The sequence below is a fragment of the Lygodium microphyllum genome, chromosome 30 (assembly GCF_053477565.2).
Source record: "Lygodium microphyllum isolate KBCC chromosome 30, Lygodium_microphyllum_v1.1.10, whole genome shotgun sequence".
Classification (NCBI taxonomy): domain Eukaryota; kingdom Viridiplantae; phylum Streptophyta; class Polypodiopsida; order Schizaeales; family Lygodiaceae; genus Lygodium; species Lygodium microphyllum.
In genome coordinates this window covers 63,242,613-63,386,791 of record NC_141164.1, presented here as the reverse complement: position 1 = coordinate 63,386,791, position 144,179 = coordinate 63,242,613, and the positions used below count along the sequence as shown (strand labels likewise).

The 144,179-nt window shown below is 41.5% G+C and overlaps 1 protein-coding gene across 1 annotated transcript; it reads right to left on the bottom strand.

Annotated features, from left to right (window-relative positions):
- Nucleotides 1-33,392: 33,392 nt before the first annotated feature.
- On the bottom strand, nucleotides 33,393-105,685 carry LOC148009929 (WW domain-containing protein). The gene is made up of 13 exons (XM_087673338.1): nucleotides 105,478-105,685; nucleotides 69,237-70,579; nucleotides 68,398-68,432; nucleotides 67,955-68,027; nucleotides 67,694-67,769; nucleotides 49,664-49,971; nucleotides 38,316-38,378; nucleotides 37,357-37,525; nucleotides 34,646-34,859; nucleotides 34,409-34,555; nucleotides 34,118-34,243; nucleotides 33,977-34,028; nucleotides 33,393-33,885 (listed from the first exon to the last, which is right to left on the bottom strand). The coding sequence occupies exons 2-13, from the start codon at nucleotides 70,566-70,568 to the stop codon at nucleotides 33,730-33,732; spliced, it is 2,751 nt and encodes a 916-aa protein (XP_087529464.1). The 5' UTR covers nucleotides 70,569-70,579; nucleotides 105,478-105,685; the 3' UTR covers nucleotides 33,393-33,729.
- Between the last annotated feature and the right edge of the window lie 38,494 nt (nucleotides 105,686-144,179).

Below are 144,179 nucleotides of genomic sequence, written 5' to 3'. Positions count from 1 at the left end.
CTCTTCAGTGACCTTATCCTCCGAGTACCTCGTAGGCTCTCTTCTCCATAGAGTGTGGGATTTCTAACCCTTTTGTCTAGCCACCACTTTCCTAGCCTCTTTGTGATTTGGATGGCTTCTTCAACCACTTGAGGGGGTAGCACTTGATTTAGGGCACACTCACAAATAGGTGGGCAACTAAACATAGATAAATGTCACATTGAGGCAAGAGTGGATGAAGGACCATGTGGTATTAGAAAATGGAATTGAAACTGACCCAGAGAAGGTTCATGCTCTCTTGATACTATCGGATCCTACCTCAATTTAGGAGCTTACTTCTTTCATCCAGAAGTTAAGTTACTTAAGTCGATTTATTCATCTATTAGCACAATTGGTCTTGCCCTTACACGGACTCACTAATGCAGAAATACTTTCTTGGAATGAAGAGAGTGAACAATAGTTTTGAAAAATAAAAGAGATCCTAGCATCTCTTCCCATTATCCTCTCAAGGCTATATTGCCACCAAAACATGTAATTACACAATGGAGGTGACTACCTCCCCTCTGACTATTTTGGGTCACCAAGGATGTGCACAAATTTTGGATATTTTGACCATGAAGCCTCATGCTATAGAGCCCCACGTAGGCTCCCTAGCCCTACTTTTGCCTATCCACAATATAATTGAGGCATTAATTATCCAAGACAACCACCAGTTTTCTCACAATTGGCATGCCCATCCCCTCCAAAGCATGGAGTGACTACACAAAGAGCAGAAATTAATCACTTGGGAATAACTAAACATCCCATACCAATTGTCACACACTCACCTAGCAATACTCATAACCACTTCATTGAAGAACCTGTTGAGGATGAAGAGTACACCAACCCTTCTATTTGTTATGATGATGACAGATATATGATCCTTATGGATTATAAACATGTACTAATCATGATATTGGGATGAGGCTGTGGGCGTGGCTCACCTTCAACTAGTGACCCCATTACTTGTATGAATTGTGGACAACTAGGATATATTTCCTCAAGGTGTCCATAGAAACAAGAACAAGCTAAGAGAAATGAAGTTGATCAGTGCTGTCCAAATGCAAAATCATACAAATGTAATGAGTCTATCCACAATGCAAGGCAAGTAATAGCAAATCTATTATGCCTTTAGTGCCCTTAAGCTTGTTTGCAATGGAAATGATAAACGATGAGGATAATATTCCCATTTCTCTACATTCTATTACTCACACACAAATCAAGGTTGGAGGAGTAATCATAGAAGGTTCAATGACAATGAATCGCTTAGTAATTGGCAAAAAGAATGCAAGAAAAGGAGAAAAAGAGCTGAACTCAAACGTAAGAGTGAAGGACTATCAATACTACTACAAACTACTCCTATCTCTAGTGCAATGAGTACTATAATGGCACCTTAGAGATAGAAAAGGAAACCCTCGCCAAGAAAACTCATATCCCGACCTAGTACAACCACTAGTTGCTATTGACAAGGTCAAGGAATGGTTAAAGTCAATGCAAGAGGAGTTGTAGATATAGCATGCCAATTGTTGAGATGGCAAGCTCAACGTGTGTAGACATTGATGATGGACCATCTGGTTAGATGGGTCCACACATGTACACTTAGCACATCTGTGGTCATTATGATCCTCACATGGCCATTGACTTACCACTTATTATATTTGGTTAGTTCCACCTACTTACAGTTGGTAGAGTTATAGTGCTAGTTGATTAGCATAGTGGGTTATGCACTGTTTGACTTAGTGAGTCACTTTCAATTTACATTGCATCTTATCTCTATACATTGTGTACTTTCTATTGTAAGAGGAAGAAGAAAAAAAAACTAGTAAGAAATTGTTTTAGTCTCCATCTGTCTTCTTGTATCCTTGAGTGAGCTTATCTTCAATGTATTGTGTGTGTTTGATGTAGTACCTCAAGCAAATCCCCCCATCATGCACTTCATGACATAGTATCAGAGTGGTGCCACTGAAAGAGGCTGGTTTTGAAGGTTGAAGTGAAGAAGAAGGAGCAAGAATTCAAGCAAGCAAACAACTAGTAATAAGAACCTCTCCCATTCTCACTCTCTTGTGCAGGCACCAAAATTTGGGCAAAGCAAAATTCTCCGATTGCTGTGAGGTTTGGTATGCAACCATAATGATATATATTCTACAGATTATCTTATCCTCTTTGAACCAAGTGTAAGACAAATCTATTGGGGGTTAACGGTTATATGCCTAGCTGCCTATATTAATTGCATATTGTATTTGCACACCTATACATTGTAAGTGGCCGGCACCCATCACTTTCACTTTATTTTTTATTCTTTTAGAGGCAATAGAATAAGGAAAGGCAAGTTACATATTGTGACTATGGGAGTTTCCACAGACTGGTCTCTTTGTTCTTGCTTGAAATTCTATAGCTCTTGATCCCTTCTTGCTTCTCCTCATGCTTCCAATTCCACTCCACCTTTCACCTAGTATCAGAAGGGCATTTGAGAAGCTTCATCATCACTTACTTGAGCTTGGGAATAAGAGATTCACTTCAAGCTCTCATGGTTGCCCACCCTTCAATCATCCAATGTATGTATTGAGTCTCAACTTGCTCCAAGGTTGTCAAGGCCTACTCCAAGACTTTAGGGAGATTTCTTGGGAATTGATTAAAGCCCCATTGTAGTTAGTAGCTACTGCCTTAGGCCCCAGGCTTCTCAACATGATTTTCATCCATTAGATAGTCCTTAGTCCTTCACACTCCCCAGATACTCCAAATTGCTCCCTATTACTCCCGTTGACACTTGGAAACGCCCTTGGTAATCTCCCTAGCATTAAAGGGCTTCATCTTGAGCTCTATTTGAAGACTTCCTAATCAATCATATACTCACATTTTGGAAGAACCTATTGTATACATTGTGGATAGCATACAATGTGCTTCGTAATGCTTATGTAATGCTTTAGGGATGCTATTTTGATGCCCATATGTTATGGGAATACTTCTAGATGATGTTTGGATTGGATAGAGCTCATTTAAATCAATTTTAGTAGGATCTATTGTTGTAATAATAGTTTGGACAACAACCATATGTCATTGAAGCTTTATGCTTTGAATATCTATAAGCATTTCAGGTATTTTGCATGATTATATGAATGCTTGGCATTAATGTATGTTCTTGGATATGGTTATGATACACTTTGAGCTTCATATTTGAGCTTTGCTAGATATATTTGGGATTTGGATATTTACTTTAGTGATTCTTCACCTATGGATTGAAGACATATTGGATGTATATTGTCATGAATATACTTATCATGTGTCTTGATTACCTATATGTTATGAACATTATGTATTGAGATTTGCTTGGCTCTTGGACATCTTGAATTCACTTCTAATGCAAGACACTTGTACTTACTTGCAGAGATTGGTTCTTTGGAGAGAGTGGGAGACTCTTGTCTATGTACATGCTCAATTGATCTATGCATATACTACTCTTGCAAATATTGACTCTCGTGGGTTGATTCACTTTTTGAGCATTTGGATACCTTATACCTATCATTGTCAGTTGGTTTTCAATGGTGGATACTTGACACGCATTGCTTGTATGCATGTGTGTATCTCACACTCCTGTGCTTCAATAGTTTTTGGTACTTGGTTGCTACATTGTTACTATTGCATTCTATATATCCCAAATTGCTACTCAGATATTCCTACTAGTGGGAGTTAACTTTTTTGGTCAATTTTTTTATTGATGTATGGTCATTTCCTATAATTTTTTGGATTCTAATATTGAATATTTCTTTTGAGCAATTTCTTTGAGTGTACATACCTTGTTTGAGCATTATATTGCATACTGTTTGTGGACAATTATACACTAGTTTGTTTCCCACCTCTTGCCCTCCCTTTTACCTTAGTTTTGGGGCTATTTTCTTATATTTATAGTAGCCCATATTCTTGTACTTTATAGTCATTTGTAGACATAATGGTAGGTACTTTTAATGCATGAGCTGTGAGGTGCCTCCTCCAACAAACTTAGAGGAGTCCTCTTAGTAGTCGACTGAGATTCATATCCATACACATCACCATCCTTTCTCTCCATGGGAAACCTCGGACTTGAACATCAGAATCTCAGTTCTACTTTACAGGGGAAGTGTGGACAAGTCACCCCTAACAACAATCTAATGCCCACCTAAGAAAGATCACTTTTTAATCAATCAAAGGTAGGAGTGAGGTTAACACCACACTTGGTTCAAAGAGAGTGAGAGACGGGGGAGGTGTAACACAATCCCCCTACCCATAAGGTAAAATCTCAGCTCCCATCCCCCTAAAATGGTGTTAAACTTGGTAACTAATCCTACCGATATTAGGAGAGTCACAGTTTAATAAGCTTTATCTAGCGTTGGAAAGCTACATGACTTATTAGGCCCAGCCATAGGCGTTTGATCATCAGGATCAAAGCCTCCCACTTTCCTTGATTGGGTTTGCTTAGTTTTCTAATTAGCAAATCATACTACCATGCAATTTGGACATATAAAATCAACTTTTTTTAATAACTAAGTTAAATTGGGTTCGTTAAACTCAATTTGGCACATAACAAACAATTCGGAAATCAGATACTTTATTTCACCATCACTCCGCAGAGTAGTACAAAATCGCACCATCACTCCGCAGAGTAGTACAAAACCATCTTTTTTGTAGAAAGACACCGTCCAGCCTAGGATAGGACCTTCCAATCCCTCGGGATTGGGATGTAGTACAAAACCGTCTTTTTGCAGAAAGACACTGTCCAACCTAGGATAGGGCTTTCCAATCCCTTGGGATTGGGCTGTATGTGATCGCACTCCATCCGCGATCAACAAGGAATTTACTGGCTTAGAGCCCCTCTAAGCTTCCTTGAGCCTTCAGATCCATCCTACATAACAGGGACACTTATCATCGGCCCTTTGTCCTCTCAGGTGCTTGAGTGATCAAATATCAAAAACACCTATCTCCCTCAGGAGCATAGGACCCCCACCCGTAGGTGAGTTTTTCCAAAAACACCTACCTTCCTCATAAGCATAGGACCCCCACCCGTAGGTGAGTTTTTTCACACTCTGCAGAGTGTTTAGGGGGCATTGGATTGGGGATCCCAATGTCCCAAACCACCACAATCCACAACTCATCCAGCTGTGCAAGTCTGGAATTATAAGAGATATAATTCATCATTCACAAATCCAAAAGCAATCATAACCATAAAACATTTTTAACACACTTGTCAATGTATGCGATGCATAGAATCTGTTCCTCTCATCCACTCCTGTGTACTTTCCTAAAAAGTAATTGATAATACTAACATGCTTTTGCAAGTTTAAGGAGTTTCTAACTAGTCGTCATAATTCTAGGTAACAGATCTATCCCATGGGCTTTTCTAACATTATTAACTTATCCCTCATTTTATTGTAAGATGCAAAAAGCAATAACATAAAATAGTAATCCTTTCCTCATTATCTCCATTCGGCCATCCATCGTGATTTTTACGGGGCATGATCGCAACCTTGGCTTGTTGTAGTCCTTCAAGTTGAATGGATTCAAGGGTAACTTCTGCCTATGCTTTGTCATCGTGTTGAGTTCCCTTAGTAGCGACTACTTCTTCTCATTGGGGAGCTCTCTGAGCATGACCTCGCTCAACATCTCGATGTCTCTTAGGAGCCATGGGAGAATTTTGATGGATTTGAGCAATGCTTCTGCATAAATCGAGAGAGAGAGAAAGAAAGAAAGAAAGAAAGAAAGAAAGAAAGAAAGTTATATTAACGTCTTCTAAAGACCAAAACTGGCCTATGAGACAAACTGTGATACAACTGATGAGGTCCAGCTATCCAAAATAATGTGTGTGTGTGTGTGTGTGTGTGTGTGTGTGTGTGTGTGTGTGTGTGTGTGTGTGTGTGTGTGTGTGTGTGTGTGTGTGTGTGCGCTTACAACCATAGAGCTATGTCACATCAACAACAGAGAGATTTCTGTAGGGGTTGTGTGTTCTCAACATGATGCTCGACCCCTATTTATATAGTAATGGGGGGGAGGGGGGGTAAAGAGAGGATGCTTGCTCCTTAGCTTTTTTTTATGACAAAGAGAGAATGCTTTCATTTATTGTTTTTGATGATATCAGGGAGGGGGCTCTTACACGAGTTGTGTGTTTTCAACGTGACGCTCCACCCCTGTTTATATAGTAAGGGGGGATAAAGAGAGGACGCTTGCTTTTTAGCATTTTTCGATGAAGAGAGAACGCTTTCATTTAGTGTTTTTTATGACATCAAAGAGGGGGCTCCACTTTTGTAGTGAGAAGATAAAAATTTACGAATATATGGGCGAGCACCACACGTCACGTCGTCGGGCGGGTGTCACTCCAAGGCTCACAACCAAAGTGGTGACCAAGGCATAGACCTTGGCATCTTGGCCTTGGCACACTTGGCAACAGGATATGAAGGCTTTGTTGGCGCCGTTGGTTATGCGTGAGAATCTCCCACTAGCTTGTAGAAAAATCTTCTCGGGAGGTCACCCATCCCGACAGTGTGACCAAGGCATAGACCTTGGCATCTTAGCCTTGCACACTTGGAAATAGGCTACGAAGGCTTTATTGGCATCATTGGTTGAGCGTGAGAAGCTCCCACTAGCTTGTGTGTTGTCACCCAAGTGCACTTAACTACCAAGTGACTATCCACTAGGTTAGTTTTTTTTGTTGTTCTATACTACAAACATAGTTTTAATATGCTTTTCTTGGGGGAGTTTCCCAAGTCTTTCTTCCATGAACTGGAATATAATACCTCATTAAAAATAACAATTATCTTCATATTTAGAGCTAAGTTTTTAAAAATATGCAATTTTTTTTTCAACATAAATCAATTTTTTGAAATGTATACACACATTGTTTATTAAAATAACTAAGTAATGGAGACATTACATTCTTCCCTCCTTAGAGAAATCGATATGTCCTCATCTCGAGAGAAATTGGGGGTATTCTTTCATAAGGGTTGCCTCATCGATCCAAGTGGCATACTCTTCAGGATAATCCTTCCATTGCACTATGTGTTCTCCTAGGATTCAACTTCTTAGAGGTTTCTCCCTTGTATCTAGAATCTTCTTGGGTTGCATTTCCAGAATTCATTGGGTAGGTATGACTATTTGTTTGTCATTAAGCACATGATCGGGGTTTGGTACATAAGGTCTCAGTAGGCTTACATGAAATAGAGTGTGAATCTTGAGATAGGTGGCAATTTCCCATTACTTTGATTACTTCATATGGTCCACAGTACCTTGGACTAATCTTTTTTGTATTTCCCCAAGGATAATGAGCTATTTTTGAGCCTTACCCTTAGAAACACCATGTCACCTTCCTTGAATGTTCTTATGGATCTTTCAAGATCTGCATAGGACTTTTGCCAATCTTGAGTAGCTTGAATGCCATGTCGGCAAATCAATTGGATTTGTTGGTCCATCTCTTCAAGCATAGCCTAAGAAGCCTCTACCTTGATAGTGGGATCTAAGAAGTTTAGAGGTGTATAACATTCTTGCCCATACAAGGCTTGAAATAGCGACATCTTGATTGTTTGTTGAAAGGAAATGTTATAAGCAAACTCCACCAAAGATAAATGTTCAATCTACCGTTTTGGTTCTTTTCTACAATAAGACCTTAGAATATCCTCAATGGCTAGTTTACCCTCTTAGTTTGGCCATCAATTTGAGGATAATAAGCAATACTGAAGCATAGTTGCATTCCAATTGCTTGGAATAGGCAAGTCCAAAGCTTAGAGGTGAACCTGGAGTCTCGGTCACTGATTATGCTCTTTGTCAATCCATGTAACCTAAATACTTCTTTGATAAAGACTCAAGCAATGTCAAATGGCTTATAGGTTGTTTTGATTGGGATCAAGTGTGCAACTTTTGTCAATCTATCAACCACTACCATGATGGAATCATATCCACAAGCAATAATGGGTAATCCAACAACAAAGTCCATACTTATTGATTCCCATTTCATTTTGTGTAATGTCCAAGGGTTGTAACTCTCTAGACATCTTGATCCTTTCTGCCTTGACTCTTTGACAAGTCAAGCATTGAGTTACATACCTGCCACATACCTTAATATATCCCTTTTCAATCTTGGCCAGTGATAGCTCTTACAAATTGCGTTGAGTGTCTTGGCATACCCAGGATGTCCTGCAATGGGGCTATCATGTGCTTCCCATAAGATCTTGGCCTTCACTTGTGGTCCTTTTGGGACACAAAGGCAATTATGGTAATATAGACAACCATTGTTAGCATGATAATCCTTAATATTAGACCTCTCTTTATTAGAGCTTTCTCCTTAAAGTATCTTGGCCATGAGTCCTCCATTTTCCTTATCGTGAGAAATAGCTTGGTGTACAAGCTCAAGTACAGGGATATTAGGTATGGATACGGTTCTTAAGCTTCAAACTTCTACAATGCCATTAAGAAAGGCCTTTCAGCTTAAGGCATCTACAACAACATTGTCCTTCCCTGGATGATATTTGATTTTAAAATCAAACTCTTGCAGTATCTCTATCCATCTTCTTTGCCTCATATTTAGGTCAGCTTGGGTGAAGATCCACTTAAGAATTTTACGATCTATCACTACAGTAAATTCCCTTCCCAATATATAGTGTCTCCATAGTTTCAAGGCATGGATTACTACAAGTAACACAAGGTCATGAGTGGCATAGTTGGACTCATAGGGTTTCAATTTTTTGGAAGTATAGGCCACTAGTCTTCCTTCTTGTACTAGCACCCCACTAATTGCAAGTCCACTTGCATTAGTGATCACCTCAAATGGTTGATTGAAGTCAAGGAGTTTTAATATAGGTCTAGTGGTTAAAAATTCTTTAAGCTTATCAAAGCTTTCTTGATGCTCAATGGTCCAAATGATTGTTGTATTTTTCTTCAAAAGATTTGTCAAGGGTGCAGCAATGAGGGAAAAATCCTTGATGAAGATTCGGTACCATCCTATCAGTCCCAAAAATCCTCGGATTTCTTTCACTGTATTAGGAATTGGCAATTCTAGGATATCATTTACATTGGTAGGATCTATTGAGATTCCATTAGCAGTGTAACCAAGATATTCAATCCTATAAGTGAGAAAGAAACATTTACTCATCTTGGCATAGAGCTGATTTTCACAAAGCGTTACTAGGGCGATCTTTAAGTGACCTTCATGTTCCTTTATTGATTTGGAGTATGCTGGTATATCTTCAAACAATACTAGCACAAAATCATCTAGATATGGTTGAAAGATATCTTGCATTAGATGGTTGAATGTGGCTAGGGCATTAGTCAATCCGAATGGTATGATAACAAATTCATAATGACCATACCTAGTGTTGAAGGCAGTGTTTGGGATATCTTGTTCCTTGATTCAGATTTGATAGTATCTAGACCTTAGATCACTCTTGAAAATAACCTTGACTCCATGTAGGTGATCTAAAAGCTCATCTATCGTGTGTATGGGGTACTTGTTTTTTATCGTAACTTGGTTTAGTCCTCTAAAGTCAATGTAGAGTCCAAGTGTTCCATCCTTCTTTTTCTGGAAGAGGACATGCACTCCCCAAGGTGAATTACTTGGGCAAATAAATCCTTGCTCTATTAGTTGCCTTAGTTGCTCCCTAAGCATAATAGCTTCAAGAATAGACATTTTGTATGGTCGTTTTGATAGGAATCAATTTTATTTCATGATTAACCTCACTGTTGGGAGGCAATTGAGTCATTTCTTTTGAAAAGACATCCTCGAAGCCATTGATCCAGGAAGGTAGAGTGCCTTCATTAGTCTTTTCGACCTTATTCAACTGGATCATGTAGATTGGTTAACCTTTCTTCAATCGCTTCCCGAGTCTGCTTGCCTTGGTTGGTTGGGAACTCTAGTTCTTCCAGCTTTCTCATATGCCTTTATGGGTTTTCCTTCCAAGTCTTGAAAAGATTATTTCCTCTTCAGCACATAGAATCTAGGCTTTGTCCTTCTTTAGCCAATCCATTCACACAATGCAATCATAGCATCCTAGTGGTAAGATTTGGAATTCTACTTTAGTTATATGGCTATTTAACTCAAATTGAAGTTTCCCTACAGTTTTGATTGAGGCGATTTCCTTCCCACTAGCCACATCTACTATCATTTTCCTTGCCCCCCTGGATTCTAGATGCAATCTTTTAACTGTTTTGGGTGCAAGAAAGGAATGCATGCTACCACAATCAATTAAGATTATAAACGACCTACCCTTGTAATAAGTAGCTGGAGATTGAATTACTAAACATTGATGGTCCACTCCTTTCCTTTCCATGAGAGCATGAATGGATCCTCTTTCAATTTCTTCACCTAATTTGCATTCCTTGAGCTGTTCAATGATGGTATTTACCCGAGCACCAACTACTCTTCCACATCCATGGCCTAGGTTGTTGTTGCCATTCCCTCGGCCTCCTCCACCAAACTAGTCTAGGCTAGGATTTTAAGGATGGTTAGGACAATTTTCCCTTAGGTGTCTAGTCCTTTTGCACTGGTAGCATTACCTGATTCCTATCCCATTTGGTCCTTGGGTGATTGCATTAGCTCTACAATTCCTTTTGGCATTGGCCATGTCGACACCACGGTTTGGATAGGCCCTTCCATAGTTGTTTATTGGATGGTTCCTTTGGCCATTTTGAGCGATTTCCTTGGCCATATGCTTTGTTCGCATAAGAGTATCTTTGAGAGTTGTTGGTCTAGGCAAGCGTCCAAGGGTGGATTTAGTCCTTGGCAGAACCTTGCAATCCGTTTAGACATTGTCATTGGGGGTGCATATTTGCGTAGACTCGCAAACTTAGAATAGTATCCTTCCATGGTTAGGCATAATTTTCATAAGTTGTAGAATTCATTCATCTTGATTGATTCAAAAGATGGGGGAAGATAATTTCCTTGCATAATTTCTTTGATCTGCTCCTAAGTTTGGGAAACTTCTATTACCCCTTTATCTCGGTAAAACTATTTCCACCAAAGCTTATCTTCACTAGTAAGACAAAGACAAGCAGTCATGGACTGATTTGTAGTGGTAGAGTTTTAGCTGCTAGGAAATAGTCGTCCGAAGCCTCAATCCAAGCTTCTACATCTTGCTCCACCTTGGGTCATTCACCGCTAAACCTAGGTGGTGGTGTCTGCTTGAGAAGAGGTCATTATCTCCCCATTAATTGTCACAATATCATTAACCCTTTGCCCTTCAAATAAGAAGCATCAAACTAGTTTTAGTTTTTCAAGCCATTGAATTCTCTTGAGATCGGTCTTGAGGTTCCATGTATGATCAGGGTTGATTGTGAAGAAGTTCTGAGCTATTCTCCAAGGCATTCTTCTAAGCCAATGCCATTGGATTGGGGTGTAATGAGGGTTTGTCATATTCTCAAGAATTGTCATCATGGATTCTCAAAACTCAATGTTTGAGGATTGGCAAGCAGTGGAATACATGATCTCAAAAATCAATCGCATAAAGTGTACTTTATCATTAATTTATCAAAGCAACTCAATTATTGGTACGCAAATCGGATGTTGTATGAGTGCGTAGTGAATGCCAAAAGGTCCCCAAGAACAGAGAGCTCTACAAACCTTTATAATTTCAAGCACAAAGCAAAAGGAAATTTGCACGACATGAGACAAAAAGACCAATTGGGTGCAATCTCCCCCATCCCTTGTGTGAGCGCTTCACAAGGCATGTATTTATAGATTTATTTATCTTCAAGTCCAAAAATAGCTCACTTTACAAATAGCATGCTTTTGCTTTTGTATATGCATTTGCCCAATTATAGAATAAGGCGTTTGGGTATCCAAAAGTCGGGGCTGTGCCCAAATACAAATATCAAATAATGAAATATTTAACCGAGCACCTTTGCACATATAAGATAATAAATATTTTGTTAAGCGCTTTAATAAATAAGCGTGCTTAAATAAATATTGGCACCACGTGTTTAGTGATAAGGCATGCGCCCATAAAAAATAGTAATTCTTCTAGGCATTTGGATTCATGTCATTTTCCGGTGTTACCCAACTCCATCGCCACCTGCTCTACACATCAACTGAAGCATTCACAATTGTTAGAAAATAATAAAATCCAACAAAAGTGAATACCTAGCAGTCTTCAGCTACAAAATAATTAAATAGGTTGGAACTCTGTCCTGACCTTAATTTAATTTGAGTGTGCACTCTAAACTTGTAAACATCCATTAAGTTAATATGTATTTTACGAAATCACCCACGTGCACATTAAATTAATCTGATGCCTGAAAAGGACAGGTGTCCCTGCCGTCAACTTCTTGCACGAGGAATCCTCCTTGTGTATGAGCCTCCGCAAATAAATAGTTCCTCATGGAATCCATCGTGGAATATGCCTCTTGGTATCATACCCCAAGGTGGGATAGCAATTTTCCTCAATTACTATTAGCTCAATGTAGATACCCCAATGCCTTCTCCACTAAGGTCTTGCTGAGCACGACTTGCACCTACTTGATTCCTTCCTTTCTTGCCAAGGACACTATCCCACTCTCCTTATCAGGGTCATACGTCCTCAGGAATTCCACACACCTAGTGTGGTGCAAACTTTTTGATATGCATGGCGAGGTTGCAGTGATCCATGATCCTCTTGATGGCCTCCTCGTTGGTCACTACCCCTTCAATGTTGTGGATGCTCCTAAATTTGAACTAGTTGTACGCCTAGTTTTCAAGGGGTAGTCTATACTTTTCTCTTTCCTCTTCCATGAAGGGTAGGCGATGGGCTCAGTCTTGTGTGGACATCTTCAACTCTTGTCATAAGCCATGGTTTGCCATTAGTGCTTTTTCAATTAGTTACTCACTAAAAGAAAAGACTTCATGCTTGGGCAGATTAACGTAGTTTTAGTACAGAATTAGACTTTTTCCTCCAAGCAGTCTAAGTCTATTGCTTTCAAATTTTATTGCCAACTTGCTTCGTCCTACCATTGAGGTCCCTCATGTGTGATTTTTCTTTATAGTTTTTCTTATGTATTTCATTTATTTCACCTTACCTCCCTCGAGAAGAATCCTTCCTAAGATTAAAGGGTTAGAGGATGATGGACATTTAGCACATAATCCTAGTTCTTTACCTTTGCATGAGCCAAGCATAGAAATTCGAATTATACTCAAGATTAGCATAGCTATCCATGTTGAAAGGGCGGATGCCTACATGCATAATGTAAGTGAGGGAATCAAGCAAGAAGTCACCAAAGTCCATTCGACTAGCAACATGCAACTCCTCCTCAGTGAGGATGCAATCTAAATATGGATGTCCCTCAATGTGTTCTTCCAGGGGGTCGATTACGAATGGAAGTCAATGCCCTATAGGAAGTTGGAGCGACGTAGGTTGGGTCGTATTCAGATGCCTTGATTGCGCGTTGCTATTTAGTGTTGGTCATTATTTGGCATCCCTCTTGCTCCCATTGCAGGCATAAAGCATACTATTTCCGCAAGAAGGAGGAGTTGTGGCTGGTAAGCAGTTTCAACTGAAGTTCTCGATTTCTTGGTTTGTGGCAATGATTGTATTCTTGCTAAATGATGAAATGAGACGCCGTTGGCTTGCCTACTCCTCGGATATCTCATTTGAAATTAGCTCCTCCTGAGCTAATTTGAAAGCCTTAACGAATACAAATTTTGACTCCTCCCAAGAGCAAGGGAGTGTTCATACTTTCATTGCTATAGGTTCTTCCAAGTGGCCTAAGTCTAGTCGATTGTAGCTTTTGGCCAAGGTCATGAAAGTAGTGTCCAAGCGTTGGAGGCAAGCAATCAAGTTGTCCCTCGTATTCCTAGCTAAGTTTGCGGGGCCAAGGTTAGAATTGATCATCGCTCATAAGAGGGTTGAAGGCCAGTGGGTGGTTGAGGCTTAACAAGACTAGAGAGTTCAGCAGCTAATAGTCACAGTTTGGGTTGCTCTTTAGGTTGGAGCTTGGCCTCATATATTCAATGGATTTGGTGGTAGTTATGGTTGTCATGCTACTAGATGCATTTGAGATCTACGGGGTATCATCAGCGCTATAGGAATGGGCATTTTGCTAGTAGCAGGCTACAATTTTGGATGATAAATCAGTTCAGGCCCTATTGAGTTAGGCTTTGGAGGTTCTATGGACTTAGCAACCTAATTCTCTTGTGATTTGAGTGTCTCTAGCGTGATGTTACATGTGTTCATGCTTGAGGGTGGCGCTTGAGTAGGGCCTTTGGTCGCTTTGGCTTCAGGCAACCAAATCCAAGTGTTACCCGCATAGTAGCCTTGCATAGTAACCAAATCCAAGTGTTACCAACATAGTAGCCTTGCACTCGCAATAAGGCCTTGGGGATCCATCGTGCCTTGCAATCGCAATAAGTGTTACCAGCATAGTAGCCTTGCACTCGCAATAAGGCCTTGGGGATCCATCGTGGCTTGATCGTACGTTGATGTTTATACTTTCGACTTGGCCTCCTATGTTTTGGGTGCAAATTATTAGCCTAGTGAGGCCGTAGGTTTCTATTCCTAGTTTGCGCTCTCTATTTAGGTAACCATTTGAGTTGGGGTTCATAGGCATTAGCATTGGTTCCGGTGGTGGGTTGCTGGCATCAAGGCTTGGTAGATTGTGACAAGTTCTGACCTCCTTCCTTAGTCTTGATGGTGGGTTCCTCTATCGGTGGCTTTGCGGTCTTGGAAAGAGTTGCATCGCCCTTGCTGAAAGTTGTAACAATGTGAACATTGCCCATGGCTTACTGGGTACACTGCGACTAATAGTCGACATTAAAATGAGTTTGCTTCTTGAAAGTTCATCCTAACAGCAATTTTTTGCCTGCATTCTTAGTGTTGGGCAGCATATAGAAGATTATCGGCACACTTTTAAACACTCGATAGAAACTGCAACCTTGCACTTTCCTAATAGCGTGTAGGGTTGGCCTCCATAAGGGGTGAGATTAGCATTAGTGGGCTATAACTGCAGTTTTCCGATTTGGGTCCAATGGTCATGAGTCAAGGTATTAAAATCAGCTCCTCATCGATCAATGCATTGATGGTGCATGTGTATTTAGCAGTGATTTTCATGCATAGGTAAGCTGGGGGTACTGCTTCCTCATCCTCACCATCCACCTCAGTGATAGTGGCTACTCGTACATGGATAGGGGATGTTAGCATTGGGGGCTTGTGCAATGGGTGTGTGGGAGGAAAATACTTATTTATGCGGCTTCCATTTCTCGAAAGGTTGTCGTGTGATAATTGGGGTTAGCTCCATGCAATCTTTACGGATAAGGACTTTAGTTTGTTGGCACTCATCACAATGCTTCACGAATCATGTCACATCTCGAAAAAGGGTAGGCCACCATAGCTGGGGCTATAGCACTTTGCGAGCTATCGCGTCTCCACTGAGATGTTCTCCTTCTGTTGTGTGCCTTTGTTAGTACATCATGCGTCTCATATTCACACATGCATCTACACAGTAATACGTCTTGTTCCATCTTGTAAAGTTGGCCAGTTATCAACTGATAGGGTTGGATTTTCAAGATAAGCCGCCTAAGTCGGGCCCTTTCTATCGGTTGTTCTGGTAGTCCATGTTCAAACACTTGAACTATGTAATCTTCCCGATATGGCATCATGTCAGCTTTAAAAATGCCTTTTTTGCTAGATAAGCAAAATAGATGCGTGTCTGCTGGCAGTTCGTCTACAATGCCATGTCCATTCGCTTCTCTAGTGGGGACGCGAGATAGATGGTAAGCCATGTAATGTTGTTTTCCTTTACGCATTGTCACGGAGAAATCAAACTCCAAAAGCAGAAGAAGCCATCTAGCAATGTATCCTGTAGCACATGATTTGTTAACCAGATACAACAAGGATTGATGGTCAACAAAGAAAGTGAAAGGTGTAGCCAAAAGATAATGTCGAAATTTCTTTACAGCAAACACCATGTCCAAGCCCTCTCTCTCCATTGTTGAGTAACTCATTTTGGTCTCAGTGAGTTGTTTGCTAGAAAAGCTCACTAGGTAGTCTAGATTGTGTTCACCAGGTTGGCACAACACAGCTCCTACGGCACATTTCAACATGTCGATGTGCACGTGAAACGTGAGTGTCCAATTTAGCACTCATAGTATTGGTGCCGTGGTTAGAGCCTTTTTTAGTTCCTCATATAGGAGTTGGCATTCCGCGGTCCATTCGAATACAATCAACAGCTTGTATAGAGGTCTAGCAATCAATGCATAGTTTAACACAAACTGTCGATAATACCCTGTATGTCCTAAAAAGCACTGAATTCCCTTGTAATCTATTGGGGGTGGAAGATTGACAATGACCTTGACCTTCAAGGAATCTATGGCAATGCCATTCTTTGACACCATGTGTCCTAGGATATATCCATGCTTCACCCAGAACTGGCACTTCAAGGGGTTCAATGAGAGGTTGTATAGTCAACATCGTTCAAAGACTACTCAGAGCTTGTCTAAGGGTTCTCATCAAGTAGAGTGAACACACAAGTCATCCACAAAGACCTCTAACTCCTTCCTTGACATGTCCTTGAATATTGTACACATCATTCGTTGGAAAGTGGCTGTCGTGTTAGTCAATCCAAAAGGCATGACTATGTAGGCAAAGACTCCCCATTCAGTGGCGAATGTAGTCTTATGCCTATCCTTAGGATGCACTTGCACCTAATTATATCTAGAGAAACCGTCCAAAAAATTGTAAGTCTCTTTGCCAACTACTCTCTTTAGCATGTGCTTGGTGTACAGAAGTGGGTAGTTATCTCTCTTCGTAGCTGTGTTTATCTTCTTGTAATTGACACACTTGGAGTAACTGAGCCCCTCACAATTGAAATCAAGAAATCAAACATGACTATTCAAAAGATAGATCCTTAGCCTAGTGTGCTTAACAAGTAGATATCAGATGTAACTGTGGAGTGTGCACAAATACCACTAGTGGACAAGGAGCCTTTGACTTCCCAAGAGGATAATGAGCACCACATGCACAACACTGCTCGTGATAAGGTTGATTACTCAATAAAGAAAATGGTAGAATCGTCTAACAGCCACGAGTAAATCTTCCAGCTAGTGCCAAGTACACTTAGGAGTCCCAAATCTCCTACACCTCTTTCCCTAAACAGACACAAGAAGCACAACAGTAGTCGTCAAGTGCAACTGCTTAATCCTAATCTCTATCTCCATCTGAGCTTCCAAATGTCCAAGGTGCGGGACATGACACCACCCCTAATTCTCAGCCTAAGGATATGCCCGTGCAATCCACCATGACCAGCTCGATCTGCACAAGTGAATGTCCAAAGGGCAAAAAAAGACACGACCACTTTTGATCTACTTAAGGACTTGACACCGTAGTTTACCAACAATAGCCAGTCCACTAAACTAGCTGCTACTACTTCCAATCAAGAATCACAGTAGTCACAGTCTTTGGCCATGACAATGCCCCTTGCGGAATGTGTTCTTAGCAATTCACTTGCGGAAGAGATGTCATAGTCAACATCCTTGACACCTCTAGCACTCCCAAAGCACCTAAAGCCTAGACTCGAGGAGAAATTTCTCGAAGATTTGGTCAAAGAGATAGCGCATCTGACTAATGAACCAGAGATGAAGTGCATGATGAAGCTTGATCACAAGCTAACATCCATCACATGTGTGTACATCCATGTGGACATTGGAAGGCCAACATCAGAGCACACAAATATCATAACCAAACCCCTGATTGGGGACGAGCTAGAGAATTCCGCTTGATATCCTCACTCTATACTGCTCAATGTGAGATAAACAAGGAAAATCTTGAAGCAATCAAACGAATAGGAAAAGGACAAGGTAACTTTGTGCAGAAATGGTACTCCCACCAAATTTTGGCAGCCAAAATTGGCCATCAACTAATGACATTTGCTGAGTAAAGGAAAGCCCTTTGGACATCAATACATGATCCCACATACATTGCCCCGACCTCATTAAGAGTGCTGGCAATGGTCCATGAGGTCCAACTTTCTACTCACTGTCCAAAAGCATCCCTTGTATGTATAAACTACTTCTAGAATAAGATCTACACGTGGCTAGCAGGCTAGAAGTAGGGAGCATGGTACTTGATGTTAGCGCATATGTCTTCTGCCTCACTCAAGACCTTGCAACCCTAGATCTATATGCTTCCCATCAATACAACCCTGACTTCTTCAGCTAGTTTCATCCAAGCCTACAAGATAGGAATCCTAACCTATCTCTTGATTCTACACTAGAGTCACCTGAACCTCCAGAGCAAGAGAAAAATGACACTAAACACAACACCCGCTCTGATAAGAAGCAATGAAGGCGTGTTTCAATGGGTAAGGACAAGAGTCTAGAGAAAACGCCAAACCAAGAGCAGCTATTAATGCGATTGGATGGGGGCTAAATGGAGGGCGATTAGCTGAAGAGCTAGAATCTCTAAAAATATAGGCACTTGTACCCTCACAACCTAGCCATGCTATTCAGCAAGCTGCGGCTATGTCCCAAGAGGACACATAGGAAAAAGAGAATGCTAATGCCCAACCAAGTACATCAACAACTGACCTAGTTCAGGGTCTTGAGTCTTTAAAGGATACACCTCGATTGCCCAAGAAAAAGAGAAGAAAACAACAAAAAAATGGCAGTTACAAGTGTTGTAGATGCCAAGAAGATTGAGACCAAGAGTGTTGAAGAGCTGAGGAATAAAGCATCGAGTCCACCCACAAATGAACCCATTTCCATCTCTCCTAATAGTTGTGAAATTAGACACATCCGTGTATTGTGATAAATTAAAGAAACCATTACCATCAACGGTTTCTTGCAACTCTCAATTAATCGATAGCAGAACTTACATTAACCAATCAAGAGTGGATACAACACTATCACAACAAGTTGATGAAACTATACTAGTCACATCCGAGGAGAACCACAACATAATAAAAACAAAGCCTTAGGAGAAACATGAAAATCCAAATAACATGAGCAATCCTAGCATTGACCAATCTTGCTCATCTAGGCCTGAACCCCTAGCTATGCTAAAGCCTAGGGAAACTCTTAAAACATTGCATGAGATAGCAACTAAGAAAGCCCTCATCGAACAAAGAAGTGTCACAGAGTGCTTGACCAAGTTGGATGCTAAACTCAAATTATTCGCACGTGCCTACGTCCTTGCAAACATGGACACATTCCATAGGGAGCAACTTGAGGAATATTTTCATATCCGCTATCCTGGAAAGAGAAAGAATATCTTAATATGACAAGCTCCTATATGAACACATGCAACTCATCTCTGACAAGGAAGCCGACGAACCACGCTTAACTGTGACATTTCAACGAAGCGCTTTGCCAACCGAATCTCTTAGAGATAGAGCAACTAAAGCAACAATCAGAGGGTCCAAGTCAATTTGAAAAACTTTGGTTTGAAAACCGTATTATAATGGCCGAATTTGGAGCCCAAATTATGACAGACTTAGAGGAGTGATTAGCCCAATGGTGGCAGTCTCAAAGAGACCCAATCTATGTGGCACTAACTTCCTTTCGAGTACTAACTACCGTTTGGGGCATGGACTTAGCTGGAACTAGCCAAGAGAACTCTTAGATTGATAAAATTCTCATTAAGGAGGAGCTACATGTTGCCAGTAGACTTGGACAAGGCACCACGCTACTTGATGTTGCAAAATATTTGTCGTTACTAAGTTGGCTGCCACTATTACTCGATACGTATGCCACACTTCAGTTCTACAATTGTTTTTATTCTCACAAAGTGAAATGGATTCATAAACATGTATATAGATAAACAATGTGTTTTGTGATTGTGTATGAGTAATACCAAAAGAAGCAAAGTCAACATATACACAAGCAATGATAATCAATTGCAAGTGATATGCATTGAAGTGATGTCTCTTTGAGCTGCGCTTGTTCATTATGGTTGAAGCATATGACTTGCATGTACTCTCACGAGTTGCTAAGTGAATGTAGGATGACAAAGGTCTCTATACGAAAGTGTTCAATGTCCAAGTCATCACAAGACCACCAACTCCACAAAGAGCCATTATGGAGAAAGCGACAAAAATTCCAAGAATAAAGAGCCATGATGGAAGCCCCACTACTGAAAGAGAAAATCACCCCTGCAAAAAAAGCACACATTGCATTTGAGCATGGCCCAAAGCATAGTCATTGTCTACTCTCTCTTTCTTGGCAAAACTCTACATCGGGGTAGGAGCCACACTCCCAACAATGACAAACATTCCTTCATTAACTAGGATTCAATTCACCAGATGCTATATCCCTTGTCCATGCAAACTCACTTTAGTTTGCTACCTCAATTGTTCTTATGTCTCACATGTTACAAAGAAGTTTGCAAAATCTCAAGTGTATCTCTTCATCTCAACAACTATTCCTCTAGCATCGAGGCTAGTAACACAATCATCTTGTAAAATCCATTTTTCATAGCCTTTGGATCTCGACATTTCTTAATCGAAATGAAAGGCTTATAGTCTCAATGTATTACATTGATTGTATTCATTTTATCCAAAAAAAGAGAAAAATATAAAAGAAAAAAAGGCACCCATAATTATAGCACAGCACCTAGGGGCCCTTAAATTAGGTACATCTAGTGACCTTGGTTGGCTAGCTCCATCCCTAGTCTCTTAGCCCTTTATACATCCCCCACAAGTGACAGGGCACATCAAGGGCACGATATACCTAGGGAGCTTGTCTCGAGACCTATCACACTGAATCATTTTTACAATTCTTTTTCGTGTTGCATCTCAGTGCCATCGCGATCAACATTGGTAAGCAAGGCACGAAAGACCGTGGATAGTACACCATACTCTTCAAACACTACAAGTAGCCACCAATTACCAAAAGCTAAGGCGTTGATGAGCTCAATTATGCTACATCGTGTTGTCAAAATCACAAATGATGTCTCAAGAAGCCTTCAAGTGTACTTCTCCTCAACATTGATAATTTCTTCCATCCCATTGAACCCTCGCTTCATCCACACATTGCTATGAGGAACCAAACCAACAGTCTTCTAACTACATAATATCTAAGTATACACGTGCACTCACATAATATCAGCACTACCACAATCTATACACAGTTTGGATCCTCAAGTGTAGGGCAATACTCTCGGCATGCTTAGAGTCGACCTGTCTCCCAAACTAATCAAACTACATCTTGTGCGCAATAAGGAGACTAGCACTAACCCCTAGGGAGAGACCATATGAGAGGTTTTCAATTGCAGGTATTGAAGACTCCAATGAAAGTACAGTCAACTCTTCATCAACACTCAACTCTGAACTCTTGTCCTTTATCATCATGCAAGCCCACCAAAGAATTATCACATGCAGAATCCCCAAAACACCAACATCTATGCTAGTCATGAGTGCAATTCTGAACAGAGAACAACCCTATCACCAACTACAACAACCCTATCACTAGCCAATCAGGCCAACAAAGTGCCACCAATGACCTTCATCCACACCACCACCTAAACTCCTCCAAGAAGGCAAACCACAACAGTCCCTTCCACCCACATCTTTGGTGCATGCCAAAGCCTACTACCTACAACGGAGAGTACCATGGGACTAGCACTCATCTAGGTGGGGAGTAATGTTAACTCTCAGACAAACAAGGTGGAAAATCTGAAAAATCTACAGTAGAAGACAAGGCCAAGGAAAAAGTGAAATGGAAGATGAAGGCGTGCCAAGAAAAATTTAGAAACACAAGAAGTGTAAAAAAGGCATAAATCAAGGAGAGAGGCACAAGAAAAAGCACAAGTCAATACTTTTGTAAAAGAGCGCAATGCGCACCATGAATTATTTTTGTAAAATAGTGTTGCGCTCTCACCTGTGCAAATTGTAAATAGTTAGAGACACGGGTTGAGGCCATGCCAACAGAGAAGAGGAGGAGAAGGGTTGGAGGAATGGGCAGACCAAAAAGGGGATGACCTTCCAAATGGAATAAGGGTTGGGGTTTTGTATAAAAGGCAAAAGGTGAATGAAGAAGCTCATTCTTGTGTGTGGCCAAAAGTAGCTCTCTTCTTCTTCTTCTTCTTCTTGCTTGCTTGAGCTTGTGCTTGAGAGAGGGAGTGTGAGAGTGTGAGGGAGTAAGTGTGTGAGGATGAGGGATAGTGGTGGAGAAGCTCTCCATCTTCTCCTCTCTTCTTCTCTTCTCTTGTCTTGCTCGCGGCAATGGAACTTGAGGATCAAGCTCGCTTGAAGCTTGCACTTGGATTGTGAAACTATCGGAGTGCTCGGGAGAGGAGGCGACTCGATTGGGCATGGAGATAAGCTCACTACACTCGTAAAGAGAGATAGCACGTCAGCTATGTGAGAGGTAGCCATTAGCGCTCGGCTTGAAACACTTAAAAGAATAAGCAATTCGTGGGTATTGGTGGTTGAGCTTGAGCTTGCCTCTACACCTCCTCTCCTTCTCATTATAATAATTAGCAATTAAAATGAATCAATTTCTACTACTTCTTTGCTAGTACTGAGGCTTACCATCATATTAGTATTGAGAAAAGTCTAGAGTAAAAAATTTTAAAGATTTAAATATTTTTATTTTTTTATAAATAAAATATTCTAATAAAGTGTATAATCCACTTTGGACTTTCCTAATCCTTCCATTCTAGTGTGAACACAAAAATAACATGGTAACCACATTTTCTTGCTTTGGTAATTTAGGTGCATAATTCCTTCCTTTCTAGTGTGAACACAAAAATAACATGGTAACCACATTTTCTTGCTTTGGTAATTTAGGTGCATAATTTCACTTAATTTTTTTATTTTAATTCTTCATTAGTGTATGAAAATATGATATAATCATTTAAAATTAAAATCATGTTTCTTTCCATGCCACAAATTTTCACCTTGTTATAAGCCATTTTCATTATCTTTATATAATAAAAAGTATATTTTTAACTTAAAAACTTAGATTTTTAATTTTCTAAAATATTAAATATATTTTAAAAAATTTCAAAAAAAAAATTCAATATTTTAAACACTAGAAAAATATTATTTTAAATTATTATGCATTTTATAAATTCTTATAAATTTTCAAAGGTCTATTTATGCCTAGTTCAATGTGTTTTTCTTGCTTTTTTATTTTAACTTTTTTTTAATAGGGTCTTAAATTCATATAAAATACAGAGAATGCACAACCACATTTCAATACATAGATAAAAAATATTAAACATAGTAAATTGACAATTTTCCACATACTTAATTGATAAATAAATATTGTGCTTACTTGGAAATTTAAGGGGTTTGTAGTTGCATCTTTGGGGGCCGTGTCTTTGTAGTCTAGCACAAAAATTGGTCTTCTCCGTGCCCCGATTGGTAATTACTCCCCCTTTCTACCTACCACGAGGGGTCCCACACTCACTACGAAATATTCTTAAAGCTTTCCCCATGAGAACAAAGCTTTATGGGTCTTTTAAATCCACTTTAAACATTAACGTTAAAATAAAGATTCTATTATATTTCTTCTCTATCTTCTAATAGATGGGCCACCATGCTTTGAAATGGGAGAAGATGACAAGGAATGATGATGATCATGAAGGTGAACCTCACGGCGATGAGATGATTATTCTGCTAATGGCGTTCATCTCAAGATTCTAGGCGCAACAATCAGCCATCTTGATCTTCCTCTCTACATGCTAAATTCTCATGGCCCCAACTTGAATGTCGTGCTTACATGAGCATTGATGGAAGAGAAGAGTACAATGATCAAAATGGTGATCCCATTAATGGGAATTTATCCTCTCTTATTCATAATGATGATCGGAATATCATTTTTCCTTGGGAGGTAGCATAATTTATGAAATTTTCCACCCCTTAGATTAACACTAAGGTATCCTAGCACCTTCTTGTCTCAACTCGTGCCAAATCTCATACCCCCCAGCCCCTCGAAAACCTTTGATTTTAACAAGGTCTTCTCTTCTCTAGGTGATAGTGATCCCTAAAAAAAATCTTTTAATGGCCATGGGTAAATTTTACTAAGAAAAATCCATCAAATTTTGTTTATAACTCCACCCTCCTCTCGTATAAGAACTTCCTTGAACCAATATCTCCTTGCCATCCTCGAAAGGCATCAACTACAACCACATCTGCATGAAATTGATTTAAAAATATAATAATAGTGTATCATATGTATACAATTTTGTTGAAAAGTTTTACAACATTTGGCATATTTTGTTTTACAACAATTGTATCATACGTATACAATTTTGTTGAAAAATTTTACAACATTTGGCATATTTTTATGGGTTGTCACTTTAGATAGTGAAAATGCATTCATTCCATTGGAATGGATATAGTTTATACTATTGTCTTTTTTAAATAAGAGTCCTCCATATGCATAGAATACGTGACTTTGTCTGTTTGAAAATTATTGTGCCAACTTAAAAGTATGAACAATACTTTTGCTTTTAGACTTCACTCTCAACTTTAGTATGGTATCATTTTTTGTGTTTCTTGCTACTTGATTATAGTGTTTGTTATGTTGTCAATTTCAAGATGAAAGACATGTGGAAAGCTGCCATATCTTGTTACATGGTTTACTATTGATACTTTTGTACAATCTACATGGTTTGAAATTTCTAAGGATCAGTAATTGCAATACTCATTCCTATATGAATCAACCCATCTATAATTTTAAATAGGATAATTTGATAAATTCCCAACTATATTGGCATGTGATAAAACTTGATGATGCACCCATTAGGTAGAGAAGAGCACATTTAAAAATTTGTGTTAGCATTGGCCCAAAGTCTGTGTCTAGGACCACTTGCACAAATAAATGTTGGTGTGGGGTCTTGACCACCTAACATGTGTATATGTTAAGTTTCATCACATTACAATAAAAGTTTATGGATTTACGACCATATGATGAACTATGCATCTGAAGATACATTTACTAGTTTGAGGGTTTTGATGAGTTAAAACTTCAACCTTCATCTCATTTTCACATCTTATTTTATTTATTTTCTCCATTCTTATATCCTTAACTTCCATCTCTCCTCCACCCACTCTCCTTGAGCTTACATGGCATGCACCTAAGCAAGTTGCTCGTTACTTCCTAATCCTGCCTAGAGCACAAGGTGGAGCCTCCTTTAGGAGAGCAAGTGCTCCCTCTAAAGCACAAATATTGCCACCAAAAAAAAAAAGAGAAGATGGAGATTGGGCATGTTGTCCTAAGCGAGATTAGGCAAATTTAGCATAGCTATGAACTCCTCATACTAAAAGTATCCTTCCAAAAGGTGGTTCAAGAAATTTGGTAGGATATGCAACTCACTGGCCTTGGAAGGTATTGGGCATGAATTGTTGATATCCCATTGGAATCATGCAAGTGGACTGCTACAACCATGGGGGCCCTTCAAAGAGCTGCAAAGGGGGTTCCTCATTGACCTATTCAATGACACATAGTTGGTTGTTGCCATCCACACAAAGTGAGTCATTGTTATTATTAACAAATATATAAACTTCATTATTTGGCTTTGTGAAGGTAAGAGACCTCCCTCATAGGATTACCATATATATGATGCAAGGTCTTGCCATATATGCCATATGTTGTAACAAATTAGAAAGCCAAATATTTGTATATTCTTTGACAATGAAATATTTATGTATACATTTCTCTCATGTAGTGTGTGTTTAATTACAATCATTTCAAGTAAATTTATTTGTTGTGTTTCTCGAAATGGACAATCATTAACCTATGTTTTAGAAATTTGGACTACTTTAATGTATGCATGCATCACAAGTAGTAGTAGGCATATGTGCCATGCATGATGCACCACACATATATTGAATGGATATGGGCTACGCTATTACATATACATGATTGCATGTACATAACATGTGTTTACATAATCAAATTGGATTACAACATCACACGTAAATGCAGTGTGTGTTGCCTCATGTACATACACTACATGTTATCAAAATCTTCACATACCACAAATTATCATCACATTTACATGAAGAAAAATTTACTTTAGAGAATTAGATTTATTGGGACAAAGAAAAATTCATTGTATTTATCAAGAAAAATACGTGTAAGAGTTTATCACAATGACTAATAAAAAGGGTAGATACAATAGCATGCAAGTAAGGATTTTTACTCTTTCCTTGGCTTTTTTAACAATGATCTCTACAAAAAGACAAAAATAAGAGTTTAGAATCAACATGAAGCTCTAAATCATAAGCAATAGAATATATATATATATATATATATATATATATATGAGCACCTATGCCTCTTGTCCAAAATGACGTTTGCAAGAAGACATCAGAAGGAGTTACAACTAACATTAAAACCTATTAAAAGAACAATATAAAAAGAAAAAAATGTAGAGAGAGATGGGCATACATGTTTTACCCGAATTCTATAGCTACATAGAGAAGAGAATGATTATTCTCACTACATAGCTACAATGGCTACAAAAATCTAGCAAAATGGAGAAGAGAGAGAAAGGAGTCTAATGCTCAATTTTTGGGTCAAACTCATTTTGTGGAAGGGGAAAAAAGTAAAATTGAAAACCGACCAAAAAAGGAAGGGAGAAAGTATGAGGATAGAGATACTCGAAATTTGTGCACTATTCATTTCCCTTTTCAAAAATCCTACTTTTATTTTTTTAAAATTAAAACCCCAAATTTGGAGAGAGAAGTTTCACCCTCCATGGATGTCAATATCTTGCATTCTTATTGGACAATCGAAAAGGCCCGCCTTATTTTTAAGGACCTATTTTTGAGTCCATTGAATTTCTAATGTCAATTGCTCCCGTAATTATACATCAAGCTAGGCACTTTCTTGATTGGCTTGGTTTCCTCAAGGGCCAAATACATAGTTGCCAATTTGAAAGACATCAATTAAGTAGAGGGATACTATGTCAACATTTTAACTACCTCAAATTAAGTTCATTTTGACATTATCCACTCTCTACAATCTTGGATTAATATGGAGAAGGTGGAAAATGTATCTTTTGAAGGGCGAACCAAACTTTCTGATAGCCCTACCTTAGGGTCAAATCGTCCTGATCCCAATTGTGACCAATTTGAGCTTGCTAAAGCCATGGGTATCCCAAAAGGAAGTGATAGTCTTCTCCTACTTACTCCATATCCAAAACCACCAAGGACACCCAAAATAAAATACTGGAAACTTTAATCAACATCGATTGGTGCACTCCTAGGTGTCCAAACCCGTTGTTAGCTTGCCATATGAACTAGATGTGGTGTTGGTTCCCATTCCATTAGCCCAAAATCCTAAATTGCCACCTTGAAAATGTTTACTCCAAAGCCACTATCCAACATCACATCATCAATAAATTTGCCTTGGCATCACACAAAAATTGAATAAAGGCCTAGGTAGCACTAACTCACCTTGAGGTTTCTTCACTTCCTCTAAGAGAACGATCATTGTCATAGCTATCACCTCTAACATTGAAAGAAAAGGTTGATTTGGTTGAAGAAATTTAAGAAGGTGATCTCGAAAGGATGGATCCAACTCCATGAGTTGGCAAGGGATTACTAATAGAATAAGGCGAAAGGATAAGTTCCAATAGTGGGGCTTAAGCCTCCACTGCATGGTACAAACCTTTCGAATGGCATAGTTGATCTTTCGTTGGGACACAAATAGCATGCACATTGGCCATGGCTATTGGGGCTACTACAAACGAAGTCCACTGCCTAATCTGTCCCCATGAGACTCTTATTGGTTTATCCAATATTAGATTCACTCTTTTCCCAGAACAAGTAATCACATTCATAGTGAGGCCAGGTAGCTCTCACAGTACCACCATGCTCATGGAAGGTATTGGTCCCTTATCTTTCTCCTTCTGCTTTTCTTAGCACCATATACTTGAAAGCATTCCACCCACCAGTGGTCTTCTTGCATACAAAAGAAGCATTGTTTCCTTGATAAATGGCATGCTTCTCAACTACCTCAGCCCCACTCTATCCATGTGAAGGGCAAGGAAATCTTGTTGGTCATAAGTTGTTGCTGGTGCAGACACCTAGATGATCCTAGTGCATTCATCATAGTGCCTTGTTGGTCACCAGTATGGGCTATGAACTATGAGCATTATCCTAGTATATGTCAATCTTATGAGTAGAAGTTTTGCAAATACCACATTATGATTGATTTAGGCTCCAATCTACTACCAAGTAGCCCAAATTATTACACTTAGAACACCATAGGTTTTCATAGTGGATTTGCTTTAGGATTTCTTACCCTTATCCTTCCTCTCGGACTTTGAGCAATTTTTCCCATCATCCTCATCTGAATCCTCCTTATTAGTACTACTATTTGCCTCTGGATTCATATCTGAACTTAAGTCAATGCGCATCAAGATTTTGGGTCTTTTTCAAGTGGTTTGACCCTACTAAAACCAACTTAGAAAATCCTTCTTAGCATTTGCATAGGTGTTCCATCCTTATTCCTCTACCAACCAAGCAATAACATTCTTCCACAACGTGGTTTCAAACATAGTGGCTTGTTGAGTCTCATCCACCTAACCTTAATAATTGAGCCCATAAACCACTTAAAGCTGGCAAATGTGAGCATCTGGATCTTGTTCCCCATTGCAATACCATGCTATATGGTGGGATAGGCAAAAGCACTTTCAAAAAACAAAGGATGAAAATAACCAAGTAGGAATAATTAATGGTGTACAAGGGGTGATTGATTGTTCTAGACCAACCCCACAAGTGGAATGTTGCAATCACAACTGGTGAGGCCATGATCTCCTTGTAGAGTCATCAGAATCTAAAGTGCAATCAACAATACCAAGAGAAGCCACAAGTGTCACAAGCTCTTATGACATTGAATACTATAGCTCATGCATAAACATTAGCCACCACAAATTTCAATAAGCAGTAAGGATGATGCATCATGACATTATATAACATAGTTCTCTTTATCACTTGATGTATCATAACATGCTCTTTTAATGACAAGACATGATTCAATTATTCGTGCAATCAATTCATCGATAACATTTTCATTTTCATTTATTTGTAATGTATACCCCTCCACCATATTTGCTATTTAGTTGGTACGTATCTTTATTTGGTAAGTATCATGTGCTACCCCATGTGAATTTCCATTCCTTGTGTGAACTAAACTCCAATGCTTCCCTGATCTTGCAAGGTATGGTACATGCACCCTAAGAGTATGCTATAAAGGTAAAAGCACACATAAATAAATTGAAAATGATTATATAACTCTTACATTTACTAAAATTTTAATTAAGTTGTAATGTTTAATGTGTGATAGAATTTTTACCGCATGCTTGCATTAGTAAACTCTTCATTATCCTCATTATCAAACACCATTTTCAAAGTACTAGAACCAATTTATTAAGAATACTCTAGACCTTAGCTTTTGCCAACCCTGCGTTGGCGTTGCATCCATTACTTCAATGAAGAAGCACAACAACAATTTCTTCCATCCATCATAATCTTACAGCTTGGAAATTGTAAAATTTTCTTTTTTTATAGATGTTGAAATATATTTTAAAGCCTTGGTTCCTTTAAAGCAACATTTCTTTGGCAAGTTTCCACCTTTTCTTGACCTCTTCATATCCTTATAAATCAGTACTTGGTGTCTATGTAACCCAAATTTTGTTAGCCCTCTCCACATTCTTACAAATTGCAATGGCATCTTTTATCTAGTTGCATTTCTCTATAAAAAGAAGATATATACATACACTATTTTCTCCATAATCCAAAAAAAAGCATGCAAAGACTAAACATGAATGCACTCCAATGGAATGTGATAGGCTTCTATGTGGGATCTTCTTTATCGCATGCTGATGCAATAATTTCCACTATTTCTTCTTACCATCCTTTCCTTCCATCCTCTCTATCAAGTAGTATAGATATGAAAATCTTGCACTTAGATTGGTAGAAATTCCACATATGCATTTCAAAGTCTTGAATTCAAATCTCCTACAATATGCCATTTAACCATGAATTCACAATAGACCTAGATCCTCTCACCATGTTCTTGGCTATCAATGATGTCTATCATAGTTGTATGGATGAAGAAGGGTTTAACACCTTAAATGTATCCTTATTAACCCCTAATGCAACAAGCCACTATATGTGGTGCTCCAATTGAATAGTGGAATTTCCTAGGCTTTTCAAATTAAATTGTAATGTTCAAATTCATCAAAGGAATACTAACCCTTTCAAGATTTACCCCTTCAACAATCTCAATTTCATTAATTTTATGACAAATAAGAGTTAACCACCTTATTCTTTAGAGTCGTATTGTAGTACAACACTACAATTTGCACCTCGTATAGATATAGATTATAAATTTTAAGCTTTGTGAACTAAACATTGTGGAAATTCTTTGTCCTTGGCTTCAATGGTTCCACACCTACAATATACATAGAATCACCTATAAACTCCAAAAACTTAGTGTTTATCTTTCAAGACTCTAATCAATTCAAAAGGTCTAAAAAGAGGTATACTTCTCTTTTTCTTCAACACAACAATATCCACTTTTCACCCCTTTGAGAAATGTGTAGTGATTTTGCTAATGCCTACCCTATCACAATAGCTTGACAAATGATTGTTTGAATATGTTGATTCAATCATCTTCTCCTTTATAACCTTGAGCTTTGGGCTTCTCAAAGCATTTTCTTTTATGCTTGCCTTCATCAACCTCTAAATGGATTATCAAAGCTCTTCTCACCTAGGTTTTTTTCTTTCAAGTGACCTTGCAAGCATTAAATGCATTGCTTCCATTGGCCACTATTTCCAAGTAAGTGATTGATAGGCTATTCTCTTTCTTTTACAATCTCGTGTCATGTTATTATTGATCTACTTAAGGGCTTCTAGTTGTGACTCTGTCTCATCATACTTGATTCTAAGTTCATGTACAATATTCTCCATTGTGTTTCTTTGATGAAAATTTTGACTCAATATATTATCTTATTGAGATGCATAACTTGTCATGCTAGTTGTTGAATTTGGAATTGTTATGCACTAATGAAGTTTTGACGATTTTTTATTATGTTTTTAAAGCTTGTAAATACCTTTAGTACATTGTATAACCAAGCCATCCATTAGCACTATCATAAACAAATTTTAAAAAGCTTGATGTACCAATAAACTAACATGGATATTAGGGAGGGGATCAATTGGATTTTGTCGTGACCATTGTGCGACTTGTATCAATACAGATGAACCAAATTTGATGAAACGATGTGATTGAGGTGCACCTTCGTCGATAGGGCTTGTTCTCAGTGGGATTGAGTACACCTCATGACTCGCTCCTATTGATGCAAAATAGTGGAATGCATGAGCGTCTCCGTCATCTTTTGACTTAACACAAGCTTGAAATGTGACAAACAAGAGCAAGGAGCACGTGAGTGGTGGTGGCGATGGCCGATGCATGTGCTTGCGTGTGGCTTGGTCCACCTACAAGTCTGCATGCTTCAAAACCATGTCCATGTAGCTCTATAAGACGTAATGTTTAGCTTGGGCATACTCTATCCTCTTGATTAAGGAAGCATATTCAACATCTAGCTCAATGTAGCTCTTTCATGTACTCATTTTCTTGATTGACTCAAATCTTGCTATATAATTGAATTAAAAAAATTTGCAAAGATACCAATGGATTTAGAGAAACTAATTGAATGAATCAGATAAGTTCATGAAGATATACTGAAAAAGATATTTAAAAAAGGACACAATAGAGATCTAAAGGGATGTGGAGGAGATAAAGAGCTTAGAGATCACACATTTTCAAGTGTTGTGCGATTTTAGAAACTTTGGTTCTACCTTCAAATATGTTGCTTAAAAGAGTGAAAACTTTATCAAAGGTTATGTTCTTAAACAAGATGCTAATATCCAAAAAACCCTTCAAATCTCAAATAAGACACTTAAAAGAACTTTTATCATTTTTAAATAAAATTGCACATCCATACCAAGACATTTAAAAAGGAACATTACAATCAAAAGTATTTGTTAACTAATGTAAGTTGAAACTAGTAACGTAACATGCAAACATAGATTTGCAATTAAATAAGTATCCATTTTTTTTAATTCCATTGAATACTTACAAGTTCTAGCTTGGCCTTAATTTGAATAAGAGGATTCATTCATAATTGATTTTTTCACATCACATTACTCCAAGCTTTTGTTTTGAAGGCAACAAAAGACAACAATCAATAAATTGCCAACTTACCTTAGAGATTTATCTTGCATTAGAGCTTGGCCAATGTAGAACATCTCGTTATAATATTGTACTTGCTAGCATAGAGTGAACCTTAAATTTAAGAATGAATTTATGATTGGAAAAAGTCTTCATGATGGCCTTCATGGATAGAGTTCCTAGACATGTAAGAGATGCACCAACATAGGGAGTCCTATATAAATTGCCACAAGCCTCATTTCAAACAATTGTTAATAATCAAGTTACTAGGAATCATTCAGCTTAAGATGTTGTAGAAATAACTGATGTCATGATTAACATTCAGTTTTCAGTAAAAATCTAACTTTATCAAAGTCTCTACATGCTCTAAGGTGTAACATGTAGCAGTAGGGTCTCTTTCAAATTTTCTTTGAAAAAAGTAATACAGAAGATCATTAGTTATGAACTGGATTAGAAAAAGGGACAGGCGTCTCCCAGGCTGGCTGCTTTCTGAGAAAAGTCTAGTATAAGGGTTGTAATCAAAGCCCATCTAGCAGTCTATGATGAGAGGTTCCCTTATGAAATAGTTGTCAGGATCCCCTGTTTCAAGAAAGGCCTCTTTGTCCTCATGAACTAAGTCAAAATGTGGTCCTCCCATCTCTGCCCATACATGAGTGAGGTTCTCAAAAAGTTTGTGGTATGCTGCTGCTCCATGACTTGACTATTTCTTGATGTTCAGATGCATTCTTCAATAATACCAGAGATAAGCTCCCATCTGTGGCAGTGTCTCACAGTACACTTTGCGATGTATAATCCTTATGAGGTGTCCATCGATATGATTAGATATGCTCCCGTGAAAGAAGCTGGCCCTTTGTTGGTGACCCAGGTAACAGTCAGCGCTCTCCGAGTACTTTGACGGGTGATCTCATGTACACGCCTCTTGGACTCCAGGCTCCATAGTCTGAGCACTAAAGCTCATGAATATAGTTAGTGAAGATAATGAAGATGCGGTAGAGATGCTGATCAAAGTGAGAAGCTTGATGTCTAACCCTATACATATTAGGTTCTCAAAAAGTGGTCTAGCAAATGGTAGTAGGCTGTGATAATGGATAGCAAAGGGGATGTGAGGAGTTACATCTTCCAAATGGCACTCCAAATGCGAGCATAAATGTGATGAAGTATGCAGTTGAAATGGATTAAGGGGTAGGATGCGGTGATTGGGACTTGTTTTGGGGCCTATGTTTTGTGTTTTTCATGTTTATTGGATAGACAATGAGCTAAAAAATAATATAATCAAGCTTCCGTTAATACTATGACAATCCTGGAACCAAGTATACAATACGAGTTGATACAAGGCTTGCCAAGATATCTGTATCTTTCTTGCATACAGAAAATTTAGCATTAGCAAAATGCCCCCAACTGTCCATATCACTAGGCATAAAGGGTGTCTACAAGTGTCTTGTACACATATATACATCCAGTATAAAAGTATCTTCACATATCTGCATTGACTCTAGACACTGCTGAACAAATCACTCAACTCACTATGCATTGTAAGAATGAAGCAATGCGTTACAAACACTGCATATGCATTACAGAAGCAAATCATGTATGTATGACTTTTAGTCAGCATCTCCAAGTCCATCACTGCCATCACCCCTCTTATGAATAGGGGCATAATTAGGGCCCACTGGCTTTCCCTGCTGGGCAGCAATCTCTGCATTCTTCCTAAGTACGGCACCGGGTGATGGATATGGTCGTTGTTGAAACAAAGGTCCCTACAACAGCCACACAAAAACCCCACATTATACATGTTATAAAGGATTCAAATTACAATATTTAAACTCTGACGGCAGATGAATAGCTTACTGTTGCTGTGGTATCTGCCGCTCTAGGCTGCACGCCTTTCAGACCGACACCCCTGTAACAAGTTTCACACTGAGCCACATATATACCTTGCTGCAAATGATCCTCATATCAATGTACAACAGGAGTGTCAGGGAAACATACCAGCCTCCTCGAGGTGCATCAGAATAGGAACTAGGATCCATAGGGTCTAGCTCATCGGTATCAGATGTGACTCGCCGTCTCTGTTCCCTTCTATATGTTTTGCCCACAGGGGGTTTGGCATTGCTCCTATATAATCAGCAGAATAAATGAGTGCAATATAAATGGTTTTAACTGTCACGCCTTTCTTAATACCATACACAACCACCAGTAAAGTGTATTTTCTTAATCTCAAATTAATAAACACTTGCATTCCTCTACCATAATCTCTCAAACCTTGATTTCTTGTGCTACCTTGTTTTGCCACTGCCCTTGGTTTTAGCATCAATTGCAGCAGCAGTGCCCACCTGCAATTTGTAACTTAATTCCCATTGTCTTCCATTTATTTCGGCGGCATTTGACGCTGAAGAATGATTTTTTGGAACTGGTACATTCAGCACTCTACAAAATAAGAATTTCATAAGCAAGCTCTGTACTATCTTGGGATTTTGCATCTTTGCTACTTTCCACTCGATACATGCTCTATTTTACCTTGTGCAGTGATTGCAGTAACCCGAAGTCTGTACAAGTCCAAGGCCCCAACCACCACAACCAGCACACTTCTTTAAACTAGCACCAGAAATTCTGCCATCTTGTGACACTCCAATTTCAGATGCAATGTGATGTTTTGAGTTGTTTGAAGGTTTCATGGTTGGCCGCTCCCATGTGGACTCATTTGTTTTAACATTGTAGTAATAGCTTTGCCCTGGAATGGAGTACATCAAAAACTAAAATCCAAAAAGTGGGTACCAAAAGAACTGGCATGAATTGACCAGCAGCATAGAATTTTCACTATCAAAATAACTTAAATCTCATAGAGTGAATAGTCACCACCATAGTTTTTATCATATATGTATGATTGCTGATACAGACGTATGAAAAACATATGAAATCTGGAGTATCATATCCTAATTCAGACTTGACCTTTTTCTTTTCTTTTTTTTTGGGTGGGGCCGGGGGGGGGGGGGGGGGGGGGGGGGGGGGGGGGGGGGGGGGTGTTTTGGCAACTAAAAAAAGCACAAAACTAGATTATTTTATCAAAAAAGGTGTTGCTTGCCTCCACCTGCCTACCATCAGTGCTTTAATTGTGTCTTGACTCAAACAACTAGAAGTCAAGTCTGAATTATCTTTGGCAAATCAATGTTGTGTCTTGATCATTGGAAGACTTACTGATAATGACTTTTTTTGGATCTAAAGTTATTGAAATAATTTCATTCAGCTTATAATCAATGTTGTGTCTTGATCATTGGATTTTGTAGGATCTAAAGTTATTGAAATAATGAAATTCTAGCTTTTCATCTTGCATATCCAGTCTCAAATTTCGTCTGAGTGACTTCTGGACAGATCTGCTATCTGAACTATGTTATTTGAGGTGGAATATAAACTTACTTCTAGTGGTACTCTACAGCTCTACACTGGCACACTACCACTGTCTGAACATGAAGAACCACTTTAGAGTGCTGGTCCAGTTTACCCTACAGCCCAAGGACATGGATCCTCTTCCAAGGAAGGTTAACAAAAGCCAAGCCTTGGTGCTAGCTATCCACTGCTAGTGCCTATGAGCCTTCTAAGCTGTGAAGATGAAACTAGCCACCTGTATCAGGCCTGCTCAAGAACCGCCTCTCTGCCATCTGGTAAATGTCCTTCCAAACTTTAATCAAACAGGCAGGGCCAGGACCCCATCCTGCCCACTACATATGCTTCCGTTCACTAAGCTACAAGCCATCGCTACTATATATGCTTGCGCTGACCACAAGCCATCCCTATCCATGACCTGCCATTCTATAGGACTGGCTGTCTATCAATCTCTTTCTGACATCTTAGGGGTCTTTGCTCCGCTTTGCATGAGCTCAGAAGGTTGCACATAGAAGAGCAACAAGGTGAAAATCCATCACAGAGAAAGCCTAGAGATGACATTCCTAAAGACCCTCCTGCAGGAGAAGCCTCCAGTTTTGTCCACCTAACTTGAAACCTTGAACCACCATCTTGCCCAAAAGGGCCTAAGTCTAATACTTTGGGCCTAAAATCCTCTAAGCCTTCCTCTGTTCTATCCCAGATGATAGTCCATCAGGCCAGCTTAGCACAGGAGTCCCTCCAAATTGGACCACATGAAATTCCAAACCAAGTCCAGTAACTAGGATGTGCAAGTTGCGAGGAAGCACCGACAGGAGGCTATATACCAAGCCATTGCCAGCAAGAAAGAGCTCTCCCCAAGAGTGAGAGGTGGTCCATACTCCCCTACATCAACCTCCACCAAATATAACACAATAACCAGTACAAACTACTAGGTCACTGTGATATCCAGCCTGACCCGAAACCCAAGGTATCTATCTACTCTCTGCTCACCCATCCAATACCTGAGTGATCTCCCAAATCTGTACCAGCATCAATGTCAGTAAGAAACCAATTGATTTGCACCCCTTGATTTTCACGCTAGCATGACCTGCAACATCATGATGTCATTCTCAACATGAAGTGCTGTTCATCTGCACACAGCCTCAGTCCTCACTTGGTGGACATACCTAAAGAAAAATACCTCCAAGTATTGTTTGGACTCCGTTTACTCGATAGGGATTTTAATCTAGGTTCTTGTAAGCAGTCCAAAAAAAAGTGATAAGTCTCAACCTGGGTAATCTCCACATGATCTCCTGGAAAGCGTTCACCAGTCTGTTGTTGATAATCTCCTAGTAAGCCTGAAAAATGGCCAGGTGCTGTCTAGACCATCTTGACCATGGCATTTGCTGCCATAGAGTTGTGAGTGCCTTTATGATCTCCTCCTCAGAGAAAAAGCTAACCTCATGCTGTTTGTCAGCACCCTCCTAGTGCTCTGCCAGACAGTCTGTCCTCTATACATCCTGGGGGGTCTAGTCATTGAACTTAACAAGATGCTGTTGTAGTTGGTGGCCAACTGGCCTGTATCCTTTGCCATTTCAACATGAACTAATAAAGTGGGTACATGTCATCCAAGAAGCATAGATTACAGTCTAAGCTAGTAGTCACATTGTAGAACAACTTTCTGTAAAGCTTTATAGTTAACTAGATTCACTTGAATATCAATTATTCTTGTGCAAAAGGAAAATGGAAGAGACAAAGAGCTGCACGTAAACATTCCATAACTTTTCTTTTTCCATGAAAGAAAGTCTGTTTAAAACTCCGCAATGATAGTCACCCCTAAGGTGAAAATTGATATAAGCATTTCAGACCTGTTGTGCTGTCTATTGCTTCTTGCCAATCGGAAGGAAGAGGAGGCAGTGTCGGGGGAGGAGGTGGGGGAGGAACAGAAACCTTCAATGTTGGTCTTTCCCATTGACTTTGTCCTGTGCTTTCATTATAGAAATAAGAAGAACCTGTTTCTGAATCTCTTGCCTCCATCTGAAATGCAAAATTATAGCTCGATTTCAATTGTTTGTTCATTGCTATCTCAACAAATTTATCGATTTTGTTCTGCTTACAGGCACACTTAGATAATATTCATTATTAATGACACTTTCAAGATATTGATCCAAAAACGTGTGTCATCATTATTAAGAAACAGACCACACACAGATGTAAAGACTTGTGTTCAATCCTTTCTTCCCGTACCTACTTTGCAGTATTAGAATAAGGGTCACAAACGGCAAGGCATAGCATATGCAAAATGAACATGCCCCATACTCCCACCATAGTAACAAAATAATAGACAGAAATCTATACCACTGCAAAATGAAGGCTTTTTCCCTTAAAAGCAAAAATCTTGTGCCTGCCCACTCATCTTTAACTAAGGCCTAGCCATCTTGATCTTCCTCCCCGGACAGGTCAAATCATTGTAATTTCTTGTAGCAAGTTGCTCAGAAACCCCTGATCTTCTAGCAAGTGCAGCCAGCAAGTTGTCAAGTAAGCCTCCACTCTTGTGATTTCCATGGCTGCCAATGACAATCATCATAACTAGATACTCCTTTAGAGAAGAGTCCTATCCAAATCTATATACTGGGAAAGCCTGTCCTCCAATTGTCTAGAGCCCCCTGAAGAATGGACTTCATCATCAGCTAACCTTTTCTGAGTTCTCGTAATCTGTCATAAGTCTACTGTACAGTATCTGATTTTCGGAGTGCAGATGTCACAGAAAATCTGATGAACTACAATGCATCTAATGTGTTTAACTCCCTCATTATAGTCACCTTACCCAGCCAGTAGGTAGTTCTGAGGTACTAATCTCCTTAGAAGCGCCCATTTCTGCCAATTTCATCTGTGAAAACCGGATAACAAGTTAGCAACAGGCAAGACAACCAAAAACTGCAGAATGTATACTACCATTGTTTGTCCAGCACTTCAATTAGAAAGAATCATTACACTACACAAAGCCCTAGAATGCAACGATTCAGAATCAACAGTATTACAAACACTAGGGCAAGGAAAAGAGGGAGAGAATGACATAGGGCATAATGTGACAGTCACCAGCCTATATTTTAAATTTAAACATCATTGCTGATACACAGGGACAGTGTCACACAAAAATATTTTCATTTAGAGATCCTTTGCAATATATTTGCTGATCATCTCCTTGGGCAATGAGTCTTCTTAATTGTGCTTGTTTTGTAAACTTCGTTGGTGAGCTTTTAGAAGTGAGATTCCATGAGAATGTATAGCTAGGTGAACTTTGCCAAAAATCATATTGGAATAGTCTATGGAAGTTCATCCTTCTAGCAAAAATGAGTTGAAGTTACCACTAGCAAAATATTACTTTAAGCATTTTGATCCGACAAAAACACATATAATAAACTATTTTTGTCTCAGAAACTAAGCTCAAAAGGATTTATAACCTTCAGTACAATTGAAAACATCACCTAGTTTGGCTAACCATTAGGTCCTTGAAAACAAGTTAGATCTCGTGACAATTTCTTAGGTAGGTTACGCCAAAAGAATTTAGTCCAGTTAGATTGGGCACTCTACACAAAAACTTGACGATAGAAAATAAAGTGAAAACATCAGGTCAGCTGTTAAAGAGCTAAATGAAGATCTGTCAACTTATTAATATCTCATGGGATAGCTTGGATCCTACAAGGCTCGAAAAGTGGAGCCAATGTCCAAGCTATCTAGTAGCTAGAAAAAGCACTAAAAAAGAAATGGAGAAGCTGTAATTTGGAGTTCCCTGTTCCGCAGCTCCCAAGAGAGAGATATGTCTCGATGTGACTTCTTGTAATGGGTAAATCATGCAACAGTGTGCAGCAGAAGAAGGAAACAAGAGGACTCAATGAAACAAAGGAATAAAACTGACAGAAATCTGGATCATACAAGGTTGGTCTCAGTCTCAGTCAGACCTACAAGGAGACAAACAAAGGAATAAAACTGACAGAAATCTGGATGATACAAGGTTGGTCCAGTCAGACCTACAAGCAGCACGGAGCATTAGTGAGGTGCCAAATGGAGGCAGGTGGTGAAGATGATGATGATGAGGGTTGGGACAGAAAATGAGAGTAATTGAATGGATGACAATGGAGTGAAACTGGGCAAAACCATAAATAGGCATAAATGCTGAAACTGGCCGACCTGCATTGGATGCAGGTTGGACCAGCAAAATAATGCAATAAATGCTAGCTACAATGCATTAAGTGCTGCCCATGTGCCCCCCACAAAAGCTGCCCTGCCCATGGCAATAAATGCCGGCTTGAAAACAAGAGAAATTGGCTACTAGGTGACAAATGCAAAGAAGGATTTCCACCTAGAATGTCTGGGACAAATGAACTTATGGACAAATACACTATCACAGCTCCTAATGTCCTCATCTAACACAAATTGAGGCTCACAAGCAAGAGATGACCATACATGACACACACGACTCCTACCACCGCTTAAGGATCTAGAAGAAGGCCAAAGCAGATGGAATTGGTCCAAAGAAGGCAAGAAGAGTGTCATTACCATTGAAGTTTGCCAATGAAGAAGGCAGCCAAAGACTAAGACTCCCTCTCCAAATGAAAGCCTATGTCATGAAAACGAGAAATTCCGATGTTTTACTTAGCATTTGATTAAGTGTTATATCAAATGTGCAAATGTGAGATGCACGTGAAATCTATTTCACAATGACAAGCCAAGGACCCTGACAAGTAAGTGGGTGTTAGATACAAAAGTTGTAATGAATTATCCTTTGACATGTACTAGGTCGTACTTGGTATCAGATTTTGGCCTAGAAGATTTTATTAGTCATTAATGTCAATGGTGACATTAACAACTAGGCATTAATCAATTAATTAATGCTAGTTCAAGGGCTAATAAATGCTTGGGAATACTTGGCATGACAAATTGGCCTAGCCAATTTAATTTTTGGTTGGTATAGTTAATCTTTTGAGCAAGAATTCATAAATAAACTATTTTTCATAATTAATATTCCGAAAATTAATTTAATTGGGTTGGAAAATGCATTTAGAAGGTTATGCCTTGGCAAAACTTGCCCATCCAAGTGAGGGAAAGGCTATTAGAAGCTGTTGGAGCCTCATTCCAGCATGGTGGAGGTTCGGAGAGGAAGAGAGAGCGCTGTTGCAATTTTCCAGCCATTGGTTATCAACACATCCATTGAAGGCTATCAAAGAGCTACCCTCAACTGATCAAGTAGTAACATTTGCATTTTCAGTTTATGTGAATTTTATGCTTGCTATAATTCGTGTATAATCAGGTCATTACCACACTATCCAAGAAGGAAGACCAGTTCATGGTTGCATTGCCAAAATACCATTGACTCTCTTGAATTAGTGGGCCCAAGGCACCTAATTGGGAGTCAAAAGCATTGCTCTAGTGCTGAAATTGTAATTAGCTGAGCATTACAACAAGGATGTCTTCAGATAGCAAGATAGGATCAAGCAAGGATAATGCCTCTCGATTTGAAAATTCACAAAGTGTTGGGGGAAATGCAATGCTCAATCTTGGACAAGGCACTCAACATGGGAAGCAAGTTGAGAATGAGGAAATTGGACAAGACGTGGATCTGTCTAGGTCTCTTGAAGCTAATGACCAGTAAGAGGGAGAGGATTTTGATGACCAATTTAGAGATCAGCTGAGAATAGAATCTAAAATGTATGTGCAATCAGCAAAAGATCCTCAATTTGTGCACTTCCTCACCCCTTAAAAGAGGATAGCAAAGGCAAGAAGAGGATATCATCTTCAAGAGCTTTGGGACAACAAGATGTATCGAAGGAAGACCCAAAACATAAGATGATGTTCCAAATGTGGATTGTGAGGATAAGCAAATGATGCCAAGGAGGCAATTGATGCATATGCAAGGCCAATGTGGAAGTGCCAATCCAATGCTTTTTGGATAGCAAGGCATGCATACTAATGTAGGTTACCCAAGATACTTTGATAGCAATTCAGTTTTCCAAGCAATGGCTAATAACAATTCAGCCATGGGGATGCAAGGATTAAATGTATTTGGTATTAAGCCACCTATGCTTGGTATGCAAGGCCCAATGTATCTAGGTATGGCAAGTGGAATGCAAAACCCCATGTATAGCTATGAAGGCATGATGCTAGGGCACAAAGTTGCAAGTTTGGCAATGCATATATGTAGCCCATTGTGTTTGGGACTCATAACATTGATGTTGTCATGCAAATGCTCCGTATTGTGCTTGTCATGAGGGAAATGCAACCAATGTACCATTTTTGGCAACAATATGAAAGTTCTAAAGGATCTGTATGATCCAAAGGGACAAAGGCCTAGAAGTCAGTATAACTTTTAAGGCAAATAAAGTTAGAGGTAAAGTTTCAATGTGTCTCTTGGTGAAGTTTCAGTATTGTTTTTGTTAGTGAACATGTGTCTTGTATGGTCGTCTCCTGAGTGTAAGCCTCAATTTGAATCAAGAGAGGACATTAGGAGCTCTAACATTGTCTTTGTCTATCATCCTATGTGCTTTCAGTACTTTAGATGGAGGGCACATTAGTGCATTTCTTTTAAGTTTTTAGGCACTTTAGGCTGTCTTGGTCGCCCATATTTTGGGCATGGCCAAGTTATTACTAGTTATGGCCCCAGTTCACCTATCCATGGGCAGCTTGCCCCTCTCTCTCATTATCCATCATTGATCCTTGGTGATCATTCAACCCTCATTCTCTCATCCTCCTGCTATCATTTGGTGCCCACACTAATGCATTGAGATGCATGTTAGGGCTAACTATTGCAGCCTTGTACCTCTCAGCCATTGGTGTCATTTGTTCCTTCGCTCACCTACATTTTCTTTCTGTCTCCTCTGGGTGTTCACTTTCCTTTCCACTGCACTCTCACAACGTATCAAAGCCATGTGTGGGAGCCAGAGATCTTCGAAGAGCCGCACTCTGTTCGAGGTACCAGCCATTCACACGTCATCTTGGGGGAGTCCAGATCTGCCTTTCCAACCATGATCAGCTGTTTATCATCCGCAGCGGCTGGATACCCTGCGTTTACTGCAGAGTGGAGTCTCTCTCTGCTGGGGGACTATTTCTGCTGGATAGGTCCTTGTTTCAGCACAGTCAGCCCTTTGTACACCTGCCTTTTGGTGTGTAGGACTTCCTCCTTTTCTGCTGGACAGGTCCTTATTTCAGCATGGTCAGCCCTTTGTACACCTGCCTTTTGGTGTGTAGGACTTCCTCCTTTTCTGGGCAGCATTATATAGGCTGGGTGACCTGATTTTTAGGTGCAGATCTTCATAACATCTGCATTTTCTTATAATGTGTCACCTACAGGTTCCTGCCCTCTCAGGCGGCTGTTTCCTCTGCACTATACCTGTATTTTGTGCAAGATATTATGGATCAGACCTATTACTATTTGTGTTTTGCCCCAGGGCTGTTTCCTCTCTGCATGGGAGCTGCCATACAGGCTGGATGACCTGTTTCCAAGTGGACAGAACTCATTTTTTGCTGCATTTTATGCGGGGATGGTTCTTTTTGACCAAGGCAACCTTCTCCATGTGCTGGGTGGCCTGAGACAAGTGTTCCTTCCGTCTCTCCTTGGCTGGACATCTGCGTTTATTGCAGATTACTACTTCCATGGGTACTCTAATTATTCCCGTACCTTCCAACAGGCTGTATCATCCTCTGTATATCTGTGTTTAGCAGCCAGCCCTTTCTACAAGTGTTATTCCCATCTCTTCTTGGCTGGACATCTGCGTTTATTGCAGATTACTACTTCTGTGGGTACTCTAATCATTCCCATACCTTCCAATAGGCTGTATCACCCTCTATATATCTGCATTTAGCAGCCAGCCCTTTCTGGCCAGCATTGTGTGTTCCTTTCAATATTGGATACTCCCCATCCACCTTGCCTATGTTAGTCTTCTTCTGTACCACAGCCTGACACACCCCAATTACTCCAAGGACACCTCTTATTGGTTGCTTTTCACCACAGTGGCAACATCTTCTTTGTTGTCTTCCAAGTACTTTCTGAAGGATATCTATGGCTGACGTGTATGCTTTGGGGGATCATGGGATCATGTGGTTCAAGTCGATTCAGACCCCGACCACCATCCTATCACTCTTTCCCTCTATTTTCTTTTGGGGCTTCTAGTCCCCAATTGGCATTGATGGTATCTCCTATAAAAGTGCATGCCCTAGCCAAGGTGAAGGAGGAGGAGTTAAGGATGCTTTCTAATGCACCTTCTACTGCTACAGAGTCTATGTCTTTTGTTGTAGACCGTTACTACTGTTTTTACACTTGCAATTATGACTCTTCTTGGGCTGATAGAGCATTTAGCTCTACTGAAAATGCTAGCAATTGGTTATTTTATAGTGGTCCTTCTAAGTACATTACATCCCGCAAGGATTTATTTTCGTCTGTTATTGCAGCTCATGTTGACAAGCCTATGCAATGTGCCAAAAATATATTAAAAATATATCTTACCCTATTAGAGGTGTTGGGAAGATTATCTTAAAAGCCATTGATGGCTCTACTCTCCGTTTACAAGATGCATTATATGTGCCAGGGAAAAAGAAGAATTTGTTGTCCATTTTTTCTTTAGAAAAGTATGGTATGAAAGTTACATTTGATGATGACAAATACATAGTCAAGGATAAATAATTCTTGACTTTGGTTTCGACTAGCACATTATGCCATGGACTCTATGAGTTAGATACTTATTTGATTGATCAGTCAATCTATTTAGCATCTACTCTTACTCCTACTATGTCACATGCAGAGTTATAGCATGCTCGCATGGGGTATGTCAACTATGGCAATTTAATGCTTATGCAACATACTCAAATGCTAGATGGCTTACCTCTTTTGGAGAGATCTCCTGAGCATATTTGTGAGGGATGCATTTTGGAAAAAATGCATCGATTCTCATTTCCTCATGATGTTGCTTTTAAGGCAACAGCCAGATTATAGATTGTGCATTCGGATATATGTGGACATATGCAAACAAATTCATTGGGTGGATGTTATTATTTCGTCACTTTCATTGACGACTTTACTCGTTTTTGTTGGGTCTACTCATTGGTGAAAAAGTTAGACGTGTATGATGCATTTTTGGCTTTTGTTGCACTTGCTGAAAATCAATCTGGTTGCAGGATTAAGACTCTCCGTTCAGACCAAGGGCGGAAATAATGTCTTCCTTGCTAAATAATTTTTTACAACAAAAAGGCATTGTCCATCAATATACTACTGCATATACTTCACAACAAAATGAGGTTGCAAAAAGGAAGAATCGGTCACTCATGGAGATGGCTAGATGTATGCTGAAAGCTAAGAGTTTACCACATGGCTTTTGGATGGAAACAATTATGTGTGCTTGTCATATTTTCAGCAGGTGCCCTACCAAGGTATTGAAACTTGTTATACCTTTTGGGGCTTGGAACAACCGGAAGCCTTCAATTGGCCACTTTCGTACTTTTGGATGTCTTGCGTATGCTCATATTCCCGAAGTACTAAGAAAGAAGTTGGACAACAAGGCTGTCAAATGCATTTTTGTAGGGTACAACAATGAGAGCAAAGGATATAGACTGTATGATCCTGTTTTCAAGAAAGTCTTTGTCAATAGGGATGTGATTTTTTATGAAAATTTAGAATTATCCCTTGCTAGTTTTGATACATATTACGCTGCAAATGATGTGTTTGAAAGGCTACTGCCCATTTATTTTGGTGATACAACTGGAGTTTCAGTAAATAAACACAATGTTCAGCCAGTTGCTCCGAAGTACTAAGAAAGAAGTTGGACAACAAGGCTGTCAAATGCATTTTTGTAGGGTACAACAATGAGAGCAAAGGATATAGACTGTATGATCCTGTTTTCAAGAAAGTCTTTGTCAATAGGGATGTGATTTTTTATGAAAATTTAGAATTATCCCTTGCTAGTTTTGATACATATTACGCTGCAAATGATGTGTTTGAAAGGCTACTGCCCATTTATTTTGGTGATACAACTGGAGTTTCAGTAAATAAACACAATGTTCAGCCAGTTGCTCCATTGAGCAATGCAAAAATTCAGCCTATGGCTGATCTGAATATTCAGCAAGATGCTTAATTCGAGGTTCAACAAGAGCTTGTACATAATCAAGAAGCTAGGTAGATGCTTAGATGGTACTTGCAGACTATGAAAGATGGCATTTGGATGCTCCTATTGCTGGTTGTACTAGAAGACAAGCCCATCTGCATGATCATGCTAATATGATGGAGTTTGTTATGGCAGCACACACACTTGATGTGAGGAGCTTAATTGTTTTGAGGATGCACAACAGAGTGTGCATTGGACGGCAGCAATGCAAGCTGAATTTGACTCTATCATAAAGAATCAAACATGGGATCTAGTGACATTGCTTGTTGGAAAGAAAGCCATTGGCACAAAATGGGTCTATAAGCAAAAAAGAAAAGCAGATGGATCCATTGATAAGTATAAATCCAGGCTTGTACCAAAAGGCTACACACAAAAGAAGGGCATTGATTATAAGGAGACATTTGCTCCTGCATCCCGTATGACGGTGTATGGTTGCTTTGGCTACCCATCATGGTTGGACTATGCACCAGCTTGATATTAAAACTGCATTTTTACATGGGGAACTTCAAGAAGAAGTGGATGTACAACAGCCCATCGGTTTTGCACTTGAGGGATCCGAACACTTGGTATGCGAGCTGAAAAAGGCTTTGTATGGTTTAAAGCAAGCTCCATGAGCTTGGTATGCAAAAATTGATGCATTTTTACTCAACCAAGGGTCCATTAACAGCCCATCAGAGTCTACTCTTTACGTATGCAAAGAGGGGGGGAACCTTGCTAGTCATATGTCTTTATGTAGATGATCATCTGCTTGCAAGGACACATGCTGATCAGATTTCAGCATTCAAGAAAAATTTTAGCAAACTCTTGAAATGTCAAATTTAGGGCCTTGGCATTACTATTTGGGCATTCAATTCATTCATGATCCTAGAGGCATTGGATTGTCTCAGTCCAGATATGTTGGTAAACTCCTTTAGAGATTTGGCTTCCAGGATTACAAGCCAGTTAGCACACCGATGGAGACTAGACTCAAGCCGTCTTTGCATGATGGCAGTGATTTGTTTGACGCCCATACATATGCTCCACCAGTTGGATGTCTCATTTATTTATGCAACACAAGGCCAGATATTCAGTTTGAAGATTCAGCCCTGAGTAGACAATGCACAGTCCACGCATATCACATTGGCAAGTTGTGAAGCATGTTTTTCGTTACTTGCAAAGTACTAGGACTCTTGGACTGCTTTATCCCAAGGGGGGACCACTACAACTACATGCTTACAGTTATTCAAATTGGGCTGCTGATTTTAATTCACATCACTCTATGAGTGGAAACTATTTCTTTCTTGGCTCATTTTGCATCTCTTGGCTTAGCAAGAAACAATTCACTGTTGCCACATCATCTTGTGAAGCTGAATACAAGGTAGCTTTCACTACCACAATTGAACATATATGGCTAAGACGTTTGTTGGCAGCTCTTGATGTATCTATCCAAGGATCCTACTCCTTTGTTTACTCACAGTCAAAGTGCCATTGCAGTGGCACAAAACCTAGTGTTTCATGCACGCACGAAACACATAGAGATCCACTATCACTTTGTCAGAGAAAGGCTACAAGTAGGAGATATCAGCCTTGTCTACTTTCCTACCACCAGCAATGTGGCAAATGTCTTCACCAAAGCTCTTCCTCACAAAAAATTTAAAGCATTTCGCAATGCTTTGAATTTGACTCATGCCTACGCTCACAGAGGAGTGTTGGTGATCTGCAGTAGGACACTGGGGCACTTTTTACTCTCCTTATGAGAGGTTTTTCCCCCCAGTTACATTATCTTCTATTTTATGTGCTTATGTTACACAGTTCAGTCACTTATCGTGTTTTACACCTTTCGGGTGTGAACGCACATTAACAACCCTGAGGTTTAAGGGTTGTACTTTGTACTTTCATTACAGTCTTGGTAATTGCATTGGGAGTCGTGTTGTCTTCACTCTCTCTCATTCTCTACTGTCAATAGTGTACTCTCAGTTGAGAACTTCGATCCTCACCTCTCACAAATTGAGAGATTTGAGAATAAAGATTGGATAGCTGTGGAAAAATGTGAGATTTGATACTCACATTTGATAATGAACAGTGGATAGTTGTGATTGATGTGGAATGCTCAGCTCTTGTACACAAGACTACATCAAAGAAACTTCATGTAGAATGAAAGGAAGAAAGCTTCTTTTACAAGAAAAGTAGATTTAAGTGCAAAGAGGGAGATTCAGGTAGCACAAGACAAGTGTCTAGCCACATGTCACAAAACTGGGATAAGAGAAGTGACGTTTGGAAGCTTTAATGACAAAAGTTCTAACCTTTATCTCATCTTCAAGGCTTTCTTTCTCTGGCTGAAAACCATAAATTATAGAGACAATCATACTTAGTAAATATTATCACGACACAAACAAACTATTTATAGAATATCATGCTTACATTGGGCTTTGCATTTTTCCACCATTTAAGGCTCCTAACATTTAAGAACGCCCAATATAGGAATCACACGAAAGATCTTCTCAAACACAACACAAAGATGATATCAAAATCTTGATTTGAGATTTCTATGCAAAGATTTTTGTATCCTAAACTATCATCCTACATATGAACATTGCACAAACTTTTATGATCATGCCATTTGGCTGACTATAATTGCTTATTCTGCCATATCGAACGGTCATTGTCATTGAGGTCCTATTTAATACATTTTTCTCTTCTTGGGAGGAATTAAGAAAAGATATGCTTCCTTGAGAGCAGCCTACCTGAAAGAGCCTATTCCTTATGATTTTGTTTATTTCATGTTTTTGGAAACTGATATCATATTTTGACTTTAGTGATGATAATTGTTGAGGAGTCTTTCATAGAAGTTTCTTTTCTCTCTTTCTTTTCAGAGCAATCATTCTATAACAAACTTTTCTACACAATGATAGGCTATTGCTCTAGCAGGTGCCCTTTTTAGACTTGAAAGATATTGTTTTCAGTGTATATCACAAGATAGTTTTGGCTCATTTCTGACAGCATCGTCATACTCAATGCCAACTACAGAAGTCTTTCTTTAAAGTCCAGGCAATGGAGACATCATAAATCCTGAGTTGTAGCAGTGCAAAAAGGTTACCCATGGATGGCTCTTCAAAAGGTCTTCTAATGCTCATTGCAGTCTTAGTTTCTGCATGCTTCATGCACATTCCTGCAGAAGAAAGAAATGTGTCTACATGTCTATTGAAATTAGGACCTGAGAGCAGAAAGATAAAACATCCAGTTCTATGGGGTAGAGTTAAGGTTGCATCTAAAAGCAAGGGGTGCCATGTCCCTCGTAACTTTCCACACAATCTTCCCCTCAGCTCAGTGTCGTTCAGTTGACAGTAAAGTACATAGTTAGATAACAAAGATGAACCTATAAAGAAACGTGATTTGGAGGTTGTGTATCCTTTATGTCCATTATCATGAGGTTGATTTCATCATCATTCTATAAGCTTGCTGCTCCTATAACTCAGTTCTATTAATCTGGCTGTCTAGCGTTCATTTGATTTCGATGACTAATTGTCAAGGAACCTGTCCATCTTGAGAGTCAAACAAGAAGTTCCTGAACTCAATCTTTTTGATGAGTCACGCAGTATGGCACTTCCGAAGCCCACTTACTGCTTTTCAAGGTATTGATTCCTAGTAGCATAGGTCGTGTAGAAAAAGAGCTTCCAATTATTTAGGTGTATGTTATACACACATATAGACAATGAGGCATAAATGCAAAAGCAGTGCTGGGTGGTCCAAGATATGTACATAACATATTAATGTATGCATTTACACACCCACACACACACACACATGCATGCACACACATGCTAAACTCCAAAGTGGAGCACACAAGATGAAAGCTTGCAATAACAAGACAATCTAGAATTGGGTTGGATAAGGCTTTTCAAGTGCTAACAGGTGAACAAGTGGACATCTGCAAGCCCTCTCCTGCTTTGAGCTATTTGTTTGAGTATCAGAACATCTTGACTACATAAAATAGAGAGAGTACATAGTATAAGAACATACTGAGATTCAGCACTGTAAAAAGTACCTCATGTGTCCGCAAGTGATTTTCATCTTTGAGTATTCCACGAGCCTTAAGCCGCTGCTTTAGTAGTTCTGGGAGGTCCTGTTTTGCCTGAGGTACTGACTTCTTCTCCACATGACCAGGTATGCTTTCATTGGAGGATTGCAAGGTCAAGGTCATAACTGGTCTGTCCGCATCATGATGATCATCTCCCCCATTCACAGAAACACTTCCTTCCATTTTTGACAAAGCAACATTAAACATGGAATGGCGTGCAATGTCATATGCTCCTCCACCAGGCACACCATAACCATTTCCAATCTCAGAATTCCCTGAGAAAGCACCGAATCTATATGAGCAAATCTTCATGAATGCTTGATAAACTAAAATTGAGTTCCAAAGTTAAGGCCATGACAAAAAGAGTCATCAAAACTCTTGTTAGATGTCTTAAGTTCTAATGTAGATACTTTTTGCCTAGTGATCAGCTGGAAAGGGAGGGGGGAGCCTGCTAAGAACTGGCTTAAATTTTTTAGATTCATTGTCTATGATGGAAATTAATTTACTTTTGCAAGGTCCAAAAGCGTACGAACTGGCTTAAATTTTTTAGATTCATCATCTATGATGGAAATTAATTTACTTTTGGCCTTGCAAGTCCCTTAGATTCATAAGAGCACCCATGCAAACAAGAATAATTCTCCATAATTACTTGTTTCTCCATGTCTTCAATGTGACCCCATCCTCATGGGAAGACAATCCATCTATGGTGTTAGATCAGATGCACAGCTCACTAGACACGAAGTGGAGTAGCAAGTGAGTCAAAGTAGACACAAAGAGAAGCATGCAACAGTACCTTCACACTAATGAATCACAAGAATGAAAGTACAAGGTATAACCCTTAGGTCATATAGACCTACACAGTTACATGTGTTCACACAAGGAAAAAACCCTCCTATGCAAGAGGGTAAAAACTGCATGTGGATGGGGTGTGTTCATACTAGAACAATCAGTGAAAAGTACAATGTATATTTAATAAAACCCCCTTGGAGTGACTAATGTGAATGAAACAAGGTTGTTGAAGATCAATCCCCAGATAGACATAAGCCTAAGGCTTTGTGAATAGCTTCAAATTTTCTCTGGATAGAGCCTTAGTGAATATGATTGCTATGTTGTCCTATGGAGGCACATAGTGTTGAGCAAAAAATGCATTACAAACTGATTAGCTCTTTTAAACAGCCCCAAAATTTTCATTTAAAAAAGAAACGCATTTCTAGAGAGTTTTTGTGTTCCATAAGAAAACCCTAATTTGGGGGATCCTTCTGTATCTATAAATAGACAGGCAGCCCACTATTAATCCCACCCCTATTTTTACAAGTCATCGCTCTTCTACAAAATTTCAGCCACAACCCACATCATTTAGTGGCTATCCAGCCCTCACTACTACTGCCACACCTTCCTCAACTAGTGGCTACCTTGCTGCTGCACCTCGTTCCTGCATTTATTGCTATAGCAGGCTGCCCGATGAAGATATGCTAGGGTTTGCATTCAGAAAACACAAAATGTACGAACATGACTGAGACACAATAACTCAGATAGTAACACAATAAATGCAAAACACAAAAACACAAGCACAAATAAAGAAGAAAGAGAACTATGAAGAGAATAAATCAATGTTGTAAATGAATGAGGGAATGTACAAAATGCTCAAAGAGAGAGCTGTCCAACATAGTTTTTTCATACGCAAATCAAGCATCAAATGCAAGCATCTATGAAAGTATAATTTGAATATGATTCAAATCCTGGACCTAAATCCTGCTTGAGCCTAGTTTTTTAACATATTTTAACAAATTATGAGAAAAGTACTAAACTTACAAGCATCTGCAAAACAACTTTGAGATAAATCATAATACATACCATGTGCTAGTTTCAAAATACAAAGATATGTCCAAATTCCAAAGAACGGAAGCGCAGTGCGCATAGTGCACAAAATTCAAATTAAAGTATTGTGATAGTGGACATAGAGGCATGCCAACTAGCATTCATTTTTCTTCTCTTGCAATTGGCCGAGGAAAGATACATGATTCTTACTTGTGCATGTCGAACTCATCAAATAATATACCCTACATATCCATATCATATTTTGTATACCTTTCTATCATAGTCATCCAACCTTCATGCACCTCTTTGTCACTATCGAGATTCTTTGCTCCCTAAATAGAATGCAATACAAAGACTGCAACATGTAAAGATGAATGTATCATATCCCATCTGTCCACACAAAGCTCTTTAATCTCTTGCAATCTAGCATCTCTCACTCCTATCAAGGTATCCATTTTCTCTACCATTTGATCTATCATCTCATATAGAAGCCCTATACTAGCCCCTTCTCTATTTGCAAGAAGAAGGATTTTAAGAATGAGTGCACAAATCTTTACAATGATCTTAGCATCATTCCAAAAGCTTTCTCCCAAAACAATTTCAACCACTTCCATTCCCTTCGTTGTTTGTGAAGCTTTCTTTCTTGCCCAAGCTGCACGAATAACAATACGACGCTGGCCATTGTAGGATCTCTCATCCAACAAATTCACCAACATAATAAACAAGTAAGCAAAGTGTGTATTAGAAGGCTTCAATAATTCTTTCTTGTTGAATTGGTGATACAATATCAATATTGTATGCTTGTGTATAACAAATGCGATAACCTTGTTTACTTAACCCAATACAAAGGCAATCCATGAAAGCTTCCCAATATCTTCTAAAAGAAGATCCAAGCAATGGCACGTACATCTAGTGAAAAAGATGTTAGGCCACTTCTCAATCAGATCACCAACCTTCACACAATTAGATGTATTATCTATAGATACCTACACCACATAATCTGGCCTAATATCAAGAATCACATCTCTTAAGATGCCTAAGATGAACTTCCTAGACTTGTATTCTCCACCTATATCAACAGTTTTTTTTTAACTAAACCGTAAGTGTCTACAACCATGACATTTATAATAGATCTGCGCCTTGCATAGGACCATCCATCACAAACAACGCTATATCTATATCTCTTCCACTTCTCCCTGATGTTAAGTAAGTCACAGTCAATGCATTTAACCTCATCCGTAAGGTTCTTTGTGAATAGGCTATGATATTAGGGTGGTTTATAGCTTTGGTCCACTTGCCCAACTACCTTCAGCATGCCAAGAAAATATGGCCTCTTCACTTTTCAAAATGGGATATCTTCTACATAAAAGAAGCAATGAACAGCCATGTCTGCCTCCTTTAGTGCTTGCATATCCCAGCATTTCAATTTATGCTCAGTTGTTAATTGCTGTAATTAAGTGCTTGATCAGGTTTTACCATCCTATCTGAAGAGGAAGGCTGGTTTCACTCACCATTAAATCCAATGGGATTGCAATCATATTTCAAGTTTCTTATACTTTCATTGAATAGCCCTAAATTGTGCTTCGAGAATCGATCTTTATTAGCCCAAAAATATATTGTAAGGATAAGCTAATGCAATCAGTGAGTCACTGAATTGCAATGGTAAGACCCTCATCCCATCTTCCATTTCAATTCTCTTTTTCCAATCGATCCTTCAACTTCATAAAAGGCTAAAAGCTTCATTTCTAAAAATGCACATCATCCCTGGTTTCTTAGATTAGTATGCGCTTGCCATGTGGAACATTTCCATTGAGGAAAAAGGTCAATGTTTATGAAAGCTAGATTGCCCAGTCTGCCCAATACTCGCATCTACATTGTCAATGCCACTAACATAATAAGCATCTCCCAAATCTGACACGCATGCATTAATGATTGCCATGGAGTCTTGTACTCCAACACCCTCTCTTTTAATCATGTGGATGGTCATACAAACGTGAATGTTAATAGAGAACAAATCGTGGAAGTGCTAAAAAAAGCATGATAAAAATAATATAATGCCTATAAAAACTATATTTGCTTAAATTGAACCAGATTAAACCACAAGAAGTACCCAAAATAACATTAGATGGCTTTTTTCTTTTTAAGAATGAAAGAAGGGATAAAAGCAAGGATAGATTTGTCATAGATTTAGAGGGACACAATGTAGTTTACCAAGCAACAACAATGAAAAGGGGACATGCCATGAACAACATGGTAAAACAACCCCATTGCAGTGTCGAATGCCCCATAAGATTTCCCCTATTCTGCTACCAATGCGGCCTCACAACTTAGTTGACTACCCCTGCAAGAATAGTAGAATCCCATCCCTATTAACAGTTTTTTCCCAAACTCAAGCCACTTGCAATGGGTCTAGTATTGAACATTTATTTTCCTAATGCCCTAACAGACCCCCTAATGCACCAATCATCATACCCTCCTTGAATATCTTTAGTAGATAGCACATTAGCACTTCTCATAAGTGATCCAAAACTTTTAAATGCCATCACAAGGCTCAATGTAGTATGCAATTTGCGACATGCATCCTTTTTATTTTGTGGAGCTGCATTGCACTTTTCCACACCAAGACCTATCAAACCTAAAATGTGTGCCCTTATACACAATGGGCCACCATCCCAAGTATGTCCACAATACTTGCATCTACATGTATTCTTTCCTCTTTCAATTGTTTTCACAATAGTAACATGGTCCCACTCAGCTTTCCACTTTCTTCCCGTTTCCAAAACCTAACATAAATTGAATGTAGGTGTGACACTGTTAGTGTCAAATGAAGACATTGGGCTGTAAAAGCTTGCTGCCTTTTGATTACAACAAAGCCCCAATTTCCAAATTAAAATTTTCAACCTTCAAGCTTCAGTTTAGACACACACACACACACAAAGGCTTCAGCTTTAACACTAAAAAGTGCAGGCTGATTACTCTGCACAGCGGCACACTGGAGTCTTTGAAAGCTGAAAGAGGGAGAGACAAAGAAAAATGTTTTGTCTTCAATGTTCAAACTTCATAGTTGACTTTAGCTTTCAGCCTTTATGCTGTGAAGAGTGACAGTGCAGTCTGAATACATTGCACTGCTCAAAGGCACAGAGAGAGAGAGAGAGAGAGAGAGAGAGAGAAAGAGAGAGAGCTTACCCGGTGGTTAGAAATTTTGGGGCAGTAGTGTTTCCACACAAACACTTGTCTTTCCCACAATTTGGGGACTTCGTGCACAGATTCTCAGCCATTTACAGGCTAGAAAGGCCATTTCCAGTCTGCACACATTGACAGACAAGCGAACAAGGAAAAGTGGCAAATAATCACTCGTTGTTTTTTCAAACATCACTTCTGAAATGTTGTTTTCATATGTTTGTTTTTCAAACGTTTGTAGACATCCGAAAATTTTTTAGACACGCCTGAGAACAACTATGGTTTTGCATGTGGAACACAAACACTCTCTACAACCGCTCCCTGTTTAATGACACTTGCTAATTTACATGTTTTATGGCTATGTTAAAGAGCTAATCAATATATAATGAATTTTTAGCTCAACACCCCCTCTAAAGCCCAAAACTGAAACCAAAAAGGGACTAGAAGAAAAGCTCAAGCCCAATTTTACCCAAGGCATCCCATCCAAAAGTAGCCAAGACATTGGACCAAGGGTGCATGTTGGCTGCCCACTAGCCTACCAAGGCTATAGAGGCAATGGTTATCTTACCAAGGGAGTCCAAATAATCACCCCAAAGAAACCAAGGCATCAAACAAAGGGTGCTTGTCAGCTGCCCAGTGGCCTACAAGGACCTGCAAATGTGGATAGAACCACATTGAGTTTTTTCTTTTTTTTTTGGAGAATAGATATGATGTGCAGCATTTCAAGTAACTTTGTCTCGTGGGGAGAATGAGAAGAGATGGGTATGAAGATATGCTAGGGTTTGCATTGAGGAAACACAAAAAGTATGTCCACAACTAAAACACACAGACTCAAACAATGACATGCAAAACTCAAAACTTAAAACACAAAACGTAAAAACACACACATAGACAGAGAAAGAAGAGAACTCTAAAGTGAATGAATCAATGTAGGAAATGAATATGAGAGTGTATAGAATACTCAAGCACAAAGTAGCGAGTGTCGAAGCATGGCGTCCACCAAAGACGAATCCCGAGTGCTATAACCACCAATCAGAGAGTGGAAAAGAGCAAAACGCTAGTCATTGAGGCAATAGATAGCCAAACGATAGTAGAAAAGATGTCCCATGACAAAGAGAGCAACAAATCTGCAAAACACAGCAACTAAAGGAGAAACAAGTGACCTATCAAGGCTTGCACTACAAAACACAGCCTCCCTGTCTGATGCAAAGTGAATGCCTAGATAGCAGGGCGGCCTCCCTGATCAGTAAACATAGCTGACTAGAGGGGCTGAATGGTGTTGCCCACGTTGGAGTGATGGGTGGCAACAATTGATAGGCCGCCTCAGAAGAATGATGACATGGCAATAATCTGGAAGGACTAGACAGCCACAAGAAGAAGGCTGATGGTTGAAATTTGCACATGAATGCAAGAAACCTACATAGAAGGAGGGGGGGCTGAATGGTGGGCATCCTATCTATTAGTAGATATGGAAGGATCCTCCCAATCAAGGTCTTGCATGTAAGACAAAAACTCTCTAGAACTGCTCCCCATTTAAAGAAACTTTTGGTAATTTACTAGTTTGGGATTGTTTTAAAGAGCTCATTAGTATGTAATGAGTTTTTAGCCAAACATTCCCCCTCAAGCCCAAAACTAGAATCAGAAAGGAACGAGAAGAAAAGTTCAAGCCCATTTTATCCTAAGGCGTCCCACCCAAAGCAACGAGGGCTACCCAATGGCCTAGCAAGACTACAAAGGCGATGGTTATCTTACCAATGGAGTCCAAGTGATCATCCCCAAAGAGGCCAAGGCAGCGGACAAAGGATGCTCATCAAGTGCCTAGTGGCCTTCCAAAATCTGCAAAGGCTAATGGAACCACATTGAGCTGTAGTTAAAACTAGCCTTCCTTCAGTGGATGGGTGGTAATTCCCGGATTACAACTTAATTAGAGCACTAAGCATTTATTGCAAAACCGAAAATACAAATTTACCTACTAATCTTTGGACTTTGGACACCCTGTTGAGCCAAAATTCACACCCCTTTCGGTATTTCTCTAGCTTTATTGAAGTAGAGGTTGATTTATAATGGGATTCTCCTAATCCCTTTCGCAATCCAAACTCCCCTTGTTGTCCAAAGTGACTAGAAGGTCTTCAATTTGATTTGCCCCTTGATTTGGGCAATCAATTGGCCTTCACTCACTTCAAGATGAGTGAAAATTCCCCAAATTTCATAGTTGGCTGGTCCTCCACTTGATTTCAGCTGAAAATCACCTTCAGCCAGGTTTGGCATCTTCAATGTCTAGCATGCTTCCTGAGGCAACTATTAAACCCTAATTTCTGCTGTAAATAAGGATTCAAAGTAAAGAAAACTTAAATTCCTCAACCTCCAAGGATCCAAATGCTGAGATCTTCGAAGCAAGGCTGTGAAATGGTTGGGAAATGAGAGAGAATGCTGAGGAGAGAGAAAACTCAAAGTTTTGTCGCAAAGAAATGACTGAAAATCAATCAAATGCAATTGCTACCTTATCCCAATAGAAATAAATGTTGTCGCCTACACTTGAAGACCCAAGCTCTACTGACGCCTTCAGCCTGGGGCTGCGGTCCAATTGCCTAGGATCTTGTGCAACTGTCGGCTGCTTCAAATCTGCAAACATATGCTGATAATGGCTAAGACTCAGCTCACAATGGCTACTCCAGCTCCTCACAATGTATTTTCAGCAAGAATGAATGATTCTCTCTCTCTCTCTCTCTCTCTCTCTCTCTCTCAACATCCGAGGTCCACATCTAGAGCTGTCCATCTTACTAAGAAGCAGAGGTACTAGCTCCCTCACAAGCATCAGGTAATACTCTGGACCCTTGCTCTACTGAACTTGACTGAGCTTGGTCTAAAGTTGGCTCTAACTGGAAAGCATCGAGGTAAAGTTGCAACAACTAAGGATGGTCTACCAAGTCATCCTCCTCCATCCTTTTGGAATCCATTGGTGAATAGTTCTGAAACTTCACCAAGCACTATCTAGATACTTTACCCCTGATTTTCCACTCTTTGTGCACCGAAATCTACTCTTGTCTCAATATTTCATTGTCGAGCTCTTCAACCTTAGGCTGAATTTCAGAAGATTCATGCTCTCGCACATCACCATGAAAAGGCCTAAGCAAGTTAAAATGAAAGGCATTGTGTATCCGCCAATGTGGAGGCAATTTCAGCCTATAACATGCATCACTAATCATTTCCAATACTTGGTGTCGCATACTTAGCTTTGGATACAATCTCTCTTTGCCCTTCATCATTTTCAACCGTGCCTTTTCGAAATGCAACAACACATAATCAGCCTTTTCAAAGTGCAAAGCATGCTTATGATGATCAGTTGTTATCTTTTGCTTATTACGTGATCTTTGAAGCACATAATTTTCTACTAAGTTCACGTTCTCCACATGGTGATCAACCTCAAAGATCTCATCTTTTGTATATAAAATAGAGGGTACTTTCTTATAACCCTCTACAACCTCAAAAGGAGCCTTATCAATGGAACTATGCACTGTGTTGTTATATGCAAACTCAACCAACAGCAAATATTGTTCCCACTGCGCTTTGTGGTTTGATACATAGCACTTCAAAAGATCTAAAACTGTGAAGTTAGCCTTCTCAAACTAGCCATCAGTTTGTGGATAAAAGGATGGAGAGAATTTTAGCATTATGCCCATATTCTCAAACAATCCTTTTCAAAACAAGCTTATCATCCATGGTCACGATCACTAATGATCGACTCTGGCATACCATGGTACTTAAACACATGCTACATAAAAAGATGTGCCATATGATTTGCCTTTATCTTTGTCCTCACTAGAATGAAGTGGACCTGCTTACTGAACAAGTATATGATAGTCCATATCCCATCATTTCTTGTAGCTATTTGTGTAAGCTCAAAGATAAAATCCGTAGCAATGTTCTACCAAGTCCTATCAGAAATAAGCAAGGGCTGCAATAAACCCAACATCTTTTGTCTATCATACTTGACTTTCTAGCATACTATGCATGTACTAACAAATTGCTCAACATTATGCCTCAAAGCTCGCCAATAAAAGAAGCGCTCAACTGCATGAACTGTGGCATCAATACCTCTATGACCCGCATGGGGAGCAGCATGACTCTTAATCATCACCTTGGCTGTTAACTACTTTGTAATATACAATCGTCTATGCAACATTAGAAAGCCCTCTCGAAGTACAAAGTGATCATGCCTATAGCCATTGCAAAGCTGATCATGTACATTTCCAAAGTCCGAATCAGTAGCATACTGATCCTTCATGGTATCCAACTCAATGTGATAAAGCATGCTAACAACCGATAGCTAAGGCTTACGAGACAGTGCATCAACCACTACATTCTTTTTGCTATCTATGTACACAATTTGAAAGTGAAACATAGACAAGAAGTTTGCCCACCACATATGCTTCTCAAATAACTTCGTCTGAGTCAAGAAGTAGCACAAAGTTTGATGGTCTGTCTGCACCATGAAATCAGTCCCTAAAGATAGTGTTTCCATGTGGAAAGTACATGAATCACAACCAAGAGCTCTTTCTCATAGATCTGCAAATTCCTCTCTACACCATGGAGAACACCGCTGTCATAAGCAATTACATGGTCATCCTGCATTACCCCAAAGTTGTTTCCATATAAATCACACTGCACAACAAATGACTTCTTAAGATCAAGCAATACAAGCACAAGATCCGAAGTCACTTTATTTTTTAATATATTAAATGCTGAAATTTTCAATGTTGTCCATCTGAATGGCACATTCTTCTTCTACAAAGCATACAATGGAGGAGCAATTTCAACAAAGTTCCATGCATACTTTTTGCAGTACAAACAAAGACCCATAAAGCTACAGATCTCATGAACATTCCCAAGATGTGGCCATAAACGAATTGCTTCAATCTTACCAGGATCCATACAAATGCCATCAGTTGATACAATGTAGCTCAAAAAGTGAATCTCATGCAAAAAGAATTTACTTTTCTTGTCAATAATCAACAACTAATGCATGCATATCTCATTGAATACTATTGCCAAATGCTTGCGATCCTCAATCTCATTCTTTGAAAGGACAATCGTGTCATCAAAGAAAGTGTCCACAAATTTCCTATACAACTGAAAGATGCGATTCATTATTCTATTGAGTGTGGCAAGAGCATTCATAAGCCCAAGTAGCATGACAAGAAACTCATACAAACCAAAAGAAGTTCGAAAGGCTGTCTTGGATACATCCTCAGGCCTAATCCGAATTTGATGGTAACCACTTTTCAAATCTATGCAGCTAAAAATGGCTACCCCTTGTAATTTGTCCAAGACATAATTGATCCTAGGGATCGGAAATCTAATCTTTATCGTGATTTTGTTCAAAGCACAATAGTCAATGCACATGCGCCATGACCCATCTTACTTTTATACTAGAAACACTGGAAAACAAAATGGACATGAACTATCAGGGATCAAATCTATGCCATGATCCACATGTCTTTCAGCTGGCAAGTATCCCGAAAGTGACTGAGAAAAGCAATCAACATACATTTGCAAAAATGCCATGAAATCTTTATCCAAACAAGTCACATTCCCAACATTTTCATTATCACTCTTATTCTTAGTGAAAATCAAGTAAGCTGAAAGATGATTTTTCATTACTTTGGAAATAGCAGAAGCAAATACAACAAGGACAGATTCCCCTTTCAACTTTACATCCAAAGTATGAACTTTGCCTCTATGAAAGAGGGTCACAATCTTATCATGAGCATCAATCACTACATGCACACAATGGCAATAAGGCATCCTAAGCAAGACATTACATCTTTCCAAAGGAACAATAAAGAACTCTTCACTATCCATATAACTCTAAATGTGCAAACTAAGCTTTCCAATGATAGGAGTGACCGGCTTTGTGTGTCCCTTGTATGCCATACCAATCTCACCCATGGGCCCCATCTCATCCTCTTTGATGCCTAAACAGGCTGCCATATCAAGAGAGATGAAATTTAATCATGCCCCTAGGCCAAGAAAAATCAATGAATACTGGTCTCTAATTTTGCCCCATGTCCTACAAAGTTTAGTACTATCATCATTGGGCTGATACACCACTATGTCAGACACTAAACCAGCATTGGTTTTGTCTTTCTTTCCCCTGTTATCATCTTTTTCAGCTTGCTGTCTATTAGGACAGCTCCTTGCCACGTGCCCTTCCTACTCACAAATAAAGCATTCATTTGCAGCCATCAATTCCTTACGTCGTGCATCATTTTTCGCACTCTTTCTTGGCCATCTGTTCCTCTTTCTAGCCTATTTTCAGATCTGCCCTGATTTTCAGCCTTTATTTCAAGTCTACCCTTTTTCTCAGCCCTAGCCTCTTTGGCATGTAACTTGACATCTATGTCCTAGAACCCTACATCTTTTCCACGTAGGAATGCATCAGCTGTAATAGCAATTTCTATGAGCTAAGACATGCTAGAAACTATGGAGTTTATGGAAAAATCCCGTATACCCATTGGCAAACCCATAGTTGTCCAGCACAAAAGGTACGATACGGTACAATATGATAAAATACGGTACTAAATGGTACCTTAAGATTTTATAAGGTATGGTACGATATTAGTACGAGAAAAAAAAATAACTTGATTATTTTGGGCTAAAGATAATAGAATAGATATTTCAAGTCTAAATAGCAATGCTATTAGAGTATATAAGATGAGTACTTGAGGGTAACATGCCAAAACCTAATGCTGCATGTGCAATATGCACTATTGCTACCTACAACTTATAACTACATAGATGGGAGTGGATACATCATACATGCAGGATCATACAAACAAGAGAAGTGTGGGCTTGAGAGAGAGAAGGTTGAGAGAAATTGTTTGAATCTCAAATAACCTAATCTCATGGGAGAATCATATTAATATAAGAAGCATTTAGCTCATCCCAAAGTACAGTTCAAATGGGAAAGATGTATCCATTAAGTTGGTACCTTATGGTACTAATACATAAGGTACGGTACCTAAAGTATGGTATAGTATCAAACCTTTCGTACGTGGTACTAGTGCAACTATGGGCAAACCACAAACATACTTCTCCACTTGTTCATGGAGGGGTATGACCAATAAGAAGTAATGGGCAGCAAAGCATCCCAAAACTTCCTATTATACTAATCCAAGTTCTTACAATCCTTATGATCCAACTGATTCCATGCTGTCATAATGTCTACTTCAAAGGTACTTGTCAACCAATTTAAAGCAAACATTTGATTGAACTTGATCCAAGTGGTAGGTGCCTTTCCCTGAATGAGACCACTGCAATGCATTTCCCTTTAAGAATGTGGCTGCCTTGCGTATCGCAAATGCCTTTGTGAAGTTGCCTCCAGAATAGGCGGCTTCAAACTGCTGAATAAAAGTAAGTGCTTTCAGCCTATCTTGTGCACCATTGAAAGGCTCAAACTTCACACTTTTGTAACCTTCATCATAGTTCTTTGGTGGTCCTATGGGTGTTAAACTATCATAAATAGGCTATTGCAAAAAGGGTGCATTTGTTATATTTGCATGAAAACCAGCACTATCACATACACTTGCATGACCAACACCAAATCATTGTGCTCCAACAATCCCTAGGGGTGCAGATACATGTCCATATGGCCCAATTTGTGCCCCAGGCATCATGCCTATGCTGCTATACATGGGATTATGCATTCCTCTTGCATCACCCGAATACATTGGGTGTTGTGAGCCATGCATCAGCTATTGCATACCATAAGGATTTGTGCCATACATTCCCGTATGCGGTCCCTGTCCAACCATAGCATGAAAAATGGTACCTCCACCAAAGTATCCTTACTAACCCATGCTTAAATTTGCATAAATACCTTGTTGTCCATACTCCCACAGATTGGCACTACCACGTTGGCCATGCATTTGCACTTGTCCCACAGGTACCAATTGTTTGTGAGAAAAGAACATAACTTGATCGCCTCGAAGAGCCAATAGTGGTAAACTTAGCGAGTAACCATCTATATTTGGCTAATTTGACTTTTAGATCATCCCCTGCCTTAATGGAAAACTCCTGAAGCTCAAAGTCGAGATTAATACATCGAGTGGAATCTCATGCAGCATTGTGGTCAATGAGATGACTCTAACGCTCAAATGCAAGGGGAAAATGTTGTAACTAAGAGTGGAACTCAAGAGGCAACCCTTTCATTAACTCAACATTGGTCGTGGCATTGTGGGCTCTTCATTGACAAATGTGATCAAGGTGAGTCAGTCAAGGATCCAGTAAAGGCAGAGACCAACAACGAGGTCTCAAGTCTCTGAGATTCAAGCACTTGTTGCATGAAGTTTAACCAAGTGGTGAAATTTGACCTGTTAAAATGAGTCTTATCTATGAAGGCATTCTTGTCGTAGCAATAGAAGTGAGCGTTGTAAGAAGGATAATGTGGGTAGGGGGGATAGGCTGGGGGAGTGAAATACACGTGGGAATTAATCCCAAAGTATCCACCATCCATAGCTTGTTTGATGATGGGAAAATTTGTGAGTATTCTAGCTAATAAAACAGCTAGAGACAAGGATACTAAAACCAAATCCCAAAGGGCTACAAGCTTTAGAAACAAAAAATGTGCTACTAGACAAGCCAAAGACTAGCAAGTAAGCTAGGCAAGTAAGAAAAATTCAGATGGAAGATTTGATTTTGGAGTCAATCAAGTTCCTTAAGTCTTACTTGAGAATCTCACGAGTAAAAAAACAAATGTTGCATATGGATCCAACTGAAGAGGAATTTCTAGAGACTCAAAGATGAGTTGATATTGAGCATATAGGTAGGGAGGTAAAGAAGAGTGTGTACAATGGATCCCAAAGTAAGAATGGACTAACTAGGCATGGGCACAATGATCACATGAGTAGCCCATGGAAAAGAGATAGTGACATGTGAAGCAAAAGATGGAGATCCCTACGTAGGAGTGACCCAAGGAGTGTGTGATGATGCACCATAAGCACAGGATAGAAATCCCTATGTTTGGAAGGTCGATGAATGGGAAGGTCAATGACCATGGATAGTGAAGGGGATGCCCATCACCACCGTCCCAAGATAAAAAGAAGTACTCACATGTTGAAGACACAATGTTAAAGAGTAGCATTCCCCCTAACAATATACCATGGTGCAAAGAGGTAGTGAAGTGAGGATAAGTAGAATATGGTGTGAAGAAAGAAAAAGTGCTGGAAGCAAAGATGGAGGATCCAACTCCTAGTGTGTTGAATGCGGAAGCGGAGTGCAATCCAAGGGTTTGGAATGAAGAAGATAAAAAATTGAGGTGTAGATCAGAAGAGGGTGAGATGGCAAGGATTTGAAAAGATTGGTTTACATACTCAAATGAAACAGAAGATGTAGATAATAGATATACTTGATGAAGGATATCTACTTCAAGAGCCCCCTCTATTGAAGTTTACATATTGAGAAACATCTAGATCCTACACACCAAAAGGAGAAACAGGAGCAAATTTTGATTCATACAACTCAAAGCGGTTGTATAAACCTAACACTGGGCCTGGATTAATTTCTCGGTTAGAAATCTTTGTCATTCTAGCTAAGGTGAAGATGGATTGTGATTTGTCCCAAATGTCGTATCTCCTTCACGATTAGAGAGCTAGCAAGCCTCACCCACTGGTCCAGATGTCGTAGCGAAGCTAGTAGGAGGGGTACAAACTCAACTATATGTGATGCGGAAGTACTCGTCAAACTCCTCTGTCATGTAACTGAAATCTAAAATAGGAGAAGAAAAAGAAGATGAAGGTAAAGGTGGGATGCCATCTTCCTCACCAAGTGTATTTCTACCAACACTTTGTGAATTTTCAACCAAGAGGTATCATCACTACTTGATATCAACTCACTATCTAAAGACATTCTTGTTGTAATGCTCAACTAATTACAATTTCAACACTAGAGCAATGCTTTTGACTTCCAATTAATTGCCATGAGCCGACCGATACAACAAAATTGATGGTATCCCAACAATGGAATCTTGAAAAATGTCTTCTTTTCGAATAAGATGGTAAATAACTTCATTTAACACTAATTACATCAAGCATAAAATTCACATAAAATGAAAATGCAAATGTTACCACTTAATCTTGGACTGAAACTAGCCTTCTTTCTGGAATAGGGTGGTAAAACCTGATCAAGTACTTAATTACAGTAATTGATAATTAAGCATAAACTAAAATGCACACGTGACCTTAATAATCTTGGACAATAGACACCTTGTTGGCCCCAAAACTGGTGTCCCTTTTAATATTTCCTTAACTTTAATTGCCAATGGATCAATTACAAGACAAGATTATTAAGGCATCTATTCTTAATGAATTTGTGGTACATCATAGCCAATATCTTGCTGATCATTTTTAGCATTCCCTGCATTTTTAGGGACATTTACATCAGGTATTTGCTGCTATCTAACGGGCATTCTTTGTTGTCCTATCGTCAGCCTCCCTGAATACAACACTCTTGACCTCCTCTATCTTTTCGGGTTGTTCGTACATGAGATCTTCCCGGAAGATAACATCATTGCTGCGTACTACTTTTCTTTTCTCGGGATTCCATAATTGATACCCCATCTCACTTTCATCACCATATCCTAGGAAAATACATTTACAGGGCTTTGGCTCAAGTTTGATGCGTTCTTCCTTGCAAATGTGCACAAATGCCTCACATCCATACACTCTCAAGTGAGCATACGAAGGTGGCTTGCCCTAACACGCTTCTTGAGGGACCCCCCTCCCCAAAGACCTATTTGGTATCGATTAATCAAGTGTAAGCGAAGACACTTTAATGTCTTGCTGGTCTGATTTTCAACAAGTGTCAAAAAATTTTAAATTTATCCAAGGCCTCATCTTTGTAACGGATTGGATAAACCCATACTTTGCATGTGGCATCATCAACAAAGGTAATGAAATACTTCTTTCTCCCTAGAAATAACCCTGGCATTTGACATACATCTGAATGAACCAACTCTAAGGGTGAAGACTTCAATTTCAAAGGCCCCAATAAATATTGTAGAAGCTCCAAGTATTTCTTCAAATTTTTAGCAAAAGATGCTTTATTAACATAAGTAGTTGTTATTACTACTAATAGTTGTTCCATAAATAAAACTATGTTTGGCAATATGACCTTCTAAAGCTCACTAGTCATATTAACTGCCAAATAGTTATAGTTTTGTTTGACAATAGTTCTACTCACAATTTTACTTCTTAATTGGTATAGTGACTTCACCTCCACATAGTACCCGCTAACTAAGAATATCATGTTTGTTATGCAAAAGGCCCAACTCTCGATCGTTGGGATTGGATGGTATTGAAATTGAATCTTCGATCCAATAGTACTATGAGTCCCAGAACTTCCAATTAATAAGTTTCGGCCATGTTGATAACATCCTTGGCATGCCATGGTTCTTTGATAGATTTTCCTCTTTGTACATTGACTATATATCCCACTACTTTCTTTTGAGCTTCATGGTTGCTATTATGTGATCGAGGGTTGTTCACCTCCGAGACTACCATATCTAATGTAGATATGACATTAGCTTTGAAAAGAAGTATATACTTTTGTGATCCAGATGTTGTTACTTATGTTTGTTTTATTGAAAAAGTTCAGTTGTCTGTGTTGCAAAGTAGTTCAATTTCTTTTCATAATAATATTGATATTGATACTAATTCAAACATGAGTAAATATTTAAATCCAATTTTACATGACTACACTAATGTCTTTCCATCTAAATTACCTAAGAGGCTTCCATCGTCTCGTGGTACATTAGACCATAGAATACAACAATATCAATTTAGCCCGAAGGAGGAGGATGAGATAGCTAGGCAACTTCACTATTAATTAGCAAAGGTTTTTTGAACCTAGTAAGTCTCTATGGGAAACACTTGTCCTTCTCACTAATCTCAATGAAGACACCATCAAGAATAATATCCATTGCTTAGAATGGGTGATCTTATAGATCGACTCTATAGTGCACGTTATTTCACCAAGATCAATCTTAGTTCCAAATACCATCAAATATGGATAGCTTTGTTCTAAAAACTATATTTCAAACATGGTATGGACACTATCAATTTTTTATCCTACCTTTTGGTTTAACTAATACTCCCCCAACTTTCTATCAAATGATAAATGATTTATTTCATTCGTATCTCAGAAAGTGGATAGTTATTTTCCTCGACAACATACTTATTTATAGCAAGTCATTGGAGAAGCATGCGGACCACTTGTATATCAACTTATATCTCTTAAGACAAGCAATTATTTGCAAAACTATCTAAGTGTGATTTTTTTTGGCACAAAGCTTTTATATCTTGGACATGTTATCTCAATTAAGACAAGTAAAATCTTTTTTGGGTTTTCTTGGATTCTTTCAAAAGTACAAATGCGAGATATTATTTATGACATTTCAAGTCTAGAAGGTGATAAGATTTGATTGAATATATTTAAAGCAGTAACTCATCCTGAGAAATTTGAATGTTTATTGACACATCAAAATTTTCCAACTAAAAGAGTCAAGTTTATGGATTGCTGCACGGTCTAACTTGCTTTCACCCTGATCCATAGCCTAAACATATGACCTCATTATGTTGATAGGCTAGTTGACAAAGTGTCTTAAGAAATCTATTAATCTCTCTATCTGACTCCATCGACCCTCGGAGGCTACCAAGTACAACTATATAAATGATAGTGCTTGTTCACTCGTCAGATGGAAATCCATACCCCATGCACACCAATTAAGAGGATCATATGCCCACAAGTATTGTCCACCCATCAGACATCAACTAAGAACAAGCAGAAGAATAAAGACATACTGAAAAGCAGAAAGTCCATTCGGATCAGAGTGTTTAAAAAGCCCATTAGACAACACATTTTACCTGACAAAGATTATGCACAACTAAAACTTGTATTATAGAATGTAGGTTAATGAAACGGACAGTATACAAATACTTGTACCTTGTTCCTGAACTGCATGCTTTCCACGTTTTGCCATCTCCATACGATGATTGCTTGTCATTTTCAAAAGTTTTTCCTGACATTTAACTCATTCCAATCACTATAGGTGCTAATATAGTCCACACACTTCATGTCCATTACCAGATAAACCAAATCATTTTTCCTTCCAACTCTAAAGCTCTCTTATTATTTAAGAGGCAACCATGTGAACTTCAACAAAAAAGAAAGAACAGCGAAAAAATGGTGCCATTATGTCCCAACCTTCAACACAGCACTGTCATGTCGCTCTGATAAAATGTCCTTCTCCTTTGCCTCTACAATATCATCTGTCCATCTATGAAAGCAATAAAAATATTCATATGAGTAGTCAAATGTGAGCTTTTAGAAAGGAAGGCTGAGACTGAAGCTAGAATCAAAACTCATAGCAATGCTATGAAGGTGTTGATCACAGAAATAGAACTATATTTGCATTCACCACTCTTCAACCCAACATACACGAAGACTCTTTAAGGTTCTACTTTACCAGAAGCTATTTTAGAATCTTAGTTGTAGTATAAACCTGCCTCAATACAAGAAACATCACTACACAAAATATTGCAACAAGCCAAGTATGGCCAGTGACTCTGAAACAGCATTATATAAAGAAAAACATTGGCCTTACACAGGAACACATCCACATCCATCTTCAGTTATGGAAAGCTTACCTTTGCTGACTGATTACTTTGTGCACAGCTGTTTCCTGGATCAAAAAAACATTTGCAAAGTAAGTGCATCCTTGTCGGCATGAAGTGGAGAAAATCTACATGACGTACACACCATACTGATATATACAACTTTCAAAGTTCACTCAAGCCCAATAATATATCAACTGCAAGACAAAAAGAAACCTTAATCATTTGAATCGATCAAGATGGCTATGCGGGTGTGTGCATACACTGCATGTGCATGTGTGCGGGTGTGGTAGAGGGATAAAGAGAGCCAGCCTGCATGCACTTCAAACAGCCACTTTCTAGGGTTTCTGACCCTTGCATTGCCAAGTTCATCATTGCTGGAGCCTTTTCTGATCAAGCTTTGGTCACCAGTCTTTGTAGCATATAAGCAGGCTGCAGCACTCACTGCCTTCTCATTCCACTAAGCCTATCCTGTCCTTGTGGTAGGCATTTGCTGCTATTTCTCTATTATCTCAAGGGAAAAAAAAGTAGATGACACCTGGGCAACGTGGAAACAAAGGAATCGTGCATTCCTTAAAACTCAATATTTTAAGGTTGATAGTTTCTACAGACACTTCAGCAGTAATCCATGTATGCTAGCTGCTATGAGATATGCATATTTGTTGAATGGATGTGTTTTACCAGGATTTCTGACGATTTTTGTACATAATGTTTGCTTTAAAGATTATCACATTGAACATGGATGAATTGACAAAGACACCCAGAATCATGACATGCAACAATACAAACACAATATCAAAGCAAACCAAAGGAAAGTCCCAACACCATGCAACAACTTTGTTGTATTGCAGGCTTGCTAATGAAGAGGTTACCTGCTCAAGAAGGACTGCATGCTGAACTGCCTCTTCTAAGTCGTTATTGCCATTGGTTCTCAACCGATTCAAGGGATGATTAGTTGTCACAGAGTCAACAGGAGCTACTAAATTGTTTGGGTGGAAGGATGATGAATTCTGTGCTTTCAAACTCACATCAGCATCCAGAGCTCCTTCCATAGAATCAGACCTTGCTAGATGACCCTGCTCCACAAGATTTGTTGACACAGTTGAGCCTGTTGCCTGAAACTTTGCATCACATTCCTCAGCAAACTCTTCACCTGGAGTTGGGTCCCAACGTGACTTGCGTTTTCCTGTTTTCTTCTGCATTTGTTCCTCTCTTATAGGTGATTGCTGTCTATTTTTTCCTTCTGATAGATGCTCTTCAGTGTCTTGCTGATTACTTTTGGACCTATCTGACAGATTTTCTTCTCCATTTTGTGCCTGATTTTCAGGCTGTGGAGGTGGTCTTGAAACTTCATTTGAGGGCTGCATTTCTTGCTGATGATGATGATCTGCTTTCCCCTGAGAATGACAGCTGCCTTCATTGTGGGAACCCGGAACAATCAAAGAGTGACCAGGGTTTGGATGATAATTTTGCAAACCAGGAGGTAATGGGTCTTGGCTAAGTTGTCCATAACCTTGGTTATGAAATGAAGTTAGAGAACCAGATGGATTATGCAAGGGTTGTGAACCAAGTGGTGCTTGAATGTTGGGAAGAACTGATGTATGTGATAATGCAGAGCCTTGATTTGTCAACTGGTAACTTCCAGTATGTGTTTGAGCAGGAGGTACAGAATGTGGGTGTAGGTGTGGAGGTGGGTGTGAGTAAGGAGGCCGTGGAACAATCTGTGGGGCAGCAGCTGAGCTTGTATGATTATACACATGAAAATGTGGTTGTGAATTCACCAGAGTGGTACCTGGTGCCACTGGTGTTATAGTTGCAGGTATAGATGCAGGTTGTGCCTGAAACCTTGAGATTGCTGAAGATACAACAGGCTGCAAATGTGAAAGAGGTGGCAGATGGTTCAATTCGGCTGCATTTTGGATGAGAGGAGGACAGGAGGTGGACTGTTCTACTGCAGAATGTACATTGATATACAGAGCTCCTTGCATTGAGCTGGATGGAAGAGGGAATGAATGTTGTTGAGTATTCCCAGGAGCTGCAGGAAAAAGGGCCTCTGGCAACTGCTGCTGGTACTGGAATGATGGTGGTGGCTGAGGCAGCACTGTTTGCATTGGGATGGAAGTATACGAATGACTCTTTGGATCTGCATGATTACTTGATGGGCCACCCTGTACAGGGAGAGGTAATGGGGTTGGAGCACTCATCTTTTTGAAACCTGCAAACAGAAAGAGCTAATTAGCAAGTTTTAAAAACTTCCAAGTTCTTCGACATTTAACTTGACAGATCATCTCAAAGATTAACATCCAGAGATGTGCATATATATTTAGCTATTATCTAGCAACTGTAAGTAGAGCTTCATCTTGTAACTTCTTTTCATGTCCTCTCTTTCTCTACTCTTCTGAGCATCTTTGCACTCCAAACTTGACACCTTACTTAAACTTAAAACCTCCTATTGCTTGCACAGCTTCATATGATAATACATAAATTGGTCTCTTGTCATACAAAAGGTTCTCTCTCCATGCAAAGCCCTGGATGCAATCCTTCAATATCATCATAACTTATCCATCCAGTTGAAAATATGAAACATACAAAAATCTGGCATCTGTTTTGATAAGATACATATTGCATCTACTCAGATGGAATGCATTACTCTCTCTGAAATCAGTGCCACTAGAGCTTTCACAAAACAAAATTGTCATATGGTTTAGCTAAAATGTTCAACAAAATTGAACATAAATGAAGGCAAATGTAACTGCATAGACAAGTGGCCCTAAGGTAGGGCCAATGTTTAGCTGAGTGGGGTAGCACAAAAAGAACTGCCTTCAGTTGAAATCAACATCATGACACATGCTCATATCAAAGTAATACTACACCATAGAGTATGCAAACTCATTGTACTGGATAAGTATGGAAGAGGGTGCATGAAAATTCAATAACATTCATTTACCTGGATTGAAACACAGAGGCAATCCTAAATGTGTCCAACAGATAGGGAGAGTATCATGGACAATACCCATTTGTAACTGCAGAATATTGATAGTTGTGGGACACTACAAACTCAGCAAAGAGGGCCAGTGCTTGCTAGATGCTTTACAAACTTTAAAACCAGGGGTACTAGTAATTACAAAGCCATGGGGTACAATGCTGGAGCTCTACAACTGTGGCCTCATTACAGCCACTGCAGCCCCCAAAAGTTGTCGGTCTAGACAGGTCTGACCTGGTCCAACTTGATGCCATGTTCACAATAGGATGGCCATGACATTGTGCTGCCTGTCAATTACATAAAGCCCTCTAGGATCCAACCTGCACACAAGACACAACACAAGCCATACCCATGACACACGACATTAAGGGAATCGGCATCAGACTCACCTCCCAGCCTTATAGCCAAATGGGCTCACCCCCAGGCCTAGGGCCAACATCACATTAGGTCATGACTACATTCCAAGAGCTGGCATCCCATACCACTAGGCCACATCATCCTAGCGTGCAAACATGTCCATCAACAAGACTTAAGGCCAAGAGTGGTGATCACAAAATGCTAGGCACAAATCGGCCTTGAGTCACATAAATAGGACTCAATTGCCCTAACCCTAAAGTGCCCTTGGTGACTTTGCACTAGATTACCTCACCTCACACAAACCATAAAGCTTATATATATGCTCGACAAAGAGACTAGCCAACTCATGGCTTTTATGGTTGTCTTCATTAGAATGAATCAAGCCAAATTCATCATCCAATCAACCGTGACCTAGATTGCATCATGATCTCAACTCGTACTAGACAATCCTACAACCCAAATCATGAAGATACTAGTCCACTTTTTATTGAGAATCTATAAAGGATGTAACTGTGAAGTGCGCAGTGCAAACAAACTATGAACATGGAGTCACGAGTGAGAGAGGACGAGACAAGAGAAATGCAGTGGAATGAAGGAACAAAGCTAATAGAAACTTGAATGATGCAAGGCTGGTCTCAGCCCATACATGCAGCTCGGAGCATCAATGAGGGCGCCAAACAAAGGCAAAAGATGAAGATGGTGAGGAAAAGGGCTTACACACAAAGTAAAGAGTGAATGACTGTGGAGAGTCAAGCAGTCATAAATAGGAGAAAATCATGAAAGTGGCTTACCTTCATTGAATGCGGGCGGGACCAACATAAATGCCAGATGCAATACATGAAAATGTTGCCTACACCCGATCAAATGCACTCTTGCCTCTAATAATTGCTTGCTTGGAAATTACAAAAACTAGGTGCCAAGTGACAAATGTGGAGATAGATCTCCATCTAACATGTCTAGGACAAATAAATTGACAAATAGATACATTATCTAGTGTCAACACTCCCTTATCCATGGGCACTTTTTACCTTCTAGCTGGAGAAGGGTTTTTTCCCCATGTGAACACCTAGCAATGGGTGTGGTACTTAGTACCTTAGGAATTGTACTTTCATATCATTATCACATAGTGGATGACATTTCGGCACTCTTCTCTCTTGTTCACTTGTTCACTGTGAGAGTGTGTGTGTGCCTGTGTTGTTGAACCCTAACCTAACAGTGGTATCAGAGCCATACCTCTTCTCAGTCGCCACCACTGCGGCCATTGAGTCTCACACTTGGCCACTATCCAACAGCATACTTCAGTCCCATCAAATCTCGCTTGTTGGCCGTGACATTTGGTTGCTTATGTTGATCCCTTGCCAACCTTGCACTTGCAACTAATAGTTTGTTGTGTTCGATTGTTCTTGACATCCCCGCCCGTCACACAGCATGCGCTACCTCATCTTGACAGTTCCTGTCCATTAGACAACCTGCACCATTACACCTGGTCTGCATGGCTTGTTTCCTGTCACGATGCCCAACAGTTCGTATGTCCATCACCTGGCCAGCCACCGAAGTTCGTGTGTCCATCACTTAGTCAATCACCAACAGTCATCTCACACCACACACGTGGTTGTGTCATTTTCCCCACACCATAAAACATTAAAATATTAAGCACCCCCCAAGCCTTAATCAACATTAGCCACATAAATAACTCTTGTTCACACACAATCCTCCTAATAGGCACAAATTTTGGGGATATTGCAACATGCATCAGCAAGTTGAGTGACATAAACCTCCTCATAAAGATCACCATTCAAAAAAGCAATCTTCACATCCAACGGATGGACATGCCAATCACAATGAACAGCCAAAGCGATGACATTGCAAATGGTGGTCATACGTGAAGTGGATGCAAATGTCTCATCATAGTCAATCCCACGCTATTGGGCATACCCGTTTGGCAACAAGACATACCTTGTGGTAATCAATGCCACCATCAGATCTACATTTTAATTTGTAAACCCACTTTAGCCTATAGCACGCTTGTCAACAGACACGTCAAAAAACTCCCAAGTACCATTTTTAAATACAATCTATCTCTAATTGCATAGTTGCCATCCAATGTTCATTTTGTAAAGCATTATGTAAAGAGGCACGTTCCTCATTGTATGCAATAACTAGAGTGCTTGTGAAGAAATGCTCTGAACGTAGAAAACACAAAACCAATCGTACAACAAAGTACAAACTGATAAACATAAAACATAGTTAGGATTAAGGTAACTCAAAGACAGTGAACACAATGAATAATGAAGTGAATGACTACTGAATCTCTAGGATCCTATCCACACACACAATCGGCCCCTACTCTAACCCTAGGAAGCCCCTATCTTACTAGGACCCCTAACTTGCCTGATTAGACATCCAAGTCCATGCCTCCATATCTACATGGTACTTAGATCCTTTGCCATATTGAGAGTGAAGGAGATGCACGACATGGCACTAGGTTTCAAGGTGAGTATGTGAATGTTCTTGCGGATCATAGAGGTTGATACTAGTAGTTTGCCAATAGGTGCCTCATGGGCTTTGTATGGCATGTGGTGGACCAATGAAAGCTAATTGTTGTATGGGCTAAGATTATAAGCTAGAGTGTGTTGTACTCCAAACGGATCTCGAAACACAGCAAGGCAACCTCCGAGTGCCGAGCAATAGCAAATGCAACTAGAGAGGCTACATTTGATGCAAACAAGCAATGAGGGGAGAGAGACTAAAAACGCAGGTACCTAAGGAGAGAGAAACTCTGGGAGACAACTATAGGATGCAAACGCAATAGAAAGAGGAGAGAGAGTCAAGGCGATAGCCACAAACAATAAACAAAACCTAAGGAGAAGAGAGAATGAGAGAAAGTCAAGAAAGCAGCCACACACACTAAACGCAACCTGGCCAGACTACAAATGCATCCTCCAGAAGGGTGTGTATAACTAGGCGACAGAAGGGATCAACAAAACGCCAGTATAGAGCAATCGCCAACAATGAAAGAGCCTTCAAATGCAGTCCCAGCAAGAATGAAGGAGACCGAGACTAGAATCAGGCGCCAAATGGTAACAAATAGCAAGGGAAGCTTTGACCGTGATGTCCTCCGCAAACGGAGTGTGGGCAATAAAGATACGGCTTTTGAAACTTGTGAAAACGAGATAGAGGGAGAGTGGTGGATTGTATGTCTATTTATAGAAAGTTTTGGGCACCCAAATTAGGGTTTTACATGTGGAACACATTAACTCTCTAGGATCGTGTTTCTTTTTAAAATAAGAAGGTTTCTTCATTAATTAAATGTATTTTGGAGTTATTTAAGTCAAGCTAATGAAGTTTTAGCTCAACACCCCCTCTCAGACCCAAAACTAAGCCATGCGAAATAAGCCCTTTTGTTTATTTACTTTTACCTAAGGCGTCCCATCCCAAAGCAACCAGGGCATTAGGCAAAGACCAAGACTACAAAGCCAATGGTTATCTTACTAAGGGAGCCCACTAGAACGCCCTAGAGAGGCTAGGGCATTGGACCAAGGATGCTCATCGGCTGCCCAGGGACCTACCAAGTCATACAAAGAAAGATGGAATCAACAATGGAGGTTTTTTTTAGGGTTTTGTTTTAATGTATCACAAGATTTAGAATTGAATGAGAGTTTCAAATTAGTGTTCATCCCATTGAGTCACTGTGCCCTCAAGTATGGGAAAGAAGGATGGATAGCCCCACTACCTTCATAAAACAGACAAACCAATCCCACACACTACTAAAATAAGTGCCTAAGGATTCCTAAGGAAGTGTATGTGTATGTGAATCATATGGAGAATATGTGGAGAGACAAGTACAACAAATTGGTAAGCAAGCAAGATAAGTAAAGCCAACATGCAAGCATAAGAAAAAATTGCCTTAGGAGAATGCCATGTGTAATGCCATAAGTATGATGGATCTGGAGTAGCTCCAAGGGTGACGAAAAGGGATAAATGCGCACAGATGCATATTTACATGAACAAAATATCAATGCATAGGTATGCAAAAGAAGATGCAAGTTTTCATGCTCATGCAGATAGTGATACGTACCACTTAGTATCCTCGCAAGGAATTGTTCAGTGATCCAAGTGCCCTTTTACAATCATGTCATCTTCACAGTGCCGATGAAGTTAAAAAGATCTATAATGTACAATATAAAGTAAATAAATGTGTGAGCGTAAAAAATTATAAGCATCGTCATTGCACCATCTAAAACTTAAAGGAGAAGAGACAAGCACTCTCTCCCCATCAATCTGAAGAAGTAGAGGAGAGTATATCCAAGCCGATTGGCAAAAGGTATTATAGAGTGGGCCTATTGACCGCCTTGGTCAAAATATCTACAAAATTGTCATGAGGACATATATTTTTGAAACCTCACTTAACATGTGGATTAATTTTTAATCACATGATTAAGTAATTGTTGCACATGTGAGGTGCAACTGGGATTAGAGTAAATTTATGAGTCGAGACCTCACAAAATCACGAGATGTCAAAGGCAAAAGTTATTATAAGTTATGCCGCACAGATACTTGGTGGTATCTCATGTCAATTATTAGCCTAGGTCATTCATTTTTCCATAAGTGTCAGTTGGTGACACTAGAGATTGTTGAGCTAAAATATGCATTACTTGCTGATTAGTCTCTTAAACAACCCCAAAACACACTAAAAATGCTCTTTTAGAGTAAAACCCTAAAACGGGGAGCGGTTTGAGAGAGTTCAGTGGAAACCCTAAAACGGGAAGTGGTTCGAGAGAGTTTAGTGAAAACCCCCCTAATTTTTGGGGCCCTTCCACATCTATAAATAGACAGGCTGCCCCCATTCAGCCATTATCCTTGTTTTGCAGGTCACACCAGCCCACACAACCTCTGCTGTTGTTGGCGCCTAGTTTCCAGCCTGCAGCCCGCCTCCATCTCCTGTCCAGCCATCATCGACTGCAACCACATCATCTTCAGCGTGTCCATTGCTGTAGCCGACAGCTCTCAGCTGCTGGCGACTGCTCCAAATTGTCCCACATTGTTGTTCAGCTTGGTATCCATCATCTCCAGGGTCAGCCAGCCTGTGTTTTCAGCATTGCAGGCCCTGACACTGTCAGACATTGTTTTAGCCTGCTGTTTACAGCAGACTGTGCACAGTTTCGAGCGCCCGCGATCGATGGTACACTGCTGCGTTTACCAGTTTCCAGCCTCCAGACTACTGCATTTTGGTGAGCAGCCTGCTGCCATTCACTATTCAGCACTCCTACACTCTGACTGGTGGTCACAGACTTGGGATCTGTCTTTAGTGGACGTCACACTCCGACATTGCTCTGCCCTTGAGCACACTGTACACTCTTACATTCATTTACAGCATTCATTTACTTCAGAGTTGTGTTCTCTCTTTCCCTTCTTCTGTTTGTGTTTGAGTTTTTGTGTTTGAGTTTTGAGTTTTGTGTTTAGGGTTTGAGTTTTGAGTTTTGAGTTTTGTGTTTAGGGTTTGAGTTTTGCCCTCTGTGTCTGTGTCTGTGTCTGTGTCTTTGTGTTTCTGTCGTGGTCGTACACTCTATGTGTCCTCAATGCAAACCCTAGCAGTCTTCTTAACATGGTATCAGAGCCGGTACTCTTGTAAAGAGTATCCTGCGGATATTGTTGAGAGCTAGTCTTTGTGCAAGGCACACGATACGACTCGTAACCGAATCACAATGTCCCAGACACCTTCTTCTCCAGTTCCTATGATGTCTTATCAGGCTTCTCCATCATTGGAGGCCCTGAGACAACATTATGGACTCAGTGAGAAGGACGACACTCCACCTTCACCAAATTTCACTAACATGACAGAGGACTTTAAGGAGTACTATCGCAACAAGTACGATGATAGGGGGCTCACGAAGCAGACGGAATTCAGGTACATCTACAGCTTCTGTTTCATTTGAGCATATCACACACACTTCTCACTTCCCTCCCATCCCACCCTCTTCTATATCACAGCTTGATCATCTCCCATCATCTTTCCAAAATCTTGGATTACACTCCACATCTGCTTCACACACCCTAGGGGTTGGATCTTCCATCTCCGCTCCTAGCCCCTTTTCCTTCTCCACCCCATTCTCTACCTCTTTGCACCATGGTACTTCGTTAGGGGGAATGCCACCCTTTAACACAGTGCCTCTCACCTTTCAGCAAATGAGCACACCCATCACTCTTGGGTCGACTACGATGGGCATCCCCCTCACTATCCCCAGCTTCACATCTCCCATAACCACTCATACGCAGGGGTTTCCATCCTCAGCTTATGGTGCGTCTTCACACTCTCCTTGGGTTACACCTACACAAGGATTCCCATCTACTCCCCCTGTTCTCATCCCACCTCCTTGGGTTCCTCATGTGGCTACCATGCCCATGCCTAGTCAGCCCATCCCTACCTATGGATCCACCTTGCACACTATCTGCATGCCTGGTGGGCACTCTGGGGCCCATTCCCAAGTGTACTCCACTCCTCCATCCTACCTCCACTAGACTTTTTCACACTATCCATCTCCGAGCACTACCATTCCTGTTGCAACGGCCAAGAATGCCTTCACAGATAAGACACGTTTTAACAGGTCAAATTGCACTACTTGGTCGAATTTCATGCAATAAGTGCTTGAGTCTCAGGGTCTTTGCAACCTCGTCATTGGTCTAGAGCCTATGCCGGACCCTCGACTAGCTCACCCCTGATTGCATCCGTCAATGGAGAGTCCGCAATGCTACAGCTAATGTTGAGCTGATGCAGGGATTGCTTCCTGAGTTTCACTCTCAATTGCAACACTTCCCGCTCGCGTCAGAGCGTTGGAGTCACCTTCTTGACCGCTATGCGGCTCGTGATCGTACTCGGCGCATCAATCTCGACTTTGAGCTTCAAGACTTCTCTCTTAAGGAAGGGGATGATCTGAAAGTCAAGCTGGCTGACTATAGGCGGTTACTTGCCGAGTTCGCCACTACTGGCTCTCCAAAGTCAGATGATGATCAGGTTACATTCTTCTTGAATAAGTTGCCCGTAAAATACTTCAATTTCATTCAACACATCATCTCCCAACCTCAATTGCCAACCTTCTACGAGTTTGAGTGCCAGTTCTTGCATTACACAAGGCTGCATGATCAAGTCCACAAGAAATCCTCATCACAGCCTTATTCAGAGCAGAGGGGGTTGGTTGCTTCTTCTTCGGGAGGGAAAACCACCCGTGGCAAGAACTCGCTAGATGCGAAGGCAAGCCAATCAAAGGGTGACTCCTCTTCCTCTGATGGAACCAAAGAATCAAGACCTATCTGGCAGCAACTCCCTAAGAAAAACCGGTTTTGCACACACTGCCAAAGAGCAGGCCATGTGGATGAGGAGTGTCGCTCCAAGGCCCAAGGTCTTCCACCTAAAAAGCCTCAGTGGTCTCATCATCTCCCAACCTCAATTGCCAACCTTCTACAAGTTTGAGTGCCAGTTCTTGCATTACACAAGGCTACATGATCAAGTCCACAAGAAATCCTCATCATAGCCTTATTCAGAGCAGAGGGGGTTGGTTGCTTCTTCTTCGGGAGGGAAAACCACCCGTGGCAAGAACTCGCTAGATGCGAAGGCAAGCCAATCAAAGGGTGACTCCTCTTCCTCCGATGGAACCAAAGAATCAAGACCTATCTGGCAGCAACTCCCTAAGAAAAACCGGTTTTGCACACACTGCCAAAGAGCAGGCCATGTGGACGAGGAGTGTCACTCCAAGGCCCAAGGTCTTCCACCTAAAAAGCCTCAACAGACCGCTGCAACTTCACACTCCAGTGGGGCTACGCATTCTGCTGATGCCTCATCTGCTCCTCTAGCCCCCACAGCGACTACTGGACATGATCAATTCCAATTTATGATATATATTTGACATTCTTCATCATTAGCTTTCTACTGTCATCTGCCTTCAACCTATCCTAAAGTGCCTATGCCAATCTTGTGCATATGGAATCCCAAAACGTAAATTTGAGATAATTAATGAAAGTCTTTTATAAATAAGATACCTAGTGCATGGCCATTCCATGATCAATCCCAATTTATGATATATATTTGCCATTCTTCATCATTAGCTTTCTACTGCCATCATCCTTGCCGTCCATCACTACCTGCCTTCAACCTATCCTAAAGTGCTTATGCCAATCTTGTGCTTATGGAAACTACATCGTGATTGGTCTACAGATTCTAATCCCGTTGCACTTCATGCATCTATCTCACCTTCCTCCCCACCTCGTCAGGCATTCCCTTAACAGAGCCCTGCTACTGGACGTATCCGATGGTGGCCACCTTCTTAGACAAGTATGTCTCTAGGTCCTTTCGAATACCCTAGATCAGTCTAGCATTCATTTTTCGCACTCTTAGAGTCGGGTCCATAGGATTTGTCTCTACATTTTAAGTCTTCCGCTGCATTTACTCACACACACATACACATTTGCATCTTTGCACTTGTTCCTTCAGTTAGCTTTTCATTTTTGTTTTGTTTTATTTTTGGAGCATCTCACTACTAACCTCTGTGATTGCAAACTTTGATCTCCTTTGCAGGTTTTGTTTTCAATGTAGGGGTAACATGCAGGTTTGCCCAGTCCTACCTGGGCTGGAGACTTGGAATATGTATCGTTCCTTCATGGTTTCATCATCCTTGGAGTTTTGCTCTTCTACCAGCATGGAGGCTTCCCCTCCCGAGGCGGATCGTGCAGCATCTCTCTTGATGCTATCATGGCCTTCTACCTAGCTCTTCCAGCTGGGATGCCTCCTCCTCCTCTTCATTCCTTATGGTTCTCAACACCCCATGAAGACCAACATCAGGCTGCTTTTCCTTCTTTGGCATCTACATCCAGGTTGAAAGGGGGTTCCTACCCTTCTTGGTATTCTACAGGCTTCAGCACCACTTGAGCGGATCCTAAGTTGTTTCCACCGGCGGCTATTATTACCACACCACCATCCTTCTTCATCACATGGATACCTCATCACCTACTTTTCCTCGTCGTCGACACCCTAAGTGGATGGGTTAGCTTGTACTGTTTTGTGATGTGTTGGGTGTACCCTCCCTACTCCCATCTTCTGGGTCACTTTTACTCAATCGACCGCATCCCATTAAATTTACTTCACTTATTCAAAACAAATAAAAAACATTCCATGTAGTTCCATCTGCCTTTGTAGGGCTTGGTAGGCCATTGGGCAGCCGACGTGCACCCTTTGTCCGATGCCTTGTCCTCTCTGGGGTGACTACTTGGATTCCCTTGATACAATAACCATCGCCTCTGTAGTCTTAGTAGGCCACTAGGCAGCCAACGTGCACCCTTTGTCCGATGCCTTAGCTGCTTTGGGGTGGGACGCCTTGGGGTACATAAACATCACAATGGCTGGCCTAACCTTTCAACTCAGTTTTGGGCCTAAGAGGGGGTATTGAGCTAAAATATGCATTACTTGCTGATTAGCCTCTTAAACATCCCCAAAACACACTAAAAATGCTCTTTTAGAGCTAAAATATAGAGGCCCTAAAGGTTGTGCCTAAATGTGTAAAATCCCCCGGTGTGGTGCGTAGTGGTAAAGGTGATGCACTTAATGGAAGTGGAAAGAAAGATGCAACGGAACATGAGGGAGGAATGGATAGGAACCCAAATGAATTAGTAATTGATATTATTATGGGAAACATGGATTGGTTCCTTTTGTCCATTAAATGCATTGGATGAAGATGCACCTACTCAAATTGACCATGAGAAATAAAACCATTTGAAGGAAAAGGAAGAAAAGAAATACTTACAAGTTTTCTTTCATTTTCTTACCTAGTTTTGAGTTCATAAAGAAATACTTGTCTTCCTCAATACTCAGAAATCAAAGGTTGTTCTGAAAAGTCCCTTTTTGACAAGCATCCCCTAATCGAACAAAAAAAACAAAATCAGTTGGCATAGAATCTAACATAATAGGATTCGTACCTAGCATTGGAGAAAAGATGCACTATGGAAGTGATGTGTAATCCAAGCCAAGTTCCACTTGCCAATGGCCAATCCATAGCAAAGATTCTAAAGGTCTTGCAAGATCATTAGTTCTATGTGTTGGGATAAAGGCCCGTTTAACCTTCCGTGTATAGTATACACACATTATTTAGCTATACATGTGAATGCATCCTTATGTGCCCTAAGTATAAATACATTTTATTCTTTATGTACCAATACATTGTCGGTACATTCATATCACATCGTACTTTCACTCTACTCCCTCTCTTTGACTCACTCTCACCAGCCGTCACACTCTCACACTCTCTCCTCCTCAAACTTCTGCTACATCCAGTTGAGCCCCAAGAACTGGTATCAAAGCACAAGTTGTGTTGATTGCTCCAGCAGTCGTGCAGGAGTCGGATGTTCAGCAGGCAAAGTCGGTGGTGCAGCGGGCTGCACAACGTGTGGCACCAGGCATCACAACGTCGAACGTCAGCAGGCTGTAGATCACGCAACGACTAGGCGTACAGGCAACTCAGCGGGCAGCAATCGGGCAACAGTCACGGGTGACAGTCAAGTCGCAGTCGACGGGCGACCAGGCGCTTAGTGTGACGGAACGGGCAAGCGGACCAGGCACCGCAGGCGACAGGGACCAGGCACGGACGCCCGCAGGTCAACGGACCCCCCCCCCCTTTGGTTTTTTTAATAAGAAATCCGTTTTTTTTAATTCAGATTTCTCTCAAATTTCTGAATTATTTTCCCTTGCCTTAACGAGAGTTCACGCGTGGAAGCACAAGTTCCAAATTGTGCAAATTCGAGCCCGAAAATTTGGGGTTTTTCCCAGATTTGATCTCGTTTATGCCTGGCAATGATATTCAAGTCAAAAATTGCAAACATAGAATGTGGTGACCTCAATTAAATTGGGGATTTGGCCAAATTTGTTAGAATTTTGCTCTTTTGAGTAAAATTTCTCGATATTGGATCCGAGAAAATTGGTGTATTGATAAAATTTTGCTCAGTGGGGTCAGATTGACTCACATTTATGCAATTTGGACCTAAAATTTTGGGGGTTTGTGCAGAATTCGGTAAATTTCTGCATTTTTTCCCGTGTGGTGGCTGGTTCATGTACAAACAGCCGAGATTTGTTTCTAGTTGAGGAACAACAACAATGTGTTTGCTGGTTCAGCTTGTGCTTTGGCAGTCCAAGGGCATTTACTCTTGTGTTCGTGATAAAACGGCTGCAACTTCTTCCAGTTCAGACATCAAGAGTTTGATGGAAATCAAACGGTTTGATGGTCATGGCTTTGACCTTTGGAAAGACCGTATGCAAGGCATATTGTTCCTAAAGGATTGTGAGGATGCTTTGCAGGAAGCTAAAGCCACACTAATGTCTGATGCAAGTTGAGCCAGAGTAAACAAAAAGGTTGTGGCTTACATTAAGATGGGTGTCACTGGTGACATCTTAACAGACATCAAGGGTTTAGATACACGTTATGCAATATGGGAGAAGCTAAAAACTACCTATGAAATCACCACACCTGTTAATTAGGTGCGTTTAATGCGCAAGTTGGTGAATATGTGATTGGATGAGTCAAAGCCTGCAACTGAGCACTTGGGTGCATTTACAAGCATTTTAAATCAGCTCAAGGATGCAAACTTGGACTTTGATGATAAGTTGACGGCGACCTTTTTGATCGTGACATTGCCTAACTCTTGGGAGACCTTGGTGGTTTCACTCAGCAATAACCCTAATCTCTCATATGATGGGGTGAGGGGTTCAATCTTGAATGAAAAAATTAGACATATGTGTAATGGAGAAGCCAATAACTCAACTAATAATGTAAGACGCAGGGCTGAAAAGAAAAATGCAGATGCAGGACAGAGAAACAGGAGCAAGAGCAAAGGAAAGGAAAAGAGTGACATTACTTGCTATCACTATGGTCGGAAGGGCCACAAGAAACCCGATTGCTGGTATTATAAGAAGGAACAAGAGAGAGAAGAATGCAGGAGATAAAAAGGAGGATAAGACAGATGTATATGAGGCAGTCAAAGGCAAGGAAAATGCCAATGTGGTCTCTAATGTGGTCATAGAGAAGCTTTCAGATTATGATGCCTTTATATGTCACATGCAGGATATGCAAATTACCAAGGCTGATATGATTGATGCACTTTTGTCAGTTGATGATGGTGTCACTCAAACTTGGATTGTAGACTCTGGAGCCTCTTTCCATGTCACTCCTTGCTTGGAATGTTTTGCCATGTTCAATGCAAGCAGTTTTGGAAAGGTGTATCTTGGAAATAGCCATGCTTGCAGCATTGATGGGATTGGCACTGTACACTTCTCTTTAGACAATGGGCAAGAGCTTGTGTTGAAAGATATCAGATATATGCCTGGCATCAAGAAGAGTTTAATATATGTTGGTCAGCTTGGCTTGCATGGTTACATTACACTATTTGGTGGTGGTTTGTGGAAATTGAAAAAGGGTTCCATGCTGATTGCAAAAGGAACCAAACAGGGCACTTTGTATTGTTTGCACTGTAAAGCTTTGAATGGAAAGTTTCTTGTAGTTGCTAAAATTGGCAATCACTTGGAGTTGTGGCATAAGAGATTAGGCCATATGAGCCAGAAAGGACTTGATATCCTTACCTCTTTCAAGAGGGTTTATGGAAAAGGTTCTAAACTTGACTTTTGTAATGAGTGTCAGTTTGGAAAGCAAATGAAATTTTCCTTTTACTCTAGTGTCTCTCATAAGTCCAATGTCTTAAACTTGGTGCATTCTGATGTATGTAGTATGCCTGTGAAATTGTTGGGTGGTACTGCATATTTTGTCACTTTTATTGATGATTGTTCTAGGAAGGTTTGGGTTTATCTTATCTGCTGAGTTTAAGTCTTTTTGTGACTTGCATGGAATTAAGAGGGAGCTTACAGCTCCTTACAGCCCTTCTTCAAATGGGGTGGCTGAAAGATACAATAGGACTTTATGTGAAAGAGTGCGGTGCATACTATCCACTACTAATCTCCCTCGTGAATTTTGGGGAGAGGCACTTAAAACCGCGGTTCACATTTGCAACCGCTCTCCAAATGGGTCCTTAAATAATGGCATCCCTAAGGAATTTTGGTCTGACAAATCGGCCTCATATAACCATTTACGGATATTCGGTTGTGATGCTTTTGTGCATGTTAGAGATGAGTTGAGGAACAAACTTGACCCAAAATCCACCAAAGGCATTTTCATGGGCTATGGTGATGAGGGTGAATTTGGCTATAGAGTGTGGTTACCACAATCCCAAAAATTTGTTCGTCGCTGTAATGTTGTGTTTAATGAGACAAAATTGCTGAAAAGTACCTAGGCCTCTAATGAAGACAAGAAAAAGGTCAAATTTCAGAATTTGCAGCCACCTTTTACTTCAAATGATAAGCCTCATGATCTTGTACTACACGTTGAAACTGATGATCAGCCAATTATTTTTGCGCCAAATGATGATGGACAGCAAATAGAAGCACAAGGAGGTCATGGACAGCAAGATAGACTTGCTGATTATGAAAATGCAGATGCTGGTAATGAAAATGAAGGTGATGTACAGCATGAACAGCATGCTGAAAATGGCTTACAGCAGCGAATAAATGCTGAAAATAACATACCTCTAAATGTAGACCCAATTCCTAAAAATGTAGATCATTGGGTGCGCAGGTCTACACGCTTAAGAACACAGCCACATAGGTATGACCCCTCTTTGCACTATGTGATGCTTACAAATGAGGGTGAGCCTCTTACATATAAAGAGGTCAGGTCATGCAAATTCAGCAGTAAGTGGGAGCTAGCTATGCAAAAAGAAATTAAATCTCTGTATGCTAATGATACTTGGGATCTTGTGTTGTTGCCCAAAGAAAGAAAACCTCTTCCAATCAAATGGGTTTACAAAGTAAAAATAGTTGATGGAAAACCCAAGTACAAGGCAAGACTGGTTGCCAAAGGGTATGCATAGAAGGAAGGATTGACTTCCAAGAGGTCTTCTCACCTGTTGTGAAGATGACCACTATACGTGTGCTTTTTGCTCTCACTGCTATATTGGACTTAAAGCTGTACCAAATGGATCTGAAAACAGCTTTTCTACATGGTGACATTGATGAGGAAATCTACATGAAACAGCCAGAGGGCTTTGTAGTTCCTGGAAAAGAGCAGTTGGTGTGTAAACTAAAATGCAGCCTGTACGGGCTGAAGCAAGCACCACAGTAGTGGTACAAAAAGTTTGACACTTTTATGCGATCTCATGAGTTTACACACAATCATGCAGATCATTGCTTGTACATGAGGATTCGTAGAGATAGAATGCAAAAATTGTTGTTTTTATCTCAAGAAAAGTACATTGAAAAGGTATTGGACAGATTTAACATGGCTGAAGCTAAGCCTTTTGGGGTTCCCTTACCTCCTTATCTTAAGCTTAGTAAAGCCAACAGCCCAAAAGATGACATGGAAGCAAATGCTATAAAGGGAGTTCCTTATGCATCAGCTTGTGGCTCTCTTATGTATGCTATGGTTGCTACTCGTCCAGACATTGCTCATGCAATGGGAGTTGTTAGCAGGTTTATGTCAAATCCTGGCAAAACACATTGAGAGGCTGTCAAGTGTATTCTTAGATACCTCAAGGGTAAACAAAGAAAGTGTATTTGCTACGGGCAGGGTGCACTTAGTTTGCAGGGTTATTGTGATGCAGACATGGCAAGTGACTTGGACACTAGTAGGTCCACCAACGGATATGTCTTTACAGTTGCTAGTGGGGCTGTTTCTTGGTATTCCAGGTTGCAGAACATCGTCACACTAAGTACTACTGAAGCTGAATACATATCAATTACTGAAGCTTCTAAGGAAGCTATATGGTTGAGCAAACTTGTAGAGGATCTCGGCATGTCTATGGGTACTGCAGTTTTGGGATGTGATAGCCAGAGTGCTATGTATCTTGCTAAGAATGCCATGTATCATTCACGCACAAAGCATATAGATGTGCGATATCACTTCATCAGACAGATTCTAGAAGATGGTCAAATCACATTGACCAAGATCAAAACACAATACAACCTTGCAAATGTTCTTACTAAAAGTCTAAGCAAAGCTCAGCACGAGCATTGCATACGACTAGTGGGAGTTGGTTAGAGATTCATTTCGGACCTTTAACTAGGAGGTTGTTGGGATAAAGGCCCATTTAACATTCCGTGTATAGTACATGCACATTATTTAGCTGTACATGTGAATGCACCCTTATGTGCTCTAAGTATAAATATATTTTATTCTTTGTGTACCAATACATTGTTGGTACACTCATATCGCATCGTACTTTCACTCTGCTCCCTCTCTCTGACTCACTTTCACCAACTGTAACACTCTCACGCTCACTCCTCCTTGAACTTCTACTACATCCAGCTGAGCTCCAATACTATGCATCGAATCTAAAAGAGAGAACCCAAGCTTACCTTCAACCTCCAACTGAGCCCTATGCATAAGAATGAGATCATGCTAAGAAGCAGAAATCTAATATGGTCCACAGACTCCATGGTAGTCCGATGATTTTCCGCCCATGTCAAATTGGGTAGTAGCAAGCTAGGAAACCTACTCCTAATCGTTTCTGTCCCTGTCTAGCTCTGGGGAATGGAGCAGTGTTGTGAATGTGTTTGAAGTCATCTAACCCTTCTGTTATTCCTACTTCTATGGATGAGCTTTCCGATCAAAGGCCAAGGTTTCTTAGAGAGGACCTAGCTCTAATACTATGCGAAGAAATGCTCTAAATGCAAAAAACACAAAACCAATCATACGACAAAGCACAAACTAATAAACATGGAACACAGTTAAGAGTTAAAATAACTCAAAGGCAATGAACACAATGAATAACGAAGTGAATGACTAGTGAATAAACAATGCAAATGCAGCAAACGCACTATGTAGTGAATACTGAACCTCGAACTCTCGTATCTCCAAGATCAAGACAAAGGTTATGAGCTAGAGGGTGTCGTGCTCCGAATGGATCCAAAAACACAGCAAGGCAGTCTCCAAATGTCGAACAGCAGCAAACGCAGCCAAGGAGGTTGGATCTAATGTAGACAAGCAGTGAGGAGAGAGAAAGACAAAAAACGAAAGTACCTGAGAAGAGAGAAAATCGGGGCGACAACTATAAAATACAAATGTAGTAGAGAGAGAAGAGAAAATTAGGGTGGCAGCCACAATGCAATTATTTGCTGCTGTAATTAAGTTGTAATCAGGGATTTACCACCTATCCACGGAAGGAAGGCTGGTTTCAGCCACATACTATAAACGCAGCCTGCAAAAGGCTATGTACAGCTCGCCGATAAAGGAGATTAGCAAAACACCAATATAGAGCAGTCACTAGCAATGAAAGAGCTGCCAAATACAGTTGCCAGCAAGGATGAAGAATATGGCGGCTGGAATAAAGTGCCACATGGTAGCGAAAAACAATGGGAAGCTCTGACTACGATGTCCTCCGCAAAGGGGTGTGGGCAGCAAAGATATGGCTCTTGAAACTATCAAAGTGCAGCGGTGCAGAAGCGTAGGACTGAGAGAGAGAGAGAGAATGCAGAGAGAAGAGAGAGAAAGAGATGAAGATCTGCTGTATAAAGTGTGCTGTATACCAAGATATGCAGATATGTACACGGGCGCCGTGCGCTGGACTGCGTGTCTCCACGTCGACGATGCAACATGCTATTCACCTCAAAGTCCGCTGCAGTCTGCATGATCTCCTGTCTGAAATCTGTGAACAGAGACGGAATCTGCGCGAGCCTCCAGCCTGTAATCTGTGAGCAGAAGAGTGTCTGAGACTGCTGGAAATCACAGCTATAAATAGCCAAGAACTGGGCGCCAAATAACTGCTTGTCGGCTGCATTAAATGCAGCCGACTGTACTATACTAGGTCGGACTGCCACGTGGTAGTCCGACTGTACAGCCTGGCTCTGATCGCTAACACCCCCCTCTCAGAGCCTGGGCGGGGCAGAAGCCTGAGGGATCTGGCATGTCTCCGAGGTAGAGCCTGAGGAAGTGCCCTCGTAAACAAATCTGCAAGATTGTCCTCCGTCTTGCAGTACTCCACGGTGAGGGTCTCATCCAGAAGCTTCTCTCTGATGAAGTGATACTGGATCTCTATGTGCTTCGTCCGGGCATGAAAAACAGGATTCCGTGCCAAGGCAATGCAACTCTCATTGTCGCATTGCAGCAAAGTAGGACGAGTCTGGGGGCAGCCAAGCTCCAACAACAATCTCCGAAGCCACACAGCCTTACATGTGGTGGAAGACGCAGCCCGATACTCCACCTCAGTAGACGAAAGGGCTACCATGGGCTGCTTCTTGCTACTCCATGAGATAACACCTGCACCCAAGGTAAAACAGTAACCTGTAGTAGACCGCCTGTAATCCACATCACCGGCCCAATCCGAGTCGCTCCAACCTGCAAGAACAAGATCTGAACCACCCACGCCTGCTGGATAATGAATCCCTAAATCAGACGTCCCCCTCAAATACCGAAGTATCCTCTGGGCAGCCTACCAATGCACCGTCTGAGGTTCACTCATGAACCCCGCCAAGAGCCCAACAGCAAAACAAAGATCAACACGAGTGTTGAGGAGCCAAATCAATGATCCAATCAACTGACGATAGCGGGAAGCATCCGCCAGGGGAGAAGCTGAATGGGAAGTTGCCTTCCAGTTCGAATCCATAGGAGTAGAAAGGGTCCGACAATCCTCCATCGCAAAAGAAACCAAGAGCTCCTGTACATATCTCTGCTGAGAGATGAAGATCCCCCTCTGAGACTGATAAATCTCATGGCCCAAGAAGAAATGGAGTAGACCCAAATTTGTCATCTCGAACGTCCGATGTAAAGCTGCCTTCGTCTCTTTGACCTTCTGTGCATGATCACCTGTGACAATCAAATCATCAACATACAACACAAAAAGCACACAACCAGCCTCGAAAGTGTGTACATAAAGCTGCGGATCGGCCCTGGAACGCCGATATTCCAACTATGACTGAAGGAACGAATCAATCTTCTCGTTCCATGCACGCGGAGCCTACTTGAGGCCATACAAGGCCTTCTTCAACCTGTAGACTTTCCCATCTGAAGATCCAAAGCCAAGATGCTGCTCTACATACATCTCCTCCTTCAAATCACCATTGACGAAGGCCGACTTCACATCCAACTAGTAGACAGGCCATCTCCTATGGCCAGCCAAGGCAAGAACAACTCGAATAGTCGCCATACGAGCAGTGGGGGCAAAAGTGTCATTACAATCAATCCCTGGGCGCTGTGCAAAACCTTTAGCAACAAGGCGAGCCTTGTGCTTGTCCAAAGAACCATCGCTAAGGTACTTGGTCTTGAAGACCCATTTGACGCCAATCACCTTCTTATTCGGGGGGCGAGGCACAAGATACCAAGTGCCATTCCTCTCAATAGCCTCAACTCGGCTTCCATAGCTTTCTTCCATGGTGCGGACTGTAAAGCCTCCTTCACGGAGGTGGGCTCTCGATCCTGCATAACACGGGTCATCAAACAATAGTTAGAGCAAACAAGCTCTATTGAATGTGCCTGGTGCCTCCGTGACCGCCGCGAACATCCTGCGGTCCCCACTCCTCAGGGACCCCCTCGATCCCTGAATCACGGAGTGTGTCACGGGCCCAACGAGGAGGAGGCTGGACCTCTCCTCGTCTCTCTCCATCAGCTGAAGACTCTGGGATATCCACCGGTGGTAACTTCTCGGGGGTGACCGGTGGAACAGTAGACTCTGTATCAGAAACAGAATCAGAATCAAAAGGCGCGGGCTCCAAAGGAACTGTCGCGGGAGCCCAACTCTCCCCTAGATCTCCAAGAACGGGATGCTCCTCACCAGCTGCTATGGCCGGAACCTCCACAAACCGCCCATCTCAATTGGTGTACACATCCCGCTTGACGAGATCATACAATCAATAACCTGGGGACTGAGAGCTGTAGCCAACAAACACCTGTCTTCGGGAAGCTGCTTCAAATTTATCACGATGAGCCTTGGGAATGTAAACATAGGCATCACACCCAAAAAACCCTAAAATAAGAAACATCGGGCTTAGTCCCAAAGTAAGCCTCAAAAGGTGTCATCCCATCAACAGCCGAAGTGGGGGATCGATTAAGGATGTGGACTGCAGTAGCCACAACCTCGGCCCACAGAAACTGAGGTGTCTGTCGGTGCTCCATCATGGTACGCGCCATCTCGATCACACTTCGGTTCTTCCGTTCATGAATGCCATTTTCTTGAGGAGTGTTGCTATTAGCAAACTCCTGATGAATACCTTTATCTGCATAAAAACGAGCAAACTCATTAGAAACAAATTCACCACCCTTGTCGGATCGCAAGGTCTTCAATCTCCGGCCTGATCGGTTCTCCTCAAAGAGAAGCCAATCCTTGAAGTGGGAGAAAGCTTCTGACTTCAATGCCAAGAAATAGGCACATGTCATCCTGCTGTAGTCATCTACGATCAACATGAAGTACGATCTCCCTTGCAAGGACTCATTCCTCATAGGGCCACAAAGATCCGTAGATACAAGCTCCATCGGTGAAGTAGACCGCCGCGAAGCTTTGTTGGGAATCGCATCCCTATGTTGTTTCCCACGAATGCAGGGGACGCATGGCTGCTGGCTCACCACTATGTCCGGCAACCCTCGAACAAGCTGTCCACGTGACACCCTCCGAAGATAATTATAGTTGAGGTGACCAAACCGAGCATGCCATAGCTCTGACTGTGTCTGAGAGGTAAGAAGAAGAGTAGAGAGGGCGATAGAAGACTTCAATTTGTAGATGTCGTTCTCCTCATATCCTGATGAGAGAACCTTCCTTGACCCACGATCAAGGACTCGCACCGAATCACTGTCAAACTCCACCAGAAGTCCAAGGGAACAAATCTTATGAACCGAAAGTAGATGATACCCTAAGCCTGGCACATGCAAGACCTCTGAGGTATAGGTACCACCACGTCCATTTGGAATAAGCTGCATCTCACCCCGTCCTGCAATAGACACCGAAGAGCTATCTCCAATGAGAATTTGCCCACGCGAAGGTCGCAACTGGGCAAAACCATCTGATGAAGGAGTCATGTGCCGGGAGGCACCACTGTCAACGATCCACTCTCGAGCTTGGGGAGCTATCATCGCGGCATCAGAAGCATTTGGTGTAGAGTGCTCAATGACAGCTAGATGAAGAAACGCAGCTGATGAGGGTGCAGCCAACGCTCCAGAATCCTTCGTGTCCTTCTTGTTGGTGTCCTTCTTGTCTTTGTCAAGGCAATCCTTCTTCCAATGGCCAGTCTTTCCACAAATATGGCATGTGGATTCTTTGTCCTTGTCCTTGTCCTTCTTTGACTTATTATCCCCCTTCTTCTTCTTTTGGTCCTTCCCCTTCTTCTGAGAGGCTTGACCTGTCAGTGCCTCCGACTTGGAAGCATTCTGTCCCTTTAGTTGTTTCTCTTGGTCCAAGACCATAGGAACCAACTCTTCCCACAGAAGAGTGGACTCTCACCCCGAAGCAATGAGGGCGAAGTAGAAAGCACCGAATCGTGGCGGCAACTGGGACAAGAGTGTGATCGCCATGTCGTCGGAGGAAATCGGCTTCCCCGCATTCTGAACCTGCATCTGAAGCTGTCTAAGCTTGTTGATGTGCTCCCGCAACGAAGAAGACTTGTTCACGGACAAGGTCCGCATCTGTATCTCCAAAGAAACCCGCTTCATAAGGGTCATTCGGTTATACATCTGATCAAGCTCCAGCCATATCTCTCGAGCCACCGTTAAGTGCTCGATGTGAGCTATCACGGCTGTAGTACAAGACAGAAAAAGAAAGGAACGAATCCTGGCATTCAGTTTGTCCCAATGAGACTGTGCCTTGGCCAACTCCGCGCGAGCATCGGAAGAGAGTTTGGACTCATCTCTCACCGAGGGCCGGTCGATCTCCTGTACAAGCTCCGCCAAATCGTAGGACTCAAGGATGGCCAGCATCATCACGCGCCAGATACGGTAATTGTCACCATCGAGCTTCTGATCTGCGGGAAGAGCCGGTAAGACAGGCACCTTCCGGTCCATGATCGTTTGGAACTCCAAGTCAATCTCTGTAGACATCTTCACCTATAATGCCTTTACAAATGCAAAAGTAGCCCCCTCTGACTGTGAAAACGCAGCCTGCTAGGGCTCTTCCGCGTCCCGAAACTTCGTCACCCTCCGAAGGCGATGAAAAAGCAAAACCTGCACTTGAAAGCTGAAAACTCAAACTTCCTCCTCGTCAAACAGCAATAAACAATAGCAAATCCACCACCTGGACTCCTTTCCCGCGTGCCCACACTCGCTTCAGCCTTGTTTCGAGGCGCAGCCCTCCTGCTTGCCCTCAAACGCTGAAAACGCAGCCTTGTGTCGCGATGAAAACTCTTCTTCAGGTTGGTTCTTCACTCAGCCAGCCCTTCTACACTGCTCTGATACCATATCAGAGTGCAGCGGTGCAGAAGCGTAGGACTGAGAGAGAGAGAGAACGCAGAGAGAAGAGAGAGAAAAAGACAGTGGAAGATGAAGATCTGCTGTATAAAGTGTGCTGTATACAAAGATATACAGATATGTACACGGGCGCAGTGCGCTGGACTGCGTGTCTCCACCTCGATGATGCAACCTGCTGTTCACCTCAGAGTCCGCTAGTCTGCACAATCTCCTGTCTGAAATCTGCGAACAGAGACGGAATCTACGCGAGCCTCCAGCCTGTAATCTGCGAGCAGAAGAGTGTCTGAGACTGCTGGAAATCACGGCTATAAATAGCCAAGAACTGGGCACCAAATAACTGCCTGTCGACTGCATTAAATGCAGCCGACTGTACTGTACTAGGTCGGACTGCCACGTGGCAGTCCGACTATATAGCCTGGCTACAGTCCGACTGGACTGCCTGGCTCTGATCGCTAACAGAAACCTGCAAAAATGAGATTGAGGGAGAGTGGTGGGGTACATGCCTCTTTATAGAAAATTTGGGACACCTAAATTAGAGTTTTGCATGTGGAACACAGTAACTCTCTAGGATCGCGTTTCTTTTTAAAATAAGATTGTTTTTTCATTAATTAAGCATATTTTGGGGTTGTTTAGGTCAAGCTAATAAAGTTTTAGCTCAATAGTGCCTACGTGCAAAATTATTGCTTGACAATACAAACTCTAGGCGAATGGTGCCTAGCTCAACCTACTCTCTGGTGAAGTGAAAGTAGACTCCTATATGTCGCATCCAAGATGTGATGATCAGATTGTCCGCAAGGGCAATGGCACTCTGATTGTCATAGTAGACAATTGTAGGAGAAACACATGGAAACTGTAGCGCAACTAGCGAGCTCCTCAGATAGATAGCCTCAATGGTACCATCAAAGAGAGCCCTATACTCGACCTCCACCGTGGAAGCTGCCATAGTCTCCTACTTACGGCTTGACTAAGAAATGGGTGTCGTGCCCAAGGAAAAGATAACCACCATTGGAACGCCGAATATCAAGATCTTCGACCCAGTTAGAATCCGTGTAACCTTGCAAGTATAAACCATGTCCATAAGGTAGTTTATAATAAAAACTACACCGCAAATATCCCAACACATGAATATAAGCAATCCAATGCGACATCCTAGGTGCTGAAAAATACTAAGTATACTAAATCTGCCCTAGTATGAATCAACCAAAGATTTGTGATGGATAAAGATGTGGAAACATCATTGGTTTCTTTTGTCCATTAAATACGACAAATTGAGATGTACCTACTCCAGTATGACCATGAGAAACAAAATTATTTGAAGAAAAAGGAAGAGAAGGGATACTTACTTGCTTCTTTGTCTTACCTTGTCTAGAGTTTTCAAACAAATATCTATCTTTCTCAATACTTCCAAACCAAAAGATGTTATGTATTATCCCTTCTTCAAGAGGATCTCCCAAACCATGAGGATTAGAATAATCAGATATCATAGAATCAGAAATGAGATTGTGCATACCTAGCACTGGAGAAAAGAAATAAGATGGAAGTGGTATATAATCCGTGTCAGTTTCCACTCGAGGATCACTACTCCAAAGTGGAGATTCCGTCGTACCTGCATGGTCAATAGTACTGTGCACTAAATCTAAAGGAGAAAACTCAAGCTTACCTTCAATTTGTTGCTGAGCCCTATACATAAGGTTGAGATCCTACTCAACAGCTGAAATCTCGTACGGTCAATGGACTCCATGGTAGTCCAAAGTTTCTCCACCCACGCCAAATCTAGCAAGGGAAAACTAGGAGGCTCACTTCTACTCGTTTCTTGACATGCTTGGCTGTGGAGTCTGGAGCGGTGTATCACTGTTCGAAGTCATCTGAACCTTCTGTTGTTCTTACTTCTACAAATGAGCTCTCCAATCAAGTCCAAGGTTTCTCAAAGAGAACTTGGCTCTGATACCATGTGATGAGATGCTCTAAACACAAAAACATAATACCAATCATACGACAAAGCACAAACTGATAACACATAACACAATTAGGGTTAGGGTAACTCAGAGACAATGAACACAGATAATAATGAAATGAATGACTGCTGAATATACAATGCTCAGCAAACACACTATGCAGAGAGTGAATACTATACCACAAACTCTTGTATCTCCAGAATTAGGCAGGGATAATGAGCTTGAGAGTGTGTCGTACACCAAACAGATCCCGAAACACAACAAGGCAGCCTTCGAATGTTGACGACCAGCAAACACAGCCAAGGAAGGCTGGATCTGATGAATACAACAGCATGACGTTCCAAATGTTAATGATGCTAGTGGGGCAATTGATGCATATGCAAGGCCAACTTGGAAATGTCAAGCCAATGCTTTTTGGACAGTGGGGCATACATATAATTATGGGGCAAGTAAGGTACTTTGGTTATGGCGCTAGTTTTCATGCTATGGTGAGTCAAGGACCACATATAGGGATGTATGACACAACTCCTTATCATATGCAGCAACCAATGCATGGTATGTAAGGCCCAATGCATCCGGGTATGGCTGGTAATATGCATAGCCCCATGTATAGCAATATTGGCATGATGCTTGGACACAGCATGGCAAGTTTGGCAATGCATATATGCAACCCACTATGTTTGGAACTCATGGTATTAATGCTAGTCGTGCAAATGCTTCATTAGTGTTGGTCATGATGAGGAAACATGCAGCTATTAATGCATGCAATGTATGGAAAAATGTATCTTCATATGGCTGGTAGTATGCAAATTTCCATACACAGTCACATTGCAATAGTCCAAAGTATGCAAACAAAAATGTTTCCTAATGCATTTGGTGCTCCTAGCATGTCAAGTATACATGAAGGGCTAATCAATTGGATACAATGTTGCATATTAGTTAAGTTGAAATTGCAACAATGTGAAAGTATAAAGTATCGCAATGCTTAAGGAAAAGAATGGCCTACAACCTAGTGGAGGTTTTGAGGTAAGTAAAGTTTGTCAGAGTGCAGTGATGCGGAAGCGTGGGACCAAGACTGAGAGAGAGAGTGAACGCAGAGAGAAGAGAGAGAGAGAAAGAGATAGTGGAAGATGAAGATCTGCTGTATAAAGTGTGCTGTATGCAGATATGTACACGGGCGCAGTGCGCAGGACTGCATGTCTCCACCTCGACGATGCAACCTGCTGTTCACCTCAAAGTACGCTGCAGTCTGCACGAATCTCCAGCCTGTAATCTGCAAACAGAAGTGTAGAAGACTGTGCAGAACATCGGCTATAAATAGCCAGCAAGAATGCGCCCAGAAATGGCAGGTCGGTTGCATTAAATGCAGCCAACTGATCAGTACAGGTCGGACTGCCACGTGGCTGTCCGACTAGTCAGTCCAACCAGGCTGCCATGTGGCGCCTATATGGCCGGCAAGGACCTGATCGCTAACACCCCCTCTCAGAGCCTGGATGGGGCAGAAGCCTGAGGGATCTGGCATGTCTCCGAAGTAGAGCCTGGGGAAGCGCCTTCGTAAACAAATCTGCAAGATTGTCCTCCGTCTTGCAGTACTCCACAGCGATGGTCTCATCCAGAAGCTTCTCTTTGATGAAGTGGTACTGGATCTCTATGTGCTTCGTCCGGGCATGGAAAACAGGATTCCGTGCCAAGGCAATGCAACTCTCATTGTCGCATTGCAGCAAAGTAGGACGAGTCTGGGGGCAGCCAAGCTCCTCCAACAATCTCCAAAGCCACACAGCCTCACATGTGGTGGAAGATGCGGCCCAATACTCCGCCTCAGTAGACGAAAGGGCTACCGTGGGCTGCTTCTTGCTATTCCACGAGATAACACCTGCACCCAAAGTAAAACAGTAGCCTGTAGTAGACCACCTGTGGTCCACATCACCAGCACAATCCGAGTCGCTCCAACCTGCAAGTACAAGATCTGAATCACCTATACCTGCTAGATAATGAATCCCTAAGTCAGATGTCCCCCTCAAGTACCGAAGTATCCTCTGGGCAGCCTACCAATGCACCGTCTGAGGTTCACTCATGAACCCCGCCAAGAGACCAACAGCAAAACAAAGATCAACACGAGTGTTGAGGAGCCAAATCAATGATCCAATCAACTAACGGTAGCGGGAAGCATCCGCCAAGGGAGAATCTGAATGTGAAGTGGCCTTCCAGTTCGGATCCATGGGAGTAGAAATGGTCCGACAATCCTCCATCGCAAAAGAAACCAAGAGCTCCTATACATATCTCTGCTGAGAGATGAAAATCCCCCTCTAAGACTGATAAATCTCATGGCCCAAGAAGAAGTGGAGCAGACCCAAGTCCGTCATCTCGAACGTTTGATGTAAAGCTATCTTCGTCTCTTTGACCTTCTGTGCATGATCACCTGTGACAATCAAATCATCAACATACAACACAAAAAGCACACAACCAGCCTCGAAAGTGTGTACATAAAGCTGCGGATCGGCCTTGGAACACCGATATCCCAACTGTGACTGAAGGAACGAGTCAATCTTCTCGTTCCATGCACGTGGAGCCTGCTTGAGGCCATACAAGGCCTTCTTCAACCTGTAGACTTGCCCATCTGAAGATCCAAAGCCAGGAGGCTGCTCTACATAGATCTCCTCCTTCAAATCACCATTAAGGAAGGCCGACTTCACATCCAACTGGTAGACAAGCCATCTCCTATGGCCAGCCAAGGCAAGAACAGCTCGAATAGTCGCCATACAAGAAGTGGAGGCAAAAGTGTCATGACAATTAATCCCTGGGCGTTGTGCAAAACCTTTAGCAACAAGGCGAGCCTTGTGCTTGTCCAAAGAACCATCACTAAGGTACTTGGTCTTGAAGACCATTTGACGCCAATCACCTTCTTATTTGGGGGGCGAGGCACGAGATACCAAGTGCCATTCCTCTCAATAGCCTCAACTCGGCTTCCATAGCTTTCTTCCATGGTGCGGACTGTAAAGCCTCCTTCACGGAGGTGGGCTCTCGATCCTGCATAACACGGGTCATCAAACAATAGTTAGAGCAAACAAGCTCTGTTGAATGTGCCTGGTGCCTCCGTGACCACCGCGGACCATCCTACGGTCCCCACTCCTCAGGGACCCCCTCGATCCCTGAATCACGGAGTGTGTCACGGGCCCAACGAGGAGGAGGCCGGACCTCTCCTCATCTCTCTCCATCAGCTGAAGACTCTGGGATATTCACAGGTGGTAACTTCTCGGGGGTGACCGGTGGAACAGTAGACTCTGTATCGAAAACAGAATCGGAATCAATAGGCGCGGGCTCCAAAGGAACTGCCTTGGGAGCCCAACTCTCCCCTAGATCTCCAAGAACGGGATGCTCCTCACCCGCTGCTATGGCCGGAACTTCCACGGACCGCACATCTCGACTGGTGTACACATCCCGCTTTACAGGATCATACAAACGATAGCCTTGGGACTGAGAGCTGTAGCCAACAAATACCTGTCTTCGGGAAGCTGCTTCAAATTTATCACGATGAGTCTTGGGAATGTGAACATAGGCATCACACCCAAAAACCCTGAAATAAGAAACATTGGGCTTAGTCTCAAAGTAAGCCTCAAAAGGTGCCATCCCATCAACGGCCGAAGTGGGGGATCGGTTAAGGATGTGGACTGCAGTAGCCACAACCTCGGCCCACAGAAACTGAGGTGTCTGTCGGTGCTCCATCATGGTACGCGCCATCTCGATCACACTTCGGTTCTTCCGTTCATGAATGCCATTTTCTTGAGGAGTGTTGGTGTTAGCAAACTCCTGGTGAATGCCGTTATCTGCACACAAACGAGTAAATTCATTAGAAACAAATTCACCACCCTTGTCGGATCGCAAGGTCTTTAAGTGCCGGCCCGATCGGTTCTCCTCAAAGAGAAGCCAATCCTTGAAGTGGGAGAAAGCCTCCGACTTCAATGCCAAGAAGTAGGCCCAGGTCATCGTGCTGTAGTCATCTACGATCAACATGAAGTACGAGCTCCCTTTCAAGGACTCGTTCCTCATAGGGCCACAAAGATCCGTAGATACAAGCTCCATCGGGGAAGTAGACCGCCGCGAAGCTTTGTTGGGAATCGCATCCCTATGCTGCTTCCCACGAATGCAGGAGACGCATGGCTGCTGGCTCACCACTATGTCCGGTAACCCTCGAACAAGCTGTCCACGTGTCGCCCTCCGAAGATAATCATAGTTGAGATGACCAAACCGAGCATGCCATAGCTTTGACGGTGTCTGAGTGGTAAGAAGAAGAGTAGGGAGAGCGGTAGAAGACGTCAATTTGTAGATGCCATTCTCCTCATATCCTGATGAGAGAACCTTCCTTGATCCACGATCAAGGACTCGAACCGAATCACTGTCAAACTCCACCAAAAGTCCAAGTGAACAAAACTTATGAACCGAAAGTAGATGATATCCCAAACCTAGCACATGCAAGACCTCTAAGGTATGGGTACCACCACGTCCATTTGGAATAAGCTGCATCTCACCCCGTCCTGCAATAGACACCGAAGAGCTATCTCTGATGAGAATCTGCCCACGCGAAGGTCGCAACTGGACAACACCAACTGATGAAGGAGTCATGTGCCGAGAGGCACCACTGTCAACGATCCACTCTCGAGCCTGGGGAGCTGTCATCGCAGCATCAGAAGCCTTCGGTGTAGAGTCCTCAATGACTGCTAGATGAAGAAACGCAGCTGATGAGGGTGCAGCCACCGCTCAAGAATCCTTCGTGTCCTTCTTGTTGGTGTCCTTCTTGTCTTTGTCGGGGCAATCCTTCTTTCAATGGCAGGACTTACCACAAATATGGCATGTGGATTCTTTTTCCTTGTCCTTCTTTGACTTGTTATCCTCCTTCTTCTTCTTTTAGTCCTTCCCCTTCTTCTGAGAGGCTTGACCTGTCAAGGCTTCCGACTTGGAAGCATGCTGTCCCTTCAGTTGTTCCTCTTGGTCCAAGACCATAGGAACCAGCTCTTCCCACCGAAGAGTAGACTCACGCCCCGAAGCAATAAGGACGGAGTAGAAGGCACCAAATTGTAGCGGCAACTGGGACAAGAATGTGTTCGCCATGTCTTCGGAGGAGATCGGCTTCCCCGCATTCTGAACCTGCATCTGAAGCTGTCTAAGCTTGTTGATGTCCTCCCGCAACGAAAAAGACTTGTTTACGAACAAGGTCCGCATCTGCACCTCCAAAGAAACCCTCTTCATAAGGGTCATCCGGTTATACATCTGGTCAAGCTCCAGCCATATCTCCTGAGCCACCGTCAAGTGCTCAATGTGGGCTATCACGATTGTAGTACAAGACAGAAAAAGAAAAGAACGAATCCGGGCATTCAGTTTGTCCCAATGAGACTGGGCCTTGGCCGACTCCGCACAAGCATCGGAAGAGAGTTTGGACTCATCTCTCACCGAGGGCGGGTCAATCTCCTCCTGTACAAGCTCCGCGAAATCGTAAGACTCAAGGATGGCCAACATCATCACACGCCAGATGGGGTAATTGTCGCCATCGAGCTTTTGATCTGCAGGAAGAGCCGGTAAGACAGGCACCTTCCGATCCATGATCGTCTGGAACTCCAAGTCAATCTCTGTAGACATCTTCACCTGTAATGCCTTTACAAACGCAAAAGCAGCCCCCTCTGACTATGAAAATGCAGCCTGCTAGGGCTCTTTCTTCCGCGTCCCGAACCTTCTTCACCCGCCGGAGGCGATGAAAAAGTAAAACCTGCACTTGAAAGCTGAAAACTCAGCCTTCCTCCTCTTCAAACAGCAGTAAACAGCAGCAAATCCACCAACTGGACTCCTTTCCCGCGCGCCCGCGCTTGCTTCAGCCTTGTTCCGATGCGCAGCCCTCCCACTCGCCCTCGAACACTGGAAACACAGCCTTGTGTCGCGATGGAATCTCCTCTTCAAGAAGGTTATTCACTCAGCCCTTCTTCACTGCTCTGATACCATGTCAGAGTGCAACGATGCGGAAGCGTGGGGCCAAGACTGAAAGAGAGAGTGAACGCAAAGAGAAGAGAGAGAGAGAGAGACGGTGGAAGATGAAGATCTGCTATATAAAGTGTGCTGTATACAAAGATATGCAGATATGTACACAGGCGCAATGCGCGGGACTGTGTGTCTCCACCTCGACGATGCAACCTGCTGTTCACCTTGAAGTACGCTACAGTCTGCACGAATCTCCAGCCTGTAATATGCAAACAGAAGTGTAGAAGACTGTGCAGAACATCGGCTATAAATAGCCAGCAAGAATGCGCCCAGAAATGGCAGGTCGGCTGCATTAAATGCAGCCGACTGATCAGTACAGGTCGGACTGCCACGTGGCTGTCTGACTGGTCAGTCCGACCAGGCTGCCACGTGGCGCCTGTACGGCCGGCCAGGACCTGATCGCTAACAAAGTTAAGAGGTAAAGTTTCCATATACTTCTTGGCGAAGCTTCAGCATTGTTTCACCAACTGATGCAACGTGGATGGAAGAGGATGACTTAGTAGACCATCCTCACTTGTCGCAACTTTACCGAGATGCCTTTTAGTTAGAGCCAACTTCAGTTCAAGCTCAATCAGGTTCAGCAAAGCAAGGGTCCAGAGTATTGTCTGATACTCAAGGGGAGGTAGCACTTCCACTCCTCTAGTTGTGGACGGCTCTCATATGTAATGGATCTCAGATGTATTCAGCATGCATCCAAGGTACTGTGCTGAGAGTATATCTCCCATGAGGTCACTACTCACTGTACTAGTCACTAGAGATGTATGCAAATAAATATGAGTTTCGCCCACGCACTGAAACTATACTTTTGCATCAGATTAAGATCAGTTTGACATGAACTTTTGCAAGAGTTTTGGGACAAAAATTTTGATCAGTTTTAGCTCAATTTTTCATCAGTTTGAGAACCGTGTATGGTAACTTTTGGGATTAGTTTTGCATTAGTTTCTAATCAAATTTTGCAATCAGTTTGTGATCAATTCTCAAATCAAAAAGTGATCAATTTATAATCAGATTATACTCATTTTTCAATGGTTTACAACTAGTTCCATGGACAACAACATGTTAGTAAATGCCATTGATAGTTTCAGCTATTGCATTTGGCAGATTCAGTGATTCTCCGACCATTGGTGTCATCACACAAACTACTAGTTTTTGCATTTGCAGCTTGCCATCACTCCTTTCATCTGGCATCAATGTTTAGACTATCATCATCTACATTTGGCAGCTCACACATCTCTCACATTTGCATTTTATAGCCAAGCCATCTTCCTAGCATCTAAGAATTGCAATTCGCTACCTTGACAACTGGTGATCACCTTCCTCATCTCCAATGGCATTAAAGGACTCCGTTTGCTTCCTCGACAACAGTTGTCCTTCACCTTCCAGTGATTACTTTGATAGCCCACTAACTAAAGCACTGTGTTTCGCTTCCTTCACTATGCAGATCCCCACAGGTGTTGTTGCTTGATTCAGACAAGAAAATGGAGTCATCTTCTGAGCTTTGGCTCCGCTATATCAACTTTTCTTCTCATAGCATGATTCAGTGCATCATCACCATGTTCTTCTTGTGTTTCTGAGTTTTTCTTCTCTCTCAATGTTCGCCATACACACTTTGTGTTTCTCCCCGCAAACCCTACTGCCTCTCTGGTCTCTTAGCCATTTTTGACATGGTATCAGAGCCTTCTTCTGTTAGTCATTTTTGACAACCCTAGCATCACTTCACAAGATGTCATCTTTGGCATGTCGTGGTTCTGTGATAGATCTTCCTCACTCTGAGATCATGGAGTATAATGTAAATATGATATCAGCCTTGAAATTCACAAGTGTTTTTCTAATTCAAACATTGTTACATATAAAGATTACGAATAATAGTATACATCATCTCAGCATCATTCATAATCTCATACAATGTACACAATCAAAAAGCTTTCCCAACTAACCAATGTGCACAACTTCACAACCACACCAACTCAACGAGCTAGTACAACTATGAACATGGTTTAGAGAGTGACTACATACCCATCCCCCAGCACAAAATCCCCATGTGGCTAGTACACATAACAATAGAAGTTCCCAAGCAAATGTACTTGTAGCCTTTAGTGCCCTAGTGAGTTCTAAACAATCCACTACCTAACTTCTAAGTTTGAAGACCCATCTATGTGACACGGGAGTAAAATAAGCCCCTCTCAAGCATCAAGTACTACCCAAGGCCCACCTCTATTGCAACTAGCTGATCCCTTTACTAATTGGCTCTAACCCAAAGGCTTCAAGATAAAGCTACGGAACCTCAAGTGAACCAAGTCACCTTCTTTCATCCATCAATGATAAATTCTTGAACTTCACAAGATAGCAACAAGAAACTTTACATCAAACCGTTCTTTCTTATGTGCCAAGATCTACTCCACAACAAAAACTTCATTTATTCTTGATCTAGAACAACTTCAAGTACCTCACTTTTAAAAGGTCATTGAAGCCTCACACGTAAGGCATTGTGAATTCTTCAATGGTCTGGTAGCTTTAACTTGTAAGCTTAAAGCCACATCATTAATCTTTTGAATTTTCCACGATTTGAAAAGGCAAATATGTTAGTTTGTGTCTTGTTCCATGTGCAACTCCTGCTCACGAGCCTCAATACGAGTCAAACAAGGACATTGGGAGCTCCATCACTATCATACTCTATCAGCCGTTCTTCTATGCCAGTTTTTTCCTTTACAGGCACATCAACTGGAGATTAGGGTTTATAGGCCTTGACCATTTCATCCACAAAAGCTTTCAGCCTGTTCACACTGCATACAGTGGTGTAAATTGCAGATTTTAACCACATGGACAGCCTATGCAGCATTTCTCTCATGGGTGGCCAATTTTTTCATGGCATCAATCGATGGCTGGTCAAGTCAACCTGTTAAATGCACCTGTTCGCAGCCTTGTATTGCATTCAGGTCAATGTGTTTTACTTCCATTTACTTTGCATTTCATCTACTCTTTTCTTCTCCCCGTGTTCCTTTCCTTCCATTGTGCACTCACATGGTAGCATCACCAAATTGCCATGAAAAGCCCTAAATATGCTGCATTTTCTTACTGAACTGTCACATTTTAACCCCTCACAGTCAGGCAACCTGATTATGGAGCCCTTGCAGCTGTCATCTCTCCCCCAACAGCAGGTGTCACGATTCAGCAGGTCCTCTCCATCAACTGGCAGGCCATTTCCATCATTTAGGAGATCATCATACCATAATGCAGCTTATAGCAGGCCTTTCCCATCAGAATGCAATCTGTAGCAGCCTTTCCAGCAGACGTTTTCTCCTTCCAGCAGCTCACCTATATTCCTGCTTTCTTTGCAGGTTTCTTGAAGGATATACATGGCACAGTCCGGACCAATATGATTGGCAAGATCTGACGGACAGGGACTTCAACAGGGACTATGAGGACTGCCAAAGTGACAATTAAGACCAAGGAGACCAGCATTCCAACTACCATGGCTGAAACGATTGGCACGAAGACCATGATCATGTGGATAGCGAGGATCAACATGAAGACCCCAAAGGTTATGACACAGATCGAGATGCGGGTTGTGACCAACCCTATCCACTATCCATTTATCTTTCTTATCCTCCTTGACCATCAATATCCTCTACTCCGCAGTTGGCCATCATGGCACCACCTGTTCGTATTGCCATCAGGATCCTCTATTCCACCCTTGGCCATCATGGAACCACCTGTTCCGGTGCCTGTCCTTCCCAATCTCCTGGAGAAAGACAAGCTCAACAGCTCAACTTGGGCCATATGCACGTCAAATTTATTTCTATCTTGTGCTCTTGTTATTTCCACACTTTGATCATCTTCATTTACTCTCTCTCCTCTTTTCATTTCCTTTCCAGATTAGCCTGTCTCTCTTTCTCTCGGTCCATGAGTGTTCCTTGGGGGCAATGCTCGAGCCACACTCGTGCATCTTTGTTAGAGTGCGTGTGTGTGTGTGTGTGTGTGTGAAACCTGCACATACAACAGCATAAAGAAAAAATTTCTTCAATCAAGGATTTGATGCTTGCAAGCTACGATTGTTTGGAGCTATGGCTATCTCTATCTGACCACGACGTCCTTTTGTAAGGATTAGATTCTCTGGGGCTACGACCATCTCCACTGTTTGTGTTCGTGTGTGGCGTCCCTAAACCTAGTCGGAAGGGCATAAAGCAAGAACTCCTTCTGCAATAATGTGATGATTTTCTGAAGCTACGGCCACCTTCCTGTCTCTCCACGAATTTCTTTCGTTACGATTCTCTCTCTCTCTCTCTCTCTCTCTCTCTCTCTCTCTCAGGTTAGCACGAATCAGAAGTACCTGTCTGTCGATTGACAGAATTTGTAAGCTCGTACGTGAAATCAAGATGCTCTGTCTTTCTTCAGACATGACGGTGGGATATTGTAAGTCGGCCAAATCTCAGATGACGACCCTAGATTGATACTTCATGGCATCTTCTCTAGACACACAGACAAGAAGAGATGTCTAGAGGTTAGACTCAAAGATTCTGTAATTCATAGGAAGATAAAAATAGAGTAACTACATGTTCATCCTTGTGGTCCATTCGTGAAACTTTTATAGAGATCAATTTTTGAAAATTCTTTTTTTTGGATGTTGCAATGTTAATAGTTTTATTGAATATTTACTTGATTTTCTAGGAATGATGAATATACTTGATATTAAAACAACTGAAAGAGATGAATAAAGTACAAAGTGTGATAGGAGTATTTATTCATTTATTAAGTGTCGTGAAACATGGAAAACATCGTGTACAATATATTACTATTCTAAATCAAGTTTTTTCTTTTCAAAAAGTGATTTTTTTTACATTCGTTGGGTGTCAATATAGGTTGTTGTAGCCTGTAATAGTTGAATTCCTTTTCAGAATTGTTTCTTACTCTAGGTTCTTGGACTTTTCTATGCTATCCACTATTTCCTTGATGCTAAACTCAAAAATTTCTTCGAATGGTTGGCAGGTTTGGATATTATTTATCATCTTTTTGACAAGTTTTATTTTGTGTTGCTGGAGTTTTTTTTAATATTCATTGTGTGACCTACGCAGACCTTTCCATTTTGTCTGCATCAGATGTTGTAGATGAAGTGCAAGCTCATGTCTCCTCGTGTTATCGCTTTTGGAAGGGCTATTAGGTGTTGCTTGGAGTTGGTGCTAGATGATGTAGTTGTGCTTGAGTTAGTGGCAACGTTTGTGGTGGCTGAGGTTGGTATTCTGGCACCATTACTAGTTTGATTTCTTGTTGGTTTGTTGAACTCTGCTCTTCTGCAACAAGGAATGTTACTATTGTTAGATAAAATTTTTATATTTTATGTTAAACATATTGCAGATTCTAAAGAAGCTATGTTTTGAGTACTTTTTCAGGAACTATATGACAGCATTGAATGGATCGGTTTGGGTGCCATGAAGTGGGGCATAGACATCTTTATTGAGTAAGTACATACCTTTTCGATGGTCACGACGGGCCTTTCACGCTTGCAAGTGTAATTGTTCATTGCCATATATTTTTTAAGTGTTGTGTCATCTTGCCCTGTTTTAACTTCTACTAGGGCCTCGAGTGACATGTTGAATCCGTAATGCAAGATTTCAGTTGTGTATATGGAGATGCAGTTTGTTCTAGTATCTAGTAGTGCTTGTGTATAAATTGTTCGTAGTGGATTGTCGTGTATCTTCGTATCAATGAGTTGTGTTTATATTAGTACGGTTAAATTATTAGGGAAAGCAAAGTATTAAAGATTATAGCAGTGTTTATACCGTTTGCAATTCTGTTCTATTCTCTACGCGAGTTTTTTTTTAGTATACACTTGGATGTGTCTATCAAGTTTTGGAGGCCAATGTAGTTTCATGTATATTGATGGTCTATGGCCAAAGATATTTGCCATTCTCATTTGGTTCGTTGTCAGGTACCTATACCGTGTTCGTTTGAACATCTGCATGCAAAGTTCGATATTGTTAGATATATTTATATTGCTAGTTTTTTAATAGATTTTTTTAGTACTACTATTTGTGTTGTGTGTACCTGATCTTGTAATATTTCCACACAATTAAAAATTAGTTGGTTAGTTAGTTAATTAATAAGTTAGTAAGATTATTAACTAAAGACTAACTAAAGTAAAAACTAACTAGCGTTAATAATTAACAATTCTTATTTACTTAAAATATATGTTTTTAAAAAACCGAGAGTCGTAATCTGATATTTTTCTTAGGTTGACAAGGACCATAGCTACCCTTCACGGAAGTTACAACATGAACGAGAGTTATAAGTCATATTAGTCACTAGTATTAATGTGTATAGTATGGATAGTCTAAAAATATTAGATTTTTGGGCAAAACCTAGCATATTTTAGATCTTATCCTAAAAATATATGGAGATTTCTAGAACTATATGTGATTTTTTTTAAAAAAATGCAAGTGATGTTTTAGTTAGTTTTTGAGACTTTATAAAAAGAAAAGAGAGAGAGAGAGAGAGAGATTGGCAAAATCGCGTGTGTCGCAATCGTAGTTTGCAGGCAGTAGACATCACTTCGAATAGAGAGAGAAAGAAGGGGTGATCTAAAAGATTTCTAAACAAGTGTTTTGAATTTTACCCCCCTTTAGCAGCCAATGAAACCATCAGATTCATGATTTGAGGATCATATCACTAATTTTTCCAAGATCCCCTCCACAAAGAGCTCTTCCTCTTAGCCACAACCCTTTTTCTCTTGGTTAGCTATAAATATGAGTCATGGGAGGCACAAGGAAGGACAAGGAGACCCTGAGAGGTTGAGAGAGAGAGAAAGAGAGAGAGAAAGAGAGAGAGAGAGAGAGAGAGAGAGAGAGAGAGGAGTTACCCCGAGAGGCTGCAAGGGAGAGAGTTAGCTCAATCCCCCCTATCCCGGTCTCCGACTAAGCCATCTTCTCTTAGGCTCTTCCATCTCAATATCCATTCCTTCCTTATCTCTCGAATCTACTTGCGAATGATGGCCCCCAAGCGAAGAATGTCGCATGCGGATGGCAATCCTACAACCAACAACAAAGCTTCGGGTGAAGGCATCACTATCAATCCAATTGCGGTATCGATCATAAGTAATGTATTTCCAAATTGATAGATGTTTGCTTTGATTCTCATATGAGATACATAAGTCTCCATACTATGATGCATGAGTATAGGTCATCAAAAAGGATAAATTTAATCTGACATATTTGAAAGATAGAGCTTGCAAAGTGCATGTATCAAGGGAAGTTAAATTCACCTAGTTGCATATGGTTTATTTGTTGATAGAGCAATTACAAGGAAGAATCGATCAGGGGTTATGCATGGCATAATCGTAAAAAGAATGACATTAAAAATTGTGCATACAAGTGTTAAGTAAAATTTTCATAGAATCGCTCTTTGATCCCAAGGGAGAGAGCGAATATGCGATGGAATTGTTATCACGTCTATTCTTGTATTGTTTGAAAAAAAATACAGTTGGTTTTTGTTGGTTGATCGAACAACTCCCTGAATGCTTGTACATTCAACTAATTGTTGGATTGTGGTTTGGATGATTACTCCAAGTGCTTGTGATTGATGGTAAATTCATGGCGGGGGGGTCTGTGATGAAAAATTGCCATGAGGAATAAATGAATGTTTTCTTGGAAGATGATGTTAGGGTGATTGCCTTGATTGTGCTTGCTTCTTAATTGGATTAATTAAGGAAGGATATTTGTACAAGTGGATCATCTCCAAGGTCACGCTGCATTTCAACCTAAGAGGGTACTGCTCAATTTACATGTCGAAGATCAAGTGGTGAAAAGGCCAATCACGGAAAGTGTGTCTCACTCCTAGGGCACTTGGGTTAGTGGAGCTCTAGAAACCCCTTGCTGAGTCCGAAATGGAGTTGTAGACTATCATGAGCCCAATGTCTGAGACATTGGAAGATCTTATTCTAGATAATGGATAAAAATTATGGTACCATGCGATTTGAACTGGGTACTTCTCTTGGATAGAAGGGAATACATAATTTCTCCTATATAGGTAGGAGACAAAGATTAACGTGAAGATAAGTTAAGGAATTTGTTTGAACTTGTTTTGTTTGTTCTATTTTCATGTCTGTGTTGTAAGTTACGCGAACAAACCCTGTTTCCTAAAAGGCCTAATTAAGAAAGTAGATTTTGAATGTCATACATAAATGTGATAGGACCTAATTAGAAAACTAAAGCTATCAAGGGAAGTGGGTGGACGAAACTCCTAAAGGGTCTGTCCTATGGTAGGGTGGTCCTAGAGAAGTGGGAGGCTTCTCACAAGGTTTTAACGTCATTCAACCTTTAGGTATTATTAAGTTAGAACTCGATTCATGTCGTTTTAGGGGATCGGAATGGGACTATGCCCTACGGGCAAAGAGGTTGAACGATGCATCCCTCTCGTTTTCCATTCTCTTTGAACCAAGTGCGGTATGGATCTGCTTTGGATTGGGTATCTCTTTGGAAAGTAGGATATCCAGGGCCTGATGCTAGATTGCTGTCAGGAGGTCTTGACTACTAGGAACCCAGATTTTGATCCCAGTGGATTCGACCACGAACATTCCATTGCGAGGTGGACTCGGGAAACCCTAGGCGACAAACCCCGTAACATTCCATGGGAGTGCCACGCGGCGTCGCTTAGATTCGTCTCTCGATGGACCGCTAAAAACGTGCTTGGACAATCGATAGGTGGCACGTTATAGCTGGTATCAGAGCGAAACTTCGTAATGATATGGGATTGATTTGTGTATGGTTCGTAGACATATCCTAAACAAATTAACCTAAGTGGTATGGCTTGACTATCAAGCACCTTCTACACATACGAATGCTGACATGCAAGAGAAGAAATTCCTTCTCAAGCAAATTAAGGCACCCGAGTTTGGTGGAGAAGGGATAGATGTTGCAGCCGAGGCAAATATATGGATTAAGTCGATGGATGATTATTTATTTGCCATGAAAACTACCTCTACCAATCAAGCAATGATAGCCAAACTTAAGTTAGTTGGTCAGGATCAGATGTGGTGGAAGCAATGGTGCAAAGATCAAGGTGTCTCTGAAGCCAATGTCACTTGGGCTCAGTTGAAAGATACTATACGCAGACGATGCCTTTCACCAACCTACCAAACTTTGAGGATGAATGAATTCTTCAAGCTTAAGCAGTTGGAATTAACCTTGAAAACCTACAACTCAAAGTTTGTAACCCTACTAAAATATGCACCACCTATGGATATTGTGCAGCAAGTATCCAAGTTTTGCCATAGCCTAAACACTCCTCTGAACCATTGTCTTGAAGCAATGCATTCAACAGACTTGCAAGATGCATTATTTCAAGCAAAGCCAATCGTTCAAGAACTTAAACCAGGCCATTATAACAAAGATGATCCTCGAGATCAAGGCAAGAGATGCCATACGTGTAGAGAGATAGGGCATATCTGTAGGAGATGTCCCTACCGCCAATGCTTCCATTGCAATGAGTCCAATGCTTTCATTGCAATGAGCTAGGACACATCCAAGCAGACTGCCCTGACTTAAGTCCAAAAGACATTGGGCCTCCAAGAAAATGAAGCTACACAAGTACAATCTTTGGATATATAGGGGAATCAGATGAAGAAGAAGACCTAGAACCCATTACACCCCTTTAGGATGATTAGAAATCCTAGATATCTTTCAAAAATGTAATACATTCTGTATTGAGAATACCCCAATAAATCCTACTCTTATACCTAAAGTTAATTTGCATAATATGAGTTGCACTGGTTTTAAAGTCAAGTACTTGTGTGACTAGAGTAGCACAACGAAAGTGTGGTGACCCCATAACCCACAGGTTCCCAAATGATACCCCCGGTTTCTCTTGAGATGAGGACATCTCGATTTCTCTAAGGGGAGGATGATGTAATATTTCCACACAATTAAAAATTAGTTGGTTAGTTCGAAAGTTAGTTAGTCAATTAATAAGCTAGTAAGATTACTAACTAAAAACTAATTAATGTTAATAATTAATTATTTTTATTTAAATAAAGATATATGTTAAAAAAAAGAGTTGTAATTTGATATTTTTCTCGGATTGACAAGGACCGTAGCCACCCTTTACGGAAGTTACAATGTGAACGAGAGTTATGAGTCATATTAATCACTAGTATTAATGTGTATAGTATGCATGGTCCAAAAATATTAGATTTTGGGCAAAAACTAGAATATTTTAGATATTTTAGATATTTTAGATATTATCCTAAAAAGATATGGAGATTTCTAGAACTAGATGTCATTTATTTAAAAAAAGGCAAATGATGTTTTAGTTAGTTTTGGATATGGAGATTTCTAGAACTAGATGCCATTTATTAAAAAAAGGCAAATGATGTTCTAGTTAGTTTTTGAGATTTTATAAAAAGAAAAAAAAAGAGAGAGATTGGCGAAATCACACGCGCCGCGATCGCAGTTTGCAAACAATAGACATCACTTTGAATAGGGAGAGAAAGAAGGAGCGATCTAAAAGATTTCTAAGTGTCTTAGGGTTTTACCCCCCTTTCCGAGACAATGGAACCATCAGATTTATGATTTGAGGATTATATCATTGATTTTTCCAAAATCCCCTCCACAAAGAGCTCTTCCTCTCAGCCACAACCCTTCTTCTCTTGGTTAGCTATAAATATGAGGCATGGGAGGCACAAGGAAGCACAAGGAGATCCCGAGAGGTTGCGAGAGAGAGAGAGAGAGAGAGAGAGAGAGAGAGAGAGAGAGAGAGAGAGAGAGAGAGAGTACGTGTGTGTGTGTGTGTATGTTGGGGGTAAAGGCGCCTCTGCCTAGCCGCCCGTGTATTACTACACTGACAGTACCCACCACTACACATTGCAGGTGGCGGGCGCTCGTCACCATCACTTTATTCTTTATACTTTTAGTGACAGTTTGAATAAAGGAAGGCCCGGTCACACATTGTGAATGTTGGAGTTCCAATTTGTGTCTCTATCTCTTCTTGCTCTTGCTCTCTGCTATAGCTCACTTCCAAGCAAACTTTGATCCTTCTCACCTTTCAACTAGTATCAGAGCAAGGCTTCCCAACTTCCCGAGCTTGGTTCGTGGCATTCTTAGCTTCCATTCAAATACCTACAACATTTGGTCTCCTTCCCGGCAGCCATAGCCGACCTTCCTGAGCTCCTATCACTCCTCGGCTTTCCGAGAGCACCTTCTTGGCCTATAGAGGCACCCTCAAGGCATTACATTAGAGGTTTTTCTCCATTTTACTTTAGGTTTTTATTGGTTTACAGGTTACACTGGGTATTCATAGGAAGGGGGCAGCCATATCTCATGCTCTTTGGAGCTCCTATGCCTCCCGCCTTCCGTGGAGCTCTTTGGAGCTAACTTGGGCCTATTGTAGACTAACTTTACCACCATCCCAAGCCCCCCATCAGCCACATTGGAGCACAGAAGTGATGTTATTCAACCACGCCAATTTGCGCCTATTTTCTTGCAGGTCTGGACTGCATATCCACTACAATGTTTTGGCTCCCTTGTCATTACTCTATGCATTGGGCACTAAGGCAATGCTTAACAATGCTATAAACAATGTATTGATGCTTTGCTTAAGCTCTAGACCTTTGGTTTGAGCATACATTTGTTGTAATATACAGCAATAGTTCTGTCCAGGTCTGCACCAGAAGTGTACAAGTCTTGGAACTCATCTACATACACTATCTCTACCCGAAAACTATACCATTGATGCCTATGCTTGGTGGATGTTGTGCTAATGCCATGCCATCATTTTGGACTGATTTTCTTGCTGAAAATATTCAGTTTTGAGCAATAAATCACTGTTGTATAATAGTTGTACAATAGTGGGATGAAGCCTATTACCTCATTTTTAGTTATGCCTATTGGTTTCGGGCTATGTCTTTGGGATATGCAATGAAGTATTGACCTTCAGGGTATGACATTGAGCTTGTCTTTGGTTCCGAATGTTTATTTGTACTTGAGCTTGGCTTTGGAATGCATTTGATGCTCCATCTTGGATGTACATATGGCATGTATGTTACATATGTCTGACCGATCTTGACATGCTTGGCCTATGTCACTACTACATGCTACTTACATTGTTTGGAGCCGATTGCTACTAATGCCTTGTCTTGGCTTGCATCTAGCTTCCTGAAACTTACTTGGGATATTTCTTGGCTTGTCAAAGTTGTATTTGGGATACAGTTGATGTCTATGGATGCTATACTTGGAAGCTAAAGAGCCTATATGCTCATGATGCCTTATTGATTTCTGGTCTTGGATCTTTCGTCATTGGTGCTCTCATATACCTTTCTTGAGCTTCTTGGCTTGATCCATATGGCTTTTGTGCCAGTGGGAGCATCTTTGGATACTTGACAGACATTGAGCAGGTGGTTTATGCTATTGAGCTTTGAGTCTTTTGAGACTAGGATCTTCTTCACTTGGATGTTGCATAGTTGATATGCCGTGGTCCGCATACATGTACTTGGGCTGATTTGGGCTTTGCACTCTCTGAGCATACACCTCTTCGTGTCACATCTTGCTAGTGTTGTGTACACTTTGCCTTATTACACAGGGGGTATGCTTGCTTATTGACGGATTCGTTTGACATGCTTGGGTGTTTGCCTAATGTCCGTATGACTGTCATATGTTGATTTATGCCCGCTTGATGCTGGTTATGCTTTGACAGTCCATGGTCGACTTGGTGCATTGATTTTGCCTATAGTTTGCTCTCATTACTTGGCTGTAATTTATTACAGCAAGTAGTTATGTACGGACTGATGTGGAATTTTCATGTTGAATCATCTTGATTTTATGTACTTTTGATTGTCCTTGGTATGTAGCATCATTAGCTATTAGTTCGTGATCATTTTGCCTTGGTTTTGGTGGTATTTTGGCTATTTACAACAAAAAACAACAAGCAGTTTTGCCAATATCACTAAGCTTGATGGTACGAATTATACCTATTGGAAGAGCCAAGTTTGGCAGGTATTGGTGCAAAAATCGCAAATAAAGCTACTAAGGATGCATGGCGAGTAGCCTAAAACTATGGCTGATGAGTGACGAATGGGATGAGCTTGATGAGTTATGCAAGTCCACCCTCATCTTGTCTCTCACTAAACAGGTGCATTACAATGTGTTTGAGGAATCAAAGAGTGCTTGGCAGCTTTGGGATAAAATTAAGAATCTCTATGACAAGAAAAGTCCAGCCAATCAGATGTATTGGCTGAAGCAACTTATGGACCTGTAAATAAAGGTGAATATGAAAATGTATGCTCATTTGAGCTAGTTCCGTGCTATTCTTAAGAACTTGACTTTGTAGAGTATTACCTTTAATGATGAGGTTACCGCATTGTTTTTTCTTGGGACTCTAAGTGAGTCATGGGATGTATTCCGCATTGCCTTATGTGCTCCTGCTACTATTTTGAACTTGCCTGATGTAGAGAGCGCTCTTCTACAAGAAGAGATTAATCGTAAGAACTTGGATGCCTCTCGTGTATCACATGCTTTGACTGTTAGATATAGAGATGGTAATAGCAAGAATAATCGTGGGAATGGCCATGATAGAGACTCACAAAAGTCTAGGTCTAAGTCACATGGTAAGTCATGCAGCAAGTCTGGTGGGAAAAATGCTAATGTGACATGTCATCATTGTGGCAAGAAGGGTCATATACGCCCACAGTGTCATGAGTTGAGCAATGGGAAGCACAAAGAGAAGGGGAAAGACAAAGTACAGGAAAAGCCCTCTAATCGCAAAATTATGCCTGTGAAATCTAGTGTGAAAATCAAGGAGATAAATGTCACGTAGACTGATGACTCCGATGGGGAGTACATGCTTGCAGCTAGTTCTTGTGATGCTACGTCATTGACCGATGTTCACTCTATGTATGTGCAGTGCTGGTTTTTGGATTCTAGTGCTTCATTTCATGTTACACCATGCCGTGAGTGGTTTCACTCCTACCCTACTATCTCTGGTTCAGTTTGCTTGGGTGATGATAGGTCACTTGCTATAGTTGGCATTGGGGATATACCGCTGTAGTTCTCTACTGGCAGTACTTTTCTGTTATAGGATGTACATCATGTACTTGCGCTTACACGCAATCTTATGTCTGCAAGGTAGCTTGATGATGCTGGGTTTCATGTTTCATTTGGGAATTCTTCTTGGAAGATCACCCGTGGCAGACGTGTGCTTGCTAGAGGTGCCAAAGCTTGCAGCCTCTATCCTCTTGTAGTTGATGGGTCCTCTCTTGACCACATTTTGTCAATGGGTTCCATTCCACATGTATCTCTTTGGCATGCCCGTTTGGGCCATATGTCCTTGAAGGGAATGAAAATGCTTTCTGGCTTGTACTACTTACTACCCCTTGACTACGCATGTTTTGATTCATGTGAGCATTGTCTTTATGGCAGACATACTAGGAATATGCATAAGAAGTGTGGTGGGACACGCATGATTGAGCCCCTAGCATTGATACATTCAAATGTCTGTGGACGCATGCCCTATCAGTCAATGGGTGGTGCAAAGTATTTTGTGACGTTCATTGATGATTTTTCGCGTAAAGTCTAGGCTTACCCCATTAAGCTTAAGTCCAAAGTCTTGACTGTCACGTGCTTTTGAGCAACTATGTGACGAGAGGGGTATTAAGTGTCTATTGACCACTCCCTATACCCCACCCCAGAATGGTTTGGCTAAGCGGATGAATAGAACCATCCAGGAGTGTGTATGCAATATGCTTAGCCATACAGGCTTACCATAGAGCTTTTGGGCTGAGGCAGTCAATACAGATGTGCATGTCATAAATAGATCACCTTCTAGTGGTTTGGATGTCTAAGTTGCAGAGGAGGTATGGACTGGGAAACCTCTGTCTTATGCACATTTACGTATCTTTGGATGTGAGGCATTCTGCCATGTGCCCAAAGATAAGAATACTAAGTTGGATCCTAATAGTGTTAAATGCATTTTCCTTAGCTATGGGGATGCATGCGAGATGGGTTATTGTCTCTCAGATCCTCAAGCATAGAAAGTCATCCGCAGCCATGATATAGTCTTTCATGAAGACAAGATGCATAGGCAACCTAAGAGGGTGGTAGAGATATGCATGGTTATATTCCAGGAGGAGCCATGTGCTCCTGCACAACTAGTTGTTGGACAGCCTCCTGCAACAACAATTGGTACACATGGCCAAGGTATTGGATCGGCCACAGAGCCTGCCATGAGAAGGTCTACTAGAGATAGACGTCCACTTGATAGATTTGAGCCCTCGATGCATTATGTCTTGGTTATAGATGTAGGAGAGCCTCTCACCTATGATGAGGGTATGCATAGGGATGACAGTCGCTCTTGGGAGAGGGCTATGCAGTCTGAGATAGACTCCTTGCATACGAATACGACTTGGGATTTGGTTGCATTGCCTTAGGGCAAAAAGCCTTTGCCATGCAAATGGGTGTACAAGCTAAAAAGTACCCCTAGAAACCCCAAGCTGGCTTATAAGGCAAGACTTGTCGCTAAGGGTTTTAAATAGAAGCACGGAGTTGACTTTGATGAAGTCTTTTCTCCTGTGGTCAAGATGACCACCCTACACTTGGTTTTGGCCTTAGTCACGCAGCTTGACTTGGACATGTATCAGATTGATGTGAAGACTGCATTCTTATATGGGGATTTGCATGATGAGATATACAAGGAGCAGCCTAAGGGCTTTGCAGAACCTGGCAGGGAGCACCTAGTGTGCAAATTGAAGAAAAGTCTTAATGTCTTGAAGGAGGCACCTAGGGAGTGGTATAATAAGTTTGATGCCTTTATGCAGTCACAGGGCTACAACAGGACTGCTATGGATCCGTGTCTTTACACGAAGAAAGCCCGTGATGGCTCCTTGCTTATTTTGGTACTTTATGTGGATGACATGCTGATAACAGGAAAAGCTCATGATGAGCTAGATGCTCTTAAATCTCAGCTGAAGAAGAGCTTTGAGATGAAGGATTTGGGATAGGCCTCTCACATTCTTGGTATGTGCATTAAGCACAACAGGCATCATGGACTACGCTACCTCTCACAAAGGGAGTACATTCATAAAGTCCTTGAGTGTTTCCGCATGCAGGATGTAAAGCCTATTGGCTATCCATTACCTTCTTATGTGAAGGTTTCACAGGCCGATTGTCCGCAGACGGATGAGTAGAGGGCCAACATGGCCAAGATCCCTTATACATCAATTGTGGGTAGTTTGATGTATGCCATGATAGCCACTCATCCAGATATTGCCTTTGCAGTTGGTGTTGTGGCACACTATATGGCTACACATGGCAAAAAGCATTGGGATGCCCTAAAGGGTATCATGAGAAACTTGAAGGGCACAGTAGATATGTGTATTTGCTATTGCAGCCAGGATATAGGAGTTGTAGGCTACACAGACTCTGATTATGCAGGACATGCAGATAGTAGGAAGTCCACTTCTGGCTATGTCTTTACCTATGCTGGAGGTGCTATTTCTTGGATGTCTAGGGTTCAGAAATGTATGGCTTTCTCTACCACTAAGGCTGAGTATATTGTAGCCACCACTGAGGCTTGCAAGGAGGCCATATGGCTAGGCCCTTTGGTTCATGACCTTGGAATTGATACTATACCTACACTGCATTTGGATTCTATGAGTGCTATTCAGCTAGCCAAGAATCCGGTCTTCCATGCGAAGACGAAACACATTGAGGTGAGGTATCACTTCATACGTGGGGTCATGGAGGACAAGTCTGTTGACCTTATCAAGATCTCCGCTGACAAAAATCCTATAGATTTGCTCACGAAAAGCCTCACTACTGAGTGCTTTGCCTTCCTCAAGAGATTGATGGGCGTTGGATGAGATGATGTTTTTCCTCATCCAGTTGTACATGTGTACATTGTACTGCCTTTTCTTTTTCTTTTCCCTCCTCACTGAGGCAGATTCGCCTTTAAGTGGGAGGTTGTTGGGGGTAAAGGTGCCTTTGTCTAGCTACCCGTGTATTACTACACTTATAGTACCCGCTACTGCACACTGTAGGTGGCAGGCGCCCATCACCGTCACTTTATTCTTTATTCTTTTAGTGATAGTTTGAATAAAGAAAGACCCAGTCACACATTGTGGCTGTTGGAGTTCCCATTTGTGTCTCTTTCTCTTCTTGCTCTTGCTCTCCACCATAGCTCACTTCCAAGTAAACTTCGATCCTTCTCGCCTTTCAAAGAGAGTAGAGTAATTTATTATCGTCCACAAAAGGCCAAATTATGACCCATGGGACCTTTCCAGATATACAATGATTCTCTTCCCCCATGGTAGAAAAGGGAGAGCTACGGTGAAAGAATGATCTATGCAGTGTGGTTCTCCCAAAAGTGTAACATGCAGGTGATGAGAGCCCCTAACTTCGATATAGGAGTAGTGGTCAAAAATTGGTGAAGTGGCCCCTGTAAAGGGATATCAAAGTCAGCCCATATGTGTGCATATGCTAGGCATGTCATAATCATGTTGCGTCTTCGTCTTCCGTTTCACTTTGGCCTTGGCCTCATATTGTGCTTTAGATTTTCCGGATTTTCCACCTTGTCCGCCTAAGGGTTAATAGTGAATAAAGAAACTCGTTTGGAACAGCGCAAGAGAAGGCAACCGCGGAGGGCCAGGAGACAAATCCATCTAACACCATATTCATTTTAAAATACGGGTCCGTCCATCAGTCTCTCTCCCCACCGGGGTCCATCCAACACCACCGTCAATTTCAAGTCCATAAATCCCTCCAGCACCAGGGATCATATCCAACTCAAGGACCTTTCAATTCCATAAATCCCTCCAACATGTCCATAAATCTCTCGAGCACCAGGGATCATATCCAATGCAAGGACCTTTCAGTTCCATAAATCCCTTCAACATGTCCATAAATCCTTCCAGCACCAGGGATCATACCCAATGCAAGGACTTTTCAGTTCCATAAATCCCTCTAAGAAGTCCAGGAATCCCTCCAGCACTAGGGATCATATCCAACACAAGGACCTTTTAGTTCCATAAATCCCTCTAACCGGTCCATAAATCCCTCCAGTACTAGGGATCATATACAATGCAAGAGCATTTCAGGTCCATAAATCCCTCCAACACCAGGGTTCTTTCCCAACTCAAGCACCTTCCAATTTCATAAATCCCTCCAACAACCCACCCCCCAACACGGCTTGTATACAAACTCAAAAAGTCACATGGCTACCCCAGCAACATTGTTCGACTCACCACCCAACAAGTGCCATGGGACTGGCACTCAACTAGGAGGGGGGTAATGTTAACCCTTAGACGAATAAGGTGAAAAATCCAAAAAATGTCAAACAGAATTCAAGGCCAAGGCAAAAGCGAAATGGAGAATGAAGGCACGCCAAGAAAAATCGAGAAACACAAGAAGTGTAAAAAATCCCTAAATCTAGGAGAGGCACACAAGAAAAAGCGCAAATCAATACTTCTATAAAAGAGCACAAGGCGCACCATGGTTTATTTTAAAACCCCCCCGTGCAAATTGTAAATGTAGATGGGTGGTAGGAAGGAAGCTAGGAAGATAGAAGAACAGAAGAAAAAAGGGCCTAGACTATGGCCGGCCATGTAAAAAGGGGATGACCACCCAAAGGGGAATTGGAACTTTGTATATAAGGTTCAAAAAGTGAATGAGAGCTCATTCTTTTGGTGTGTGGCAACAAGAGACTCACCTTCTTCTCTTCTTCCCTTTTCTTTGTTTACTCGTGTGTGCTTGAGGGAGGGAGTGTGAGAGTGTGAGGGTGAGGGTAAGGGATCAAGGAGATGAAGCTCTCCACCATCTCCTCTCTTTGCTTGCTCATGTGTGCTTGAGGGAGAGAGTGAGGGATCAAGGAGATGAAGCTCTCCACCATCTCCTCTCTTCTTCTTCTTCTTCTTCTTCTTCTTCTTCTCTTCTCTTCTCTTCTCTTGCACACGGCTATGGAGGATGGAGCTTGGAGGTGAAGGCTTGAGGATGCTTGAGATTGCATTAAGAATCATGGAGCTATTGGAGTGCTTGAGAGAGAAAGTAACTTAATCGAGCATCAAGGTAAGCTCACTATACTCCAAGAGGGATGGCGCATCGGCTATGTGAGAGGTAGCCATTAGTGCTCGCTTAAAACACTTGAACAATAAGTGGTCTGTGGATCTTGGTGGTTCGTCTCTACACAACAATCAGTTGAATGTACAAGCATTTAGGGAGTTGTTCGATCAACCAACAAAAACCAATTGTATTTTTTTCCAAACAATACAAGAATAGATGCGATAACAATTCCATCACATATTCGCTCTTCCCCTTGGGATCAAAGAGTGATTCTATGAAAAAATTACCTAACACTTGTATGCACAATTTTTAATGTCATTCTTTTTACGATTATGCCATGCATAACCCCTGATCGATTCATTCTTATAATTGCTCTATCAACAAATAAGCCATATGCAACTAGTTGCAATTAACTTCCCTTAATACATGCACTTTGCAAGCTCCATCTTTCACATATGTCAGATGAAATTTATCCTTTTTGATGACCTATACTCGTGCATCATAGTATGAGGCCTAACGTATCTCATACGAGAATCAAAGTAAACATCTATCAATTTGGAAATATATTACTTATGACCGGTACCGCACTTGTATTGACAGTGATGCCTTCGCTTGAAGCTTCATTGTTGGTTATAGAATTGCCATCCACATGTGACATTATTCGCTTGGGGGCCGTCATTCGCAAGTATATTCAAGAGATAAGGAAGGAATGGATTTTGAGATGGAATAGCGTAAGAGAAGATGGCTTAGTCAAAGACCGAGATAGGGGAAATTGAGCCAAATCTCTCCCTTGCAGCCTCTCGGGGTAACTCCTCTCTCTCTCTGTCTCTCTCTTTGTCTCTCTCTCTCTCTCTCTACATAGGGACGTGTGACCCATGGGAGTTCCTTGCTTGTGAAGGTGTTGTTTTGGAATTGTAGAGGGTTTCCATGGCATAAATGTGAAAGAATTAATGCTATGGTTGGTGATGCTGACATTGTGTTCCTCACTAAGACATGGGAGCGGGAGACATGTAGAATTCTGGATATCCCCTAGGGTTCATAATTCATAGCACATATCAGCCACATGTAGGAAAAAGAGGGCAAGGAGGAGTTGCATGCATATACAAATGTCATTTGGAAGGAATGATTGATGTATGTAAAGTAGACCCGACATAAGCGGTACATATGGATTATGCTCAAGTAGACTACATCAATGTACATTGTGGGATGTTACATTCCACATAAGGAGTCTCCCTTCTATGCATGACATGAAGTGGATTCACAAGAACCTCTTGAAGATTTGAGTATGGATGCATATACATATATGCAACAAGGACATGTGATGGTCTTAGGTGACTTAAATGCGCGTATTGGACGTATGCAATTTCAGCCCATATAGCACGTGATGAGCTAGACAAGAAAGAGGTTGTGGATGTAGATGCACATTGGTGTAGATAATCTGAGGATACAAACATTAACACTCATGGAAGTGCTTTGATATAGATAGCTTGAGGATACAAACATTAACATTCAACAAGCTAGTGGAGGTTCCAGTTTGATAGATGCACGTTGGTGTAGATAGTCTGAGGATACAAACATTAACACTCAACAAGCTAGTGGAGGTTCCAGTTTCATATTGATGTAGACAAGAAACAAGCATATATTGGTCACCTGGATAGTCTTATAAGTGATCTTACTAGGAGCACATGGGCCGATCTGAGAGATGCAATGTTAAATACGACTATAGAGGTTTTTGGGAAACCAAAGAGTAGTCACAAAAATGTTAAAGGATTGCTATGCAAGAAATGATTTGATGATGAATGTAAGGCTACACGTACAAAGCTGAAAATCCTCCCTAAGGGACAAGAACGAAGTGAGGCGAAAAAATGATATAATGCTCTCACGTGTAAAAAGTGACGACGATATGTAGTGGCCAAAGAAAATGAAGATGTTAGGGAGTTTGAGAAATCTCCAAGGCAAGCATGGAGAAAATTGCAAACCAAACGGTCAAATGTTATGGGAGATTTTACAGATGTTGATATGCTATTATATGTTACAGAAATTTACATGCATAAAGAGGTATATCCCATCAAATGTGATGTACATACGTAGCTATTTAGTGCTCTGTTCACTTTAGAAACATTGGAGGCAACCCTCAACAAGATGGCTAATGGAAAAGCATGTGATACTTTGCAGTTGAATGCGAAGTTGTTGAAATGGACAACAAAGAAGATGAGATTGTTTTATGTTGCATGTGATACATCATGCTTTTGCATATGGTTTTCCCTAAGAATGGCAGGAGAATTGGATACAACCGTTGTATAAGGGAGGAGATTGCAATTTACTCAAAAAGTACCCCATGATTATGTTCAATAATCAGCATAGAATCGCTCTTTGATCCCAAGGGGGAGAGCGAATATGCGATGGAATTGTTATCGCGTCTATTCTTGTATTGTTTGGAAAAAATACAATTGGTTTTTGTTAGTTGATTGAACAACTCCCTAAATGCTTGTACATTCAACTGATTGTTGGATTGTGGTTTGGATGATTATTCAAAGTACTTGTGATTTACGGTAAATGCTTGGCAAGGGTCTGTGATGACAAACTGCCATGGGAATAAAGGAATATTTTTATTGGACAATGATATTAGGGCTGAATGCCTTGATTGTTCTTGATTCTTAATTGGATTAATTAAGGAAGGATATTTTTCATGTGTGGATCACCTCCATGATCGCACCATTGAGGGCACTGCTCAATTCATGGGCCAAAGGTCGAGTGGTGAAAAGGCCAACCAAGGGAATGATGTTTCACTCCTAGATAGCTTGCGGGTCAGTCAGGTGGAGCTTTGGACACCCCTTGCTAGGTCTAGAATGGAGTTGAAGACCTTCATGGCCCCCAACATTTGGGCATATTGGGAGATTCTATTCTGTATAAAGGATAGAATTTGTGGTGCCATGTGATTTGGACTAGTTACTTTTGTTGGACAGAAGTGGTGCATAATTTCTCTTGTATGGGCACAAGACAAATATTAACTTGAAGATAAGTTAAGGAACTTGTTTGAACTTGTTTGTGTGCTGTAAATTACAGGAACGAATCCCATTCCCTAAAAGGCTTAATTAAGGAAGTTGATTTTAAACGTCACACAGAAATGTGATAGGATCTAATTAGATAACTAAAGAATGCCTATTGAGGGAAGTGGGTGGGCGGAACCCCTGACGGGTATGTCCTATGGCAGGGTGGCCCCAAAGAACTGGGAGGCTTCTCATAAGGTTTTATCGACCCTTAGAAATTGTTAGGATAGAATCCCGATTAATGCCGTTTTTGGGGACCAGAATGGGACTATCAAGCAAAGCGATCGAGCAGTGCATCCCTCTTGTTTCCCATTCTCTTTGAACCAAGTGAGATATGGGTCAGCTTCAGCCTAGGTATCTCTGTGTAAAGTAGGTTGTCTAGGAACTGATGCTAGAATGTGGTCAGGAGACCTTGGCCACTAAGAGCCCAGATTTCAGGTCGATCCTAGTGGGTTAGCTGCGAACATTCCATTGCGAGGCAGATTCGAAAAACATGACAAACCCTCGAACATTCCATGGGAGTGTCGGGCAGTGACGGTTAGATTCATTTCTCGATGGACCGCTAAAACATGCTTGGATAGCCGATAGGCGGGCATGTACAGGGAGGGGAGCATCTCCTCATCTGCATGGAATGACATTGAGAAGCTGCAAAAAGCTTTTATTTGTATACATTTGGGCATCAAAAGCACCACACCATATGTACTTATGCTTTTGAAAACTGGCTGTCGACCAATTGAGGTACATGCTATGATCTGAGTACTGAGATATGCCACCCGAGTACGTCAAATGGATGATAGTAGGCTCCCCAAACGGGCATGGGATGCTAGCACACACCTATCGAAAATGTGAAAAAGTAAAGTGCTTTCAACATGATGGGTGCTTGATATGCGAAAATGGTTTAAAGGGTGGGGAATTGATAGATATCTAGATATGGCATCCGAAGATATATGCGTGGAAACATTTCAATCAGACCTCTTAGGAGTGTATCAAGCAAAACATCAAAGCAAAGGAGCAAATGGAAAACTTGCTTACTACAATATGCATATCTATCCTTCATGTTGGGAATCCTACATGTAGACATAAAAATATGGAAACACAAGAAGTGAAGAAAAGTCCTAAATCAAGGAGAAAGTCGCACAAGGAAAAGTGCAAGTCAATACTTTTGTAAAAGAGCACAAGGTACACCATGATTTATTTTAAGAGTGCCGGGCTCTTACCTGTGCAAATTGTAAAGGTAGATGGGCGGTAGGAAGGAAGCTAGGAAGATAAGAGGAAAATGGAAAAAAGGGCCTAGGCTATGGCCAGCCATGTAAAAAGGGAATGATCGCCCAAATGGAATTTAGGGCTTTGTATATAAAGTACAAAAGGTGAATGATAGCTTATTCTTTGGTGTGTGGCAAAGTGGACTCCCTCTTCTCTTCTCTTGCTTGCTTATGAGTGAGGGAGTGTGTGAGGGTGAGGGATCTTGGAGGTGAAGCCCTCCTCCATCTCTTCTCTTCTCTCGTCTCATGCATGGCTATGGAGGATGGAGCTTGGAGATGGAGATTTGAGGATGCTTGAGCTTGCATCAAGAATCGCGGAGTTATAGAAGTGCTTGAGAGAGGAAGCAACTCGATCGAGCATCAAGGTAAGCTCACTACACTCGTAGAGAGGGATGGCGTGTCGGCTATGTAAGAGGTAACCATTTGTGCTCACTTGAAACACTTGAACAATAAGTGATTTGTGGGTCTTGGTAGTAGAGCTTGTGCTTGCCTCTACGTTTTGGTTTCGTTGCCGGGACCAATGGATTCAAGCTTGAGTGCTTGTGCTCTTCAAATTGAGCATTGAAGTAAGGGTTTCATCTCCGAACTAGAGCTTGAGATAGATAGAAGGTGTTGGGTTTTAATCCATGCTACAAGTAAGTATTTCTAGTTTTTGATGATTGGTTGAGTATGAGAAATCCATTCAGTACCCTGCTTTTGATCTTTGTCGCATTTAGAGTAGGATAAGAAGGAGACATCAGACTGGGAAGTTTACAGTTCATTGCTGTAAAATAGCCCTTCACAGGGCAATAACAGGGCAAAATGGAAAAAAGAGAGTGCTCACAGGTCTCGGGGTAGGAGGGAGGTGATTGAGAAGGCTAAGGTGCTGGCTAGCAAAGGTTTAAGGTCTCGAGTGACCAGGGAAAACCTCATTTACAGTTCTGGCTTAGAGAGAGAGAGAGAGAGAGAGAGAGAGAGAGAGAGAGAGAGAGAGAGAGAGAGAGAGAGAGAGAGAGAGAGAGAGAGAGAGAGAGAGAGAGAGAGAGAGAGAGAGAGAGAGAGCTTGTAGGTCCAGGTGGTTAGATTGATCAGAGCATATCGGGGCTTTTTGCGAGATTCAAGTATAGGATGCCCTTGGCCCACACCTCTTCTTTTTACTGATTTTTGTTATGGTAAAGGCAATATCTATGCTTAGATTTTTGGCAAATAAGTGATTGACACGCATTTTGACTAGCGGAATTAGACGCCTGCCACAGTGTCCGATTCTCACAGACTTGTCCGATTCCCAGAATTGGACTCACAAACCTATCGATTCCCAGAATCCGACTCGAACAAACCCACTTGGTCCAATCGAACACCCTATCTGATTTTGAAAATCGGACCAACTCCAATCAAACACACAACTCGTTCAATCGGACGCTTGACCCATCTGATCACGACGATCAGACCACAGAATCGGACCAACAGTCTTGTTTGATCTCACATACCCCAATCGGACTCGGGCGCTCTGTAATCGGACACTATCTCATCGGACGTCTGATCCCTAGGATCAGACTCCTAGAATAAGATGCACGGGAATTGGACCATCAGAATCAGACCAACTCTAGCTGTCCAATCGAACACACACCTGTCCAATTGTGACAATCGCCGGACCCGACCCTGTCCGATCCCCAGAATTGGACACTCGAAAATTGAATGTTTGAATTTGAAAATTGGACAATGGTAAATCAGACGCAGCCTGAGAAGGAAAATCTAGAAATTTGATGAATCTCGATTAACAACAAGTGTGATTCGCATTGGAAGAACCCACCAAATGCCCCACACGCAATTACAAACCTAGAGATTGTGGTCAAATAGTTTGAAAGGGTGTTTGGTGTTGTGGGCTAATTGCAAGACCTCAACTCAACTTGGATCAAGCCGGATGAGATAGCGCAGCAAAAAAACCCTAGAAGTTGGCGGGAACAATCAAGAACCAAACACACGACCCTGTCAAGTCAACCCATAGACAAGAGCATCGGAGCTACATGCACTTTGTATTTTTCACTCACTTTGATTTCCATCACTCGAAGCTCAATTAAGGAAAGCTAAAAGCCTTATTTCGCATAGTGCATAGAAAAGAGCACACACACACACCCACACACAAAGTGAGGGTAAGTTGAGGAGTGATTGTAAGTAATAAGGAACACACTTGGACTTAAGAACTTGAAGGAACCCACTAGTAAGAGAAAACCTAAAGACATAGAAGGGATATCGAATCCCCAAAGGTAGGATCAAGTGGAGAACATGACCAAAAATCTGAACGCAACAAGGACAGACAATACTGTGGAAGTGGATTTGCCCGGCCTTATCAACTTGATCGACAACTTGACAGAACAGGAAGTCCTAGACATGGAAGAAGGCAACTCAAGTCGTAGAAGCGATGAGGAGCTTAACCTAGGAAACTTTCTTGAGGTTGTCCAATAGTTAGTGTACAAATATAATGCTCAAACTCGGCTAGAACACCGAGGTAGATCAGTCAAGGACATCATGGCAGACCTAGAGGAGAAAGAAAACTGGCCCGTAGAGCTCTGCAAGGCCTAGTTGTGTACAACTAGGATCAACAAACTAGGAACTTACGCTAGAGCATGTGAGATATCTAGAGAGTGCTAGCCTTAGCAGGCAGGAACCGCTCAGAGAGCGAGAGAGCACTAGAAGGAGATCTCACGCTAAGCGAGTTTCTGGTAATGTGACTGCTAGATAACACAACTGCAGAACAAAGTACTGCATCATTGGCAAGATCGTTATTGAGGGGGTTGGGAGTCAACCAAGGCTCTAAGAGTCAATTGAAAATCCCTGTGGTAGCAAAGCAGCTGGACAAATACCAAGCTACCAACGACCCATATAGCTTCGTGGAGCAGTTTGAGCGTGTCTGCAAGGCCAATGGCCTCATTGATCCTACTCAATGCTCCCAAGCCTTTGAACTATGCTTAGGTGACAAGGGTTGGACCTGGTACACAAGTCTAAATGTGCAGAGCATGTCGATTTCAATGGCTTGAAAAATCTCTTCATTAAGAGATTTTTCGAACCAGAATACTTCGATAACCTGTTAGTGCGACTTATGAACATCAAGCAAAAAGAGAGAGAGGAAATTTGAGATTATATGACCTACATGAAGAGCCTCTTCAAGAGAATTCCCATGGGTGAGAGACCAACCAAAAGGGCAGTATCCAGGTATTCATCAACAGAATACGAGGTGAAGAGCTCTACAAAGCCTTGGTCGACAACTCAAGCTTGTACAACGAGATGCACTGGCAAGGGTCTTTGAAGAAGTTATTAGAGTGGATGACCAGCTCAAGGAAAGAGGCTCCAGAGGCTCGAATCAAGAAGAGTCTAGTGCTAAGAGTTTCAAGAGAGCCTCAATGCCGAGTGAGAAAGTAGACTCAAGCACTCAAGATAAAGGAAAGGGCACTGAGTCAGGAGAAGAGTTAGCAAAGATTAGGATGGACATAGCCAAATTGTAGGAGATGATGAGATGACCAATGCGCCCACATGTCCAATGTGTGCATTGTGGCGGCGGGTACCACTTACCAGCTGAGTGTCACGACCCTAGGTCATAACCTTGTGCTAATTTTGGTAGGTTCGGCCATGACATCATGCATTGTCGATTATCTTGGAGGCTCCCATACCCGCAGCCTTATGGTCAACTCCATCTTGTGAATAGGCCACGAAATTTCTTTGGAAGGGGAGCCCCATTGGCTCTTTCGGCACCAAATGACGCTAAATTGACCATCGCTAAGATGGAAATCAATCCTATAGGTATCCCTAGATAGCATAGCATGAACCCTACATGACCCATCCACCGAGTGATGCTCCAGTCCACTATGTGGATGAGCCTAGCAACGATGAGCCTTATGTAAACCCATACGTGCCATATGATGAGGAAGGAAATGCTATCCTCATGGACTATTGACCAGTATTGGTGATGGCGTTGGGTAGAGGGAGAGGTAGAGGCCTAGGAGGGCAAGCCTAAGAGCCGATCGTGTCTTGGACTTGTGGTCACTTAGGACATATTTCTTCATGCTGCCTTGAGAGGGAGCAAGCAAATAGAGATAAGGCTGACTTGAGATGCGCCAAGTGTGGAATCATTCATCTCTTTGTCAATTGCCCTAGATGAAGGCCATCCTCTAGTTTGGCAAACGAGCCATCGGTTCTATTGGGGTTGTTATGTGTTGAGACACTCAATGGGGAGGCAACACCTATCCCATTACAGGTCATGGCCCATGCACAAAAATGAAGTAGACTGCATTGCCAGGGTCTAGCAACCTTGATGTAACCTCAATTGGAAAGAAGAGCCAGAGATGAAGGAAGAAAAGACCAGACCCTAAGGTCACCCTCAAAACTGAAAGTGCCACAACACTGCTGATTGGAAGGAAAGTCGTTGACACTGAGGAATAAATGTTGGCTCCATGGATGGTTGAGAAGGGAAGTGCTAAGGTCGGGGAGTACCCCAATCCTAAGCGCCAACTCGAAGCCATCAAGAACGTGAAAGAGTGGGTGAAGGAGGCCTAGGAACACCTACACGACACTGAACCCATACTAGAGGATGAGATCAATGACCTCTCAAGCATAAGTATGCCAATTTCTCTCCCATGATCAAGTTCAAGGGAGGCAATGGCACCATAAGCTGGGTTGCCTAGACAAAGCCTAGATACTCCGGGCCAGCAAGGCAATCAAGGCCAGTGGCCAATAACCACAGACATAGGGGAGAGGCAAGTGACTAGCAACCTCCTCAATACAATGGTGACCACCTCGATAACTTTGAGCTTAGGCGACCTGCTTAGATAGAACCCAATGCTATGGCTGGAGCTAAAGCAGTGGATTGAAGAACCAAATGAGCCATTGCCACAGAATTTATTGAGCACGATGCAGAAACCCAAATATCGAGCCTCACATTGCACTCCATGCCTAAATCCCTGCATGATGCCTTTTGGGAAGGCACAAAAATTCATGTAGTCCTACCAGTCCTAGCACTGGGAGACGTCACCAGAAAGGGGATCATGGACACAGGGGCATGAGTGAGTGTACTAAGCCATGCACTACTCCAAACTTGAGGTAACCCACTTGTCAAGACTGCTAGGTTTAACGTCACATTGGCAAATGGAACAAAGGTGAAGCCGTTAGGAGTGTTGAAAAATTGGCTAGTAAAGTTCTCAGGGGTCCAATTCTTTGTTGACTTCATGGTCACGAAGGGAGTGGACTACGACATCTTGCTAGGCCGACCCTGGATGCACAACGCAAGAGTTGTAGAAGATTGGGGCAATGGTCTTATCTTCTTAGGCAATCGAACAGAAGCTATGAGAGTAGAGATGGACACATGGAAGACTATGTCAGTCGACCTCGATACCATCTCCACCATGCTGAAGGGTGACAAACAGACTAGGGGATCCTATGGGACTCTTACCACATCTGTCTCGTGTCCTGAGGATGAGCGAGACTAGATGCATGTTCTTGCTACCATCGACCTACCGTTCTCAGATGCTGAGGAGTAGAAACAAGCCGTTAAGGTAATTGATTAGTTCGAGGACACACCTTCAGTGCTAGTCTACATGATGACCATGAGTCTACGTGAAAGACCCAATCATATTGCATTCCAAGTCCCAAATAATAAATGTGATCTCTAGGAGATCCTAGGGTACTTAACCAACCAGATGGTTGGCAATCCAGCAACGAACCTTAAGCCACTCTAAGATCTCTTGGATGGCAATGGTCCAAGGAACATGATTGGAACTTGAAGTACAATTGGGCCTTACTTCTAGACCAACAAGAAGGGAATTGTCAAAACTGGGAGAATTAGGAGCAACCGGACAAAGTCGACTACAAATATGAGGACTATTGTTCCTTCAACGATGAGAGCGAAAAGGAAATCATTACCCTAGAGTACGACACAAGCAAATACAAGTGGACCCCAGATCGCACAAGCGGAGCGCACTTAGAGTGGAGAAGGCAGTCAAACACAAGGACTGCGATTGAACTTGGTTGGGTGGAGCACACAAGTGCAATCAACTACAAGCAGGCATGCCTAGCTCCACCAAGTGATGCACCACTATTGCGAATGGATTCATCTTCTAAGCTATGACCGCTCAGATAGTGATCTTGAAATACTTTGACTTCCCAAGGCTAGACACACCGAGGGGAACCTATCCATCCACCTAAGACACCAACGGTTGAGGGAGGAATGACGGAAGCTACCTAAAGAGACGCAGATAGAAGAATAATGAAACTGCAAGACCTTCCGAAACAATTCACAAAGTTCAAAAAGAGAGATAGGGTGGTGGTCTTGCGGGGAGCCAAATGACAAGGGCAGGCAAGCAAACCAATCGAGGGACCCTCTAGGGTCAAGGAGGTCGATTTGGCCAAAGAAGGGGAGACCCCACAACTTATCTTTATAGCCGATGACTTGGCTGAGCAAGATGAAGCAAGTCTCATTACTATCTTGCGAGAGTATGTAGACGTCTTTGCTTGGTCCCTAGAAGAGCTCAAGGGGGTAGACTTGAGTGTGGTGATGCAAAACATATCCATGACACTTGATGCAACACCGGTTAAGCAGCAACCGTATCCCATGAATCCAAAGCATGCCCATGCTGTCAAGGAAGAAATTGATAAGCTAATGAGGGCAGGATTCATTTATGAAATTGAACACACGGATTGGGTTTCTCCCATAGTCATTGTATTAAAGAAAAATGGAAAGATTCTAGAGTGTGTCAATTACAAGAAGGTAAATATAGCTACAAAGAGAGATGATTACTCATTGTCATACCCGAGCATATGCTAGAGAGAGTGGCTGGCGAAGAAGCCTACAGCTTTTTGGATGGGTTCTCTAGATACAATCAGGTGCAAGTGCATCCTAACGATAGGCATAAGATGGTGTTTGCCACTGAATGGGGAGTCTTTGCCTACATAGTCATGCTTGTTGGATTGAGTAATGCACCAGCCACTTTCCAATGACTGATGTGTACAATATTCAAAGACATGTGGAGAAAGGAGTTAGAAGTCTTCATGGACAACTTGTGTATTCACTCTGCTTGGCAAGAACACTTAGGCAGGTTTCGAGCGGTCTTTGAACAATGTTGGCTATACCGCCTCTCATTGAATCCTTTGAAATGCGAGTTCTGGGTGAAGCATGGATGTATGCTAGGACACGTGGTGTCAAAGAATGGCATTGCCACAGATTCCTCAAAGATCAAGGTCATTGTCAATCTTCCACCCCCAGCTGATTACAGGGGTACATACCGGGTACTATCGACTGTTTGTGTTAAACTATGCATTGATTGCTAGACCTCTATACAAGCTATTGATTGTATTCGAATGGACCATGGAATGCCAATGAGTGTATGAGGAACTAAAAAAGTCTCTAACCATCACACCGATACTATTGTAGTGAAAACTAGGAACTTGAAGATAAGAGGATAATGTGCACAATAAGAGATAGAGATAGACACAATATAGAAAAGGTAGTGAGCTGCAGTTGAGCATTTCATTGCTAGTAGTTGTATATATACAATGTACATTAAATGAGGTAGGTGAGCCTTATCTCTAAATATCTAAGATATTAACAAAGTGGATATCTATGAGATCCTTTTGTCCACATACTGAATTGTCCTTGTCTTATCCATAACTTTATCTTAACATCTCCCCTCAAAAGGATTCCATAGATATCTATAGAGAAATACAAAAAAAGGATTACATTCAATTCATCAATTTAGTTAAATGTCTTCCCCTCCCGATCAAATCATGCAAAGGATTTGCATGGCAATTTTGTGCTTCAAGTGAGGAATTTATTTGGTGAGGAAATCAGCAACATTGTCACATGATGGTAAATATTGAAGGATGATATGGGAACTTTCAACTAATTCTCATACAAAATGATATCTCATATCAATATGGCGGAGTTTAATGCTCAATTTTGGTCCTTGAATGACAGAGATTGATGCTTTATTGTCAGTGAAGATTGGAATTTGCTGAGGCTGATACCCAAAACTGATGTCTTCCAAGAGTTTATTCAGATAAATTATTTCCTCGGCGGCCATGCTGCATGCCACATATTCGGCTTTAGTAGTAGAAAGTGCTACAGAGTGTTGCTGTTTGGTACTCCAAGAGATGGGATCTCCTACTAAAGTAATGATAAAACCAATGAGAGATTTTCGGGTAGCAAGATCACCACCCCAATCTGCATCGGAATAGGCTCATAAGAGAAAATCATTGCTATCTTTTGTAAAACAAATTCCCACATTTGATGTTGCTTTTAGATATCACAAGACCCGTTTGAGCTGCTTCCAATGTTCATAAGTGGGTTGATGCATGGCCTTGGACAGAATGTGTCCTGCATAAGATAATCCTGGACGGGTACAAGTAATTAGATGTCGGAGATATCCAAGTGCTTCTATGTAATGAATGGTCTCCATTTCACAAGCTTGATCAGTGGAAAGAGAATGGGAGGAGGATGGATTCAATTGTAGATTTTGGGCAAGTGGAGTGATCATGGGATTACATTTTAGCATGGAATAATGGGTGAGAATAGACATAATGTAGGTATGTTGATGCATTTTGATGGATGTGGTTGATTGTTCAATTTTGATGCCAAGACAATAATGCATAGGACCATAGTCTGTTATAGCAAATTGTGAAGATATGATAGATTTGGCTTTGGACATTGCATGATGAGTGTTGGCAAGAATAAGAATGTCATCAACATAGAGACCTAAGATAATGACAATGTTGCCTTGAAGAAGAGTATAAATGTTGTGATCTATTTCGAGCCTCCGAATGCCATGGTGTAGTAAGTGAGAATGAATACGAGTGTACCACCGCCTAGGTGCCTGTTTTAGACCATAAAGAGCTTTATGCAGTAGACAAATGTGTGTAGGATATTTGGGATCAATAAAGTTTGGTGGTTGAGACATATAGATTTTTTCTTCTAAGTGACCATGCAAGAAGGTAGTCTTAACATCAATGTGATGAAGAATTAATTTAAAATGAGCTGACATGGAGAGTAATACCTGTAAAGAGGACAAAGAAAGTATAGGAGAGAATGTACTTTCGTAATGGAGGCCTTTAATTTCTTCAAAACCACGAGCCACAAGTCGAGCTTTGTACTTGTCGATGGAGCCATCTAGTTTGAGCTGTTTTCAAAGTACCCATTTGCAGCTTATTGCAGATTCTCCAAGAGGAAGGGTTATCAATTTCCAAGTGTTATTGTGAAGCAGAGCTTTGTATTCTTCAAGCATTGCAGCTTGCCATTGAGAGGCTTCAGTACTTTGAAGTGCTTGAGTAACAGTAGGACAAATTGGAGCTTCAGGAATAGTGATTGGAGGTGAGTTTCGAGATTGGCCAAGAGCAATGTTGGCTTGAAGATGAAGATCATGTAAGTCCCTGAAGCACGGAATTGATTGTGATTATACCTCTTCATTGTTAGAGTTAGATGTATTGAATAGAGTAATCAGCATTGATGGAGAAGTTGGAGATGGAGGCCGTAGAGTCATAACATTGAGAGCCGTAGGAGAAGTATTGCTTGATGTCGATGACATTGCGGCTATGCAAGTAGACCTTTGAGGTTTTTCTTCATTGGTGGATGGAGCGAAGTTGTGAGTAGAGGCATGGAGAGGAGGCAAGTGTCCATGAGGGAATGAGAATTGTTGAATGGAAGCTTGACCTTTATATAGATGGTCTTGGGAATTTTCAAGTTGTGGATGATTAAGAGTATTAGATTGAGATATGATTTTGGTAATGATAGTAGGTTGCTTGCATTGGAATAATGATGCCTACTGTCTTTCATCTAGTGGGCTGTGGATTCTTCAGCTCTTACTGTTGTATGGCACCGTTTGCAGGTTCATCATTGGCCTGTTGCGTGTGGCATGGAGTATCTATTGCTGTTTGTCATTTGTAGGTGCATCATTGGCTAGCTGTGTGGTGTGGAGTATCTATTGCTGTTTGTCGTTTGCAGGAGCCGTCAAATGCACTAAGTGATGATCTGCTACAGCAACCGTGAAGTTCGCTGTTTGATGGCTTGTAACAGTTGGCTGTGTGGCACTGTTTACAGGCGCATTAGTGGCGTGGTCAACAAACGAAAAATGCGTTGATTGATGGCCTGCAATATTTGGTGATTGATTTATTATAACCTTTAAAGGTTTAAGGTTTGCATCCTTGTAGATAAGGGATGTTCACACATGTTGAGAGATTTGCATTTTGTATGAGAAGTATAAGCCGATGAAGGAGGTGAAGAGCGATTGTGACTAGAACTGGATGGAGAGGAGTTTGTAGAAGTGAAGTTTGGATCTACATGGGGCATATCTAATGTCGGGGATTCTGAGACTGGAATAAGTGTGAGAGATGGACATGTTGTGGTGTTGTACATAACAAGATTATCTTCATAAAAGATGACACTGCGACCATAAATAAAGACTTTATCAGTTGGATCATAGAAGCGATAGGCCTTGTGACCATGTGGCTCTCCATATCCTGTAAAGATAAGTTGTGTGGCTCTAGGAGAAAACTTGGATTTGTGATCTTGATTGAGTAGAAATGCAATGCATCCATAGAATTTAAGATGTGATAAGTTAGGAGAGTGACCAAACTACAACTCGTAAGGAGTGTTATTTTGTAGGGAGTTGGAATACAACTTGTTTTGAAGACATGTTGTAGTAGCAATTGCTTCCTCCTAGTAGTCTTTTCCCAGACGAGCTAGTGATAGCATAGCTCTCGCAACATTGAGTAGTGTACGATTCTTTCTTTCGACAACTCCATTTTGCTGTGGGTGATGTGGTATGGTAAGCTCATGTTGAATGCCAAAGTCCTTGCAATAATCTTCGAATTCATTTGAAGTATATTCTCCTTCGTTGTCGGTACGAAGATCTTTGAGTCGTAACTCGTGCTTATTTTCAACTGCTTCCTTATATTCTTGAAACTTGGAGAAGACTTGTGACTTTCTTGTGAGAAAATATACAATAGTATATCTTGAATAATCATTAATAAGTACCATAAAGTATTTTGCTCCAGTTAGAGATACAGGATTTATTGGACCACAAATGTCTGAGTGTACTAATTGAAGTGGTTGAGTTGTATTGGAGTAAGATTTGGGATAAGGAAGATTTGTGGCTTTACTAAGAGCACAAGCTTGAGAAAATGGAAGTTGAGAGAGAGAAGATTTGTGGCTTTATTGAGAGCACAAGCTTGAAAAAATGGAAGTTGAGAGAGAGAAGGTGGAATGTTGCGGACAAGATTTTTGTGAATAAGTTGTTGGAGAACATTCTAAGAGGCATGACCAAGCCTAGAGTGCCATAGGGGAGTGTTCTATGGTAGACTTGTGAGTGAAGTGGAGTTAACTGAAGCATTTGAAGAGGGTTGTAGTAGTGAATACCCAAGTGTATAAAGTCGACCTTCTTTGGGGCAGGTTAGTTTGAGAGAAGGTGAGAGTAGTTGTAAAATGCAGTGGTCTTTATAGAAGTGAGCATTGAGAGAGGATTGAGAAGTGAGCTCACTGATACTTAAGAGATTTTTCTTGAGATTGGGGGCATAATAGACTCTATGTACCTTGATGATGTGATTGGAGGGAAGCTCCACTTGAATTGTGCCGTAGCCTTGAGCTTGTTGAATGCTGTTGTCCCCCATAGCAACATGAAGTGTAGTAGAGATCTCTTTGAAGTTGACTAGCCATTCCTTATGAAAAGTCATATGATGAGTAGCTCCAGAATCTCGAAACCATGTATATTCTTCTTTGGAGCTTGACGAAGGTGCCCAAACACTGGTGGCTAGGCTGATGATTGTTTGTGGTTCCTCTTTGATGTCATAATTGCCAATGCTAACAAAGTGAGCCCGACCTTTTGATTGATATTTGTTGAATCTATTTTTTTGATGACAATCCTTTTCAATATGACCTTGCCTTTTGCAAACATTACATATGAGATGATAATGAGGGTTTCTTGTTAAGGATAGGGATTGAGAAGACTGGTAAGAGTTGGGCTTAGGTTGTGGATTACCAAGAATCCCTTTGAAGTTAGACAAAGAAGAAAACTTAGGCTTTTGTTGAAAGTGTTGACCTCTTTTGTGAAAATGTTTTGGGTTGTAAGCAGTTAGAGCTAGAGCCTTGGATTCTTGATTTGAAGAAGTAGAAAGGGTATCTCTCATGACTTGCTCTTGCTTGATTCTATTAATCAGTGGGCTGAAGCTTGAGTTTATTAGTGGAAGTTTGAATAGTAATAAAGGCTCTCCAAGATAGAGGCAAAGAAGAGAGTAGAAACATGGCTTGTAATTCTTATGAGATGACTAGACCAAATATTATGGTGTCATCTAGCAAAGATTGCCACTGTTCTAAGAACTTAGTGGCAGATTGATCTTCATGCATAGTAGCAGTAGATAGTTTTCTAAACATGGTCATTTGATAAACAATATCTGTGTGTTCATATGTATTGTTGAAGAATTCCCAAATACCTTTTGCAGTGGGTATTGTTCTTACTAGTTGTACTTGACGATCTCCACAATGGACAAGTATTTCCATTCTCGCAGCTACATCTCTTTGCATCCAGTCTTTCTTATTTGCTCCTTCTTGTTCAGGGAAGTCTTCGTTGCCATTGATAATATTCCATAGATTTGCTTGAGATAGATAAATTCCATCCTTAGCTTGTATACTTGATAGTTGTTGCCATTGAGTTTGTCTATCTTGATGTGTCGGTTGTAGGAAAAAGTGGTGGCATTAACAAGAGCCATTGGAAGAATGAGAGTAAAGGAGGACGAGTAGTTTGTGAATTTGAGGAGAATATGATAAGCTAGAAGGATAGGACCTGGTGCTTTGATACCATGTAGTGAAAACTAGGAACTTGAAGATAAGAGGATAATGTGTACAATAAGAGATAGAGATAGAGACAATATAGAGAAGGTAGTGAACTACAGTTGAGCATTTCATTGCTAGGGGTTGTATATATACAAGGTACATTAAATGAGGTAGGTGAGCCTTATCTCTAAATATCTAAGATATTAACAGAGTGGATATCTATGAGATCCTTTTGTCCACATACTGACTTGTCCTTATCTTATCCAACTTTTATCCTTATCCACAACTTTATCTTAACAACTATGAGCCCCAGACTAGACACTCGCATTCCATGTGCACATAGACTCTTTGAAATTTGTGGCATGAGCTGTATTGTGCCAACTTGGTGAACACAACTTGGATTACCGAGTGAGCTTTGCTAGTAGACAACTCACTGAGACCGAAATGAATTACTTAACAATGGAGAGAGAGGGCTTGGCCATGGTGTTTGCTGTAAAGAAATTCCGACATTATTTTTTGGCTACGCCTTTTACTTTCTTTACTGACCATCAAGCCTTGTTGTATCTTGTTAACAAACCATGTGCTACATGATGCATTGCTAGATGGCTTATTCTACTTTTGGAGTTTGACTTCTCGGTGGGGGTGCATAAAGGGAAGCATCATTACATGACTGACCATCTGTCTCGCATCCCCACGGGAGAAGCAACTGGTGGACATGGCATTATGGATGAGCTACTAGATGTGCATCTATTCCACTTATCCAACAAAGGAGATTTGTTTCAAGCTGACTTGACACCGTATTGGGTTGACAACATATTTCAAGTGCTTTAACACGGACTATCGAAACAAGCGATAGAAAAAGCCCGACTTAGGCGGCTCATCCTAAAGATCCAACCATATCAACTAATAGCAGGCTAACTTTATAGGCTGGGGCAAGATGGGTTGCTACACAGATGTGTGTCTGAGCATTAGATGTATGACGTACTGATAGAGGCACACGATGGAATCGTAGGAGGACATTTCAGTGGAGATGCGAGAGCCCGCAAGGTGTTGCAATCCCAATTGTGGTGGCAGACCTTCTTCCGAGACGCGACATGATTTGTGAAGCATTGTGATGAGTGCCAACGGACTAAAGTTCCAATTCATAAGGATCACATGGAGCTAACCCCAATTGTCACACGAAAACCCTTCGATAAATGGGGGATTGACTTCATCGGGTGCACTAGTCCCATGACACAATATTCACAAGCCAAATACATCATTGTAGCCACTGACTATCTCATAAAATGGGCAGAAGCATGAGCCATGAGAAAGAATAACACTAGGACTACTGCTAAGTTCCTACGGAAGCAAGTGATCTTACGATTCAACTGCCCCATCGAACTAGTTAGTAACCAAGGCACCCACTTCATCAATGAAGTGATAGCTCACCTCTTGTCCTCCTTCCTAATCATCCATCGGAAATCCTCACCTTATTATCCATAGGCAAACTCTCAAGCCGAATCAACAAATAAAATCCTAATAAACGTCATGACTAAGGTCATTTCTGCTTCACGCAGTGTTTGGGATAACAAGTTGATGGCGGCCTTATGGGCCTACTTCATGGCTTACAAGATGGTTGTTGGACAGAGCCCCTTTACAAGACGGTAGATTGACATATGGTATAGAGGCATACCTTCCTTTGGAATTCTTCGTACCAAGCCTCAGAATTGCACTTCAAGAAAGATGGGATGGGAAGGGAGCATGGACGAAATGCCTAATCAAACTTGAATGCTTAACGGAAACCCGGCTTCTCGCCACCCATGCGCTAATATGCAAAAAGGAAAGACGCAAAAGCTAGTTTGATAGGTATATCAAGCAGTGCAACTTCAAACAGGGTGACTTAGTACTATCGTACTCAGTCAAAGGACATAAGAAAAAATTGAAGTTTCGAGGGCTAGAACCTTTTAAGGTCCTCCGAACCATCAATGGGACAGGAAATGTTGAACTCGAAACCCGAGAGGGTGAGGGCATAGGCTTCTTCAATGGCAGCCGCATAAAGAAGTACTTCCCTCCCATGCACCCATCTCATGAGCCCCCAATGCCAGCACCCTCTCTCTCTCTACATGCGAGTAGCCACCATCACTGAGATGGACAGTGAGGATGAGGAAGCAATAGAACCAGCCTACCTCAACATGACAGTCACTGCTAAGCACACATACACCATCAACACATTGATTGATGAGGGAGTTGATTTTAATATCTTAACCCATGACCATTGGACCCAAATTGGCAAACTGTCGTTGCAGCCCACTAATGCTAGTCTCACCCCTTATGGAGGCCAACCCTACAAACTTCTGGGAAAGTGCAATGTTGTCGTTTCTATTGAGTCTGAGAGCATGCCGATAATTTTCTATGTGTTGCCCAACACTAAGGATGTAGGCACATAATCGCTATTAGGACGAACTTTCAAGAAGCAAGCTCATTGCAATCTCAACTATGAGTCACAACGCATCCACCTAGCTGTGGGTAATGCCCGCATAGTTATAGCTTTTAGCCAAGGGCGGTGTGACTCCTTCCACGTCCACAAAGCCACATGTAGAGAAACCCACCATCAAGTCTCAGGATGGGCATCGTGACTTATCAGAGGCTATCTAGCCTCGAGGCCAATAACATGCTAGAACCAATGCTGATGCCCATGGACCCCAGTTCAAACGGGTACCTAAACAGGGAGTGCCACCTAGGAATAGAAACCCATGGCCTTGCAAGGCTAACCATCCACACCCAAAACCTAGGAACCCAAGGCCGAACTACAAACATTGACGCATAGTCAAGCTGCGATGGTTCCCCAAGACCTTATTGCAAGCGCAAGACTACTATGCGGGTAACACCTGGATTTGGCTACCTAAAGCCCAAACATCCAAGGGCCCTACTCAAATGCCATCTTCAAGCTTGACCACACAAAACATCCCGTCAGAACCACTCAAACCACAAGAACTCAAGCCGCTAAATCTAGGGAACCTCAAAAGCCTAGCTTAGCAGGGCATAAGCCAATATATGGCCCAAAATCGCAACGTGTTACTAATAAACTGACCACAACTAGTCGCAGTGATGCCCTTTCTCAACTCTCAAATGCACCAAGTAGCACATCAACCGTAGCCACAACTGCACCCATCGAACATAAGGCCAAGCTACAACTTCAAAAGCAAACCAAGTGACAAACATTAGTTGTTGACCTCTCTAGCGAGGTTAAACCCCAAAAGCCCACTGGGCTTAGACCCTTGTATGAGCGGCGCTCAATTCTAAACTTGGCTGTGGATTTAGTTGAAAATTCTAGGGATGACTTGGTTGTTTTCCTATGATGCTTGGATGCTACTTTCATGACACTGGCTAAAAGCTATGATTGACTAGATCTAGGACTCTTGGGAAGAACCTGTAATGAGACGGAAGTACGAACACTCCCTTGCTCTTGGGAGGAGTCAAAATTCGTATTCATTAAAGCTTTTGAATTAGCTGTGGAGTAAATTGCAACTAAGATATCCAAGGGACAAGCAGTCAAACAACGTCTCATCATGTCATATAGCAAGAACACGATCATCATGGCCATAAACTAGGAAATCGAGAAGTTGCAATGGCTTGCAGACAACAATTCCCCCTTCTTGTGGAAATGGTACACTCTACGATTGCAATGGGAACTAGAGGGATGCTGAATAATGACCAATGTTGAACAAGGACGCACAATCAAAGCATCTGAACATGACCCAACCTATGTCGCTCTAACTTCATATAGGGTGTTGACTACTCTCCATAATCGACCCATGGAAGACCACATTAAAGAACACCCTTATTTAGATTGCATCCTCATTGAGGAGGAGTTGCACGTTTCTAGCCGAGTGGCCTTTGGTGACTTCTTACTTGATGTCCTCACTTGCATTACACATGTGGACATCTGCCCTTTGATATGGATGGCTATGCATGGTTAGAATATAATTTGAGTTTCTACGCCTGGCTCATGTGAAAGTAAAACACTAAGATTGTGCGCTAAAGGACCTTCATCCTCTAACCCTTTCATCCTAGGAAGGATTATTTTCATTGCAAAGGGGAAAGGGGTAAGGTGAATCAAGCTAAAAACATAAAGAAAAAAATAAAGGAAAAGCACACATTGCAAGGGTAAAATGTAACAACGTGCGATTAAGAAAAAGGTCAATAAAACTTAAAATCAATAGACTACTGGGAGGAAAAAGTTTACTTCTGCACGCAAGCATTTCACTTCAACAAGCATGTAGTCATTTCCTGTTGCTTGTAATTATTTTAAAAACCACTAATGGCGAATATGGCTTCATGACAGGCACCCATCATGGCATGCCAAGAAAAGGCTAGCAAATTGCCTTTTTCAGAGGAAGAACAAGCAAAATATGGACTTTCGGTGGAAACGAGAACCATTAACTAGTTCAAATTTTGGCATATCTTCAACCTAGAAGACATGACCATTGAAGAACAGGTGGTGAGGCAGATCATCGAGTAATGCAATCTGCAAAAATATGTGGAAGCAGTGAGGTGGGAGTTGGACTACTTCCACTATGCAAAGTTTCTAAGGACTTTCCACAGAAACTGCGACACCATACCTGTGCATGAGGGAGAGGAAACTCGCCAAGTGTTGATTGAATTGACCCTGGAGCTGGTGGAAAAGGCATTGGGCTTGGCAAAAAAAGTAGAAAGGAAGTTGATAAGATACGTATATGCCTTACTAGGGATGGTCAATGTCAAAGTCCACACCAATGATGGCATCATCTTGGTGGATATTCCTGATCCCGAAATCCAACTCCAAGCCAAGATGGTGCACGTGCTATTTTCTAGCCAAAGATACAACTCCATAATGAGCCGCATCAACATCCCCTTGCTAGAGAGTGTCACAGCAAGGTCGCTAGATGAGGTCAACGTCAACGGGTTTGTGAGGAGGACCATTGAGACCTCATCAAAAGCCTTGGCAATGAGAGGGCAGCCTGTTGGAGGAGAATCTCGGACCACCAAGGCTAAAAGGAAAGCTTCGTCTTCAAAGGCTGCAACCATTGGATTCGGTGGGGGTCCTCACTGCGATCATGAGGGAAGCCCTGGGACAAGAGCAGGAAGAAGGAGAAGAAGGGGTGGACGAAGCACCAAGTAGGTCGCCACCCCACCAGGAATGGGAGGCACAGTTCAACAAAAGGACGCTGAGTGGAGAAGAAGAAGGCAAGGAACAAGAAGAGCAAACTAGCCGGGGAGAGGCTAGGAAGACAAAGAAGAAAACTGCACAAGAACAACATGAGGAGGGGAGGAGGAAACAAGAAAAGACAGACTTCCAAAAGGCCCACAGGGAGTCCAAAAGGGCTGAGTAGGAGAGGAAAAAAGCAAAAAGAGGAGGAGGAGGAGTTGAGGAAAAAAGAGAAGGAAGACACGGCCCTTGCCATGCGCAGGTCTATTAAGCAACAGTCTAGGTACGATGACCTAGAACCCATGAGCCCTATCAGAAATGAAGGGTAGAGCTCAAGTTCCTATGTGCTTGAGTTTGTGCCAGTTGGAGTGCAAGAAGGCAAGGGCAAGGTGTCGGTCACCCCCATCCCTACCCTCCTGACGCCTGGTACCACCATCGCCATCTCCACTCCCAGTTCTACAACCCAGGTGGACATGAGCAACCTAATGGCTTGGGTCCAGTACTTTGTGAATAAAGAATTGGGCCAAGGAGCAGGAGAAGGAACCCCCCTAGTAGGAACCAAAAGGCTAGCTATGGAAAATGCCAAGTCAAGGCAAGACCCTAAGAAGCAAATGGTGGCAGACTCTACATTCTCCATCCCCGCAACAGAGAGGCCACCCGAAGAATATGATAAGTATGTCAAGGAGCTCCTCTCTCAATCAGAGAGAGCCAAGGAGGAGAAGAGAACCGTGGTAGTAGAGCTGGAAGCTGAAAAGGAGGCCATGGCTGCATTTCAGTTGTTGGAGAGAACACACCAAATGACCATGGCCCAAAGGGAAGTAAATGCATTGAAAGAGCATCTATAAGCTAAGGAGGAGGTAGAAGATGAATGGCAGGTGCACTTGAATGAAGAAACCAGGGCCATACAATGCCTATGGTAGCACAATGAAGAGATTGTGACACTCTACAAAAATCTACAAGCTCAAATGGAGAAAATCACTAAAGCCATGGAAGAGTTAGAGGAGCTAAGGGAGGAAAGAGCTCATAACTATGAAAGAGAGGTGGAGAGACTAACCCAAGAGGCTACCTCGACACAGGAGGAGCAACAAAAGCTAAGGGCAAAAATGGAAGATCAAGAATGAAGGTTGACAGTCCTACCCCAGAGGCATGGGGAAAGCCTCGAAGACATGAACAAGAGGGCAGAAGAATGGGCAAATCAGAACGAAAAAAGGATCAAAGCCTTGGCATGTCGCCTCACTCAAGCCAAAAAAGAAAAGATACTCGCTGAAAGAAGAGCAAAGGCCACCCAGGTGAGCTTCCACACCCAACAATTGTCTTCCTAGAAACCCTATTGGATATCACCCAAGCAAAGGAGGGAGAGTCCATCGAGGCAATGAAAAAGAAACTGGGAATGGCTCATAGGGCACTGAAGGCTGGACTCCAGATGCCGCCACAACCTAGTGGAGTTGACCCAAGCCTGGATGAACAATGCCATTATCTCCTATTGGTAGGCCCAACCTCAGAAGAAGTGGATGCACTCGGGTTCCTCGAAGAGGAGTAGCAAGAGCCAAGACGGCAGAGGGAGGTGGACATGAACTTTGAAATGGGACCGCATGAAGAAGAGCTTGTCCCACCGCCTCCTTCCCCGAGGCCTGAAGAGCAACAACATGCAGATACCTCCGCAAAAAGAAAGCCAGCACTGAGAGAAAGAAGGAAGCAAATAGTGGAGGAGACAAGGAGAAAATAGAATGCCAGGGGA

Coding starts and splice junctions, on each gene's coding strand:
- LOC148009929 (XM_087673338.1), bottom strand. CDS start 70,568: ATGAGTGCTCCAACCCCATTACCTCTCCCTGTACAGGGTGGCCCATCA. Junction 38,379..49,663: donor ATCACTTGCGGACACATGAG/GTACTTTTTACA, acceptor CGGTTTTCACAG/ATGAAATTGGCAGAAATGGG. Junction 34,029..34,117: donor GATGCACCTCGAGGAGGCTG/GTATGTTTCCCT, acceptor AACTTGTTACAG/GGGTGTCGGTCTGAAAGGCG.